Source organism: Coregonus clupeaformis, chromosome 36 (genome assembly GCF_020615455.1).
Source record: "Coregonus clupeaformis isolate EN_2021a chromosome 36, ASM2061545v1, whole genome shotgun sequence".
Lineage (NCBI taxonomy): Eukaryota > Metazoa > Chordata > Actinopteri > Salmoniformes > Salmonidae > Coregonus > Coregonus clupeaformis.
The window spans coordinates 28,338,599-28,482,777 of record NC_059227.1 but is presented as its reverse complement, the minus strand read 5'-3'; the positions used below and the strand labels follow the sequence as shown (position 1 = coordinate 28,482,777).

Below are 144,179 nucleotides of genomic sequence, written 5' to 3'. Positions count from 1 at the left end.
AGAAAAGCTAGCTAGCTAGACACTTGCGTGTAATTGGATCACAAACAAATATGCACAAATAAGCTGGCGAACGTCCTTGGCTGCTATGATAGCCAGTTAACGTTAGCTAGCGAGGTAACGTTATCCATTGTGTATGGCCAGTTCATGCACCACAATATACAGCTGAAGTCGGAAGTTTACATACACCTTAGCCAAATACATTTAAACTCAGTTTTTCACAATTCCTGACATTTAATCCTAGTAAAAATTCCCTGTCTTAGGTCAGTTAGGATCAACACTTTATTTTAAGAATGTGAAATGTCAGAATAATAGTAGAGAGAATGATTTCTTTCAGCTTTTATTTCTTTCATCACATTCCCAGTGGGTCAGAAGTTTACATACACTCAATTAGTATTTGGTAGCATTGCCTTTAAATTGTTTAACTTGGGTCAAATGTTTTGGGTAGCCTTCCACAACCTTCCCACAACAAGTTGGGTGAATTTTGGCCCATTCCTCCTGACAGAGCTGGTGTAACTGAGTCAGGTTTGTAGGCCTCCTTGCTCGCACACGCTTTTTCAGTTCTGCCCACACATTTTCTATAGGATTGAGGTCATGGCTTTGAGATGGCCACTCCAATACCTTGATTTTGTTGTCCTTAAGCCATTTTGCCACAACTTTGGAAGTATGCTTGGGGTCATTGTCCATTTGGAAGACCAATTTGTGACTAAGCTTTAACTTGATGTCTTGAGATGTTGCTTCAATATATCCACAACATGTTCCTTCCTCATGATGCCATCTATTTTGTGAAGTGCACCAGTCCCTCCTGCAGCAAAGCCCCCCCACAGCATGATGCTGCCACCCCTGTGCTTCACGGTTGGGATGGTGTTCTTCGGCTTGCAAGACCCCCTTCTTCCTCCAAACATAACAATGGTCATTATGGGCAAACAGTTATATTTTTGTTTCATCAGACCAGAGGACATTTCACAAAAAAAGTATGATCTTTGTCCCCATGTGCAGTTGCAAACCGTAGTCTAGCTTTTTTATAGTGGTTTTGGAGCAGTGGCTTCTTCCTTGCTGAGCGGACTTTCAGGTTATGTCGATATGTAGGACTCGTTTTACTGTGGATATAGATACTTTTGTACCTGTTTCCTCCAGCATCTTCACAAGGTCCTTTGCTGTTGTTCTGGGATTGATTTGCACTTTTCGCACCAAAGTACGTTCATCTCTAGGAGACAGAATGTGTCTCCTTCCTGAGCGGTATGACGGCTGCGTGGTCCCATGGTGTTTATACTTGCGTACTATTGTTTGTACAGATGAACGTGGTACCTTCCGGCGTTTGGAAATTGCTCCCAAGGATGAAACAGACTTGTGGAGGTCCCCAAAAAAGATTCTGAGGTCTTGGCTGATTTCTTTTGATTTTCCCATGATGTCAAGCAAAGAGGCACTGAGTTTGAAGGTAGGCCTTGAAATACATCCACAGGTACACCTTCAATTGACTCAAATTATATCAATTAGCCTATCAGAAGCTTCTAAAGCCATGACATCATTTTCTGGAATTTTCCAAGCTTTTTAAAGGCACTGTCAACTTAGTGTATGTAAACTTCTGATCCACTGGAATTGTGATACAGTGAATTATAAGTGAAATAATCTGTCTGTAAACAATTGTTGGAAAAATTACTTGTGTCATGCACAAAGTAGATGTCCTAACCGACTTGCCAAAACTATAGTTTGTTAACAAGACATTTGTGGAGTGGTTGTAAAACAAGTTTTAATGACTCTAACCTAAGTGTATGTAAATCCCCTAACCAAATTCTTGAACGTAACTCCTAACTCTAACCCCTAGCCTAGCTAACGTTAGCCACCTAGCTAATGTTAGCCACAACAAATTGTAATTCGTAACGTATCATACGTTTTGGTATTTGTAACATATTGAATGAATTGAAATTCGTAACATACCATACAAATTGCCATTCGCAACATATCATTCGAATTGTAATTCTTAACATATCATGCGAAATGAATGATGGACATCCACAAATTAATATATACCATACCAAACATAACATATTATACTAAATGGAGTATCTCAGATTTACATACACAATAATACGAAATGCTATGAGATAAGGTTGCAGCAGCATGCAGTCAAAAGAAAACAAAATGCTTGCTAACTTGGTTAACTACGTGATTAAATGAGTCTGTTTTCAACAAATCAACTTTTTTAGATGGTTTATTTTTAATCAAGCAAGATAAATAAACATGCAATCACTACTGAGTGAATGAACAAAATCATTTTGGAACAAAAACTTCCTGTCATCACCAGACTGTCCATTTAAATAGTGTCAAGTTGACATGTTTAAAACAAGGTTCGTAGCGTAACAGTTAGTGTCAACGCCTTTGGAACTGAAGGTCTTGGGTTTGCCTCTTGGAGGATACATTTTGACCATTCTCTTTAGTGTATAGTTCTGACACACAGTGCTTATTTGAATTTATTAGGTGGCGCTTAAAAGAGCCTTTGGGGTTGTGAAGTGGCAGTGAGTGTGTGTGTACTACTGCATGCGTCTTTCTAGGACAGAGGAGAGACGAGCTCTCAGACTCTCAAGGAAGAATGAGGTCGTTGCCCTCATCCGTGAGATGCAAGCCATCCCTATGGCACTGACCGGGGACTCGGTGCTTTATGGCAGAGTGGCGGATTGTGGCCATGTGCCTGTCACAGAGAAATGCAAGCTGGCCCATGTGGAACTGACAAATTACTTATGCCAATTCAAATGCACACAGTACACATGGTACTTCGCCACTATCAATACTTAAGATGTATGTTCTGTTCCAAATCTGTGAGTACTCCCACCTGTTTCCATATTTATACTGCCATTCATAAATGAGGACAATTGTACTATTTTACTGGAGTTGGACAGCTGTGTACAGCATTACTTGGGACATTTGTAGCTGAAGTTTTGTTTTCAAGGATTTAGAGCAGCTATCCAATTTCAGATTTGTAAATACTGTATGTTTATCATTTTTCTTAAGAGTTTTGTACTTGTCTAATGACTGTATTTTACAGGTGTTTCTCAGCAGTTTGTCATTTGTTGCAGTGTTTGCTTTTGACGATCCACAGCTTTATGCAGGCTTTTCTGTTTAAGCCCAGTGCTACCGCACCTGATTCTACTACTCATCGAGACCATGAATAGTAGAATCAGGTGTGGTAGAACTGGGCTTGAACAAAAAAGCCTGCATAAAACTGTAGCTTCTCATGTAGCACTAGGCCTTTCTTCAGTAAACTTGTAAACAGTTAATGGGTACATGTTGATTATTTGTGTATTTTCCAGGCGCTTGCTCAATTGTCTTAACCCTCCCGTTGTCCTAGGGTCAAAATGACCCGCCACTGTGTTGAACCAACTTTATTTAATTTTTATATTTAATTTTCTTTAAAGTCTCACTGCCTCCTTCTCACAAATGATCCCAAAAATATACAAATTAAATAAAGTTGGTTCAACACAGTGGCGGGTCATTTTGACCCTAAGACAACGGGAGGGTTTTAACAGAGATCAGGGAAAATGTTTCCAGTTTACTCCATATTGGCTTAGTGGGTTTCTGTTTTTTCCCTTTCCTCTGGAAAAGCAGCTGTTAATATTAAATGAATACTAACAACTACATTTTTTATGTTGCCATTTTTCTTTATTGTTTACTTTTACTTGTATTGCTGTGTTATGCTGTATTATTATAATGTTGTGTAATAATGTTGCATAATCACCTTCCGGTGTAAAAAACATGGAAATTAAAAACAAAATACAATGTTTTAAGTGAGAATAGGCATTGGTCTGAAGCAGAAAAAGAAAGGAAATTCACATGAGCACCACAATGCTTGTTCCACCCATGCTCTACCAAGGTTTTCCAACACACAGCTTTGACCTACTACAGTAGCTATGTTGGTATTGTACTTCAAACTATGTGTAGGCATGTTGCTTAGGATTCAAACCTTCTCAAACAGCCTAATTCATACTCTTCAGAGGGATAATAAACTTTACAGTGATCTTTATTGCAAAAAGAAATACAAGTACAAACATTACTTTAAGCTACACTTATTTTGACAGAGGTAATGAACAGTCCATTGATCAGCACAGCAATTGATAAAACAAGACCATGTTTGAAACTCAAGTGGTTCTGAGCTTAATTCAATATTACACAGGTAAGCTAACAGTTACAGAAATCAGGGATGCAGACAGGCTCTATCAATCTGAGCTACTGTGTCTTAACACACCACCACCTGTTGTTATGTTGGGCACCTACTGACCAAAAAAGAATTGTTTTACATGTATTGCTAAAATAAAGGTTTAAGGAAATACAGGCATGCACCACATTACCACAAGACAAAACAGCTCAATCAAGCCTGATGGTCTTGTAAGTATAAAAGCAAAGCTTACTTTCATTTAATAAAAAATAAACATGAAAATGTAGGGTAATGGGATACTGTCTTACTGTGGTGTGTGAAGAATCCAATACTCTACCTTGTATGTGATACAAATCACATTATTGTGGAAAGGGTATGAATTAGGCTGTTTGAGAAGGTTTGAATCTCAAGCAACCTGCCTGCATATAGGTTGAAGTACAATACCAACATAGCTACTGTAGTAGGTCAAAGCTGTGTGCTGGAAAACCTTGGTAGAGCATGGGTGGAATAGGCATTGTGGTGTTCATGTGAATTTCCTTTCTTTTTCGACTTCAGACCAATGCCTATTCTCACTTAAAACATGTTTTTAATTAATGAAGCCGGTGACTGATGTGGTAAACTCCTCAATGCCATCAGATGAATCCCGGGAACATATTCCAGTCTGTGCTAGCAAAAGCTTCCTGTAGCTTAGCATCCACTTCATCGGACCACTTCCGTATTGAGCGCTTCACTGGTATTCAGGAGGAATCAGGAGGATAGAGTTATGGTCAGATTTGCCAAATGGAGGGCAAGGGAGAGCTTTGTATGTGTCTCTGTGTGTGGAGTAAAAGTGATCTAGAGTTTTTTTTTTGCCTCTAGTTGCACAGGTGACATGATGGTAGAAATGAGTTAAAACAGATTTCAGTTTTCCTGCATTAAAATCACCGGCCACTAGGAGTGCCACCTCTGGATGAGCATTTTCTTGTTTGCTTATGGCCCTATACAGCTCGTTGAGTGCAGTCTTAGTGCCAGCATTGATTTGTGGTGGTAAATAGACACCAAATATAGAATAAATGAGCTGGTATTTCTGTGAGTCCAAACATCAGCTGTACCAGAAAGATGTCCAAGCCAAATTTCCCAACATTTACAGAAGTAGCCAAGGTTTAATGCAAACCATCTAAAATATAAAATTAGGAACTATTTTCTTAGCACAGGTGAAGCAAATAGGACTTTGATGCCTCCCTTATGTATTTTCCTCACCTCGGTTACCTCCAGTAGAGTATCTGGAACTGTGAATTTGTTGACTGCTGCAACTCTGACTATCAGCTCATTAGAGTCTTTGGTTTCCCCCTGACCAAGTAACCACCTTGCTGATTCAGGAATTAACCATATATAAATGGTAAACAGTGTCTGTGGTGCCACCATCACATATTGAGCCATTTTCCAGTCACGGATGAGGTACATCAAACTAGCCAGGACACATTGTCCAACACCAGCAAACATGTGGTTTAGACAGGAGGCGAAAGATCGTCTGGTCACTCCAATCCATTCAGTGGCTAATACAGTGCTGTTGATTCAATATCCTCCTAGTGCAGCCGCTAGTAGAAATTGGGATACCTGGTACACATACAGGTTCTGAGACAGGCCTTTCATCAAAATAAAAATTAGCATGAGCACCACAGTTATCTGAGTTGTTAGTCTATGACCATATGATTCAGCAGTGGGCCCAAACAAGAGTGAACCAAAATGAATACCAGCCAAGAGCACAGTTTGTGCGACTCAGACTAAATTAGCTTTCCCACATACCAGATCAAAATCGGTGACTATGGTGGCCTCATACAGTGTTTTGTCATATACCCATCCACTCTGGCACTCAGTGATCTGATTGAGTCCATGTTCCCTGATGGTGTCAATATCCCAGTCAAACATCAGGCACCTACTGAAGACTCCATCCTGGTCCCGGGGGACGGTCAGATTCAGCTGTTCCTCAATGCTCAGATTAGCACCAGCTCTAAGGATCCAGTCAGTGTTACAGTGGCGCTCAGCGGATGCTAAGCTACAAGACTGTTTCGCTAGCACAGACTATAATATGTTCCGAGATTCACTGATAACATTGAGGAGTTTACCCCATCAGCCACCAGCTTCATTAATACTGTAAGTGCATCGACGAGGTCGTCCCCACAGTGACTGTACGTACATATCCCAACCAGAAGCCATGGATTACAGGCAACATTCGCTCTGAGCAAAAGGCTATAGCTGCCACTTTCAAGAAGTGGGACACTCATCCGGACATTTATAAGAAATCCCGCTATGAACTCTGACAAACCATCAAACAGTGAAAATGTCAATACAGGACTAAGATCGAATCCTACTATGCCAGCTCTGATGCTCGTCAGATGTGGCAGGGCTTGCAAACTATCGCGGATTAAAAAGGGAAATCCAGCCGTGAGCTGCCCGGTGACATGAGCCTACCAGACAAGCTACATTCCTTTTATGCTCACATTGAGGCAAGCAACACTGAACCATGCATGAGAGCATCAGCTGTTCTGGGCGACTGTGCAAGCTCACTCTTCGCAGCCAATGTGAGTGAGTAAGACCTTTAAACAGGTTAACATTCACAAGGCCGCAGGGCCAGACGGATTACCAGGACGCGTACTCAGAGCATGCGCTGACCAGCTGGCAAGTGTCTTCACTGACATTTTCAACCTCTCCCTTACCCAGTCTTTAATACCTACGTGTTTCAAGCAGACCACCATAGTCCCTGTGCCCAAGAATGCCAAGGTAACCTGTCTAAATGACTATCGCCTCGTAGCACACACATCTGTAGCCATGAAATGCTTTGAAAGGCTGGTCATGGCTCACATCAACAGAATCATCCCAGATACCCTGGACCCACTCTAATTCGCATACTGCCTCAACAGATCCACAGATGATGCCATCTCTATTGCACTCAACACTGCCCACTCCCACCTGGACAAGAGAAATACCTATAGCTCAGCGTTCAACACCGTAGTGCCCTCCAAGCTCATCACTAAACTCAGGACCCTGGGACTGAACACCTCTCTCTGAAACTGGATCTTGGACATCCTGACCATCAACACTGTTGTCTACCCTCTCCAACCAGGTGGAGAGGGTAGACAACATCACATCTGTCACACTGACCATCAACATGGGGGCCCCTGAGGGGTGTGTGCTTAGTCCCCTCCTGTACTCCCTGTTCACCCACGACTGCATGGCCGCGCACGACTCCAACACCATGATTAAAATTGCTGTGGTTGGCCTGATCACCGACAACGATGAGACAGCCTATAGGGAGGAGGTCAGTGACCTGGCAGTGTGGTGCCAGGACAACAACCTCTCCCTCAATGTCAGCAAGACAAAGGAGCTGATCTTGGACTACAGGAAACAGAGGGCCGAGCACGCCCCCATACATGGGGCTGTAGTGGAGAGGGTCGAGAGCTTCAATTTCCTCAGTGTCCATATCACTAAGGATTTATCATGGTCCACACACACCAACACAGTCGTGAAGAAGGAACGACAATGCCTCTTCCCCCTCAGGAGGCTGAAAAGATTTGGCATGGGCCCTCAGATCCTCAAACATTTCTACAGCTGCACTATTGAGAGCATCTTATGGCTGCATCACTATTTAGTATGGCAACTGCTTTGCATCCGACTGCAAGGCGCTACACAGGGAAGTGTGTATGGCCCAGTACATCACTGGGGCCTAGCTCCCTGCCATCCAGGATCTCTATACCAGGCGGTGCTAGGAAGGCCCTAAAAATTGTGAAACTCCCGCCACCCAAGTCATAGACAGTTCTGTCTCCTAGAGATGAACGTACTTTGGTGCGAAAAGTGCAAATCAATCCCAGAACAACAGCAAAGGACCTTGTGAAGATGCTGGAGGAAACAGGTACAAAAGTATCTATATCCACAGTAAAAAAAAGTCCTATATCGACATAAAATGTAACATGAAAGGCCGCTCAGCAAGGAAGAAGCCACTGCTCCAAAACCGCCATTAAAAAAGCGGTTTGCAACTGCACATGGGGACAAAGATCGTACTTTTTGGAGAAATGTCCTCTGGTCTGATGAAACATAAATAGAACTGTTTGGCCATAATGACCATCGTTATGTTTGGAGGAAAAAGGGGGTCTTGCAAGCCGAAGAACACAATCTCAACCGTGAAGCACAGGGGTGGCAGCATCATGCTTTGGGGGTGCTTTGCTGCAGGACGGACTGGTGCACTTCACAAAATAGATGGCATCATGAGGAAGGAAAATTATGTGGATATATTGAAGCAACATCTCAAGACATCAGTCAGGAAGTTAAAGCTTGGTCGCAAATGGGTCTTCCAAATGGACAATGACCCCAAGCATACTTCCAAAGTTGTGGCAAAATGGCTTAACGACAACAAAGTCAAGGTATTGGAGTGGCCATCACAAAGCCCTGACCTCAATCCTATAGAAAATGTGTGGGCAGAACTGAAAAAGCGTGTGCGAGCAAGGAGGCCTACAAACTTGACTCAGTTACACAAGCTCTGTCAGGAGGAATGGGCCAAAATTCACCCAACTTATTATGGGAAGCTTGTGGAAGGCTACCCGACACATTTGACCCAAGTTAAACAATTTAAAGGCAATGCTACTAAATACTAATTGAGTGTATGTAAACTTCTGACCCACTGGGAATGTGATGAAAGAAATAAAAGCTGAAAGAAATCATTCTCTCTACTATTATTCTGACATTTCACATTCTTAAAATAAAGTGTTGATCCTAACTGACCTAAGACAGGGAATTTTTACTACGATTAAATGTCAGGAATTGTGAAAAACTGAGTTTAAATGTATTTGGCTAAGGTGTATGTAAACTTCCGACTTCAACTGTCTATCTACCTCAATTACCTTGTACCCCTGCACATCGACTCGGTACTGGTACCCTGTGTATATAGCCAAGTTATCGTTACTTACTTTTTTTCTCTCTGCATTGTTGGGAAGGGCCCATAAGTAAGCATTTCACCGTTAGTCTACAAGTGTGACAAATAACATTTTATTTTATTTGGGTTTGTTTGGACAAAAATTGAACTAGCGAATTGGGAGGATGAGGTACAGGAGGCATAGTCGAAACAGTTTAAACTTCTCGAACAATTCAAAATCTCCAGTGATGATCAGGATCTTGCCTAATTCTGCCATCTTTATTCAAGGGAGTGCCAGAGCATCTTGGCAAGTGGCAAGGACAGTCTGCTTCAGTCAGAAGCCCCAGTCAGTTCAGTGGTACAGTGTAGAAGCACCTAGAAGATGCAACTCAATTTTTAACTGATGTGTGGATAATTCATTCTGGGGGGACCAGCTGAACACAATGCCAAGTTTTAGCACCATCTTGGTGGGCTTTCACCTAGTTTACTCACCTAGAGTTATAAATCTTCATGGTGAAGCCTGTAGACCCATAATTTCTGATAAATTGACTTGGCTGGAGAGAGAGAAGAATCGAGGCCACAGAGCTTTGGGGTACAGGTAGTCGTGAAAATGCAAAGGCTAATAGCACCAGAGGCTAATAGCGCCAGAGCCTAATAGTGCCAGAGGCTAATAGCACCAGAGGCTAATAGCGCCAGAGGCTAATAGCGCCAGAGGCTAATAGCACCAGAGGCTAATAGCACCAAAGGCTAATAGCACCAGAGGCTAATAGCACCAAAGGCTAATAGCACCAGAGGCTAATAGCACCAAAGGCTAATAGCGCCAGAGGTTAATAGCACCAGACGCTAATAGCGCCAACAGGATGCTATAAATCCTCTTAAATGTAACTAAATGTAATCGAAAATGTAATCTATGTCATCCTCAAAAGTATGTATGTATCACGAGAGGGCCATAAACAATAACTAGTAATGCTGCATACTTTAAGAAACGTTACAATCTCATATGATGTATTTCCTATTCAACAGAACTGTATGAATAAGGCTTGAAATGACTTACATATTTTTCTAAATATAGTATAATCAATTTATAAAATAAGATTTCACCTTCCTTATAACTGTAAAATACATAAATTATTTGTATATTTAGTGTTAGAGAAAATTTGCATATTGCATATTTTCTAAAGGTCTCTCTTGTTCAAAACGTCTGCCCCCATTGCTGTGAATGTCTCACAGAGTTCAGGTCCTCTGTAGCTCAGCTGGTAGAGCACGGCGCTTGTAACGCCAAGGTAGTGGGTTCGATCCCCGGGACCACCCATACACAAAAAATGTATGCACGCATGACTGTAAGTCGCTTTGGATAAAAGCGTCTGCTAAATGGCACAGAGTTCAGGTCCTCTGTAGCTCAGCTGGTAGAGCACGGCGCTTGTAACGCCAAGGTAGTGGGTTCGATCCCCGGGACCACCCATACACAAAAAATGTATGCACGCATGACTGTAAGTCGCTTTGGATAAAAGCGTCTGCTAAATGGATTATTATTAACTTGGATTCCTGAACTCGTTAGGAACTCGCCTTTCATCTCATATTAATCTTATCTGTCTATGACAAACAGAAAGTGTTTTTTGTTTAAAATCTATGATTTATTTTTTATTACTGGCTATTGTAGTATCTGAGGAATTATGACTTTGCTAACGTTTTCAAATGGTATCTGAGAGGATGTTTATTCAGCTTGGAGGGAGCATCTGGGGAGCAGTTTTGTGGGGACACCCCATAGAACAGAGGAAGTCTGTTGTGTGGAGACAGGTGATTGGTCTGTATGGGAAACCACCCATATTATGGTAAAGATTATAAATACTTGGTTGAGACAAAGGAGATCAGAACAAACATATTATTTTGGGTCGCTGTTCTCCAGATGTTGCAGACGTCTGTAAACTTATGCTGAAATCTTGTGATATAAATAAAACTTTATAATCAAAGTACAGTGTAAGCGGACTCCTTGGTCTCACAGCAAAGATTAGCATTATTCTTTATAAACAACACTATACATCGATCTCTGATTGTGCTACAGCGACGAAACAACACTCTCCTGCTGCGTTATGATGTAAGGATTTCATGCATATTGTTGTTAGTGGCTGTGACGTAGTGTTCTGCCTGGAGTTGATGGACGGTCGGAAGAGCGAATTAAATGGTAGGCAGGACATCCCAGTTTCAAGTGGTGTTAGATTTCACATCCTGCTTCACACAGGCAGAAGAGACATACTCCTGTGTTCATGAGAATCACAGCTACAGCTCAAGCAAGCCATTTAGATCTATGGTGTCCACATATCGATTTATAAGCGAAAATGTTGGTTGAACCGGTACCAGAACAGGGGACTTTACATCTAAGAGGTTAATAATAGCCCTAGTGGCTAACAAAAAAAAGGCATGATGGCTAAAAGGCAAATATTTCTTCTGAGTCTCAAGATTAAATAGTAATTCTGAATTAAGTACGTACATACATAATTACAGACGTTGGTTGATATGAAACTTTCAGTTGAACAATGAGAACAGTTACACTTCTGCTACTTTGTCATGTTGTCTGGAAGAGAGAGTGAAATTCTGCCGTTTCAGCCAGTTCAAGGTAAGATTGTCACGAGTTGAGGCCACTGAGAATTGTGTGTCCTGTGTGATCTGAGGCACAGAGAATGATGGAAAACTCTTGTATACCTTTAGACCATTTAAAGTTATGTGTGAGCAATAAAGCATGGTTACACATGATATGATTGTAGGCAAATATATGTAGGATATGGCATCCGGCTGGGTTCTCCTGCACTGCCAAGCAATGAAATCGAAGAAAAAACAACAATGTATTTGCAACTTGAGTCTGACATGAGTCTTTGCTCTCCTTAGTCTCAGCACCATGACGACGAGAAGAGAGCCCTGAGCAGAGAGATCATCGTGCTCAACAACCACCTGATAGAAGCCAAGCTGACCATTGAGAAACTGAGGGAAGACAATGTAAGGGCACTCTATGGGGTCAGATCTATAGGTCATCAAAAGTATAGTCCCAACCCTCAAAGTGTATTGTAGCAACCTTAGTGTACAACACCTATCATCTTCGCCAAGAGTTTTGGAGCTCTTTATATAAGGTGTTGGACTGACAGACACCTGAGTTCAAGTCCCGGTCCTGGCTCATCCTTGAATTCAATGCAGTGTGTTTCTTTAGAAAATATGATTTCTTTAGAGCATGTTTTCTTCTAACACATTCTAACACTGTCTCTGTCCTGTAGGATCTGTACAGGAAGGACTGTAACCTGGCTGCCCAGCTGCTCCAGTGCAACAAGTCCCACTACAGGACCCAGCTCTCTGAGGTGAGTCCTCCCCCAACCACAGACATATAATTACTTGAACAGCCACATTGATTGTACTCATGAGTCCAGTCAAATTGCAGTGGTTTAGTAATTATATGTATGTCCCCAACTTCTTTGCCTATCAGACCTGGGCTCAAATAGTACTTTATTTTCTCTGGGATCAAATAGTACTTTATTTTCTTTCAAACTTTAAGCGCTTGGTTGAGCTTGCCCACAGTGACAGATAGGCAGGATTTGACCATTGGGGATTTTTCTACTAGCTCCATTGCGCCTGGCAAGGGCAATCTTGCACAGCTAAAGTATTTGAAAGAAAAGTAATACTATTTGAACCCAGGTCTGCTGCTGCCTATTATCAACATACTACACCGGCTAAGCTAAAGCTAATGCTAAGCTAAAGCTACGGTCTTACGACTTCCTCAACCCCAGCCGTTGGATGGTGTTAGTGAAGCTACACAGGGAGGGAAATTCACTTGGATAAAAATCCCCAGGAGATAAAACAACCCTCTTCCTTTATCTAAGCAGCTGAATCCTCCTGACTTGAGGTATGGGCACGATTTGCAGTGCTGCAAATATTAGCACAAGTCTTGATCCATTCACATCGATCAATGCATGAGCCAGGATTACGGGATTAAAACCTGGGCCCTCGCTGAAATAGTTCCAAACTTCCAATACATCAACAATACGAATCATATGGTGATTACTCCACTGATGGATTGCTTATGAGGTAAATGTTTGACAGTGATTAACAATGGAACGATACAGGTACATTATGTGACAGGTAGGTGAGTAATTGATGGAAGGTTGCAAAGCGCTAAGACACTAACCGCTAACTATATGCATAAGGAGATGGAGATTTGATTATGCCCAACAGTGCCCATGCTGCTTTGTTTTCCAACGGGAGAGGAACAAGCGAGTATTGATGAGTGTGTTAGTGCCAGGGCAGAATGGCAAGGCTTTCCGCAGGATCAGCTCTGGGCCTCCTGCCCGGCCCGCGTGGCAAGAGCAGATTTTAAAGCTGGCACGTTGCCTATACTGTTAAAAAATGCCTCACCACATTTGGCACCATGCGCCTGAATGGAAATATCAATGCAAACACAATTCATCCGTTACGTAATGGTCATAAAGTAGTGCTGTGTGTGTGTGTGTGCTGTTACTATATGGAGTGAAAGAAACAGATAAACTGATGACACCTTGGGCATATACTGTCCACTGCTGCAATGGGGTCAAAGGTTATAGATCTACTTATGTCCTCCAGCCTGTTTGTTTGTGGGCTGGAGAGTAATCAAAAGGTTATTGATAGAGTGTGGTCCAACACAGTGAAATGATGCATCACTTTCCAGCCATGATTGAAGTGCGTTAGTCACTTGCTCCACTGCATAACAAGCATGAAGGGTCTTTAAAGTAAATGGGCCAATCTTTTGAATACCTTGTTCATAGCCGCGGGAAGTAGTGCTCTAATATTTCCCCAAATTAGTGCACTAGGCCTTTATTACTCCTGTAGGAGAGGAGAAGAATACTTGCTAGGAGAGCGGGGAGACCCCCCCCCCACACCCCCTGTCGACAAACTATTTCCACAGCACCCCATCCCAGAATATCTTCCCGCGGCCATGACCTTGTTATAACTGCAGTTGAAAATTATGTTCTAAACTATATCTAAATATCTCATGGTAATTGGGTATTTACATTGGTTAAAGCGAATGTGTGATACAACTGCTATGAAAGGATGTTTGCACAAGTGTTCAGCTTTGTCTTGGCTCCTATTAGCCATGAAGCTATAATTAGCTAGTTCTTGTTGCTATGGAGAGGCAGAGGCAACAGCAACATATCAAACTAATAATATTTAGCATCCATGAAATAACTCCAGGTTCCACCTCCCCAGTTATAGTTTTCAGTTTCATGTCTGATCTCCATATGGTGCCATTATCAATATGTTGTTGCGAATGTGTGAAAATAATGTTTGTATATTCTGTTTCCTAATTTTTTTCATTTTCCAAGAACTGCCATGCATTAATCTCACGGTCTGTCTCTGTATCACTTTTATCTATACCTCACTGTCTCTCTCTCTCTTTCTCAGTTGCCTGCTGAATTCCAGGAACGCGTGACCATGCACATGGAGGGCACACCTCTTTGCCACTCCGTCCCCTCCTCCGTCATTGCCAAGGTGCTGGAGAAGCCCGACGAGGTCTGCAGCGGCAGCCAAGCCTCCAGCTCGCCTAGCCCCCAGCCCCAGGACCAAGGCTTCCTCCTGGACACCCTGGACAGAGGTGAGCGCCTGGGCCTCCGGGCGGCCTACAAGTCAGACCTGTACAGCAGCGACACGGCTCTGTACTGCCCGGTCGATCAGAACCGTGAGCGCAGGCCAAGCATGGACCTCCATGGCCAGAGGAAGCTGCTCTACGGGCCCCAGACCTCCACAGATAGTAACCCAGAGGAGGGTCCCTTGTTGGGGCTGAGGTCTGGCTTCTCCCAGGAGTGCTTTGCCAAGTTCCCCACCTCTCTGGGCCCCACCTCAGGCAGCTCCTACTCCAGCTTCAGCGGAGGGGGCTCGGACGACAACAAGGGCAACGGCCCACCCAGCAGCACGGCCTCCTCTCCCCACCACCACTCCCTCTACATGGACTGGAGGAATGGGGGAGACTATGAGAGGAAGAGTGACTCCTCCTGGGAGAGGGACAGTCCCGGTGGTGGCGGCTTCGCCAAAGTCCACACTGTCTTCCAGCAGGCCGGCGAGCATGGCGGAGCACACCACCAGAACGGCAGCTCGCCTGTCTACAGCCGCACCATGTCCTCATGCTTCAGCGAGCCCTACGAACCCCTCCCTCCTTCCTCCTCACCAAGCGTTGTCTATGGAGACAGCCGCCGCGGCAGCACGCTGGTGCCCGAGGAGGAGGAGCTGATTGGCCGCTGGAGGCAGCTGAGTGTGGAGGACCTGAGCGCCCACTCGTACCACTCGCCCGGCCGGGCCTCGCCCTACAGCTTCTCAGAGCAGCACTTCTCAGTTCGGCCCGCCAAGATCCGCCTGGGACCCCTCTACAGCAGCTTCCAGGAGGGGGCAGACTACTACCACCAGGGAGGGGTAGGACCCATCATGGAAACCCCGGTGTGCTTCTCCACGCCCAGCCCCCAGTGCAGCCCTGTGGGGGGCCTCCGTCAGTCCCATCAGTCCCACAGCCAGCAGGCCCACCAGACCCATCTCTACCGGGGCAAGGAGGACAGCCAGGAGTCAGAGCACAGCCACTACCACTCAGCGAGCTCCAAGGACAGGGAGGGCAGCGTTGGTGTAGCAGGGGCCGTGGGAGGAGGTGGAGGGCAGAACAAGGAGTACGAGGACGTCAGCCCAAACAGCTCCACTGAGTCCCTAAACCAGAGGTCCCTGGAGATGGCTGCCGAGCTGCAGCAGCACTACCAGTCCGAGATGCAGCACCCTTCGCCTCCCCAGGGCAGTCCACCACCGCCCCCGCTACCACCTTGTCCCCCTCCCCCGCAATACCAAACATTTGGCACGTTAGGACTCTCCAGAAAGGACAGTCTCACCAAAGCCCAGCTGTATGGAACACTTCTGAACTGAGAGAGGAAGGGATTCTCGTCCTCTGACTTACTGGTATTTCTCTTTCTCCATCTCTTTCCCTGGTGGGATGTGAGGTGAGAGGTCTTGGTGAATCCAGCAAAACACATTGATTAGTGTGAGTCTAGCTGTTCAGTTGAAGGACATTCATTTAGATAGGACATGTGGAAGATACAGTAGGTTAAGCATGAATTCATCAGATTGTTGCCACAGCTGTGACAAACTGACAAAAGTGTGTTTCGTATCACTACAATGAATGTGTAAGATTGTCTGGGTCAGGTGAATTGACAATTAATTACTGTGCCAAATGAGTGAGGACTATAGGAAAAGACTGCTACCTTTGGTACATTTGGTACATAAAACAGTTGCTCCATGTGGATAAAGGAAGTATTTCAAGTATAAATATATTTAATTACAACTACAATAAATTAGTGTTCAAATATATATTTTGTATGTAGCTGCATTCAAAAGAAAGTATAAAACTGATGATTGTAAAGAAATTACTACAATTCCATCAGATGTGAACACCAACACATTGTAAATATGTCTGGTTAAGAGCATCTGCCAATCAATGGAATGTTAAAGATTCAGAAGGCTGTCAAAACTGCACATTATGATTTGTTTATTTTCAATCACAGGCTGAAAACTGTGCTGCATTTGCGCAGAGTAAAATATGTATGACCAATGGGGCATGGGTCCATTGATTAGTTCAGTTTTTGCTTTGACAGGATTTTTAAATATCCAGAGCACTTAAAAAGACCGCTCTGTATATATTATTTTGTTACCGATGGACTTCTTTTGAGATGTAAACATTTGTCTTACCCGTTGATGTTAGTTTTGCTCTATAACCCTTGGAGAAGTTTTGCTGTCCCACTCTACCTCAGATTCTCATGCCCATACCCCCATCAAGCAACCACAATCCTGTTTCTATCACACAATGATGCATGTTTCTATATTTCTGTTGTGTTTCATTTAACCTAATAAAGCACAAACTACGCATTTAGATGCTCCAAGGTTTGCTAAACTGTTTTAGTGTTGGTGTGTGTGTGGGAGATAATAATTATGTCATTAGATTGCAGAAACACTATTGTTTTAAAAGCATTCAAATCAAACTGTGTGTGCGCACATACACACGTAGAGAAATTATCTTTGGATTGTCGACTATTTTGTCAATGTATAGCATAAGCCATACCTCCGCATTGACATTCAAAACACACTCCCCCTCTCACTCACTCTGTAGCGAAAAGGGAATTACTTGAGAGATTACATCTATCCAGAGGAGGGAGCCACCACAGCATCAACATCACAACATCATCCAACTGAATCTGAATCTCATTGTAAACTTTATTGTTCCCGTCCATCCATTCACAGCAGAAGGCAACGCATTTACAATTCAAACACTTCATGAGAGGAAAACTGGATTAGGCAACACAACACAACCAGTCCCCTATCCCTTTTTCCCACTGCCAAATGCATGATGCAGTATGCATGAGCTTAGCTGCCTTAGCATTTATATACAGCTGGTGAACTAGATACCCATTTGCTTGCTTTTCAAACCACTCTGGGGATATTTCGATAGCACTATAACCAAACATGTAAGCACTCGTTAAAAGCAAATATGACAGTCCAGCTTCCCTTTGATAATCACTACTAGAAATTAGCTCCCCTCCACTTTGATTGTGTGAACTTGTGATTCAGTGAACACTGTTGAAGAAAGTACAGTACATATATTCTAGTAGGTTCCTATGGGAACTGGGATACTTAGTTACACATTCATGGAACACTGCATGTAGACATTTTCAATGGATCTTCTCTGTTTCACAGGCACATTGCTCACATTATTAGTACTCTCGGCATGCACAGCTCCAATCCCACTCCCACTCCATCCACACAATATTTGCACATCTCTCACAGATGCGCATACACACACACACCACGGTTAATTAAAAACAGTGGGAACTTTACCCACTGATCCCAGTTCCAATGAAATCCCTAACAGTCTCAATCAATCATCCCCCAATTCACTTGATTCACAGGGAAAAGTCTCTCGGATCGTCTCTAGAAGAGAGTCTGGATCCCAGCTCTCTTATTGAGACTTGATCCCCAACATGCTTTCACTCAGGTCCCACAGCCTCTTGGCCGCGTGATCGTCCGTTGCCTTGGGCATCAGCTCCTCCTCCTCACAGTTAGCGAAGCACTTCCCCGCCACGCCCTCCACGTCGGGCAAACACGCCTGGTAGAGCGGCTTCTGAGCGCCCTCCAGTGGGCTCTTGAAGAAGGCCAGTGAGGCCAGGTAGAAGAGAGGTTTTGCCAGGAAGGGGATGTGGATGTGCCTCCCCAGCCTGGTCCTCACGATGCCTGGGGTGAGTGCATTGACCGTGACCCCCGTGATGCCCTCGTCTTCCAGGCACCGGGCCAGCTCACGGGTGAAGAGAAGATTAGCCAGCTTGCTCTGGCTGTAACAGAACGCTTTGTTGCAGCTGCTCTCACTGTAGTGGTAGTGGAAGTAGAACATTTTATTATCCCTCAAGGAGAAACTCATCCATAGAAACACAACAGACATTACACAAGGGTTGTATTCATAAGGCACCAAATGGAAGAAAACTGACTGAAACAGGAAAGGACTAATCTGAACTCTTGTCAAATAAGAAACTATAGTTTTTTCATTTTCCTTTGCAAACTGGTTTGATACGGTGTGTACTAATGAATAGGACCCAGGTAAAAACACAATATACACAACATAACATGAACAAACCACACCTGTTGAGGTCTTCGAAAGTTAATGCTGCCATACTTGTAGAGCTTGGAGGAGACCACCACCACCAGCTGGGGGAGGATCGCTTGAGAAGGTCCAGGAGGAGGTAGGTGGTTGATCCCAGCTGCATCTTGAAACCCTCCTCAGTCTTGGTGTAGGGACACTGGTAGATGCCTTCGTTGTTGATGAGCAAGTAAACTTTTTGTTCTCTCTAATGGGGGGAGACAGAGGCACACATATTGTATGATTAGCAGAGGGGTTTTGTTTAATGGTGGCTGGATGACTGTGTCATGTTGGTCTCTATATATCTCAATCTCTATCATTTGTAATAAACTACAATCAATACAAGTGATTTCCAGTGAAGGAATTGTAATAAGAATAACTAATCCCAGTACTGAATTTATTTCAAACTGAATTGATGTTGTTAGCTTGTAAACAAGTACAAAGTGACTGTGTACGCACGTGACTGTTTCAGCACGTTGGACAGCTCACCATGGCGCACTTTGAAAGGTGACCTTTATTATAAAACACTGGAGGTTGTGCAGCTTCCCGGCCACGGCCTTCCCTATGCCACTGTTTGCTCCGGTCACAATGACCGTCTTTCCCCCCCATCAATCGGTCGGGTACCGGAGCAACTCTACCACTTTCTTCCGGGGGAAAACATTTGGCGGACAATGAGCAAGATTCCACCAACGACAACAGTGGCCACAAGAATCGCAGCTGACATTTCAGCGAGGACTTTAGGTTTCACTTACAAAACATATATGCTTGAGCTAGGGAAGAACAACAACATCCACAAGCCTTTGCAGTGTTTTCACATGGCCATGTCCTGGTGACACCATGCTACATAAGAAATAGTCGCACCCTGCTGGTAGACAATGGTCTGTATTTGTATTGTATTTATTATGGATCCACATGGTAGCAGCTACTCTTCCTGGGGTACAGCGAAGTTAAGGCAGTTATACAATTTTTTAAACATTACAGTACATTTCACAACAGATTTCACAACACATTAAGTGTGTGCCCTCAGGCCACTACTGTACTACCACATATCTACAACACAAAATCCATGTGTACATGTGAGTATAGTGCATATTATCATGTGTGTATGCATGTGTCTGTGCCTGTGTGTGTGTCTCTTCACAGTCCCCGCTGTTCCATAAAGTGTATTTTTATCTGTTTTTTTAATCTAATTTTACTGCTTGCATTAGTTATTTGATATGGAATAGAGTTCCATGTAGTCATGGCTCTATGTAGTACTGTATGCGTCCCATAGTCTGTTCTGGACTTGGGGACTGTGAAGAAATGTCATGTGGCGTGTCTTGTGGGGTATGCATGGGTGTCCGAGTTGTGTGCTAGTAGTTTAAACAGACAGCTCAGTGCATTCAACATGTCAATACTTCTCACAAACACAAGTAGTGATGAAGTCAATCTCTCCTCTACTTTGAGCCAGGAGAGATTGACATGCATATTATTAATGTTAGCTCTCCGTGTACATTTAAGGGCCAGCTGTGCAGCCCTGTTCTGGGCCAATTGTAAGTCTGTCTTTGTGGCTCGTGACCACAGGACTTGACAGTAGTCCAGGTGCAACAAAACCAGGCCCTGTAGGACCTGCCTTGTTGATAGCGTTGTTAAGAAGGCAGAGCAGCGCTTTATTATGGGCAGACCTCTCCCCATTTTAGCTACTGTTGCAGCAATATGTTTTGACCATGACAGTTTACAATCCAGGGTTACTCCAAGCAGATAATTCTTCTCAACGTGCTACATTTCCACATTATTCATAACAATAATTAGTTGAGGTTTAGTGAATGATTTGTCCCAAATACAATGCTTTTAGTTTTTGAAATAATTAGGACTAACTTATTTCTTGCCACCCATTCTGAAACTGACTGCAGCTCTTTGTTAAGTGTTGCAGTGATTTCACTTGCTGTGGTAGCTGACGTGTATAGTGTCGAGTCATACATAGACACACAGGCTTTACTCAGAGACAGTGGCATGTCATTAGTAAAGATTGAAAAAAGTAAGGGGCCTAGACAGCTGCCCTGGGGAATGACTGACTCTACCTGGATTACGTTGGAGAGGCTTCCATTAAAGAACACCCTCTGTGTTCTGTTAGACAGGTAACTCTCGATCCACAATATAGCAGGGGATGTAAAGCCATAACACATACAGTACCAGTCAAAGGTTTGAACACACCTACTCATTCAAGGGTTTTTCTTTATTTTTACTATTTTCTACATTGTAGAATAATAGTGAAGACATCAAAACTATGAAATAACACATATGGAATCATGTAATAACCAAAGAAGTGTTAAACAAATCAAAATATATTTTATATTTGAGATTCTTCAAATAGCCACCCTTTGCCTTGATGACAGCTTTGCACACTCTTGGCATTTTCTCAACCAGCTTCACCTGGAATGCTTTTCCAACAGTCTTGAAGGAGTTCCCACATATGCTGAGCACTTGTTGGCTGCTTTTCCTTCACTCTGCCGCCTGACTCATCCCAAACCATCTCAATTTGGTTGAGGTCGGGGGATTGTGGAGGCCAGGTCATCTGATACAGCACTCCATCACTGTCCTTGGTAAAATAGCCCTTATACAGCCTGGAAGTGTGTTGGGTCATTGTCCTGTTGAAAAACAAATGATAGTCCCACTAAGCCCAAACCAGATGGGATGGCGTATCGCTGCAGAATGCTGTGGTAGCCATGCTGGTTAAGTGTGCCTTGAATTCTAAATAAATCACAGACAGTGTCACCAGCAAAGCACCCCCACACCATAACACCTCCTCCTCCATGCTTTACGGTGGGAACTACACTTGCGGAGATCATCCGTTCACCCATACTGTGTCTCACAAAGACACGGCGGTTGGAACCAAAAATCTCAAATTTGGACTCCAGACGAAAGGACAAATGTCCACCGATCTAATGTCCATTGCTCATGTTTCTTGGCCCAAGCAGGTCTCCTCTTCTTAGTAGTGGTGAAGGCCTGATTCACACAGTCCCCTCTGAACAGTTGATGTTGAGATGTGTCTGTTACTTGAACTCTGAGAAGCATTTATTTGGGCTGCAATTTCTGAGGCTGGTAACTCTAATGAACTTATCCTCTGCAGCAGAGGTAACTCTGGGTCTTCCATTCCTGTGGCGGTCCTCATGAGAGCCAGTTTCATCATAGCGCTTGATGGTTTTTGCGACTGCACTTGAAGAAACGTTCAAAGTTCTTTACATTTTCCGGATTGACTGACCTTTATGTCTTAAAGTAATGATGGACTGTCGTTTCTCTTTACTTATTTCAGCTGTTCTTGCCATAATATGGACTTGGTCTTTTACCAAATAGGGCTATCTTCTGTATACCCCCCCTACCTTGTCACAACACAACTGATTGGCTCAAATGCATTAAGAAGGAAATCAATTCCACTAATTATCTTTTAAGAAGGCACACCTGTTAATTGAAATGCATTCCAGGTGACTACCTCATGAAGCTGGTTGAGAGAATGCCAAGAGTGTGCAAAGCTGTCATCAAGGCAAAGGGTGGCTATTTGAAGAATCTCAAATATAAAATATATTTTGATTTCTTTAACACATTTTTTTGGTTACTACATGATTCCATATGAGATATTTCATCATTTTGATGTCTTCACTATTATTCTACAATGTAGAAAATAGTAAAAATAAATAAAAACCCTTGAATGAGTAGGTGTGTCCAAACTTTTGACTGGTAGTGCACGTTTTTCCAACAGCAGATTATGATCGATAATGTCAAAAGCTGTACTGAAGTCTAACAAAACAGCTCCCACAATCTTTTTATTATCAGTTTCTCTCAGCCAATCATCAGTCATTTGTGTAAGTGCCATACATGTTGAATGCCTTTCCCTATAACTGTGAAATAGCATTGTATCTGGTCGAACACCATTTTTTCCAAAATACTACTAAGGGTTGGTAACAGGCTGATTGGTCGGTTGTTTGATTCAGTAAAGGTAGCTGAATGATTTTTGCTTCCTTCCAGGCCTGAGGGCACACACTTTCCTGGAGGCTTAGATTGAAAAGATGACAAATAGGAGTGGCAATATCGTCCGCTATGATCCTCAGTAATTTTCCATCCAAGTTGTCAGACCCAAGTGGCTTGTCATTGTTGATAGACAACAATTATTGTTTCTCCTCTTCCACACTCACTTTACGGAATTCAAAATGACAATGCTTGTCTTTCATAATTTGGTCAGTTATGCATGGATGTGTAGGTTTAGAATTTAATGTTGGAATGTCATGCCTAAATTTGCTAACCTTGCCAATTAAAAAAACATTAGTTATATCAGTGGGTTTTGTGATGAATGATCTGATTCAATGAATGATGGAGCCGAGTTTGCCTTTTTGCCCAACATTTCATTTAAGGTGCTCCAAAGCTTTTTACTATCATTCTTTATATAATTTATCTTTGTTTATCTTTATATCATTTATCTTTGTCTGAGTTGTAGCCTACACTGTAACTACCAATATGTAACAGGTTCCTGTAAATAACCCTTCTTACATTTTTCCCCAAATATGACACAAAACAACCTTTCATGTTCTCACAACTTTATTGTAGAAAACCTCTGATGACCCCTGTTCTTAAGTAACACACCTTTGGTGCACAAAGACCCAAAGTACAAAACATAATCAATCACCAACAATAGGCTAACAATAATGCACATTCCTAGTATGCTCTATCTATTTTGTCTCTACACTATCATCCTGACACAGGGTGAGCTTGGCAAGAACATACTGAATAGGCCTATAGCGGATAGCTTGGAAATCATCATGACAGTTGTGTATGTCATGTCTTTATAGGTGCACAGACAAATTACATTATTTTCAGGGAATGAAAAACAGTAGGCCTACCACCCCCTCATCTTTCCCTCACTACGTCTGTGCTGTATTGTGTCGAGTCAAACCATATGGTGGCTTTCATTTAATACACATTATACTGTACATCTTACACACAATTCTGTTGATTTGGCATCTTGGAGAGACATGAACAATGAGGAAGGAGTCACCGATGACCCTACTGTACATTCCACAGGGGAGAAGTTAGCTATAAAGATTCATTTCAATACAAAAAGTAGAGGTATATAAACAATATCGAAATACAACAGAACATTCTAAATATTTATCATGTATTATTTGACACTTGGTTTCTGTAGATGCTGAATAACCTAAAGGAGACTATAATAAATAGTTCATCTGGCAGAGTAGAAAGTGTAGGGACAGGTTGGAAATACAGATAGGGTGAGTCTATCTAAGACTGGTGATAGTAACAAGGCATGAGGTGAGTGAGCTAATGTTGAAGCGGTCTGGCTGGAGGTGGAGGTGGTGGGGGGGTATGGGTAGACTCAAGGCTGGGCCTCAGTCTCTGCCTCAGCGCTGGGTTCATCGTAGATGTAGCTCCCAACACCTCCAGTGTTCACCCCTGGAAGGGAGCAATGGACAAGATACATCTGAATATGGTGATATCTATGAAATATATGAATACATGTAAAGCATAGCAATTGGGTGGTTGGTCTTTCATATGGTTAAGATGAAGAAAGTCTTGAGTGAGTATAGCATACCTTTGGGCCCAAACAGGGTGGCATAGCACGGTTTGTGGCAGTAGGGCTGCCCATCATGCTGAAACAGAATGGAATTAATATAATTTACTGTACCCAGACACTTCCTGCCACATGCATTATAGGCCTATGTATATATCTACGGCCATAGAAATAGAATTACTAGAACTGCACTATGCTGCACTACCACTGTAAATTGTACATTTTATAAGTATATTCTTAGTACATTCTCTGTACATCTTCAACTGTACATTTGTATACTCTCCTATCATGTGTAATTGTTCTTTGTTTATTGTATTTATATTGTATGTACTGTATGTAGATTATGTGTAATCCTTTTGTCTATATGCTGTCTATCACTAGCAGCACCTTCTCAAATTCAGAGTATGTGAAAATGTCATTCAGATTCCCATTCAAGTACTGTAAACGTTCTGTGATGGGTGGACCGGCGGCCGTGGTCTAATAACAGTATATTTACAGTTGAAGTCGGAAGTTTACATACACTTAGGTTGGAGTCATTAGAACTTGTTTTTCAACCACACTACTTTGTGCATGACACAAGTAATCTTTCCAACAATTGTTTACAGACAGATTATTTCACTTATAATTCACTGTATCACAATTCCAGTGGGTCAGAAGTTTACATACACTAAGTTGACTGTGCCTTTAAACAGCTTGGAAAATTCCAGAAAATTATGCCATGGCTTTAGAAGCTTCTGATAGGCTAATTGACATCATTTGATTGAATTGGAGGTGTACATGTGGATGTATTTCAAGGCCTACCTTCAAACAGTGCCTCTTTGCTTGACATCATGGGAAAATCAAAAGAAATCAGCCAAGACCTCAGAAAAAAATGGTAGACCTCCACAAGTCTGGTTCATCCTTGGGAGCAATTTCCAAATGCCTGAAGGTACCACGTTCATCTGTACAAACGCAGCCGTCATACCGCTCAGGAAGGAGACACGTTCTGTCTCCTAGAGATGAACGTACTTTGGTGCGAAAAGTGCAAATCAATCCCAGAACAACAGCAAAGGACCTTATGAAGATGCTGGAGAAAACAGGTACAAAAGTATCTATATCCACAGTAAAACGAGTCCTATATCGACATAACCTGAAAGGCCGCTCAGCAAGGAAGAAGCCACTGCTCCAAAACCGCCATAAAAAAGCCAGACTATGGTTTACAACTGCACATGGGGACAAAGATCGTACTTTTTGGAGAAATGTCCTCTGGTCTGATGAAACAAAAATAGAACTGTTTGCCCATAATGACCATTGTTATGTTTGGAGGGAAAAGGGGGTGCTTGCAAGCCGAAGAACACCATCCCAACCGTGAAGCACGGGGGTGGCAGCATCATGCTGTGGGGGTCCTTTGCTGCAGGAGGGACTGGTGCACTTCACAAAATAGATGGCATCATGAGGAAGGAAAATTATGTGGATATATTGAAACAACATCTCAAGACATCTGTCAGGAAGTTAAAGCTTGGTCGCAAATGGGTCTTCCAAATGGACAATGACCCCAAACATACTTCCAAAGTTGTGGCAAAATGGCTTAAGGACAACAATGTCAAGGTATTGGAGTGGCCATCACAAAGCCCTGACCTCAATCCTATAGAAAATGTGTGGGCAGAACTGAAAAAGCGTGTACGAGCAAGGAGGCCTACAAACCTGACTCAGTTACACCAGCTCTGTCAGGAGGAATGGGCCAAAATTCACCCAAGTTATTGTGGGAAACTTGTGGAAGGCTACCCGAAACGTTTGACCCAAGTTAAACAATTTAAAGGCAATGCTACCAAATACTAATTGAGTGTATGTAAACTTCTGACCCACTGGGAATGTGATGAAAGAAATTAAAGCTGAAATAAATAATTCTCTCTACTATTATTCTGACATTTCACATTCTTACAATAACATGGTGATCCTAACTGACCTAAAACAGGGAATTTTTACTAGGATTAAATGTCAGGAATTGTGAAAAACTGAGTTTAAATGTATTTGGCTAAGGTGTATGTAAACTTCCGACTTCAACTGTATATGGCTCTGCTTCCTGCCTTCACAGAGAGCACAGACAGGGCATCTCCTTAAATCTTTCTATTTGTTATCCTTTCTCCCCTCCCCACATCTCCCGCTTCCCTACCCCTTCTCCCCGTCTTCTGTCTCTCACCTCTGCGTGGCTTCCCGGGGCAAGGGTCTTGCAGCACCTCTCACAGCGCAAACAGGGTCGATGCCAGTCCTTCCCCAGGGACGTTACCTTCTCAGCTGCACACACAAGCACACACGGAAGCGTACGCACGCACACGCACACACACACACAATTTCAGACATACTGTATCACCATGGAAACAACATTCCTCTAGTACTTCCAGTGGCCAGCCACCATGTGCATTGTAGACACCCACTCACATCCACATAGGCACATACTAAATGACATGGACAATAACATAACAGGCTTACCGAAATACACTGTCTTGCTGCACCTTGGACATTTACTGGGCTCTCCAGAAAAAGTTGAGAAGCTTGCAGCTGTGTCAAAAAGAGATGGAGAAGAACAGGATTGTTACACAACCAGTGGTCAAAATACACTGAATACCCTCTCCATATGGGATAACACATGACAGTAGCTCTATCTCTCTTTTTTGAGTTTGTCCTTCTCTATATCTTTCGTTTTTTTCTCTCATGTTCCTTACCCTTCACTGGGCCTCTGGCGTGAGCTTTCTTCTCCTCAGGTTTGGCCTCTGTTTCCGTGGAAACACTGGCAGTTGTATCGTTGACAGGAGCCTCGTAGACATAAGAGCCAGCACCTCCAATGTTCACACCTACAGCGAGAGGCTTCATTACATATTGTGCGAACACATTAACCAACGCAGTTTCCTTTTATAAGACTCTGGAGAAGATTACTGCGATTAAACATTTTATAAGCTAACTGTAAGTCGCTCTGGATAAGAGCGTCTGCTAAATGACTAAAAATGTAAAAATGTTTAAGCACATAAAGCACAAAACAAAATAATGGCTGGCCATAAAGTTGATGTATTTCACCTTTTGGTCCAAAGAGGGCAGCATAGCATGGCTTGTGGCAGTAGGGTGTTCCATCATGCTGTGAACAGAAAGAAAGACAATGAGCAAAAGTATCTAGGAACAAATCCATTGGACTGTGTTGGGGTGAATTGTGGTATAAACTCAAGTAAAAATACCCCTATAACATATTGACATCCATTCTAGCATTGAGGGCTACATGACTGAATTGAGTTTAAAATGGTTGGTGTAGCTTTGGGGGGATCTTTTAAACAAACATGCCACAAATAAGAGAGGAACCCAATGGATTTCAGATTGCACTGAACACTACACATAAAACCACATACTTTAGTAGCCTGTATGAACCTCAATAGAAGCCAATCCTCTCTGTTCGTAACTGGCCTAGCCTCCTGTATAGTACTGTACAGTACCCATATTGATGAATAGGCTATGTCAGAATACCGATACTCTCCCCGTGATGCCCTAACCCTCTCTAACCCTCTCAGAGATCTATGGTAACAGAGCCAAAATGTCTGCCTAGTTACTCCTCTCTATTGTACACAAAGCCCCCTGCGGTTGTCCTCTGACTGTCTCTGTGTGGGGGAAGCTACTGACTCCTCTTACCTCAGCATGGCCCCCTGGGTTCAGGGTCTTGTTGCAGCGCTCACATTTCAGACAGAACTTGTGCCAGTCTTTCCCCAGAGATGTCACCTTCTCCGCTGGGGGGAGGAGAGAGAGAGGGGGGGACAGGAAAGGGACATGTTGTGGTTGCATTTAAACATTTAGATGTGGTTGCATTTACACATTTAGAGTATGAGATGCTAGAGTGAGCTAGTTCGGTAGGGAAGAACATTTCTCTGGTGGTTGGATTGTGTTGGTCATTCATTTCTTTATCAACCTCAACTGCACCCGGTCCATTGCCTTCTGAACGGAAGTCTGGTTATCTCCGTTGTACAGAGGAGTAGATTCTCTTTTATGTTGATTATCATGTTATATTGATTCCACCATTTTCTCCACATCTCCATTGTGCCTCCAGTCTTTTCTGGTCAGTGTATCTTTTGGTGCTTTGCACCCGCTGTGCCAGACTTACTCATAGGATGAGTCACCATTGTAATTCAAAAGCCTGTTTCATATCTCAAATCCCAAAGCCTCTGCCCCACTTCTGTCTGTTCCGCCTGGCCATCATTCTGTCAGACACACACTCAAACATACACACACAGGCACGCACACACACCCACTCGCACACATTGGCACGCACGCACTCTCACAATCTGCCTACAAATTAGACTACAGTCATTATGCTACAAATGCTTTCTGTAAATCAATGTCTAATGCCTGTCCCTGGCTGCTGTGGGATTGCAAGGAGAGAGTGAGGCCATATAAATGATAGAACAAGCTACTCAATTAGGCTTTTATCTCTAACCTCTGTTAGATATAGCCCAGAATACCGAGGCAGGCCACATGCCTCTGGCACACCCAATCTGGCGACCTGTCACTAATGTAAGATACAGTTAAGTGGGAGGCAGTGACCACATAGTCAACTCGGCAGACAGACAATAGCCACTTTGCTTTGAGAGTCATGAGAGTCTGTCCCTGCAGGGTGTTCTCTCTCCCTCTCTCTCTCTCTCTCTCTCTCTCTCTGTCGGTCTCTCTCTCTCTCTCTCTCTCTCTCTCTCTGTCGGTCTCTCTCTTTCTCTCTCTCTTGTTCTCCCCCTCTACCTTTCCCAACTGCACGGATGGCATGCAAGCATGCACACAAACACACACACACGCACACACGCACGCACACACAGTAAAACAGAGAGAGTAAACGAGAAAGAGATAAAGACAGAGTGAGAAAGTGAGAGAAGGCTGTGGGGGTTGTTCAGTCTAAATAATGAAGGTTGATTAGAGGGATTTTGTTTGCCCTCTGGTACAATATGTGATTACGTCTCATCCTGTATCTGTTGATGAGATCCATCCAGTGGCAGTGTGGGAGCAGGACTCCATGGCTGGATCCCAAATGGCACCTTACACTCTTAGAAAAAAGGGTTCCAAAAGGGTTCCTTGGATGTCCCCATAGGAGAACCCTTTTTGGTTCCGTAAAACACTCTGTGAAAAGGGTTCTACCTAGAACCCAAAAGGGTTCTACATGGAACCAAAAAGGGTTCTCCAAAGAGTTATCCAAGGGGACAGCCGAATAACGCTTTTATGTTCTAGATAGCACCTTTTTTTCTAAGAGTGTATTCCCTATTTAGTGCACCACATAGGCAATAGGGTGCTGTTTGGGACACAGCCTATAACTGAAAGTCAGGGAGGATAGAGGATTATTATCAGTTTTCATGGACAGGAACAGCAACACTAAATGACACATGAAGTCAGTACAGTTTCAGAGATATGGCTGATGATGATTATGCCGCGACCCAGATTAGAGTGTTAAAATGAGAGAGGAGAACTTGTGGGGGCTAAATCAAAGACTAGGAGTTACGTAACGTACATCAAACATCATCTAAACTCCCGAGGCAAAGGGACTCAGAGAGAATATGCAGTATTTCATAATGAGAGTGGGAGTAGAGAAGTAAACACTGCAGATTTAGCAGCCCTCAATGATAGCATCAAAGCAGACACGGACTAAAGGAACTAGGAGCCTAAGGGGCAGTGTGTGAATATGCGAATAAACACAAAGAGAGTGGCATTGCCCTCTTTATTGGTGACACGCTACACAAGTACGGGTCAGAGGGAAAATTCTAAGGGACCTTCCATAAGGGAAAGTATTAAGATGCTAGACAGTAAGCAGATTTCAAGTAATATCCGGTATTCATTAATTAATTAATTCATTACCAGATAGAATGCCCAAGACATTGCCCATTTGGGGCTAATTAGGTAAGAAGAAACAGATGCTTCAAGATGAGTGAAAAGTGTTGCAAGGAGGTTTCCAGAGGTTTTATTCTGACGCACTGCCACTGACAATCATAGGCCCACACTTACTGTTTTAACTCATGAAAAAGAGTGTAATATAGTCTAAGAAGAACGATCAAAACAATCTCTTTCTTTCATTGTTTTTTTTTACTATGGTGTATAGGGGCCTACTTTTTACAGGGGAGTGGGAAACAAATAACTGACACTAGATTGAATCATGTATGACATAAGCAGCCAGGTCTGGTAGGCCATTATGAGAGAACATGTTGAATCGGCTTGTCCTTTACAGTGTCTTGGACTCACATGCACACTCTGCCATTGGTTTGGTCGGTCGGCTGGCTCGCGCGCCATTTCCTTCTTAGGGAGCTGTCCATGCCAGTTAGCGCTGAAATCGGATTCCTATTGTTCTCCAGAGATACACTATATATACAAAAGTATGTTGACACCCCTTCAAATTAGTGGATTCGGCTATTTCAGCCACACCCGTTGTTGACAGGTGCATAAAATCGAGCACACAGCCATGCAATATCCATAGACAAACATTGGCAGTAGAATGGCCTTACCGTCATAGGATAACACCTTTCCAACAAGTCAGTTCGTCAAATATCTGCCCTACTAGACCTGCCCCGGTCAACTGGAAGTGCTGTTATTGTAAAGTGGAAATGTCTAGGAGCAACAACGGCTCAGCAACAAAGTGGTAGGCCACACAAGCTCACAGAGCGGGACCGGCAAGTGCTGAAACGCGAAGCGCGCAAAAATCGTCTGTCCTCGGTTGCAACACTCACTACCGAGTTCCAAACTGCCTCTGGAAGCAACGTCAGTATAAGAACTGTTTATCGGGAGCTTCATGAAATGGATTTCCATGGCCAAGCAGCCGCACACAAGCCTAAGATTACCATGCGCAATGCCAAGCGTCAGCTGGAGTGGTATAAAGCCCACCATTGGACTCTGGAGCAGTGGAAACTCGTTCTCTGTAAAGTTTGGTGGAGGAGGAATAATGGTCTGGGGCTGTTTTTCATGGTTCGGGCTAAGCCCCTTAGTTCCAGTGAAAGGAAATCTTAACCCTACAGCATACAATGATATTCTAAACGATTCTATGCTTACAACTTTGTGGCAACAGTTTGGGGAAGGCCCTTTCCTGTTTTAGCATGACAATGCCCCCGTGCACAAAGCGAGGTCCATACAGAAATGGTTTTTCGAGATCAGTGTGGAAGAACTTGACTGGCCTGCACAGAGCCCTGACCTCAACCCCATTGAACACTTTTGGGATGAATTGGAACGCCGACTGCGAGCCAGGCCTAATCGCCCAACATCAGTGCCCGACCTCACTAATGCTCTTGTGGCTGAATGGAAGCAAGTCCCCACAGCAATCAAATCAAATCAAATCAAATGTTATTGGTCACATACACATATTTAGCAGATGTTATTGTGGGTGTAGTGAGCAGTAATGTTCCAACATCTAGTGGAAAGCCTTCCAAGAAGAGTGGAGGCTGTTATAGCAGCAAAGGGGGGACCAACTCCATATTAATGCCCATGGTTTTGGAATGAGATTTTCAACAAGCAGGTGTCCACATACTTTTGGTCATGTAGTGTAGGCCAGGGCAAAGTCAATCCATCACACAGATGCGACAAATTAATTATTTATATGGAAGGTAGGGCCTATCTATCAGCGCAGCAACATATTAGCCTATGCCTAATTAATTGGCTATCTCAATCTCTTTATTGTGCCAAGCAGCTAGGCTGGGTATCTTAAATCTTTTAAAACTAAGAACACATTCCCTGAATAGGCCTACTGTAAACAGTCTCGGTTAAGGAGAAGATATTGCTTTTAAATCCATCTAATAGCCATCAATGGGAAAGGCTGCTTATGTCATTAATCTGTGGACAGATGTTTTCACACGTCTGCAGAGCAGGTGAGGGCCAATATTTTCACTGTTCTGACCGATGTATAGGCTAGCCAATACACGTGGGACATAGGTTTCCCATATGTCCTCATGAAGGAAGAAATGATCACACCTCCTTGCATGGCTTAAGCAACACAAATACTGCATAAACAGATGTAGGCTATACAGTCAGGGCCTAATTGGTTTAACCTATATATAGGCACGCTAGGCTGACGCCGCTGACCAATACCTAAAGTAAATAGCCTACTGGTTCATTCTAATAAAATAGATCAAAGGCAGTACAATTGCCAATTAGGTCTACCCCAATCTGTAGGGTAATATTGTCTAGGCTTACTGTATAATTATAACGTGACAGTGTGCTTATATTTGAGAAAACAATAGCTGTAACGGTGTCTACAATTGCCTAAGTAATTAGGCCTACATAGCTCACTCGGGGGGTTTTCACACACTACAGACATGGGAGGATAGGCTATATGATCATATGAAAAATGCACTTACCAAAATAAACCGTCTTGTCGCATTTAGGACATTTCGATGCCATGTTCCATATATTCTGGACTAATGCCTAGAGATGAGAGAATATGATATCCTTTTTCTTTTTAATTCAGCAATTTGAGTCGACGATTTCCCCCCTAGATTTTATTGATGGGCAAGTGGAAATAGCAGGCAGCATCCCTTTACATTATTCTGCTAAATTTACATAGCCCCTCCTCTATGATGACGTTAAGCTGCTGATTCTGGCCCCGTCCCAATACTGTTGATGGCTCCCTTGGCTACTGCACAGCAGACCAGAACCTAATCCATGAGGACAGAGATTTAACATAGATGTTATACACATTTGAACCAAATTATACCCAGTAGCAGCAGTATATCTGTGGTTGTTTTTTTTATTTGCGAGCCAATTTTAAATGTGACATTACAGCAGGCTTACCGTGAATAATTTCCATGAGAGACGATGTCATCACTTCCATATCAGGTGTCCCTATATTTGAACTTGATTAATCACATTGGAACCTAACAGGGACAGTTCCCCTACTCTCCCACTTCATCTTTCAACACTGGACATCTCTGTTTGTTTCAGCTTTATGCGGTTGTTAGGATACGCTCTTATAGGCCTACCCCTGTGCTACTTAGACAGAATGTTAAGTGATGCTCTACAAGTCCCAAGGATATTGTAGGTTACTGTAGATATTGTAGGCTACTGTAGATTCTTGGCATTCATATAATGTACATTAGATATCTGCTACAAATGATCTTGAATCCCAAAGAGACTAATCAGTCTAATCCTTTTGTGGTCTCCTTAAAAGTTCAGACTGACTCTATGACATGATTTGTACCTGTCCTTACAGTCACTACAGTTGTTAGAGTTGTTACCAGGGGCGGACTGGGACAAAAATTCAGCCCTGGCATTTCAGCCACACCAGCCACACTGTGCGCACCCCCGCTACTTACACACAGTCAGTAATGCTACTGACACATAACATAGGCAATTATAGTATATCATTTCTCAACTTTTACTGTACCAGTGACTGCTGAAAAAACATAGTCCTTTTCCTTTTTTAATCAGCTCTTTTTAACCAGCTCATGGAGAGACAACTCACCACTATAAATGTGCCTCTGTTGCCCCCCTGTTGTGCAGTCTGTCTCTGCATCTTCTCTGCGGTCACTCTGTCTCTGTCTGTCCGTCTGTCTGTCACTGTGTCTGTCTGTCTTTGCTTCTCCTTGTACTCCTCTGTTGTCACTCTGTCTGTCACTCCTAAGTGGTAATTGTTATTATATATAGAGCCAACATATTAAGGAACTGGCAATACATCTGTGTCTCTCTGTTTTCTTCCTACCTCCACTGCACTCACCTCTGAGCTGTCTCTGCTAAGCCTAGCATCCTTTACTACAGTACTGGTACCAGAAGAGCAGGGGACCACACTGCCTGTGCTCCAGGAACGTACAGTGCCTTGCAAAAGTATTCATCCCCCTTGGTGTTTTTCCTATTTTGTTGCATTACAACCTGTAATTTAAATGGATTTTTATTTGGATTTCATGTAATGGACATACACAAAATAGTCAAAATTGGTGAAGTGAAATGATAAAAATAACTTGCTTTAAAAAATGCAAGAAAATAAATAACGGAAAAGTGGTGCCTACATATGTTTTAACCCCTTTGCTATGAAGCCCGTAAATAAGATCTGGTGCAACCAATTACCTTCAGAAGTCACATAATTAGTTAAATAAAGTCCACCTGTGTGCAATCTAAGTGTCACATGATCTCAGTATATATACACCTGTTCTGAAAGGCCCCAGAGTCTGCAACACCACTAAGCAAGGGGCACCACCAAGCAAGCAGCACCATGAAGACCAAGGAGCTCTCCAAACAGGTCAGGGACAAAGTTGTGGAGAAGTACAGATCAGGATTGGGTTATAAAAAAATATCAGAAACTTTGAACATCCCACGGAGCACCATTAAATCCATTATTTAAAAATGGAAAGAATATGGCACCACAACAAACCTGCCAAGAGAGGGCCGCCCACCAAAACTCACAGACCAGGCAAGGAGGGCATTAATCAGAGAGGCAACAAAGAGACCAAAGATAACCCTGAAGGAGCTGCAAAGCTCCACAGCGGAGATTGGAGTATCTGTCCATAGGACCACTTTAAGCCGTACACTCCACAAAGCTGGGCTTTACAGAAGAGTGGCCAGAAAAAAGCCATTGCTTAAAGAATATAATAAGCAAACACGTTTGGTGTTCGCCAAAAGGCATGTGGGAGACTCCCCAAACATATGGAAGAAGGTATTCTGGTCAGATGAGACTAAAATTGAGCTTTTTGGCCATCAAGGAAAGCGTTATGTCTGGCGCAATCCCAACACCTCTCATCACCCCGAGAACACCATCCCCACAGTGAAGCATGGTGGTGGCAGCATCATGCTGGGGGATGTTTTTCATCGGCAGGGACTGGGAAACTGGTCAGAATTGAAAGAATGATGGATGGCGCTAAATACAGGGAAATTCTTGAGGGAAACCTGTTTTGGTCTTCCAGAGATTTGAGACTGGGATGGAGGTTTACCTTCCAGCAGGACAATGACCCTAAGCATACTGCTAAAGCAACACTTGAGTGGTTTAAGGGGAAACATTTAATGTCTTGGAATGGCCTAGTCAAATTGACTGCAAGAAGCCCAAACAGATATAATATTTGACAAAACATAATAATTTCAAACCTTGCTTACATTTGTATATGATCACGTGTCTCTTTTATGCGTGAAAATACATTTTACATTTACGTCATTCAGTAGACGCTCTTATCTAGAATGACTTACAGGAGCAATTAGGGTTAAGTGCCTTGCTCAAGGGCACATAATTATTTTTTACCTAGTCAGCTCAGGGATTCAAATCAGCAACCTTTCAGTTACTGGCCCAGCGGTTACTGGCCCAGCGCTCTTAACCGCTAGTCTACCTGCTGCCCAGATTTCCCAAATTAAAATCACTTGGTGCTGATTTCCTGGTGTTTTTACAGTTTTTTATGTCCAACAATGAAAATTCTACTGAAAATGTGGGGTTGCAAATAAAACCACCCGCGGGCCAAATTCGGCACGCGGGCCGCCAGTTGGGAAACCCTGGTGTACTGTATGACACTGGCTTCCCCAGTGACTTTACCCACGCACCACTACCGCTCCTACAGCAAAAAACAAGAAGAAGTGGCTCCAGTGGACACGTGATCACCAACACTCTACAATTGAGGAATGGAAAAAATCCCCTGGTCCGATGAATCCCAGTTCCTGTTGCGTCATGCTGATGGCAGAGTCAGGATTTGGCGTAAGCAGCATGAGTCTATGGACCCATCCTGTCTGATGTCAACGGTACAGGCTGGTGGCGGTGGTGTACCCTCATCCAGTCTACAGCAACTGTGTGATACCATTGCGCCAGCATGAACCAACATCCCTGTGGAACGTTTCCGACTTATAGAATCCATCCCCCAAAGAATTCAGGCTGTTCTGAAGGCTGTTCTGGAGACAAAGGGGGTCCGACCTGATACTAGATGGGTGTACCTAATAAACTGTCCGGTAAGTGTATGTGATCTGTATGTTCCTAGCCACATCCCAATTGTGAATGTATAAACACATTTATTAGATAAAGACAAACATTCCTAATGTTTTGTACACAGTGTATATTGCAAATATAAGTGCCTGGCTGTCATAAATGCTCCCCCATCCTAAGGGTTAATTAATATTACATATATAATATTGAGCCAAAATATCAATAAACTGGCAGGGTAACACTATTTTAAGGGTCCATAATAAACAATTTATAAGACATTTATAAGGCATTTACAAACTGTTTGCGCACCATTTATTACTCATTACTCCCACATTTGTAAATGTTAGTAAGCTAATTATTCACACAAGCATATATATTTCCTTAAACCGCCTGTGTTGTGTGTTTGTTCTTTTACCAGGTACAGCAGGAATTCAAAACTTGTATAAAGTATTTATAAAGTATAAATAGCACTCACTTTAGATTAGGGACTGCAAAAATGCTTGACTAATGATTAGTAAATGGTTTATTAATGTGTGCGTGGTGATTAATAAATGATGAACACACAATTTATAAATGCCTTAGAAATGGTTTATTAAATAAAGTGCTACCCATCCTAGCCGTGAATGAATAAACAAATATATCAGACAAAGAAGAAAATCACTGAATAACATTTACATTACATTTACGTCATTTAGCAGACGCTCTTATCCAGAGTGACTTACAAATTGGTGCATTCACCCTATAGCCAGTGGGATAACCACTTTACATTATTATTATTTTTTTATTTTTTTATATATATATATATTTATTTATTTATTTATTTATTTTTTGGGGGGTAGAAGGATTACTTTATCCTATCCCAGGTATTCCTTAAAGAGGTGGGGCACGCCTTATAGATTACAATTTGCTTATAACAGCCTAACTACATATTTCAAATTAGTGCATTTCAAGGCCCTGTGTAGCTCAGTTGGTAGAGCGTGGCGCTTGCAACGCCAGGGTTGTGTGTTCGATTCCCTCGAGGGACAGTAGGAAAAAAAATTATGCACTCACTAACTGTAAGTCGCTCTGGATAAGAGCGTCTGCTAAATGACGTAAGTGTTCCCCCTGCCCACTTTAGATAAGTGTTTAATTATTAGGCTACATATAATTCAATAGAAGAAAACAGCGAGAGACAGAGGAGAGAAAGAGACTGCCTGTTCCTTCATGTTTTGGCTGTAGCCAATGACTACATTAAGGAACTGGCAGTTTCTCTCTGTCCCTCTCTCTCTCTGTTTTCTTCTATTGAATTCAATATACAGTGAGGGAAAAAAGTATTTGATCCCCTGCTGATTTTGTACGTTTGCCCACTGACAAAGACATGATCAGTCTATAATTTTTATGGTATGTTTATTTCAACAGTGAGAGACAGAATAGCAACAAAATAATCCAGAAAAACGCATGTAAAAAATGTTATAAATTGATTTGCATTTTAATGAGGGAAATAAGTATTTGACCCCTCTGCAAAACATTACTTAGTACTTGGTGGCAAAACCCTTGTTGGCAATCACAGAGGTCAGATGTTTCTTGTAGTTGGCCACCAGGTTTCCACACATCTCAGGAGGGATTTTGTTCCACTCCTCTTTGCAGATCTTCTCCAAGTCATTAAGGTTTTGAGGCTGACGTTTGGCAACTCAAACCTTCAGCTCACTCCACAGAGTTTATATGGGATTAAGGTCTGGAGACTGGCTAGTCCACTCCAGGACCTTAATGTGCTTCTTATTGAGCCACTCCTTTGTTGCCTTGGCCGTGTGTTTTGGGTCATTATCATGCTGGAATACCCATCCACGACCCATTTTCAATGCCCTGGCTGAGGGAAGGAGGTTCTCACCCAAGATTTGACGGTACATGGCCCTGTCCATCATCCCTTTGATACAGTGAAGTTGTCCTGTCCCCTTAGCAGGAAAACACCCCCAAAGCATAATGTTTCCACCTCCATGTTTGACGGTGGGGATGGTGTTCTTGGGGTCATAGGCAGCATTCCTCCTCCTCCAAACACGGCGAGTTGAGTTGATACCAAAGAGCTCGATTTTGGTCTCATCTGACCAGAACACTTTCACCCAGTTCTCCTCTGAATCATTCAGATGTTTATTGGCAAACTTCAGACGGGCCTGTATATGTGCTTTCTTGAGCAGGGGGACCTTGCGGGCGCTGCAGGATTTCAGTCCTTCACGGCGTAGTGTGTTACCAATTGTTTTCTTGGTGACTGTAATGAATACTCGGACAGAGTGGTAAGATCCAATCGCAGAATTGCGATGTTTTATTAAAGTACAGACAAGGGAATTGCTTAATCGTGGTCGGGCGAGCTGTGGTCAAAACCGGGCAAGGTAGAGACAGGCAGAGGTACCAAGGGAGCGGGCGTAGTCGTAGTCGAGGGCACGGGCACAGGATCAGAGTACGGTAATCACTGGGAGGAACAAGCAGAGGATTAAGCAATTCGGGGAGTCAAACAACGAAGCACAGGTCTGATACACTGGTAATCAAAATAACAAACTCTCTCTCTCTCTGAACAAAACGCTTAGCAAGTCACAATGGAACAATACCTCGCACCGACTGAACTTCTGAGCACACCTTATATCCTAACTCTAATTACTGACAGGTGTGCTCAGAACTCAGGTGAAACAGATCGAGTCTGATGACTCCCCCTCTCTGTAGATCGGGGGGAGTGTCAGACTCTGTCTAGACCCAGCCAAACCCCGATCCCTTATAGTATCCCCCCTCCCCAGGGCCGGCTCCTGACGGCCTTCTTCCTCTACCGGGTGGTCTTCCTCTGGGTCGGGGTCCTGGATGATCTGGGTATTCAGCGTGGAAAGTGGCCTTGAGAGCGGAATCCAGTATGTCTTTAGCAGGGATCCAGGACCGTTCCTCAGGTCCATATCCCTCCCAGTCCACGAGATATTCGATGCCCCCCTCGTCTCCGTCTTGAATCCAGTATCTCGTGGACTGTATAGGTGGTGTCCTGTTCATCCTCCAAAGGTGGTGTAGTAGGTTGTTGAGCGATTGGGGGGTACATCGGGCTATAGTGGACAGGTTTCAACAGAGAGACGTGGAACGTAGGGGTTATCCTGTAGTGTCGAGGGAGTAACAGACGGTAGGTGACAGGGTTAATACGTCTCAGTACCTTGAAAGGCCCGATGTACCTGGGTTGGAGCTTCTTGCAGCTCCGTCGGAGACGCAGGTCCCGGGTAGACAGCCACACTCGTTGCCCAGGTTGATAAGTGGGAGTAGGTCTCCGGCGTCGGTCGGCGTAGGTCTTTTGCTGTTGTGAGGCCTGACTGAGATGTTGATGGGCCGTCTCCCAGACCTGCGCACTCCGACGGAACCACTCGTCTACAGCCGGTACCATCCCTGGTTCGGTATCCCACAGGAACAGGGGTGGTTGATACCCTAGAACACACTGGAAGGGCGTTACACGTAGGGAGGTGTGAATGAGGGAGTTCTGAGCATACTCTACCCAAGGAAGGAATCGGGTCCACTCTTGCGGCTGCCGCGAACATTGTTGCCGTAGATATTTCCCAATTTCTTGGTTGAGCCGTTCTGTCTGCCCATTGGCCTGGGGATGATATCCGGAGGTTAGGCTCACCGAGATGCCCAAGCGTTCGCAGAAGGCTTTCCATACCCGGGATACAAACTGGGGTCCTCGGTCTGACACAATATCTTCCGGAACTCCAAACTGCCGGAACACCTGGTTAAACACAGTCTCAGCCATCTGAGTGGCGTTAGGCAAACGGGTCATGGGTACTAACCGGCACATCTTGGAGAATCGGTCGATGACCACGAGAATTACAGTATGGCCCTCTGATTCTGGTAGATCTGTAACAAAGTCCATTGCAATGTGCGACCAGGGTCGTTGAGGAGTTGGCAATGGCATCAGCTTACCCTCCGGTAGTGCACGAGGCGCCTTGGATTGAGCACATACTGGACAGGATAAGACATAGTCTCTGATGTCATCTGTTAGGGAATCCCACCAGTATTTTCGGCTGATGAGTCGTGTAGTTCGAGTGATTCCGGGATGACCAGATCCCAGCGACGTGTGGCACCATTCCAACAGTTGAGGTCGAAGCAGAGCTGGTACAAACACCTTTGACACCGGGGTTTCTGGAGGGGCTGGTTCCGCTTGTAGGCTCTCCTGAATAGTGTCATCGATAGCCCACCTCACAGGACCAGCACGGCAACTCATGGGGAGGATAGGTTCTGGTTCCACGGGTCTTTCCGCGCGCTCGAACCGTCGGGAAAGCACGTCCGCCTTGCCATTCTTGGACCCGGGGATATAAGAGACCGTGAATCGGAAACGGTTGAAGAATAGAGACCACCTTGCCTGTCGGGAGTTCAGTCGTTTATCACTGTGAAGATACTCCAGGTTGCGGTGGTCCGTGAGCACTTGGAAAGGATGATCTGCTCCCTCCAGCCAATGTCTCCACTCCTCCAGTGCTAACTTCACCGCCAGTAATTCACGATTTCCCACGTCGTAGTTCTGCTCGGCCGAATTCAGTTTCTTAGAAAAGAAAGCACAGGGTTGTGATTTAGGCGGCTCACCTTGGCGCTGGGATAGCACGGCTCCAACTCCAACCTCCGAGGCGTCCACCTCCACGATAAACGGCAAGGTAGGATCCGGCTGACATAAAATGGGAACGGTGGTAAAGCGTTGTTTCAAAGTCTCAAAAGCACGCACTGCCCCCTCCGTCCAGTTCAGACCGCGACCCTTGTAGCTGGTCATCGCCGACAGGGGAGCTGCGGTTGTGCTGAAATTACGCACGAACCGTCTATAGTAATTGGCAAACCCTAAGAATCTCTGGAGCTCTTTCACCGTCTGGGGTTGAGGCCAGTCTCGTACCGCTTGCACCTTGGATTCATCCAGTTTTACCCCTGCGGGAGTGAGTATGGCCCCAAGGAAGGAAATCGTAGTGACATGGAATTCACTCTTTTCTACCTTCACGAACAGAGAGTGTTATCGGAGTCGGTCCAGAACCTGTCGTACATGGGACACATGTTCACTCAGAGAGTTAGAGTAGATTAGAATGTCATCAATGTACACTATAACAAAGCGATCAATCAAGTCCCTGAAAATGTAATTCATGAACGCCTGAAACACTGAGGGCGCGTTGGTAAGTCCATAGGGCATGACACAATATTCATAATGCCCTCGATGTGTGATGAAGGCGGTCTTCCATTTATCCCCTTCTCTAATGCGCACCAGATTGTACGCACTCCTGAGGTCCAGTTTACTGTAGATTGAGGCCTGCCCCACCTGCTCGAGGGCTGCCGGAATCAAAGGAAGAGGGTAACGATTTTTTATGGTAATATCGTTTCAAACCTCGATAGTCTATACAAGGACGCAGTCCGCCATCCTTTTCTTAACGAAGAAAAAACTGGATGCGGCGGGAGACGTAGATGGGCGAATGGCCCCTTGCTGTAGCGCCTCATCAATATACTTGCTCATAGATTCTCGTTCCGGCTGTGACAAAGGATAGATTCTTCCGCGAGGAGGTGTAGCCCCGGATAGCAGATCAATTGCGCAGTCCCAGGCCCGATGAGGTGGTAACACGGTAGCCCTCTCCTTGGAGAACACCTGCGCGTAATCCTGGTATTCTGTTGGAACAACAGTAGACACCGCACCCTGCGCATCCTCCACAGTAGACGTTTTGCAAGGTAAATTAAGGCACTCTGCCCTACATACCTCACTCCAAGCAGTGATATTACCAGATTTCCAGGAGATGACCGGATCATGGGTGACGAGCCAGGGGTGGCCGAGAACTAGCGGCTCCCGTGGAGCGGAGATGACGAACAGAATGATGTTTTCATGGTGCATGGAGCCCACTTGTAACTTTATTACCTCTGTACGGTGCGTAATGAACCCAGTGCCCATGGGCTCACCGTCTAGCGCGTTGACTCGCAGGGGTGGTTGAATTGGGATAAGTTGTACTCCCAATTCCTCAGCGAGACCCACATCCATAAAACTGGCAGCCGCCCCGGAATCAATAAGACCTTCCAACCTGCACACTCTCTCTCCGACAGATAAGGTAACTGGCACATACATTTGTTTAGATGTAATGTTGAAAACTTGAGTCTCACTCACCGGTTTGGCAGTTCCGAGGCGATATTCTGGGGTACGGTTTGGTCGTACCGGACATTGACGAATGAAATGACCCGACTGACCACAGTACAGGCATAGTCCGTCTTGCCGACGTTGTTGTCTCACCGAGCTTTGTAAGGGTGACCGTCCCAGTTGCATGGGTTCCTCCTCAGATTCTCTCCTCCGCTCTGTCGATTGCTTAGGACCAGTGACCGAGGGCTCCCGGACTGCGGATACCTTGTGTTGCACTAACAAATTATCAATAGAGATGGCTATGTTGATAAACTCATGCAGCGCAGTGATATCTCCCCGACAAGCCAACTCAGTCTGCACTTCTTTGCGCAGCCCTCTTCGGAAAACGGTGAGCAAAGCAGTCTCGCTCCATCCGCTACCGGCCGCTATTGTACGGAACTCTAATGCGTAGTCGGCTACTGTGCGACGGCCCTGCTGAAGTTCGCATAGTTGGTCTCCCACACTACGCCCAGATACTGGGTGGTCGAACACCTCTCGGAACAGTTTCTTAAACTGAACTTCCGCATTCAACTCGGGGACCTAAGCTGCCCACAGTGCAGTAGCCCAATCCAGTGCTCCTCCCGTTAGCAGAGAAATCATGAAATCCACCCTGCTACGGTCATCGGGAAACATAGTACGATTATAGGACGTATACAGGGACGTCTGGAGTAGAAACCCCTGACATTTGCCAGGTTCCCCGTCGGAGGTGCATGACGAGGACTGACCGTGCTCAGGGTGGTGCCTTCAGCCGCACCAGCGTTGAGTAGCTGCAGGAGTTCATCCATCCGTTTCTCCTGTATCTCCCATCGCCTCTGTAATTCCGCTGGATCCATGGTTGAGGCGAGGTATTCTGTAATGAATACTCGGACAGAGTGGTAAGATCCAATCGCAGAATTGCGATGTTTTATTAAAGTACAGACAAGGGAATTGCTTAATCGTGGTCGGGCGAGCTGTGGTCAAAACCGGGCAAGGCAGAGACAGGCAGAGGTACCAAGGGAGCGGGCGTAGTCGTAGTCGAGGGCACGGGCACAGGATCAGAGTACGGTAATCACTGGGAGGAACAAGCAGAGGATTAAGCAATTCGGGGAGTCAAACAACGAAGCACAGGTCTGATACACTGGTAATCAAAATAACAAACTCTCTCTCTCTCTGAACAAAACGCTTAGCAAGTCACAATGGAACAATACCTCGCACCGACTGAACTTCTGAGCACACCTTATATCCTAACTCTAATTACTGAAAGGTGTGCTCAGAACTCAGGTGAAACAGATCGAGTCTGATGACTCCCCCTCTCTGTAGATCGGGGGAGTGTCAGACTCTGTCTAGACCAAGCCAAACCCTGATCCCTTATAGTGACTATGGTCCCAACTGCCTTGAGATCATTGCCAAGATCCTCCCGTGTAGTTCTGGGCTGATTCCTCACCGTTCTCAATGTCATTGTAACTCCACGAGGTGAGATCTTGCATGGAGCCCCAGGCCGAGGGAGATTGACAGTTATTTTGTGTTTCTTCCATTTGCGAATAATCGCACCAACTGTCACCTTCTCACCAAGCTGCTTGGCGATGGTCTTGTAGCCCATTCCAGCCTTGTGTAGGTCTACAATCTTGTCCCTGACATCCTTGGAGAGCTCTTTGGTCTTGGCTATGGTGGAGAGTTTGGAATCTGATTGATTGATTGCTTCTGTGGACAGGTGTCTTTTATACAGGTAACTGCCTTTAAGAGTGTGCTCCTAATCTCAGCTCGTTACCTGTATAAAAGACACCTGGGAGCCAGAAATCTTTCTGATTGAGAGGGGGTCAAATACTTATTTCCCTAATTAAAATGCAAATCAATTTGTAACATTTTTGACATGCGTTTTTCTGGATTTTTTTGTTGTTATTCTGTCTCTCACTGTTCAAATAAACCTACCATTAAAATTATAGACTGATCATTTCTTTGTCAGTGGGCAAACGAACAAAATCAGCAGGGGATCAATACTTTTTTCCCTCACTGTACAACCTTCTGTGTTTGTCAAATAACGATACCGGACTAGTTTGTGTGGATGCGGATAGATTTGCAGCGTTGTGCTTTGTTTGACAGTGCTGCGCGCTGCCGCGTATATGCGTATATTTCTGCCATGAAGTGACAGGCCTTTCAGCGAATGAAATAAGCGGGAGATAGGCAGGACTTTCCAGCCTTCAGTGCAGTGGCTATGTAATGTAATCCGACACCAGATTCACTTGTTACTATAGTTTATAAACTCACTCGCTGGGCTGAAGAGACTGAGATTCATAAGCGAATAAACATTGGTAAAACAATTAAAATACACAGACACTCCCCAAATTGACCTTTATTGTAATACATCATGACTTGTGTTTAGCAAAAAGCACTGTATAAATAAATGTCTAGTAGATGGCTGTATCCTTACCTACTGCATCGCAGTGCTAGCTGTGCCACTAGAGATCCTGGTTCGAATCCAGGCTCTGTCGTAGCCGGCCGCGACCGGGAGACCCATGGGGCGGCGCACAATTGGCCCAGCGTCGTCCAGGGTAGGAGAGGGAATGGCCGGCAGGGGATGTAGCTCAGTTGGTAGAGCATGGCGTTTGCAACGCCAGGGTTGTGGGTTCGATAAAATAATGTATGTGCTAACTGTAAGTCGCTCTGGATAAGAGCGTCTGCTAAATGACTAAAATGTAAATGTAAATGTATGTGTTATAAAAGCCAATCTAATGACTTGTTAGGCGATATTGTAGCCTAGAGTCTTAATGTTCCCCGAATACTGCTTCACTAATTAGTCTACTAGGCCTATAGTAGGAATGAAATATATTTCATACAATCTACAGCCAAAATATTAGGCCTAACTGTCAGATCTATGTCAGTGTTGTGTGTGTCTTTCTCTGTTTTCTTCCTACCTCCACTGCACAATGGCAGTTGATCTATCATTCCTCACAAACACAGCACATGGACCAGCAGAACCAGAACTTTTAGCAAATAATTTGGTTACTTTCACACATTTAGCAGCATCGGCCTTTTTGGTCTCTAACTTTTTCAGCACCACAGTTCAGTTTTTCTGTTTTGACTGAGTGACTGACAGAGTCAGAATGGGTCTCACTCTCTTTGATGATGCGCATTTGACTTTGGATGTGAATTTGCTCGACCTCAGCTCAGCCAATCAGAAAACCGGTCCATCTTGGCAGTGGGTCAGCCATTGCCCCCTGGTCAGACAAATGCTCAGTATAGAAGATTATGACAACAGAGATATAGCACAAAAATCATTTAAAAAACATGCTCATGGGCCGCCGGCCGTGTCCATTTAAATATATATATATATATAATATATATATTGTCAATTTCGACCAGCCCACCTTAATAAAAGATGGCCTGAATTTGCCAGAATTGCCAGATAGCCAATCCGCCCATCTTTGTTATGGTCATGCTTTAGTATTTGTTCAGAAGAGAAGGGATTTAAATTGATTGTTTTCTAAATGATGCCATATTAATATAATAATGAATATTTGTTCAAAAGAGTTGAGGGAAAGATTCTTTAAAACATTTTTAGTTCAGAAGTTAAGCTAAGGATATGAGGCATGACCAACAAGCCTTATAGAATACTCTGACAGATAGTCCACCTCATTTTTCACAATTATTTACATTTTGAATATTGTTTTGATTCCAAGATAAATACCCTACCATTAAAATCCAACTAATGCATGTTGTGTTTTTATAATAAGATAAACACACATAAAGATAATCATTGTAAATGAAACAGCTTGTTTGCTTTCCCTCTGGAGCCTGGGAATGCACTAATCTTAAAATAAACACCTTCAGAATGGTCTGTCCAGAACCTAATTTTTGGCTCAGTGACCAAGAATGGATGGAACTGGTGTTGGGGACATTTTTCTCTCCATAGCAGACGATCAGACCTTACACAAGCTCCGTTCCCCAGTCTCTAGACTGATCTCTCCCATGGTTCCCCATCTGCCTCTAGCTATTCCTCTGCCATGCACCCTGTATTACACCCTACCTTCACAGTCCCAGTGTCCTTATGTGGTATTACATGTGTTGCAAATACTGTCCCAATAGTCCATTGTGTTGCCCTTTCCCCTTAGTGATAACTTGGCAGAGCAAATGGTACCGGTAGTCTTATCAGTACTCTTTAGTCATCCTCTATTTTAACTGGCCACTTCAGCGACAGGGACATGGCTGCCAACCTCTGGGTGCAGAAGAGGTGCTTATCTCTCTGTTGATAAGGGAGAACCCTGCCATTATGGCCTTACATGGGTCTCCATCCTGCAGTAGTCACACTCCAAACAATAGACAGACTGATACAGACACAGGCTGGGGGAGATGGAGTGACGGGGTCTAGACAGAGGGAGAAAGGGAGAGTGCAAAAGAGAGACGATAAGCAAGGTATCATTTATTTGGGATTGTCATTTCGTCACACAGCCCTATGAGACTGCTTCACGTCGTGATGGTTGCTGCTGCTGTCTATTTTACAGTCTCACCATATCGCAATAGCACAAAATGTTCAATATATTTTATTTGAAATAATGTGTTTTGTTTTCTATTATTTCTTCATGAGAAATGCATCAGGCTGACCCAGGACCCAGTGCAGTGGTGGAGGTATGGGTCAGACGAGTTTGAAGTGGATGGAGCACAGGGCTTAGCATGTCTCTCGAGGAGGCTAAAAATAGATTTTGGCTTGGAAAAGTTGAATATTTTCAGAAGGAGTCAGGTAATTGGTTAAGGGAGGATTGGAGGGAAAGAGAGAGGAGGTTGAAAAGACTGAGGGAGGCAGAGGAAGAGTTTGAATCTGTTGAAGCTAGCAATAACAAGAGAGAGGGTATGTAAGTCCCCTGTAGCTCAGTTGGTAGAGCATGGCGCTTGCAATGCCAGGGTTGTGGGTTCGTTTCCCACGGGGGGCCAGTATGAAAATGTATGCACTCACTAACTGTAAGTTGCTCTGGATAAGAGCGTCTGCTAAAATGTTTTAAAAAACAGATTTTTTTTTTAGGAAGATTGCTGTCAAGTTAAAACAGAGTGAGCCGGATGACAGTTTGAGTTCTGGAAGTGAAATATAAGGTGTTGTGAGGAGCTTGATGCCTGAGCCTTGTATTGATGGAAATGGTTATGATAAAGATACATTTGGTCCAGTGGGAGTGATATTTTTGAAGAGGGTGGAACCAGGCCTTTTGGCTGATCCATGGGTGGTTTCTGTAACGATCCCGGCAGTCTGAGTCGGGTCCTGTCTGTGGACTAGTTGTTATGTTCGTGATCTCCAGTTTCCCGAGGGTTCTGGAACGCTCCGGGGAGCTCTCTTGATTTCCGCACCTGCATCCCATCAGCAATCTGCACACCTGGTCCTGATCATCACCCTTCTTAGGCTCTGGCCTAACATCCATTCCCTGCCGGATCGTTAGCCATGAACAGTAGGTTTACCAGAGTATCAGTCTTAGAGCCTAGCGTTAGTTTTGTTGTTTTTGCACCTTGTTGGTTTGTTGCTTACTTACCCCCGTTGTGTTCCATCTGCAGTCACCCGTCCGGAACCTTCCTCCAACCTCTGCCTGGTGGTCGGCGGCTGCCGACCCAGGATGGGATCAACCACTGCACCCCCAACAACTAATCAACGCCGCCCGCTCTGTTCCCTGGATTATTCAGCATCACTCTTGAACTTGTAAATAAACACTCACCTTCGTTTCAACTTACCTTGTCCTGGTCTGCTTCTGGGTTCTGGCTTAGCAACTCGTGACAGAACGATCCGGCCAGTAATGAACCCAGCGGACCTGGACTCTGTTCGCCATGCCATTACCCAGCAGGAGAAGATGTTGGGCCATCATAGCACGGTACTACAGGAGATCGCGTTGTCAGTTCGGAACCTTTCTACCGGTCTGACGGAGGTCCAGAACCAACGCAAGTGTCCGGTGGAAGATCCACTACCGGTTTCACCCATCTCGCCTGCCGCTTCTGAAGCTGTGTCCTTCCGTGAGCCCAAGGTTCCGACACCGGATAAATATGAGGGGGAGCTGGGAAGATGCCGTTCCTTCCTTATGCAGTGTGGATTAGTGTTCGATCTACAGCCCTACTCTTATGCCACAGACAAGGCTAGGATAGCCTTTGTGATTGAGTTGCTGCGTGGTCGAGCGCTGGAGTGGGCTTCAGCCGTTTGGGAACGACAGGATCCCTGCATGGCTTCATACCAGGGGTTCACGGCCGAGATGAGGAAGCTCTTCGACCATTCCGTCCGAGGGAGGGACGCAGCTAGGCGCCTGTTTTCGCTTCGCCAAGGAACTGCAGCGTGGCCGACTTCGTGATCGAGTTCAAGACGTTGGCTGTGGAGAGGGGTGGAATGAGGAGGCTCTGCAAGCGGCCTTTTACCAGGGTCTGTCGGAGCAGCTCAAGGATGAGTTGATCTCCTATCCGGAGTCTAGTGACCTGGACAGCTTGGTAGCCTTGTCTATTCGGGTGGATAATCGAGTCCGAGAGCGAAGGAGGGAGAAGCAATGGGCTCCGTCCAACCGATCAGCTTCTCAGGTTCCAGTCGGGTCGTCAAACTGCGCGGCTCGCTAAAGTTGGGAGGACTTTTAGCGAGCCAGTTTCGACCTCTCAATACCTCTGTCAGACCCCGTTTCCCGGCTACCCTGATGAACAGGAATCAGAGCTTAGCGATTAACGCTTTTATCGATTCAGGTGCCGATGGAAGCTTTCTAGATGCCGAGTTGGTGGAACAGCTGGGGCTTTCCAAGGAGCAATTGCCGGAAGCCATTGAAGCTACCACTCTGGACGGCAGTAGTCTGGCACGTATCACGATGAGGACTGAACCGGTTAAGATGCGGTTGTCGGGGAATCATTCTGAGATGATTTCATTCTTCATTCTGCCGTCTTCCCAGGTTCCTCTGGTCCTTGGATACCCCTGGCTGAAGGAACACAATCCCACGTTCGATTGGGTGGACGGGCAAGGTAACGAGTTGGAGCCTTGATTGTCATGCTAACTGTCTCAAGACTGCCTGCCCCCATTCGGTTCCCAGTCAGGTGATTGAGGCTAAACCCCCAGATTTGTCCCTGGTTCCCGAGACATATCACGATTTGGGGAAGTTTTCAGTAAGCAGAAGGCTCTGTCACTCCCTCCCCACCGACCATATGATTGTGCCATCAACCTGTTCCCTGGAGCTGTCTACCCCAAGGGAAGGTTATACAGTATCTCCCGACCTGAACGTGAGGCTTTGGAGACCTACATCAAGGAGTCCCTAGCTGCTGGTCTCGTTCGTCCCTCGTCATCACCCCTGGGGGCAGGATTCTTCTTTGTGGGTAAGAAGGATGGCTCTCTTCGACCGTGTATTGATTATCGGGGGTTGAATGACATCACGGTCAAGAACAAGTATCCCCTGCCCTTGATGAGTTCTGCCTTCGACTCCTTACAGGGTGCTACGGTGTTCACCAAGCTAGACCTACGCAATGCGTATCACATGGTCCGGATCAGAGAGGGGGACGAGTGGTTGACGGGTTTCAATACACCGATGGGTCACTCGGTATCAGGTGATGCCGTTTGGACTGACCAATGCTCCAGCGGTATTCCAGAGTATGGTGAACGGCGTCCTGAGAGATATGATCGGTCTCTTTGTGTTTGTTTACCTGGATGACATTCTGATCTTCTCGAAGGAACCTTCCGACCACGTCCAGCATGTCCGGCAGGTTCTGCAGCGATTGTTGGAGAATCGCCTGTTCGTGAAGGCCGAGAAGTGCGAGTTTCACGCCCACACGACATCCTTTCTCGGGTACATCATCTCCAGGGGAGAGATTAGGATGGACCAGGAGAAGGTTAGAGCGGTTCTGGAATGGGCCCAGCCCGGTACGAGATTGCAGCTCCAGAGATTTTTGGGGTTTGCGAATTTCTACCGCAGATTCATCCGGGATTACAGCCGTGTGGCCGCTCCGTTAACTGCCTTGACTTCCAGTATCAGGACCTTCAAGTGGAATCCGGAGGCGGATCGAGCGTTTCTGGATTTGAAGAGGCGATTCACCAACGCACCGATTCTCTCTCAACCGGACACGGCCCGTCAGTTCGTCGTTGAAGTGGACGCGTCTGATGTGGGAGTTGGCGCCATCCTGTCGCAGCGATGCTCCACGGACAGTAAACTCCATCCCTGCGCCTACTACTCTCGTCGCCTTTCGCCTGCGGAGAGGAATTACGATGTGGGTAACCGGGAGCTTCTCGCGGTGAAACTTGCCTTGGAGGAGTGGCGCCACTGGTTGGAGGGGCGGAGCAACCGTTTATTGTCTGGACTGACCACAAGAATCTTGCTTACGTGCAATCGGCTAAACGTCTCAACTCCCGTCAGGCCAGGTGGGCGTTGTTTTTCGGACGATTCAAGTTTTCCCTGACGTTCCGACCTGGATCTAAGAACGGCAAGGCGGACGCCTTGTCCCGGATGTTCTCCAAGACGGAGGAGAGTGGGTCCAAGACCGAGACAATTCTCCCCGGAACTGCGTCGTGGGAGCAGTTATGTGGAAGATTGAGGAGGAGGTGCTGGCGGCCCTTCGGACTCAGCCCGGTCCCGGTAACGGGTCCACCCGGTCGGTTGTTTGTGCCTGAGTCGGTTCGTCCTGCTGTCCTCAAATGGTCCCACGCCAGCAAGATGGCTTGTCACCCTGGCGTGGCTCGGACAATGGCGTTTCTTCGCAGACGTTGTTGGTGGCCTGCCATGGCCGAGGATACTCGGGGTTATGTTGCTGCCTGTCCAGTGTGTGCGCAGAATAAGAGTACCAATCGGCCCAGCTCTGGACTACTTCACCCCCTTCCTATTCCCCGGCGACCATGGTCGCATCTGGCCCTGGACTTTGTCACTGGGTTGCCCGCTTCTGAGGGGAACACAGTCGTTCTGACTATCGTGGACAGATTCAGCAAGTTCGCCCACTTTGTGCCTATTGCCAAGCTTCCCTCTGCCTCGGAGACGTCCGAGATCCTGGTTAGGGAGGTTTTCAGGGTCCAAAGGTTGCCCAGTGATATCGTTTCCGACCGTGGCCCTCAGTTTACCTCTGCTGTCTGGAAGTCCTTCTGTTTGGCCATTGGAGCTACAGTCAGTCTCACATCTGGTTTTCACCCCCAATCTAATGGTCAGGCGGAGAGAGCCAACCAGAAGATGGAATCCACGCTACGCTGTCTGGCCTCTTCCAACCCCACCTCCTGGGTCTCTCAGTTGCCTTGGGTTGAGTATGCCCACAATACTCTCCCTACATCTGCCACTGGGATGTCTCCCTTCCAGTGCCTGTATGGCTACCAACCTCCCTTGTTCCCTTCTCAGGAGAAGGAGCTCTCAGTGCCTTCTGTTCAGGTCCATATTCGCCGTTGCCACCGGACCTGGCATCGGGCCAGAAAAGCACTCCTTAGAGTTTCGGACCGGTATCAGCTCCAGGCGAATCGTCGCCGGATCCCCGCTCCCACCTACACCATCGGAGATAGGGTCTGGTTGGCCACACGGGATCTTCCTTTACGGACTGAGTCTAGGGAAGTTGTTACCGAAGTTCATTGGTCCGTTTGTGGTGGAGAAGGTGATCAATCCGGTGGCAGTTCGACTCAAACTCCCGAGGACGCTCAGAGTCCATCCCACCTTTCATGTCTCCTGCCTCAAGCCTGTTTTCCTCAGTCCTCTGTTGCCTCCTCCGCCTCCTCCTCCTCCTCCTCGGATGATCGGAGGTGGTCCTGCCTACACGGTGCGTCGCATCATGGATTCCAGACGGCGGGGCCGGGGTTTCCAGTATCTCGTGGACTGGGAGGGGTATGGTCCTGAAGAGAGGAGTTGGATTCCGCGGCGACAGGTCCTAGATGCTGACCTCATCAGTGACTTCTACCGCCTCCATCCTGGCGCTCCGGGAGTCCGCCCGGTGGCGTTCGTCGGAGGGGGGTACTGTAACGATCCCGGCAGTCTGAGTCGGGTCCTGTCTGTGGACTAGTTGTTATGTTCGTGATCTCCAGTTTCCCGAGGGTTCTGGAACGCTCCGGGGAGCTCTCTTGATTTCCGCACCTGCATCCCATCAGCAATCTGCACACCTGGTCCTGATCATCACCCTTCTTAGGCTCTGGCCTAACATCCATTCCCTGCCGGATGCGTTAGCCATGAACAGTAGGTTTACCAGAGTATCAGTCTTAGAGCCTAGCGTTAGTTTTGTTGTTTTTGCACCTTGTTGGTTTGTTGCTTACTTACCCCCGTTGTGTTCCATCTGCAGTCACCCGTCCGGAACCTTCCTCCAACCTCTGCCTGGTGGTCGGCGGCTGCCCGACCCAGGATGGGATCAACCACTGCACCCCCAACAACTAATCAACGCCGCCCGCTCTGTTCCCTGGATTATTCAGCATCACTCTTGAACTTGTAAATAAACACTCACCTTCGTTTCAACTTACCTTGTCCTGGTCTGCTTCTGGGTTCTGGCTTAGCAACTCGTGACAGTTTCAGGTTGGGTGGAAAAGATGGTGGGTGCTGTTGAGTCGGTGAAGGTAACCCAAAGTGGACTTGTAATGTTTATTTGTGAGCTTTGATTCAGAGTCTTTACCTGACAAAGTAATGTTACGATAAATGAGTTATTCTGTTAGAGCTTTTGTGCCGAATCCACTGCGGTGTTATAGGTGTTACTTTTATGGGCATGTCGCAGTAGTGTGTAGGAGGGAGATTCCAAGATATAGAAAGTGTGCAGTATGGAATGTGTAGTTTTGGTGGGAAAAGTTGTGTGTGTCAACTGTAGAGGTGCCTATGTTGCTGTGGTTCGGAGGTGTCCGGTGCGAGAGAGGCAGGTTGAGGTGGCCAGTGTCAGAGTAGTGCAGAAGATGTCGTATGCTGAGGCAGTGAAGAAAGTAGACGAGGGTGGATTAAGGGTGAGGGATTCTGAGAGGATCCCTGTGAATAGTAGATCTGTGCCAGAACAGAGGGATAGGCCAATGAGTGATATAAGTTTCAGTAAGGTTGGTGTCTTAGTGTTCATAGCAATGGTTATCAACTGTACTGTAGAGATGGAATGTAAGTCACAGAAAATAGAAGTTGTGGTGGCAGCTGCAGAGATTTCAGAAGTTTTCACAGGGTGTGTTGAGTGGTAGTGTCCCGTCCTCTCAGGCTGTTGGCCTGGGGTAGGATCAGAAAGGGTTAAAGTAGTGGAATAAGGTGGTGGGTTTTAAAGAGTATATATATATTTTATTTTTCCTGGTTCCCCTTTCCCATTTTGTATCACAAACAGTGGTGTAAAGTACTTAAGTTGTTTTTTTGGGGTATCTGTACTTTACTTTACTACAATTTATATTTTACTTTTACTTCACTACATTCCTAAAGACAATTATGTACTTTTTACTCCATACATTTTCCCTGACACCCAAAAGTACTTGTTACATTTTGAATGCTTAGCAGGACAGGAAAATGGTCTACTTCACACACTTATCAAGAGAACATCCCTGGTCATCCCTACTGCCTCTGAAATGGCGGACTCACTAAACACATGCTTCGTTTGTAAATTATGTCTGCGTGTTGGAGTGTGCCCCTGGCTATCTGTAAATAAATAAAAACTAGAAAATAGGGCCGTCTGCTTTGCTTAATATAAGGAATTTTAAATTATTTATACTTTTACTTTTACTTTGATACTTAAGTATATTTTGGCAATTACATTTACTTTTGATACTTAAGTATATTTAAACCCAAATATGTTTTGACTTTTACTCAAGTAGTGTTTTACTGGGTGACTTTCACTTTTACTTGAGTCATTTTCTATTAAGGTATCTTTACTTTTACTCAAGTATGACAATTGGGTACTGTTTCCACCACTGATCGCAAAGTGTAATGGATTTATACTATAGTTCAGTTGGTGGCGGTAATGCAACATATTGGATGCTAACCCGCCGTTAAACTCCACTGAAGAAGAAGAAGAAGAAGAAGAAGAAGAAGAAGAAGCAGCAGAGGTATTTTTTTAAAAATATCACACTGCTGTCAAGGCAACGGAACTCATGTAGTTAGCTAGCTAACGTTAGCAGGGCAGTGAAAATAGATGAAATCATGTTGCAAAATGTGAAAGTCATATATTTTAGCCATAATTTGCTTGCTAGAGCAAATAGCTTGTAGCGTTTGCCACGTGAGGGGCGAACTTTAGCAACTCATTGCAGCTGAAGTTAGCTAGCTAGCTAGCATAACAAGTTTGTCACAGACAAAAGGGGAAACCAGTATCTTTTAGTTTGTTTTCATTTTGTGAAAACAATATATTTTCTAGGTATTAGCTAGTTAACTATGGCAAGTAAAAAGCTCAGAAGAACAGGTGTGTCACTCGAAGTATGCGAACGACTCAAGCGCCACCAAATCGAAACTTGCCAGGTAAGAGATCGTGACATTCGGTGTTGCTGCTAACGTTCTGGATTACAAGTTTATATCATGTGAAATGTTACCATTATCGAATATTGTCATATCAAAGAATAGATGGAGTAGAAACGAGATGCCTTTCGCAACTGTGACTACAATGCTCCTTGTCACCAGCACCTGCTGTCCCTCACACCTTTAGAGGTGATGCGCCTCGCCGGGCAGAGTTACCAACAGGTGTTGATGATGCTGCAATCAGTCAGTCAGGCCTGTGCCCCCTCAATGACCACGGTAAGTCAACAACAACATCACTAGTGTCACTGTCATACTTCACTGTTCTGTCTCATGAAGTTGTTCTTCTTCTTCAGGCCTTGGAGGTGTGGAAGCAGAGGGCTGACCTATGTTTCTCCACATCACTACCTGCCCTGGACAGACTGCTCCAGGGAGGGCTACCACGGGGGACACTCACAGAGGTTGTACACCTTCCTTACTGACTATAGAGATGGTGGTGGTGGTGATGAGGTTTATAATGGTGAAGGAGATAGAGAGAGAAAATGTATCACAAACTTCCTTTCCCTCTTTCAGGTGACTGGCCCCTCAGGTTGTGGGAAGAGCCAGATGTGTATGATGCTCAGTGTGCTGGCCACTCTGCCAAAGTACATGGGCGGCCTCGACAGTGGAGTCATCTACATAGATACAGAGTCGGCTTTCTCAGCAGAGAGGTGATTGGGACTTACTTTCATCACCCTCCTTTTCTCTTCTCCCCTCCTGCATATTTATTATCTTGTCATATCTTTTATAATCTTCTATTATGTAATATCTTCTATAATCACGTTATCTTCTTTGTCTTATAAATGCATTGTGTGGCCTAAAATGTTATGTTCTTGGCTCATCCTTCTTCCAGGTTAGTGGAGATTGCTCAGAGCAGGTTTCCAGACTACTTCTGTAAGAAGGAGCGTGTGTTGGAGATGGCTGGACGTGTCCACCTTTTTTGGGAGCTCACGTGTCAGGATGTCCTGGACAGGTACAGGCCGCCATGTTGCTTTCAGTCTCTCTGAAATGTGTCATTCACCCTTCTCCTCTCACCTCAAGCACGTTCTGGCCCCATGAAGCATTTTGGGTCATGGCGAACTGTTTGAAAGGTACTGTGTCTAATACTGATATTGGTATTGATAAAGTTTTGTTTTGGTTCCTTCCAGACTGGAGAGGCTGGAGGAGGACATCATCTCCTCCAAGGCTGGGTTGGTGATTCTTGACTCAGTGGCCTCAGTGGTGAGGAAGGAGTATGACACAACACTGCCTGGGAACCTCACTCACCGCAGCAACTTGCTGGGCAAGGAGGCTGCCACCCTCAAATACCTGGCTCAGGCCTTTCACATCCCTGTGAGTGTGTGTGTGTGTGCAGGGGTTAAATTGGGCCGGGTCCGAGTCACGGCACCTATGATCCAAATGAGAGCCAGGTGGAGCTGAGACCTGGTACCTGCTTTGGTTATTTGAATTGTTCTCCACATTTCATTTTCCACAGCCAAAAATACGAGTAAGCAACACCAAAATTAGACAACCCCATAGTAGAATAGTTTACCTATTCAATTGTTCAGCCTGTCGCATTCTTTGCGAGAAAATAATATTAATCTCGAGGCACATTCAAATTGCGAGTGCCGCACAGGGAAAGAAATATGCATGCCCAGTCATTGTACAACATTCTTAATGCAGTCGCGGGAAAACGCACCTTTTGAAAGCAGGTTTGATGGCAACTGTTAAAAGAGGAGGATAACCGATTTTTTTCGAGTGTTACTAGGCTTTTTTGAACCAGAGTTTTTAGCAGAGGCATGGTTTATGCGGTTAGCGTTCGCCGTTGGGTTGAATGCATAGGGAAGACTGGCGCTAAAAGTAACAAGGATCAGGTGTAACATATTATATTATATTCACTGTACATGATCCTTGGCTGAGTGCCAGTGGAATGTTTTTTTTGGGACATTCAAGTCATCAATATGTTGCTAACTAGCAACAAGATAGCCTAATGTTTAGAGTTTGTGATCTAGCTAATGATTAGACCAATGGGGTAAATGGAGATGGGCAAGCCTCAGCCTATTTATTTATAGCCACTGTGCTGCATCAGATGGGCTATATCAGGTGTTAATGCTAATTGCTAAGTAGCCTACCTGACTGATAATATGGACCAATATGTTATTGGGCTAATTTCTGGAGGGGGACATTATATTTTAGATGTCAGCATCATTTTATTTTCCTTCATTTTGCATTATAATGTCATTTTAGAAAGTAACCAGAACTGACTTTCTCACAGTCATTCTCCCCCTCCACATTTTTTATTAGGTCCCTCCACAACCTTAGGCTAGTATATATTACCCCCCCAACCCTCGGGCACGCCCCCGAACTAGGGAGCTCCCAAATCCCAATTTAACCAGTGTATGAAAGAGAGAGAGGGAGGGTCGTGAGGGTATTTAAAAAGTACTGTGAAGACTGTTTTTAAAAAATTGAACCATCACATCGTTAGGCCCTTGCAGAACGGCCATTCAGCCACTAGATGTCAGCATTAATACATTTACATTTTAGTCATTTAGCAGACGCTCTTATCCAGAGCGCCTTACAGTTAGTGAGTGCATACATTTTTTTTCTTCCATACTGGCCCCCCGTGGGAATCGAACCCACAACCCTGGTGTTGCAAGCGCCATGCTCTACCAACTGAGCTACACGGGGCCATAATACATCAAGTAATCCAAGAGAAGGAACCGGCCCTCTGTGTGGGATTTGGAAGAAAAGGGCGAAAGGCAATAGTGCATTGCACTCTGTAGGAAATGTTTTCCTGAAATCTAAAACATATCTCACAAGGAATAATACATGTGCCCTATTTGACCCCAATGCATCCTCGTTCTCATCAGTAACACAGCTCAACACTACATTTACATTTTAGCAGACGCTCTTATCCAGAGCGACTTACAGGAGCAATTAGGGTTAAGTGCCTTGCTCAAGGGCACATCGACAGATTTTTCACCTAGTCGGCTCGGGGATTAGAACTAGCGACCTTTCGGTTACTGGCACAACGCTCTTAACCACTAAGCTACATGCCGCCGCACTAGAGGACAGGAAAGCACTGAAGGTCCCTACTACAAGTGCTGGCCTAGCCAGCCTATTAGCACTGGGGATTGAAATCAGTTTGTAGTCTAAAAACCCAACTTACCCCTGAACTTTCCACTAGATACAAATCTGAAGTCACCCCCTCATTCCCTGGCCTGTGTTACTCAAGCTTTCCTCCTCAGTCTCCTGGGAGAGTGTATGAGTTCCAACATCCATTTCCCCACTAGTAACACAGGACTCTGACAGCCAGAGGTGAACAGGTGGCGTTTCTCACAGCTGTGGCCCAGGGGCTCTAGAGTCTGGCGCTTGTCCTTGTATAATAGTGATGGACAGCTTATTTATTGGTGGCTATTTTTATATGGCTGCAAAGGATGCAGTGGCCACGTCAGAATGCCATGACTGTATTTACACGTTAACATACCTGACTATACAAAGCAACAAGATCATCCCGATAGTTACTAAACACTAAGCTTCTGCTTAATACTATAAAATAAAATAAAAAAATCACCTTTATTTAACCAGGTAAGCCAGTTGAAAACAAGTTCTCATTTACAACTGCGACCTGGCCAAGATAAAGCAAAGCAGTGCGATAAAAACAACAACACAGAGTTACATATGGGGTAAAACAAAACATAAAGTCAAAAATACAACAGAAAATATATATACAGTGTGTGCGAATGTAGTAAGTTATGGAGGTAAGGCAATAAATAGGCCATAGTGCAAAATAGTTACAATTTCGTATTAACACTGGAATGATACAGTGGGGAAAATAAGTATTTAGTCAGCCACCAATTGTGCAAGTTCTCCCACTTAAAAAGATGAGAGAGGCCTGTAATTTTCATCATAGGTACACGTCAACTATGACAGACAAAATGAGAAGAAAAACAATCCAGAAAATCACATTGTAGGATTTTTAATGAATTTATTTGCAAATTATGGTGGAAAATAAGTATTTGGTCACCTACAAACAAGAAAGATTTCTGGCTCTCACAGACCTGTAACTTCTTCTTTAAGAGGCTCTTCTGTCCTCCACTCGTTACCTGTATTAATGGCACCTGTTTGAACTTGTTATCAGTATAAAAGACACCTGTCCACAACCTCAAACAGTCACACTCCAAACTCCACTATGGCCAAGACCAAAGAGCTGTCAAAGGACACCAGAAACAAAATTGTAGACCTGCACCAGGCTGGGAAGACTGAATCTGCAATAGGTAAGCAGCTTGGTTTGAAGAAATCAACTGTGGGAGCAATTATTAGGAAATGGAAGACATAAAGGCCACTGATAATCTCCCTCGATCTGGGGCTCCGCGCAAGATCTCACCCTGTGGGGTCAAAATGATCACAAGAACGGTGAGCAAAAATCCCAGAACAACACGGGGGGACCTAGTGAATGACCTGCAGAGAGCTGGGACCAAAGTAACAAAGCCTACCATCAGTAACACACTACGCCGCCAGGGACTCAAATCCTGCAGTGCGAGACGTGTCCCCCTGCTTAAGCCAGTACATGTCCAGGCCCGTCTGAAGTTAGTGAGGTTAGCCTACCTTGCTAGTGGCCCACTGATTATTTTATAAGGGCTATCATGATTAAACAAGTAAAGACTTTTGTTATTAGCACCCAGGGCCAAACCAACCAGGTTGTTACATTTACTAGTTGTTGTTTTTATGTATGACACGGTGCCAAATTTTGCGAGACTGGATGACTGGTAGATTGGAGCCCTTTGCTTCCATTCCGCTCCTAGGTTGTGTGGAATTGTTGATTTGGTGTGAGTTTACTAGATGTACAGGTGTAAGATCTTAATTTGATCCTGCAATTCAGGACATGTAATACTTGTGGAGTATTTGTGGTTTAAAAAGACTTCTGAAGTTTGTAATTTCCACTTTGAAATGTCAGACTTTAATTTTCCTTGATGAAAAATGTATAAACCCCTACACAATTGTCCATTTAATTATAATCCACATAATAATTCACATTTCCTGTTGCTGCAGGTTATGCTGTAGCAAACTGGATCAAATTAACATCCTACATATGTTGCCTAGCTGAGGTTTCATAGTTTAACTGTGTTGTTTCTCTGGATTTCTACTAGTTAGAACAACACATGGGAGCACATTGCTTGCCCAAACATGAGTTTATTATTGGAGCCTTATTGTTGACATATGGACTTTGACTTATGTCAGCCGCAGTTGGCTCACAAGGCACTGTAGCTCTCTCAAGCCAGAGGCTGGAGGCTAAAGGACAATTAGGCCCTAGGCCTACGTCACATGAGCTATATCTGTTTTTATGAGTCTGTTGTATTGGCAACAGTTTTATCATGTTGGTATTTCATCAAGGCCAATTTGATTCACAAAGTGCTACATTGAGCCGCCAAAACTGATTATTCGAGGGAATTTACTGAAAATTCTGCTGTGTCAGACTTAGACCAGATGATATTCAGAATACATTTATCTCCGGCTTGGTTGGGTTTGGATTCAAATTGACCACCCATATTGTCTCAATGTTGTTGACCTCCAACCTACTATTGACCATCAGTCATATGAGGACAAGTAAAAACATTTTTAAGACATAATTTACCAGGACTTATCGAAAAAAGGGATTTGGTATATTTTGTGTTCATAATCTAAAGTATATTGCTTTCAGATACTGCCTAAAAACCATGAAATTAACATTTAGCGTGGCAAACCAGCACTCTGTGGAAGGAATTCTCTTCATGCTTCTCTATTTTCTCCCTCCTAGGTGGTCTTGACCAACCAGATCACGACACATGTGGGCGATCGAGGAGAGAGAGGCGCTGCGTCATTCAGGGGAGGTAAACAAAAACACAAACGAAATAGCCTCCATGTTAACTGGTCACATCTGAATGTAACTACAATACTAACCATCCAATTAACCATCCATTGGATTCAACACATACTGATGTAGTGATGCACCGAGGATGTTTGTAGCAGGTCGCCTTGCGTGTGACGCTTTGAAACACATGGAGCGTCACTGATGGGTCACAGAGATTTGTTTGATCTCACTGTTTACCATCACCTTGGTAACAGAGCTATTCTATGACCTGTATCCAGTATTGTTATAATGTCCCCCTCTCCATCACTCCCTTAGCATAGCCTGTGTGTGGATATGTATCCGTGTCCCTGCGGAGTAGTCAGACCGGTGAATGTTGGGGCAACATTATGCTGAAGCTAGCCTTTGAGTAAAGGGATACGGGTTCTCTTACGTTATCTAATAGACACATGGCATTGACCTGTAACTGTACTCTCTCTTTCTCTCTCTGACAAACTACTCTCTCTCATTAAATACAGTGATTCCCCCTCGAGGAAGGGCTGCCTCTTTCTCTTTTCTCTCTCTCTCTCTCTCTCTCTCTCTCTCTCTCTCTCTCTCTCTCTCTCTCTCTCTCTCCATATGTCCTTGGATGGAGGGGTGAGGCGGGGGAGAGTTCAACAGTAGGGTGTATCCGATTCACCCCTCTCTCTGCTCATGTAATCAGATTCACATCTCCCCTCCCCGGGTCGGACTCCTCTCTACCCCCGCCATCCCTCCCTTTCTTTCTCCCGCACCTTTTTTCTCCCCCTTTTGTCTCCTGCAGGCAGGTTTCTACCTATGCTGTTTTCAACCAGAAATCCCTGCATCTCGGGTTTCCAGTCAAATGTCAGGCTCCGTCACCGTCGTCTTTCTCCCATCGAGGGGCTCCTGGGATGTGGCTGGGGCGGCGAGCGTGATGCGCGTGATGGGAGAGGTCTGAAAAGGCCCTCTGTCTAGTCTGAGGAGAGGGGGAGTCTGGTTTCTACCTGATCTAGGATCAGTTCTGTGACTCAGGTGGGCCTCAGGTAGCCTCTGGTACTGCGGAGGCCTGATGAGTGCGTAGAGAAACTACTAGGTAGAGATGGGTTGGTTGCTGGACTGACCTGTACACATGCTCTAGCCCAGCTATCAGTACAGAGAGAATTTATTGTTGAATTCATATGTCTGATTATTGCTATCGCTGTCATCCTTTGCTTGTCTTCAGTGTTATGTGCCAGAAGCTGAATGGTTAGCACTTACTGCTTCATTATTGAAAACTCCCTGAAAGAAATGGCCAGCATCTGTTTTTGTTTGTGCATGTCTGATAGATTTATTTAAATAGATATTTGTAATATTAGAGATGAAAATAGTTCAATCTCTGATGCCTTTGAGGCCTGTTCTAGCTCTCTGTGTTTAATCTAGTGAAACTGAAGTTGTCCAACTGAAGCTCTCTCTGACCTCATTTTGATGAAAACTCAATAGCCAGCCCAGTGCCAACAGTAGTTTGGTGCCAACAGTTGAGACAGGCGATGCCCAAGGCAGGGCATAGAAAATCCCACAAACCCTTAGCTGGCTGTGCTAGCTGTTCTCAATAGCAAGTGTAAAGCCTAAAGTAAAGTTATGGATGAGGGTTGGTGTTCCTAGTGTAATGGGGGAGAGGTCATCATGACAAGCGTTCATTTTGTCATAACATAAAGGAATGGTAAACATACTGTTGAAGCTAATCTCTCATGGAAGTGACATGAGAATTTAACTTCTGGGTAATCAAGATTATGTTGAAGCAGATGAATCATCTAAATATGGGTAGGGACTAGGGAGGAATCAACCACCTAAGGGAATCTTTGTGTGAGAAGGGAACTCATTACTTAACACTGGTAAGTAATGATACAGCCACCCCATGCATGGAGGGACTAGTTGCTGTGTGCATGCTCGTGAATGCTCTTGTGAAGTGTTACGTGTGTGAATGCGTGTGCACACCTGCCTCTATGTGGGGTGTTTGTGTGTAAATAAAAACTGGGCCATCCAGTGTGGTTTAACCCCGTGCTCCCTCTAGGGTTAGATGGGAGTGAGGGGGGCATAGGCCAGTCACTGTGGGAGAGCAGGGACCAGCGGACAGACAGTTGGCCTCTATTTGTCACGCAGCCAGGCCCAGCAGACAGACTGACTGACAGACAGACAGAAGGGCCCAGCGGACAGCAGACCTGGGTTCAAAATACTATTTGAAATAATTTCAAATACTTGAGCTGTGTTTGACTGAGCTTGCCTGGTGCAATGTAAACCCCACCCAGTTGGCACTCCAGGCAGGCTAAAGCAGACAAATAGTATTTGAACCCAGGTCTGCAATGAATGGAGAGACAGACAGCCTCTTTGTCAACAGCAGGTCCCAACGGACAGATATACAGACAGCCAGACATCCTCTCTTTATTAACAGCAAGGCCGAACGGACAGACATACAGACAGCCTCTCTTTGTCAACAGCAGGGCTCCTTCATTGACTGTGTGTGACAGAGGATGCAGTGATCCAAGCCCCTCAGCTCCTCCACTGCCTCTGATAGGAGAGCCACTGTGTGCAGCCAGCCAGCAACACACTGAGACACTTTTCCATGCCCTCACTCTGGGCTTTATCTACATGATTGTGATTTCCTTCTCCCCAACTGGTCGCCCTAATCGACCGCCCGTCTTACCCTCGAGGCTTGGTCACACACAGCCACACTGCACAGAGCTCTCCAGCCACTAGACCAATAGGGTTTAGTAAGGGACAGAGGGTAAAGGAAAACAAAAGGCAGAGGGGGAGAGAGGGTTGTAGAACGAGAGAGATAAACAGATTGTGAGAAACAACTAGAGAAAAGTTGAATGGGATGCTGAGCGAGAGAGAGTTGTTGAGAGGGGAAAAAGGGGGATGTTGAAATCTGTACTGGACTGTATATTGGAGCCACTTCCTCCTCTTCTGCACAGCGGGGCAGCATTTCCAGAGAGCTCTCTCTCTATCAGAGATGGCTATCCTCTCTGCAGCATATGATATCCATTCTCTCTATTAGCATAGAGAGGGAAATGCGGTATGGTTTTCTCTGTCATACACTTCTTTCTTTGCGAGCTGGACAAGGCCTTTTAGCTATATACTAGTACTAGTAACACATGTACTTGGATGTTGTTGTTTTAAAACACTTTCATTGCACTTGGACTTATGGTGGCACTCAAGGAGCCATCCAGCAAGGTCAATTCGTGACATAGATACTGTGTTGAAACACTGGACAGGATTTTGGACTCTACACTATCTGCTCTCTGTTCCTGACCAGTTGTGGGAAAATGTGTGGGCTGCTGGCTTTGTAGGATCAGGGGAGGCTTAGGATGGGGGTTAGGGGTATAGAGTGAAGGAGTTTGTGCATGTGTGTTTCTGTGTGTCTGAGGTGTGTGTGTGTGTGTGTGTGTGTGTGTGTGTGTGTGTGTGTGTGTGTGTTATGGTTTGGGTGTTTGTGTTAGAGGCCTGTCTAACAGGCAGAGGGGGAGCTAAGCAAAGAGGCTGATAGCCCCCCCCCCCCCATCCTTCTCCAGGGAGCTGTACAGCAAATGTCTGCAGAGCACATGGAGTTTGTTTAGTCTGCCTCTCAGTCCCTCCGGCCTTCTCTTTCCTTCTCTTTCCTTCTCTTTTCGTCTCTTTTGCCTCAGCTCCCAAACGTATGAGCCAGTTGTACACTGATTTATGTTAAAGAGCCCCAATGGTTAGCTAGATGCACTAAGGCCCAATGCTTTAGTTTCAGTTATATTCCACTTTGGTTTGACTCTGAAACTGCTGGTCTTATAGTACTGTATGTCTTGTCTTTGTCCCGTAGTTTATTCAGTCATATTAAACTGAATTGCCTTTAACCAGTGTTCCCTGTTCGTACTACTACTCTAGTCTACTGTATGTCTCCTCCCTAGTATATTGTGATATTAAAATGAATTGTCTCTCTCTACTGCTGCTGCTCCTCCCGGCCGGGGGAACTTCCATCACATGGTTGTGTACCTATTTTATTTTCTCTGCCTTGCACACGTTTCCACAGGAAATGTTTTGAGGAAGTGAGAGTTGCTGATAGGACACTTGTGCGAGCAGAATCCCTGCTTACTCCATGGAAAAAACATCAAGGAAGGGAATAAAAAGGACACGGCAATATACACACACACGGGCACACAGGCACGTAAACGCACACACACACACACGCTCGCAGACATACACACACACGTGCACGCTTGCGAACACATATACACACACACACACACGCATCGCCACCCGCCAGGGCTCATCCTTCAGCAGACAGAATTAGCACTCCCAGGCCCAGCCAAGGTTTATTGGTGTCATGGGAGCAGAGGGAACCATGGTCACACAAAAGCAAGCGATAATAACAGTGTCAGGGGGCTGGGCCTGTCTTCTGGTTAATGGTCATTACACAGCCTGCAGGGTCACACACAGACACAGTGGAAAGTGAGAATCATGGTGATGAATCAATGACGATACTTAAATTACCTATAGTCATACTTTTTTCAGGCTTCATGGCAGTTTGTTTTGAATTTGCAGTTTCCAAATTGATTGCCATTTGCTAAGTTTCTGTATAGTCAGTGAGTCGTTCCACCTCAAAAAGCACAAGGAAGAGGATTTCGACATCCACCATCTCAGATTGTTCTGAAATCGTTTCTGTGGTTAAAAACAGATAAGATTAGCATTCGTGAAACATTATTTTGTTGAAATATAATTTGATCTCTGAGAAATTAAGGTAATTGATTGAACCCAAATTGGCCATTTTTAATTTATAGTAGCTTGCATTCTATACCACAATTTATTTTCATCATGAGCAAAAGCTATTGGTTTTCTACCCAAAGTTGCAAAGAAAATGTTGTAATCCATTTAATAAACACAAGAGACCAGAAAAATTGATAGTGTGGCAGTAGCAGGTACAGCGGCATCTAGTGGGCAAAACTTGGTTCTTTCACACTAATTTATGGTATAGAATGCAAGCTTCAATGGCTAATTTCTCTGAACAGGGGGGGAAAAAAACATCACCAGATTCACAGGGAGTATATAACAAAGGTTGAAGATGCAATACTCCAAGCAGCAGCTCCATACTACTTGTCAGACATAGAGAACTGATACTGTATACTGGTTGTTGGGGTGTGGGTTGTTTGTGGGTGGCTTTTGATTATTTTATTGGATTCGTCATGTCTTACTTATTGTTAGAAAGAATTATGGTCCGGCCACCCGAGTGGCGCAGTGGTCTAAGGCACTGCATCGCAGTGCTAGCTGTGCCACTAGAGATCCTGGTTCGAGTCCAGGCTCTGTAGCAGCTGGCCGCGACTGGGAGACCCATGGGGCGGCGCACAATTGTCCAGGTTAGGGGAGGGTTTGGCTGGCAGAGAAGTTCTTGTCCCATTTCCTCCGACACATTGGTGCGGCTGGTTGGGTTGTGTTTCGGAGGACGCACGGCTCTCAACCTTCGCCTCTCCCGAGTCAGTACGGGAGTTGCAGCGATGGGACAAGACTGTAACTACCAATTGGATACCACGAAAAAGGGGGTAAACTATAGTTAGGTACTATAGTTATTGAATATTATATGAATCCTATAAATTATAATGGACAATTTGGGCGCAATGAATTAGCTTAATTTCTCAGAGATCAAATTATATTTCAACAAAATGTTTCAGGAATACTAATCTTATTTGATTTCAGAACAATCTGAGATGGTGGGTGTCATGGCTTGCTGAAATGACATGGAATGACCCCTGTATGAAATAAAGATAATACATCACACAAGTGTGAGTCTGCTGTTCAAAGTTGAACCCAACCCCTGTAATGTGTGTTTGTGTGTTGCAGCATCCGATGAGAGGGATTCTGAGTATGTGATGGCGGCACTGGGCAACACATGGAGTCATAGCGTCAACACCCGCCTCATTGTCCAGTATGTAGATGCACACCAACGACAGGTGATATACGAAATGTCACAGAGGATAACGTTTTAGTTTGACTAACTATGGGAAAGGATCTGTCTTCCTATGTCTTCTTTGGGCCTATGTGTTCTTTGTGATTTTATCCAGAACTGTTATTAACAAACTTTCACACAACACACAGTTAAAACGACTGAAATATGACCATGCTTAGATGATCTATTGGGGAAATAGTGTGGTCAGACACGCATACACACACACACTACTCTCCCTTTAGTCTCATCCTGCACGACTCAGAGCTGCGGGTGCATTCCAGAGTCAACTCCCAAAAAGCCTCGGAGGCCCAAACGAAAGGCTCTGTGTTTTCCTTTTTACGATCCAAATCCTCCTAAAGAAAACCAGCATGAAAGGAAAAGCAGCGGTCCACAACTGCTGGTCCATTAAGGCTTCAGTCTGGTGCCTGGGTCCATTGGGTTCTCGGGCTGGTTCACTGACGCTGTGCATGTTTGTGTGCCCCTTTCTCTGTCTGTCTTTCTACCTGTCTGTATGTATGCTCCGGCTGCTCTGTCAGTTTGCCAATGCTCAACTGAACACAGGACAGTCATCTATCTAGCCTCCAAAGCGTTCATCTCCACCACGATTTCCTTCTAGATTGAATTTATACAAGGCTCTCTTGTAAAATAGTTTTATCTCAATGTGACTCCCTGTTTAAATAAAGGTTAATAAAATAAAATAAATAACTGATTTGCGAAAACATGAGATGGCTTTATGCAGGGAGACTTGTCTCTGTCAGAGTTAATGACATGTTATTGTGGGCGCGGCGGTTTTGAAAACAGGGAGCTGACTGGTCGCTGCAGTCCGCAGAGCAGTGCGTGCCTGTGAAAATCACTGAGACTGCATTTATTCACACTGGTCCTAATTCGAGTGGGTTTAGTGAAAATGACTGATTACCGACCACAGGTAATCTAATCCCCTTGGTGAAATAGCACTCAGGTTTATTTTTTACTGAAATAAAGCAACAGCAGTTACAGCAGACATCTGTAGCTGGTTTGGTCCTAAGTAGAGATACATGCTCAAATGTTGAAACTGCACCTCAGGAAAGCAAACTTTTTAAATTCTTAGATGCCATTGGGGTTGTTTCTTCCACTAGTGCAAATCTGAGGTTTCCCCCCTCATAGTAAATGTTTAACTGACTGGATGCACAGTGAGTGAGCTCACTGATGGTAAAGAACGATCAGTAGGCCTATGGCTAAAGCTTGTAGAATGAGTATGTGGACACAGCGCTTCACAGCTAATGCCGTCCCAAAGGGCACATAAATCAAATCAAATCAAATGTTATTTGTCACATACACGTGTTTAGCAGATGTTATTGCGGGTGTAGCGAAATGCTTGTGCTTCTAGCTCCGACAGTGCAGTAATATCTAACAATTTCACAACATATACCCAATACACACAAATCTAAGTAAGGAATGGAATTTAAGAATATATACATATATGGACAAGCAATTACAGAGCGGCATGGACTAAGATACAGTAGAATATTCTAGAATACAATACAATATATACATATGAGATGAGTAGTGCAAGATATGTAAACATTATTCAAGTGACTAGTGTTCCATTTCTTAAAGTGGCCAGTGTTTCAATAGGCAGCAGCAGCCTCTAATGTGCTAGTGATGGCTATTTAACAATCTGATGGCCTTGAGATAGAAGCTGTTTTTCATTCTCTCGGTCCCAGTTTTGATGCACCTGTACTGACCTCGCCTTCTGGATGATAGCGGGGTGAACAGGCAGTGGCTTGGGTGGTTGATGTCCTTTATGATATTTTTGGCCTTCGTGTATCATCGGGTGCTGTAGGTGTCCTGGAGAGCGGGTAGTTTGCCCCCGGTAATGCGTTCGGCAGACCGCACCACCCTCTGGAGAGCCCTGTGGTTGTGGGCGGTGCAGTTGCCGTACCAGGTGGCGATACAGCCCGACAGGATGCTCTCAATTGTGCATCTGTAAAAGTTTGTGAGGGTTTTAGGTGCCAAGCCAAATTTCTTCAGCCTCCTGAGGTTGAAGAGGCTCTGTTGCGCCTTCTTCACCACACTGTCTGCGTGGGTGGACCATTTCAGTTTGTCAGTGATGTGTATGCCAAGGAACTTGAAGCTTTCCACCTTCTCCACTGCGGTCCCATCGATGTGGATAGGGGGGTGCACCCCTTGCTGTTTCCTGAAGTCCACGATCATCTCCTTTGTTTTGTTTTGTTGAGGTCGAGGTTGTTTTCCTGGCACCACACTCCCAGAGCCCTCACCTCCTCCCTGTAGGCTGTCTCGTCATTGTTGGTAATCAAGCCTACTACGGTTGTGTCGTCTGCAAATTTGATGATTGAGTTGGAGGTGTGCTTGGCCACGCAGTCATGGTTGAACAGGGAGTACAGGAGGGGGCTGAGCACGCACCCTTGTGGGGCCACAGTGTTGAGGATCAGTGAAGTGGAGATGTTGTTTCCTACCTTCACCACCTGGGGGTGGCCCGTCAGGAAGTCCAGGACCCAGTTGCACAGGGCAGGGTTCAGACCCAGGGCCTCGAGCTTAATGATGAGCTTGGAGGGTACTATGGTGTTGAATGCTGAGCTATAGTCAATGAACAGCATTCTTACATAGGAATTCCTCTTGGGCAGTGTGCAGTGTGATGGCGATTGCATCGTCTGTGAATCTATTGGGGCGGTAAGCAAATTGAAGTGGGTCTAGGGTGACAGGTAAGGTAGAGGTGATATGATCCTTTACTAGTCTCTCAAAGCACTTCATGATGACAGAGGTGAGTGCTACGGGGCGATAGTCATTTAGTTCAGTTACCTTTGCTTTCTTGGGTACAGGAACAATGGTGGCCATCTTGAAGCATGTGGGGACAGCAGACTGGGAAAGGGAGAGATTGAATATGTCCTAAACACACTAGCCAGTTGGTCTGCGCATGCTCGGAGGACGCGGCTAGGGATGCCGTCTCGGCCGGCAGCCTTGCGGGGGTTAACATGCTTAAATGTCTTACTCACGTCGGCCACAGAGAAGGAGAGGCCACAGTCCTTGCTAGTGGGCCTCGTCGGTGGCACTGTGTTATCCTCAAAGCGGGCTAAGAAGGTGTTTAGCTTGCTAGATGTGGCTGGTTTTCCTTTTGTAGTCCGTGATTGTCTGTAGACCCTGCCACATACGTCTCGTGTCTGAGATGTTGAATTGGGACTCCACTTTGTCTCTATACTGATGTTTTGCCAGTTTTATTGCCTTTGGGAGTGAGTAGCTACACTGTTTGTATTCTGGCATATTCCCAGTCACCTTGCCATGGTTAAATGCGGTGGTTCGCGCTTTCAGTTTTGCGCGAATGCTGCCATCTATCCACGGTTTCTGGTTAGGGTAGGTTTTAATAGTCACATTGGGCACAACATCACCTATACACTTCCTGATAAACTCAGTCACTGTTTCAGTGTATTCATCAAATTTATTTTCGCAAGCTACCCGGAACATATCCCAGTCCGCGTGATCAAAACAATTTTGAAGCGTGGATTCCGATTGGTCAAACCAGCGTTGAAGAGTCCTTAGCACGGGTACTTCCTGTTTGAGTTTCTGCCTATAGGAAGGGAGGAGCAAAATGGAGTCGTGGTCAGATATGCCGAAAGGAGGGCGGGGGAGGGCCTTATAACCATCCCGGAAGTTCGAATAGCAATGGTCGAGGATTTTAGCAGCCCGAGTACAACAGTCGATATGTTGATAGAACTTCGGCAGGCTAGTCCTCAAATTTGCTTTGTTAAAATCCTCGGCTACAATAAATGCAGCCTCAGGATATGTGGTTTCCAGTTTGCATGAAGTCCAGTGAAGTTCTTTGAGGGTCGTCGTGGTATCGGCTTGAGGGGGGATATACACGGCCGTGACTATAATCAAAGAAAATTATCTTGGGAGAAAATTCGGTCGGCATTTGATTGTGAGATATTCTTGGTAGGGTGAACAGAAAGACTTGAGTTCCTGTATGTTACTACAATTACACCATGAGTCGTTAATCATGAAACACACACCTCCGCCCTTCTGCTTCCCGGAGAGATATTTATTTCTGTCTGTGCGATGAACTGAGAACCCATCTGGCTGGACCGATTCCGACAGAATATCCCCAGAGAGCCATGTTTCCGTGAAACAGAGTATGTTACAGGCCTTGATGTCTCTCTGGAAAGAAATCTTTGCCCTTAGCTCGTCGACCTTGTTATCCAAAGACTGAACATCAGCGAGTAGTATACTTGGAAGCGGTGGGTGGTGTGCGCGCCTCCTAAGTCGAACCAGCAGGCCGCTCCAAGTGCCTCTCCTCTGCCGGCGATGTTTTGGGTCAGCCGCTGGAATCAGTTCAATTGCCCTGGGGAGAGCAAACAAAGGATCTGCTTCTGGAAAGTCGTATTCCTGGTCGTAATGCTGGTGAGTTACCGCCGCTCTGATATCCAATAGTTTTTCCCGGCTGTATGTAATGATACAAAACACTTTCTGAGCTAATAATGTAAAAAATAATACATAAAGAAACAAAATACCTTAAGAGCTAGTCGGCGCCAAGTTTACCAATGAAAAGGAGAGACTGAGGGAAAAATGTAAGGTGATTTATATCTCTTTTCCATGTCTGCACTTTTGCCTCCCAGTCTCTCTGCTTTTCTATGGCTAAAGCTCATACAGAGATTCAGCATGGCTAGAATTACCTCTCGTTCAACCCACCAACAGTATGTCAAGCCTGATGAAGCAAGAACACTGAGAACTTCACTTCCTTGTTTTGACGGGTGATTTCACAATAACATTTATCACAGCCGTGATTCAACGCGCCTCCAAAAACACTGACGCTGCACTCGTTATTTCTGTACTGTTTGCAGCTATATGTGCTGCAGCAACCTCAACCGTCTTGTTTTCACTTCGATTAGTTCTTCCTTTGAGTTTAGATGGTGGTAGCTAATAGGCCCAGGCTGGTTTGAACTGAGCCAGGACATGCAACAGTAGTCTGGTCCCAAATATGTTTGTACTGAATGACCTGGAATTGGCAAGATGGCACAAAGACATCTGGGACCAGGCTAAAGTAGTCTCGGAAATCCCAGACCTTGGAGCAACGGCACAAAGTCGGGGGAGGATGTTGAATTCTTTTGGACATTTTCGAAAGGGGAGAAAAATAATTCCGCGGTGGGTCCTCTTCAGACAGACCACTCTCCAAAGAAATCAGAAGGTCGGGTAGGCGGAGCTTAAAATGTGGGCGGGAATTGTGCTCATGTTTAGCTAGGGCAACAAGCGGATACGGCAGTGATGTAACCGGTGACGCGTGTCCCATTTCCGACTCGTCCTCTCTATCCCAACTGACTGACTTCCACAGACGTGTACATTGTGGGAGGCAACCCATCTGTCTAGAGAGACTAACGCTAAAGCAACACCACGCCAACCATGCCACATGGCTAAGATGGCGCCGACGGAGAGTGCTTCGACTCAAGCTCCAATAAAACATTGCAGGTTTCAATTTTTAGTTTTTTTATTATTGTATTTTGAGACAGGCTTGAATAAGCTAAGTAGCCAATAGGCAGAGGGTAGCATAATTTGTCTGATTCTCTCCCATAATGGTATGGGAATAATTATGCATTTATTTTGTAAAGTGGTTTCTTGCATCAAACAACACAACATTTTCAGTCATTAAACAGGTTAATGTCAAGCCCTGCATTTTTTTTCAGAAGTCTCATGGAATGTAGGCCTACATTGAACACCACACATTGGCTGCTACTGTAGGCTGAACTATAGAACAGCTATTTCCATGTTAAAATGTTTTGATGATGTTGAAAATGATGCATTTTCTCCATTGTTTTTGATGGTAGGCCACTGGTATGATCAAATAGCCGCAGTAGCCTACTTGACCACTGTTAAAACGAACTTAAAGCGGGTACAGTCTCACTGTTCACAGTAAATGCGCCGGAAGTTGCACAGATTTTCACAACATTACCTCCTCGAGACTGATTCTCAACACTGTGGCCCCATAAGGGTGCATACTCAGTCCCCTCCTGTATTCCCTGTAACCCACGACTGCGTGGCCTCACACAATTCCAACTCTATCATCAAGTTCGCTTACGACACGACAGTAATAGGCCTGATTACCAACAACGACGAGACGGCTTACAGCAGTGTTCCACAACTGACACCGGTGGTTTTATTTGGCTCCACAAGTTTTCAGATTTTTATAATTTATACATTTAATTGTTGGACATAAAAGACTGTAAAAACACCAGGAAATCAGCTCCAATTGATTTTAACTTTGGAAATCTGTTCCCAAGTATTCCCACGCAGGCAAGTTGCAGTCTACAAATGGTTGGTAATTATGTTCAAGAAAAGATCATCCCTCAACGTCAGCAAAACAAAGGAGCTGATTGTGGACTTCAGGAGGAACCAGGCTGGTTCGGGGCCACCGTGGAGACGGTCAACTTAAAATTCCTCTGCGTACACATCTCAGAGAAGCTGAAATGGTCAAACCACACAGACACCGTGGTGAAGAAGGCACGACAGCAACTCTTCAACCTCAGGATACTGAAGAAATTTGGCCTGTCCCCGAGGGCCCTCACAGTGTTCTACAGGAGCACCATCGAGAGCATACTGTCGGCTGCATCACAGCCTGGTAAGGCAACTCCACCGCCGCGGACCGCAAGAGGGTGATACGCGCAGCCAAACACACCATTGGGTGCACACTGCCTGCCCTCAAGGACACCTAAAACACCAGGTGTCGCAGGAAGGCCAAGAAGATAATCAGGGACCCCAGCCACCCGAGCCATGCCCTGTCCCTGCTTTCATCACTCAGACGCGGGCAGCACAGGAGCATCATGGCGAAAAACTGGAAGATTAACAAATAGTTTCTACCCCAAGACCATCAGGCTGCTGAATAGCCACCACTAGTCAGCTACCTGCTCCCCCCTGCTGCTCTCCCTATGGATATTTTCCCCCCACCCCCCTCAACTTAATTTTACTCTACCGCACCCAAATGACATTCATCACTTTTGCAGTTGTTAATATGTATATTATTATTTACAAAAATATAAATGCAACGTGACGATTTCAACGATATTACTGAGTTAGAGTTCATATAAGGATATCAGTCAATTTAAATAAATTAGGCCCTAATCTATGGATTTCACATGACTGGGCAGGGGCACAGCCATGGGTGGGCCTGGGAAGGCATAAACCCACCCACTGGGGAGCCAGGCCCAGCCAATCAGAATGTGTTTTAGCCCACAAAAGGGCTTTATTACAGACTTATTAAATACTCCTCAGTGTCAGCAGCTGTCCGGGTGGCTTGTCTCCGATGATCCCGCAGGTGAAGAAGATGTGGAGGTCCTGGCCTGGCGTGGTAACATGTGGTCTGCGGTTGTGAGGCCGGTTGGACGTAATGCCAAATTCTCTAAAACAACGTTGGAGGCGGCTTATGGTAGAGAAATTAACATTAAATTCTCTGGCAACAGCTCTGGTGGACATTCCTGCAGTCAGCATGTCAATTGCACGCTCCCTCAAAACTTGAGACATCTGTGGCATTGTGTTGTGACCAAACTGCACATTTTAGAGTGGCCTTTTATTGTCCCCAGCACAAGGTGCACCTGTGTAATGATCATGTTGTTTAATCAGCTTCTTGATATGCCACAACTGTCAGGTGGATGGATTATTTTGGCAAAGGAGAAATGCTCACTAACAGGGATGTAAACAAATATGTGCAAGAGAAATAAGCTTTTTGTGCGTATGGAAAATTTCTGGGATCTTTCTGGGATCTCATGAAACATGGGACCAACACTTTACATGTTGTGTTTATTTTTGTTCAGTATGTGTGTATATATATATACACACATACTGAACAAAAATAAACACAACATGTAAAGTGTTGGTCCCATGTTTCATGAGATCCCAGAAAGATCCCAGAAATGTTCCATACGCACAAAAAGCTTATTTCTATATATATATATATATATATTTTTTTTTTTTTTCACTTGGTCCCCACACCTCCTCAATGGTAATTTAGTCCGACTGCTGCTCCTCCTATGGTCATTACCCCACCCCCTCAACAATCTTTACTCTGCCTCCACCCCAACGGACATTTATTTATTCATCACTGCTACAGTATTTCTATTGTTGTTTTTTATTATAATTTTCATTGTTTTATTTAACTTAATCCTGTATGTTGGAGCTCGGAGCCTAAGGTTTTCACTGTACCCTGCAATCATACCTGCAACCCTGTACATGTGACTATTAAACACTGAATCTGAACAAAATCAGCGTTGTGGCTAGGTGACAAAAGGGACAGATCTGGGCACGTTGGCATCTTCAAGTGGCTTGACGCAAATTCTTGGCAGCATCGGGGCAACCCAAGTAACCTTTCACCCCCCCAACCTTATCCCATTGTGTCCAATCAAAAACCCATTGGCGACGTGCCCCGTTGTCCTCGTGTTGTCATGTTTCGCTCGACGACGCCTAACTTTCACACTGCCTGCAAGACAATAGGCCGTGACACTCTGTCTGAGAGCTAGTGGGGAGTGTCGTCTGAGTGACCTCCAACACGACACTTGAACCTATCTCTGTCCATTATGCGTAACATCTCTCACTTGTGAGTGTGAATGTGACTGTCTGACAACCCAGTGAACCCACCTTCGTATCTCTATCTTCCTCTCTTCTCTCTCACACTTAATATCTCTCTCTCTCTTTCTGTCTCTCTCCCCTCTCTCTTTCACAGATTGTGATAGCCAAGTCACCTGTGGCCCCATTTGCTGTTCTAAACTACACCGTCCAGAAGGAGGGCATCCGTCTAGAGGGTGAGTGGATAGTCAGTCAGCTGGCTGTGCAGATGGCCTCCCTGTACTGAAGCTGACTTCCCAGCCACTTACTGTATTTTATACAACGGTGCTTTTTCTGGTTGACTACATCTTCTTCACCCAATGTACAAAACCTGTGACCCTGTCTTGCGTTTGGTCTAAAAAGAGCAAAAAACCCGACTGTCAGGGCTTTATGGTCATATGACTATGATTTTAGGAAACTTGAGAGCAGGTTTTCTCCTTATGGAAATATTACCTTAGAGCAGCTCTCTGTTCTTTCTTGGAATAAAAAGACTGGCTGTTGCATATTCCAATAGTACATTCAGTGAACAGGAAGAGAGGAGTGAAAGAGGAGCTCTCCTTCTCCTTTGCTCCCACCTGCCCCCTCCCCTCCCCTCTCATCCCCCCATTTTCCCATCTGTAGTATCTGACCACTGAATAAACCATAGATTCCCCCTCAGGACAGATATGCCCTTCAAGCTGCTCACCATAACTCACTGGGCTGTTTTCACTCCGAATCTGAAACCTAAAATCTTATTGGAACACGGTAACATAAATCAAAGCCTAAAAGAGCGTGTGGTGACGGTTGGAGGGGTGGGGGTGGGTGCATTTTGGTGTGTGTGTGTGGGGTTTTGGAGTCGTAACCTGTTTAACCTGCGCACCCCCACTGCCTCTCTGTCAGAGTTCATTAGTTGGAACCGTTTGATTTACCCACAAGCCCTCAGGCCCCTGTTGATCTATGTGTGTGCCAGACACCGCTAAAGTTTTATAGGAAATGTAATATCACAAAATAACATTCTGTTTAGGGAGGGGGGTACACTATATAGTTTTTTCCACGCTTTAGTATATTGAGCATTGCATTGGAAAAATAGGCCTAGTTGTACTTATTCTTCACAAGGAGATTTAGAATCTCTACGAAGTACTCCTCGTGACTTGTTTCTACCTATCATCATCCATGTGTGAATGTACAGTAGGATCCAAACGATTGACACCCTTGATGAAGATGAGCAAAAATGACTGTATAAAATAAATAATTCAAATACTGAGCTATATTGTATGCTCAAAAAAATTGGGAAATAATTGTATTATATAATTGCACAGAGAAAGATATATTGTTTAACAAGTAGCCTTTTTTTCCTCAAAGGTAGGGGTCAATACCTTTCAATACCTCACCTTGTGAGGATAATGGCACTGAGCCTTTTTCTAAAACATTTTATGAGTTGGAGAACACATTGGGAGGGAGTTTAAACCATTCCGCCATACAGAATCCTTCCAGATCCTTGATATCCTTAATCTGCGCTTATGGACTGCCCTCTTCATTTTAAACCACTGGTTTTCAATGGGTTTGAAGTCCGGAAACCGAGATGGCCATTGCAAAATGTTGGTTTTGTTGCCAATTAACCATTTCTTTGTGGATTTATTGTCCAGGAGGCTGAAACTTGGCTGCAAGTGGACCTTCCAGCAAGACAATTCTCCCTTGTCGGGAGTTGTCACACGATAATTCCCAGGTTCTCAGGCATTATTGCTTACGTTTTTTTATTATTTATTTTATGCAGTCATTTTTGCTAATCTTTATTAAGGGTGTCAATATGAAAATAGAGCTCACGATTGTGTGGCCACGCACGACTCCCAACTCCATCATCAAGTTTGTTGACGACACATCGGTGTTCGGCCTGATCACCAACGGCGATGAGACAGCCTACAGAGAGGAGGTCAGCGACCTGGCAGTGTCGGCCAGGACAACAACCCCTCCCTCAATGTCAGCAAGAAAAAGAAGCTGATCGTAGACTTCAGGAAACGGGCGTGTGCTCACCCCAATCCACATCGACGGGGCTATAGTGGAGAGGGTCAAGATCTTCAAGTTCCTCGGTGTCCACATCACTTAGGACTTAAAATGGTCCTCTCACACCAGCACAGTCATGCTTCTGCAGTGCCTCTTCTCCCTCAGGAGGCATGGCCACTCAGATCCTTACAAACCTTTACAGCTGCTCCATCGAGAGCAACCTTACTGGTTGTATCACCGCCTGGTATGGCGGAAGGCCCTACAGAGGGTGGTGCAGATGGCCAATGAATCACTTGGGGAGAGCTCCCAGCCATCCAGGACATACATGCCAGGCGGTGTCTGAGAAAGGCCAGATAAATTGCCAAATTTAAATTTAAAAAATCCTCATCAATCGACACACAATACCCCATAATGACGAAGCGAAAATGGGTTTTTAGAATTTTTTGCAAATTTATAAAAAATTAAAAATAGAAATACCTTATTTACAGAAGTATTCAGACTCTTTGCTATGAGACTCGAAATTGAGCTCAGGTGCATCCTGTTTCCATTGATCATCCTTGAGATGTTTCTACAACTTGATTGGAGTCCACCTGTGGTAAATTCAATTGATTGGACATGATTTGGAAAGGCACACGTCTGTCTATATAATGTCCCACAGTTGACAGTGCTTGTCAGAGCAAAAACCAACACATGAGGTCGAAGGAATTGTCCGTAGAGCTCCGAGACAGGATTGTGTCGAGGCACAGATCTGGGGAAGGGTACCAAAAAAGTTCTGCAGCATTGAAGGTCCCCAAGAACACAGTTGCCTCCATCATTCTTAAATGGAAGAAGTTTGGAACCACCAAGACTCTTCCTAGAGCTGGCCGCCCGGCCAAACTGAGCAATCGGGGGAGAAGGGCCTTGGTCATGGAGGTGACCAAGAACCCAATGGTCTCTCTGACAGAGCTCCAGAGATCCTCTGCTGAGATGGGAGAACCTTCCAGAAGGACAACCGTCTCTGCAGCACTCCACCAATCAGGCCTTTATGGTAGAGTGGCCAGACGGAAGCCACTCCTCAGTAAAAGGCACATGACAGCCCGCTTGGAGTTTGCCAAAAACCACCTAAAGGACTCTCAGACCATGAGAAACAAGATTCTCTGGTCTGATGAAACCAAGATTTACTTCTTTGGCCTGAATGCCAAGCGTCACATCTGGAGGAAACCTGGCACCATCCCTACGGTGAAGCATGGTGGTGGCAGCATCATGCTGTGGGGATGTTTTTCAGCAGCAGGGACTGGGAGACTAGTCAGGATCGAGGGAAAGATGAACGGAGCAAAGTACAGAGAGATCCTTGATGAAAACCTGCTCCAGAGTGCTCAGGACCTCATACTGGAGCGAAGGTTCACCTTCCAACAGGACAATTACTCTAAGCACACAGCCAAGACAACACAGGAGTGGCTTCAGGAGAAGTCTCTGAATGTCCTTGAGTGGCCCTGCCAGAGCCCGGACTTGAACCCAAACAAACATCTCCGGAGAGACCTGAAAATAGCTGTGCAGCTACGCTCCCCATCCAACCTGACAGAGCTTGAGAGGATCTGCAGAGAAGAATGGGAGAAATTCCCCAAATACAGGTGTGCCAAACTTGTAGTGTCATACCCAAGAAGACTCGAGTCTGTAATCGCTGCCAAAGGTGCTTCAACAAAGTACTGAGTAAAGGGTCTGAATACTTATGTAAATGTGATATTTCAGTTTTTAATTTTTTATAAATGTGCAAAAATGTCTAAAAACCTGTCTTTGCTTTGTCATTATGGGGTATTGTGTGTAGATTGATGAGGGGAAAAAATGATTTAATCAATTTTAGAATAAGGCTGTAACGTAACAAAATGTGGAAAAAGTCAACGGGTCTGAATACTTTCCGAATGCACTGGTATTTATTACCACTGGTATATTACCATAAGTATATTATAAGCATTTATATATTCCTGATACCAGTCACTTTTCAGCCCTGTTTACATGTATATCTGCCTATCACCCCTACACTGACACTCTTGCACACAAACACATTCACAATAACACACACACACACCCACCCACCACTTATGCTGCTGCCACACTGTTCACTATTATTATTAGTATCTATCCTGCTACCAGTCACTTTCTTCTAATCCCCCTGCTTACATGTACATATCTACCTCAAACTACTCCAGTATCCCTGCACATTGTACATTTTGTATTGGCACAGACCCTGTATATAGCTTCCTTTCTTATTTATTGTGTTTTCTATAGATAGATAGATAGATAGATAGATATTAGGGCTGTTAAACGGTTAAAATAAGGAATCGCATTAGATTCTGTAGTTAATCGCACATTTTTTATTTGATTAAATTTGGTGCTAAATAGAGTTTTTTTCCTTTTCTATTTTGCAGGCATGTAGGGACTGAACACAAAAATATTCTGTATCAGAATGTTTTTAATGGCATATTCACCATAAATAAGTTAAGCAATACAAAAGTCCTGTAACTTAATAATGCTCCCAGTGGGCCTACTAATGCGCCCTCATAAATTCTCTCACACACACATACACACAGTTAAAGCTTCAGCCATTCCAAATGATTGTTCTACCAATTACTGATTTGGAGGGTTGGCTATAAGAAAAAAAGAACTGGATCAATGGATAGAAAGAGCATAAACCTGTCCAACAATGTCATGAATTCCACAGAACATAAACCTGTGACCATACACTTCAGTCGACCTATTTTTTTTCACTGAGCCAGTTTCAAAGACAAACAAGCCTGTTTACATTTTCAGATGATAAAGCTGCTCTCTTTTTTTGTACGATATGCCCAGAGAGTGAAAACAACCTCTCAAGGTACTGATGTGGCAGGCGTTGCCAGGTACCTTCATGCTATGCAGGCCAGCCTGGTGTGTGCCCCTGCATGCTGTGACCACCACTGTGGTGGACAGTCCTCCATGTTGATGCTGGGATCTGATTTGTAACGCTCCACACATTTCTCAATGGACTCCTCTTCATCAGAGTCAGACTCAGAAGAACCCAACAAAAGGGGACCTTTCTTATTTGGTGGCTCTGACTCAGTTGCTTTATCAGGTTGCTGTGCAGGCCTCTCTTCCTTCAGTAAGTTGCTGACCAAAGCCCACACCTCACCCCTCTCAGGTCTGGGAAGGCACTTCAGGTCCTTAAACCTTGGGTTGAGTGCTGTTGCGATCTTCAGCCATGTGAGGTTGGTGTTTTCCTTGCGTTTTTCCAGGTCTGTTGTGAATGTCAGCTTGAATCTTACCATGTAGGCAGGGTCATCATTGGAGCTCTCCATCACCCGAGGGAGATGACACAAAGCAGGCAACACCACTGAGCAGGAAATGTACTTCTCTCCTCCCAGAAGTGGTCAGGTACCTGCAGTGAAAGATAATTCAAAATCACTTCAGTCAATTGTGAGAGACTTGTTATACACAAACTCTCTCTCTCTCTCTCTCTGTCACACGTTACACACTCGCACTCTCACACTTACACACAAAATCTTATTATAACGCTAACAGTGAGATAAAGAGTATTACCTGCAGGGCTCCAGTAGTGCCTCCAGTTTCTGCAGTTTCTCCAGTTCAGCTGTGGTTGGCATGGTGATGTTCGTTTTCTGTTGGGCCAGAGCATCTCTCAGTGGTTGTTGGTTTCTGTGGACACGCTTTACCATTTCCAGAGTGGAATTTCATCTTGTTGTGACATGTTGTGCAAGTGACTCCTTCTTTAGCCCATTTGCAACTTACTGTTGTCCTAGCTCTGCAGCATTTGGTGGGCCCAACCATTTTTGGGCCTTTAGCTAGGGCATTGTCGAACCTGCTGTTCTGTGATGGAGTGCAGGTGTTCAAAAGGCAGATGTCTCGCAGCTGCAATCACGTTCTGTGCACTGTCTGTGCAAAGTGTGGTAACTTTGTTTTCGATGTTCCACTGCTTTGCTAGATCCATGAAATGCTCTGGCGCATTTCAGCATAGTGCCTCTCTTCTGTCTTCATTACGGCCAGAGCGTGTGAATGCAGTTTCCAGCCGTTGCATGTTTCAACTCCTCCACTTTCATAGCCCTCTCGTTTTCATACAGCTTGTGTATTCTTGTAACGACGGTGGCTCTCGAGGGTAACTCATACGTTGAGTCGTTTGATGCAATCCAAATGATATCCCTCAAGCCTTCATCCTCCGTGATGTGGACTGGCCTGCAAGCTGTAGCTATCCACTTGGCTACTGCTTGTGTTAGCTTGCTGCTCGACGACTTGTCCAAAGGCCTCCCGCGCGCACACTTCTAGCTTAGCCTGCCGAAGATGTCATCCATTGCTACTAGTAACGTTACTTGTATTGCCGGCGTCAACGGTATGTTTAGCTTGTAAATGATGACGAAGACTCAATGTACTTCGGTGATAATCAAATTCAACCTTGCAGTATATGCAAATTACTTTAGTTTTATCCAGAGAGCCATCTTGGAGGGATTTGAAATTGAATTTGCCATTTAAAAGCCCCTTACTAGCATTCTACATCATACAGTCATACAAGTAGCTAGCTAGTAAAGTGGTTGTCAAACTAGTGCATCGGCTGCCGGGGTTTGAATTTGAACTATGGATGGTTCAGGGGGTCAAACTAAGAAAATGCTTTAATGGCATCCCAAATATGTACGCCATAGAAAATGTCACCATTAACGCATTATTAACGCGTTAACTTTGACAGCCCTAATATATATACAGCTGTGGAACAAAATTAAGAGACCACTGCAGATGTTTCTTAAATCAGCATCTCTACATCTTGGACAGCCATTCCATTCCAGTGTCTGTTGAATTCCAACAGAGGCACACCTCATTCTACTGAATTAGGTACTGATTAGGTGATCACATGAACCAAATCTTATTTAACGAGGAAAAGTATAAAAAACACTGCTGTGGTCATCACTATGCTCTTGCAATAAGACCAGCTGGATGCAAAAACAGTGCTAATAGTACCTCAAAAGTAATATTAATCAAAAAATAACTATTGACCATGCCAAAAGAGTTGAAAAGGAAAGTTTTGAGTGAGGAAAAGAAGGGTTCAATTCTGGCTTTACTGGCAGAGGGATACAGTGAGCGTCAGGTTGCTTCCATCCTTAAAATTTCAAAGACGGCGGTTCATAAGAACAAGGTCAAGCAGCAGACATTGGGGACAACAAAGCTACAGACCGGCAGAGGGCGAAAACAACTCTCTACTGACCGGGATGACCGCCAACTCATTCGAATGTCACTCAACAACCGTAGGATGACATCAAGTGACCTACAAAAAGAATGGCAAACAGCAGCTGGGGTGAAGTGCATGGCGAGGACAGTTCGAAACAGGCTCCTAGGGGCAGGGCTGAAGTCGTGCAAAGCTAGAAAAAAGCCCTTCATCAATGGGAAGCAAAGAAGAGCCAGGCTGAGGTTTGCAAAATGATTGGACTGTAGAAGACTGGAGAAAGGTCATCTTCTTTGATGAGTCCAATTTTTCAGCTTTGCCCAACACCTGGTCGTCTAATGGTTAGACGGAGACCTGGAGAGGCCTACAAGCCACAGTGTCTCGCACCCACTGTGACATTTGGTGGAGGATCGGTGATGATCTGGCGGTGCTTCAGCAAGGCTGGAATCGGGCAGATTTGTCTTTGTGAAGGACGCATGAATCAATCCACGTACAAGGTTGTCCTGGAAGAAAACTTGCTTCCTTGACATTGTTCCCCAACTCTGAGGATTGGTTTTTCTAGCAGGACAATGCGCCATGCCACACAGCCAGGTCAATCAAGGTGTGGATGGAGGACCACCAGATCAAGACCCTGTCATGGCCAGCCCAATCTCCAGACCTGAACCCCATTGAAACTTCTGGAATGTGATCAAGAGCAAGATGGATGGTCACAAGCCATCAAACAAAACCGAGCTGCTTCAATCTTTGCGCCAGGAGTGGCATAAAGTCACCCAACATCAATGTGAAAGACTGGTGGAGAGCATGCCAAGACGCATGAAAGCTGTGATTGAAAATCAGGGTTATTCCACCAAATATTGATTTCTGAACTCTTCCTAAGTTAAAACATTACTATTGTGTTGTTTAAAAATGAACATGAACTTATTTTCTTTGCATTATTCGAGGTCTGACAACACTGCATATTTTTTGTTATTTTGACCAGTTGTCATTTTCTGCAAATAAATGCTCTAAATGACAATATTTTTATTTGGAATTTGGGAGAAATGTTGTCAGTAGTTTATAGAATAAAACAAAAATGTTATTTTTACCCAAATACATACCTATGAATAGTAAAACCAGAGAAACTGATAATTTATTTATTATATACAGTGGGGGGAAAAAAGTATTTAGTCAGCCACCAATTGTGCAAGTTCTCCCACTTAAAAAGATGAGAGAGGCCTGTAATTTTCATCATAGGTACACGTCAACTATGACAGACAAAATGAGAGAAAAAAATCCAGAAAATCACATTGTAGGATTTTTAATGAATTTATTTGCAAATTATGGTGGGAAAATAAGAATTTGGTCAATAACAAAAGTTTCTCAATTCTTTGTTATATACCCTTTGTTGGCAATGACACAGGTCAAACGTTTTCTGTAAGTCTTCACAAGGTTTTCACACACTGTTGCTGGTATTTTGGCCCATTCCTCCATGCAGATCTCCTCTAGAGCAGTGATGTTTTGGGGCTGTCGCTGGGCAACACGGACTTTCAACTCCCTCCAAAGATTTTCTATGGGGTTGAGATCTGGAGACTGGCTAGGCCACTCCAGGACCTTGAAATGCTTCTTACGAAGCCACTCCTTCGTTGCCCGGGCGGTGTGTTTGGGATCATTGTCATGCTGAAAGACCCAGCCACGTTTCATCTTCAATGCCCTTGCTGATGGAAGGAGGTTTTCACTCAAAATCTCACGATACATGACCCCATTCATTCTTTCCTTTACACGGATCAGTCGTCCTGGTCCCTTTGCAGAAAAACAGCCCCAAAGCATGATGTTTCCACCCCCATGCTTCACAGTAGGTATGGTGTTCTTTGGATGCAACTCAGCATTCTTTGTCCTCCAAACACGACGAGTTGAGTTTTTACCAAAAAGTTATATTTTGGTTTCATCTGACCACATGACATTCTCCCAATCCTCTTCTGGATCATCCAAATGCACTCTAGCAAACTTCAGACGGGCCTGGACATGTACTGGCTTAAGCAGGGGGACACGTCTGGCACTGCAGGATTTGAGTCCCTGGCGGCGTAGTGTGTTACTGATGGTAGGCTTTGTTACTTTGGTCCCAGCTCTCTGCAGGTCATTCACTAGGTCCCCCCGTGTGGTTCTGGGATTTTTGCTCACCGTTCTTGTGATCATTTTGACCCCACGGGGTGAGATCTTGCGTGGAGCCCCAGATCGAGGGAGATTATCAGTGGTCTTGTATGTCTTCCATTTCCTAATAATTGCTCCCACAGTTGATTTCTTCAAACCAAGCTGCTTACCTATTGCAGATTCAGTCTTCCCAGCCTGGTGCAGGTCTACAATTTTGTTTCTGGTGTCCTTTGACAGCTCTTTGGTCTTGGCCATAGTGGAGTTTGGAGTGTGACTGTTTGAGGTTGTGGACAGGTGTCTTTTATACTGATAACAAGTTCAAACTGGTGCCATTAATACAGGTAACGAGTGGAGGACAGAGGAGCCTCTTAAAGAAGAAGTTACAGGTCTGTGAGAGCCAGAAATGTTGCTTGTTTGTAGGTGACCAAATACTTAATTTCCACCATAATTTGCAAATAAATTCATTAAAAATCCTACAATGTGATTTTCTGGAGAAAAAAAATCTAAATTTGTCTGTCATAGTTGACGTGTACCTATGATGAAAATTACAGGCCTCTCTCATCTTTTTAAGTGGGAGAACTTGCACAATTGGTGGCTGACTAAATACTTGTTTTTCCCCACTGTATATATACATACACACAGTGGGGAGAACAAGTATTTGATAAACTGCCGATTTTGCAGGTTTTCCTACTTACAAAGCATGTAGAGGTCTGTAATTTTTATCATAGGTACACTTCAACTGTGAGAGACGGAATCTAAAACAAAAATCCAGAAAATCACATTGTATGATTTTTAACTAATTAATTTGCATTTTATTGCATGACATAAGTATTTGATCACCTACCAACCAGTAAGAATTCCGGCTCTTACAGACCTGTTAGTTTTTCTTCAAGAAGCCCTCCTGTTCTCCACTCATTATCTGTATTAACTGCACCTGTTTGAACTTGTTACCTGTATAAAAGACACCTGTCCACACACTCAATCAAACAGACTCCAACCTCTCCACAATGGCCAAGACCAGAGAGCTGTGTAAGGACATCAGGGATAAAATTGTAGACCTGCACAAGGCTGGGATGGGCTACAGGTCAATAGGCAAGCAGCTTGGTGAGAAGGCAACAACTGTTGGCACAATTATTAGAAAATGGAAGAAGTTCAAGATGACGGTCAATCACCCTCGGTCTGGGGCTTCATGCAAGATCTCACCTCGTGGGGCATCAATGATCATGAGGAAGGTGAGGGATCAGCCCAGAACTACACGGCAGGACCTGGACAATGACCTGAAGAGAGCTGGGATCACAGTCTCAAAGAAAACCATTAGTAACACACTACGCCGTCATGGATTAAAATCCTGCAGCGCACGCAAGGTCCCCCTGCTCAAGCCAGCGCATGTCCAGGCCCTTCTGAAGTTTGCCAATGACCATCTGGATGATCCAGAGGAGGAATGGGAGAAGGTCATGTGGTCTGATGAGACAAAAATAGAGCTTTTTGGTCTAAACTCCACTCGCCGTGTTTGGAGGAAGAAGAAGGATGAGTACAACCCCAAGAACACCATCCCAACCGTGAAGCATGTTGGAGGTGGAAACATCATTCTTTGGGGATGCTTTTCTGCAAAGGGGACAGGACGACTGCACCGTATTGAGGGGAGGATGGATGGGGCCATGTATCGCGAGATCTTGGCCAACAACCTCCTTCCCTCAGTAAGAGCATTGAAGATGGGTCGTAGCTGGGTCTTCCAGCATGACAACAACCCGAAACACACAGCCAGGGCAACTAAGGAGTGGTTCCGTAAGAAGCATCTCAAGGTCCTTGAGTGGCCTAGCCAGTCTCCAGACCTGAACCCAATAGAAAATCTTTGGAGGGAGCTGAAAGTCTGTATTGCCCAGCGACAGCCCCAAAACCTGAAGGATCTGGAGATGGTCTGTATGGAGGAGTGGGCCAAAATCCCTGCTGCAGTGTGTGCAAACCTGGTCAAGACCTACAGGAAACGTATAATCTCTGTAATTGCAAACAAAGGTTTCTGTACCAAATATTAAGTTCTGCTTTTCTGATGTATCAAATACTTATGTCATGCAATAAATTCCAAATTAATTACTTAAAAATCATACAATATGATTTTCTGTTTTTTTGTTTTAGATTCCGTCACTCACAGTTGAAGTGTACCTATGATAAAAAATTACAGACCTCTACATGCTTTGTAAGTAGGAAAACCTGCAAAATTGGCAGTGTATCAAATACTTGTTCTCCCCACTGTGTGTGTATATATATATATATATATATATATATATATATATATATATATATATATATATATATATATATATACACACAGTGCTATGAAAAAGTATTTGCCCCCTTTCTAATTTTCTCTACCTTTGCATATTTGTGATACTGAATGTTATCAGATCTTCAACCAAAACCTAATATTAGATAAAGGGAACATAAGTGAACAAATAACACAACAATTACATATTTATTTCATAAACAAAGTTACGTAACACCCAATTCCCCTGTGTGAAAAAGTAATTGCCCCCTTACACTCAATAACTGGTTGTGCCACCTTTAGCTGCAATCAGTGGCGGCTCCTGAAAAAATTCTCAGGAGGGGCAATTTTTCTGATGATTTAGGTGACCTACACACATTTAAAAAAAGATATGTCCAGCAAAAACATGAAGACAGGGGCAGCATATAAGTCAATACCAGAAGCATTTATTGACTGATCTGGAGAGATGGATTCCAGTTTCTGTGACAGATTATAAATAATCTCTGATGCCTTTGTTATATTAGCTTTTGGTTGAATGTACTGTCGTAGTAAATATATAATGTTATAGCTTGGTCTGACTAAAATCTTGTGCATGACCCATTTTGTGTTGGGCGTTTGTTTTCAATCAATGCTGTTCCTATCCTGTAACAATGGACAAAAGAGTCCTATCTTGTCAGCCTTGTCAGCAGGTGGCCAAGGACAACACCCACGCCATAGGTCTCTCAGTTCTTCCAACTCACGAGTTCTTGCTCTGAGGACACACACACACACACACACACATCATCACTGATAACACACACACACACACACATCATCACTGTTAAACACACACACACACACACACACACACACAAAAATCCCCTCTCTTTAGGCTGAACATTTGAAGACAGAGAACCCGACTCAGAGCCAATGCAACAGTGGAGGGGACCACGCCCAACTCATCAGGACCAATCAGAAGATCAGAACTACTAGATTCAACCTACATCATTTATTGTATAAAATGTCTGCACACAATGTTTTCGGGGCTCTCTTCAGATAGCTCCCTAAGAGTTTGACGAACGAGTCCGTGCACGCGATTCCAGATATCTTTACCTCTGAATAAACTGCCTTTATTATACCATATCCACCCTGTCCAAAGTCTCTACTTGGTCTCAGTTCTCCAGTAAACTTGTGATTATCAACAGTACACAACGGTAACAAACAATTGGGGGAACTCACGGGGCAGATAGTAAGGTCGCAGTGACACAGAAAGCAGTTCAATGTCGGGGGTACAGAGTCGCTCTCTTACCAGGATCGCGGTCCGCTCTGACCAGGGTGAAGCCGGCCGGCTCCACTTCTCTGTCCGGGACTCTGTCATCCAGCCAAGTCTCCCAGCTGTATTGGATTCCGCTGCCAGCAGCGTTTTCATTATTTAGTCCGTTCGTAGCGGGTATGTACACGATCAACAAGATCAGTCCAAAACCCACCACTGGAAATCCATGGTTGGCAGAATGTTTGTAAACTAAGTCTACAAATTAAAAACATAAAATAACGCCACTAAGTGTACAAATTAAAAACATAAGATAACGCCACACTGCAGGTCGCAACAGAGACGCTGCTAGCCGCTATTTTCTTAGTTACGTTCATGGTTACGTCACGTGATGAGGCGCGTAAGTGCAAGCCCACAGACACCCATAGAGATTGTATTGAAAGCTTTGAAATTTGAAAAAAATAGATTTTACATGACAGGCTATGAGAGACTTCTTGGCGATTTTCAACCTGACTGAAATCGCCCCAAAAACGGGCGGGGCCATTTGAAGCACGACTTTAGCCTGATTTGACATTTAGTGGCAGTCAGATCAGATTAGAACACTGATAACTACTGTTGCCGTGATATAATTGATTAGAAAAAAAATCCCTTCCTTTTCCCGTTTGGCAGTGCGTCGCCCATATCGCCCTATTGAACAGGCCGTCCCTGGCTGCAATGACTCCAACCAAATGCTTCCTGTAGTTGTTGATCAGTCTCTCACGTCACTGTGGAGGAATTTTGGCCCACTCCATGCAGAACTGCTTTAACTCAGTGACGTGTGGGTTTTCAAGCATGAACTGCTCGTTTCAAGTCCTGCCACAACATCTCAATTTGGATTAGGTCTGGACTTTGACTAGGCCATTCCAAAACTTCCAACTTGTTGCTTTTTAGCAATTTTCATGTAGACTTGGTTGTGTGTTTTGGATCGTTGTCTTGCTGCATGACCCAGCTGCGCTTCAGCTTCAGCTCACAGACGGATGGTCTGACATTCTCCTGTAGAATTCTCTGATACAGAGCAGAATTCATGGTTCCTTCTATTAAGGCAAGTCATCCAGGTCCTGAGGCAGCAAAGCATCCCCAAACCATCACACCACCACCACCATGCTTGACCTTTGGTATGATGTTCTTACTGTGGAATGCAGAGTTTAGTTGTACTATTTTGATATTGATTACTGCACAGTTGGGTAGAGCTTGCACGTTAAGGATTTCACTGTACTTGTGCATGTGACAATAAAACTTGAATCATTTCAGACCCCAGTGTAAGTGTGCATTGTTTTTTCTCTAACCAGGTTTCCATCCAATCTTTTTGTGCAAGTAAAGTACATGTAAAAAAGATAGCTAGGTAGTTAATGTTAGCTAGCCAACATGTTTTCAGCGCTTTCATTTCCATGAATGATCAAAACTGGTTTTCTCATGGCGCTCTCTTATCCCTCAGCAGTAGACAAGGGGAGCAATATGTTTGGAACGTCAAATCGCAATACATATAGAATCACAATACATATAGAATTGCAATACATATTGTATCGGCACCGAAGTATCGTGATAACATTGTATCGTGAAGTCTCTGGCAATTCCCAGCCCTAGCGTTAGTATCCTCTTGTCGTAGTCCAGTATGGCTTTCTTTGAAAGGCTCTTCTCTTTCTCTCCTCTCCCGCTCCTCCAGTGAATGGGTTGTGTTAATCTGGCCTTCTCCTCACAAGTGTGTCTTTGATGTGATGTGAGCGCTGCTTCCTGCCAGCTTCCAAATAGAACTCTCCTACCAGAATGTGGTTTCTTCTTTTTCCCCACTGAATACACAGGGCTTTGATTGGCTTTTATGATGCGGTGGGTACAAACTCACCCTCAGTGTTAGCTGCTCACTCTCTCTCACCCTGCCATTGCATCATCATGCCAACAACAGGTCCCCTTGATGCACACACTAAGTAGCTGACACACACAACTGACCCTGTCGGGTTTAGCTGTTCACGTATTCACCGCAATCACCATCGTTTGGGAAAGCTGCTTTGAGAAAGGACATTGACATGGATTGAGATGAGATCTCTCTGTAATTTTAGATTGTTTGCCGTTTTCAATGGCAGCATGTTGTGTTGTAGATTGTTGGCTTTACCTATGATGATAATGATGGACGATTGCACAATTTTGTCATGAATAATACCTGGTTTAACCCCAACCCCAAGACCTAACTGGGTTGGAAACCTGCGTTACATTTCCAGCAGATTGGCAAATAGTTTTTTTATTTTGTTCTCCCTTTTTTTTTAAAGTACAACACGGTTACGCAAGGAGGAGAAAGTGTGCTTTACTGGAAAAAAGAGCATCTGCCCGTCCAATCCAATTGGACGACAACTGGCGTGTGAAAGTTAAATGTGACACTCTGCACCCCTAGCCAGGCAGCGGACGGTTGGCTCCCCTTCACCTCCTCTCCTTGTGTCTCATTAAATGATCTCATTACCATTCCATCCATCGCACATTGCTTTCATTAGGAGCAGCAGCAGCAGCAGCTAGCTATCCTATCCCTGGGCATTAAGTAACTTCCCTTCCCCTCAGCTTTTGTCAGGAGACTGTTTCGTGACTGGGGTTTGGGACTAGCCCTGCCAGAAAGTCAACCCCCTCATCCTTCGAGCCTGACCTGTCAGATGGGCTCTCTGTTTCTGTTTCACAGAGAGAGAGAGAGAGAGAGAGAGAGAGAGAGAGAGAGGAGACCATGCACAGACACGAGTACAAATACTATTTGAAATCATTCAAATACTTTGAGTGTTTTCTCTAGCCTGCCTGGAGAGCCATAGGGGTGGGATATTTTTTTTTTTTGGAACTATTGTATTGGCTCCTTTTCGCAAGGCAAACTCAATCAAATGCAGCTAAAGTAGTTGAAATGATTTCAAATAGTGTTTGAGCCCAGGTCTGAATTGATAGATACACAAGGCAACATCTGGTAAACTAACGCTGAAGAATACTGCACATCAGGGGCTTTGGGAGCCACAAAAGACAAAAAAGACCATTCCCAGCATAGCTCAAAGATAGTGTGAACAGACACACAAGTGTGGTCTACCTGTGTGGAAGAGTAATTCTTAGGGCTATATTTCAGGCACCGGTGCTGTTGGGCTAGCTGCTAGCTTTATCTGTGTACCGTGCGTTTTCAAGTCGGTGGAAAAGAGTTGAGATGGGAAATTGTGAGGGAACTGCAAATCCACTGACGGGTCTGATGATGATTTGAAAAGCAAAGGGCTTCTCTCTAGAGAAAGAGAGGAACCAGACAGAGCCAGGTGCCTGAGAGAAAGAGGGTTAGAGAATAGTGAAGGAGAAGAGAGAAGGATAGGGGGATTGGAGAGAGAAAAGCGCATCAGACCGAGAGAGCACCTTCCTCGCTCCACAAGATCCTGCATGCCTGGGAATTCACTTATTGTTATTGCCTTCAGGATTATTTATGGGCCCGTCTGGAGTGGCCAACCTGGCAGCTCACTACGGGCGAAAAAGTGCTGTCACTGCACAACCCTGAGTAACTGTGTAACTCTATAAGGCTACGGACCCTATCTTAGCTAGCTCGCTGTGCTGTGTCTGTGCCTGTGCCATTCCATGTGGTCACCTATGGTCCTATGCAGTTACTGCCATTTTACAGCTTAAGCAGTCAGTCTCTGCAGGAGAGACACTCAGAGACTCACAAACCAGATGAAAATGGAATATAGTCTTATAAGAGAGTCTCCAGCTTTTTCCGTGTTGGTTTAATTAGAAGATAAACACTTATATTGTAGGACTGGATATATGATGACGAGTTATTGTGTAACCCAGCAGACCGCTCTCTGCCGATCCAGTCCCAGCGGTGTGACATCCACATGTTCAGACTTGTGTAAACGACAAAGACATGGGTCGTCGAGTGCGTGTGTGTGTGACACAACGGAGACGTATTCACGTTCACCTTCCAGCCCTGAGGTAAGGATTCAACCTAGGACACAGACCCCCTATCCTCCCCCGCCCTTTCAGACAACCAAGACCCAACCACGCTTCTCTGATTCCCCACTGTTGTCCTGTAATCTTAGTAAACTCAACACCATGTCAACCTATTGTCTGGGCCTCGTTTTACATCACAGTGACAATGAGAGGTCTTACTTGAATAACGTCTGTGTTATTTAATGTGCATGTTATCTGTTGCTGGGGACGGGTGGAACATGTGAGGCCATGTAACCAGAGGGATCCCAGTGGGTATATAGGGTACAGTATACTGAACAACCTCATGATGTCACACTGCCTGAACAGGGCCCCTACTGATAGATGAGACCAGGGTCGTTCCAGGAAGATAGCGTTTTCGAAACGGAGTGAAACCGGGATCTTGTTTTCCATTGCAAAACGTTTTGAAACTGTGTGCCCTACTGAACATGACCCAGGCCGCTACTGATAGATGATACCAGACCAATGTCCCTGTCCTGTACTCTCTCTTTTCCAATCTCCGCCCACCTACAGTAAACTATAAACTCCGCTATCATAACAACTTCAAATGAGGTAGCCATAGGGGCCTGCCCTTGTTTACGACGTGTCGGTACCCGCTACTTTGATCATTATATTACCCTCCACAGACCTGGTTTACTGTGAACGTCCACCCAGGAGGATGGAGGAGGCGGCGAAAGTTGGAGTGTTAACGTGCCGGGTTGCAACATTATAGGCTTCGCAAGTCTGCGTGGCTGTTTGTTCAGATTATCAGTGCAAATATGCCTGGGTCCTTTTCTTGTATGATCTGGTCGCAGACCTGTCATTCTGTTACAAAGTTATGACCAAAGGGATTGTTTGTGAGGTCTGAGTTTAATCTGAACTCTCTTGATCCCCCCGCAATTCTCCCTCTTTCATTTCTCGCGGTTCAGTTCATTGAGTTCCTTTGCTTTTCATTAAAGTTGCCAAGCAACTGCCGAACACATGTAAAAACCCCTGGAATGCCGGATGGATGGCATCCAAGATATTTTAATCTCCAAGTTTGATATCCAATGCTGGGTTTTGGTTCGGCTCTTCCTCTGTTTAGAATGGAGGCATCCATGGTTTGATAACAGAGTCTTGAGTGCTGTTTGTCTGTGGGAAGCCATTCTCCCTCTATTTTCTCTCTCTGTGTGTGTGTGTGTGTTTGTGTCAGCGGCCAGCCCCGTCCTGGCCGGTTTACATAGAAATCCACTGTTTACATATTTCTCCTCGTCTGAGGAGTGAAACGTGAGCACTGTTGGCAACCACTCTTTGTAATTTACCAAACTTCTCTGTTATGAGTAGTTGTGTTTTCATTTACATTTAAATTTTCGTCATTTAGCAGATGCTCTTATCCAGAGCGACTTACAAATTGGTGCATTCACCTTATGATAGCCAGTGGGACAACCACTTTACAATATATATATATATATATATTTTTTTTTTTTTCCTTTGGGGTGGGGTAGAAGGATTACTTTATCCTATCCCAGGTATTCCTTAAAGAGGTGGGGTTTCAAGTGTCTCTGGAAGGTGGTGAGTGACTCCGCTGTCCTGGCGTCGTGAGGGAGCTTGTTCCACCATTGGGGTGCCAGAGCAGCGAACCGTTTTGACTGGGCTGAGCGGGAAATGTGCTTCCGCAGAGGTAGGGGGGCCAGCAGGCCAGAGGTGGATGAACGCAATGCCCTCGTTTGGGTGTAGGGACTTATCAGAGCCTGAAGGTACGGAGGTGCCGTTCCCCTCACAGCTCCGTAGGCAAGCACCATGGTCTTGTAGCAGATGCGAGCTTCAACTGGAAGCCAGTGGAGTGTGCGGAGGAGCGGGGTGACGTGAGAGGACTTGGGAAGGTTGAACACCAGACGGGCTGCAGCGTTCTGGATGAGTTGTAGGGGTTTAATGGCACAGGCAGGGAGCCCAGCCAACAGTGAGTTGTAGTAATCCAGACGGGAGATGACAAGTGCCTGGATTAGGACCTGTGCCGCTTCCTATGTAAGGCAGGGTCGTACTCTGCGAATGTTGTAGAGCATGAACCTACAGGATCGGGTCACCGCCTTGATGTTAGTGGAGAACGACAGGGTGTTGTCCAGGCTCTTTGCACTCTGGGAGGAGGACACAACGGAGTTGTCAACCGTGATGGCGAGATCATGGAACGGGCAGTCCTTCCCCGGGAGGAAGAGCAGCTCCGTCTTGCCGAGGTTCAGCTTGAGGTGGTGATCCGTCATCCACACTGATATGTCTGACAGACATGCAGAAATGCGATTCGCCACCTGGTTATCAGAAGGGGGAAAGGAGAAGATTAATTGTGTGTCGTCTGCGTAGCAATGATAGGAGAGGCCATGTGAGGATATGACAGAGCCAAGTGACTTGGTGTATAGCGAGAATAGGAGAGGGCCTAGAACTGAGCCCTGGGGGACACCAGTGGTGAGAGCACGTGGTGCGGAGACAGATTCTCGCCACGCCACCTGGTAGGAGCGACCTGTCAGGTAGGACGCAATCCAAGAGTGAGCCGCGCCGGAGATGCCCAACTCGGAGAGGGTGGAGAGGAGGATCTGATGGTTCACAGTATCAAAGGCAGCAGATAGGTCTAGAAGGACGAGAGCAGAGGAGAGAGAGTTAGCTTTAGCAGTGGTTTATATCGGGCAGACCATGGTGGACCCACTGCCTGAGCAGGTATGTCAGTTGTCTGCATTGTTCAGTCAGTGTGGGATGATAACGGCCTGGTCCCAGATCTGTTTGTGGGACAATAGAGGCTTGAGGTAACATGCACAATAATCATTAGATATTCAAGTGATTATGGCAGTAGGCAGATTATGCATTATTCATGTAAACACCTTACTCTGCTTATCTTAATCGGCGTATGGTCAAAATCGAAGTAAGCATACGCCGATTAAAACACCTGATTTTCTAATCAATTTTTCAAATTATTAGGACATGTAACTGGGCGTGACTTGGAATATAGATATGCATCTGTTGGTCACAGATACCTTTAAAAAAAAAGTAGGGGCGTGGTCAGAAAACCAGTCAGTATCTGGTGTGACCATCATTTGCCTCATGCAGCGTGACACATCTCTTTCGCATAGTTGATCAGGCTGTTGATTGTGGCCTGTGGAATGTTGTCCAACACCTCTTCAATGGCTGTGTGAAGTTGCTGGATATTGCCAGGAACTGGAAAATGCTGTTGTACACGTCGATCCAGATTATCTCAAACATGCTCAATGGGTGACATGTCTGGTGAGTATGCAGGCCGTGGAAGAACTGGGACATTTTCCGCATCCAGGAATTGTGAACAGATCCTTGCGACATGGGGCCGTGCATTATCATGATGGTGGCGGATGAATGGCACGACAATGGGCCTCAGGATCTCGTCACAGTATCTCTGTGCATTTAAATTGCCATCGATAAAATGCAATTGTGTTCGTTGTCCGTAGCTTATGCTTGCCCATACCATAACCCCACTGCCACAATGGGGCACTCTGTTCACAATGTTGACATCAGCAAACCGCTCGCCCACACGATGCCATACACATGGTCTGCGGTTGTGAGGCCGTTTGGATGTACTGCCAAATTCTCTAAAACGACATTGGAGGGAGTTTATAGTAGAGAAATGAACATTCAATTCTCTGGCAACAGTTTGGGTGGACATTCCTGCTGTCAGCATGCCAATTGCACACTCCCTCAGCTTGAGACATCTGTGGCATTGCGTTGTGTGACAAAACTGCACATTTTATGCTGTTTAATCAGCTTCTTGATATTCCACACCTGTCAGGTGGATGGATTATCTTGGCAAAGGATAAATATTCACTAACAGGGATGTAAACAAATTTGTGCACAAACATTGAGATAAATAATATTTTTGTGCGTATGGAAGATTTCTGTGATCTTTTATTTCAGCTCATGGAACATGGGACCAACACTTTACACGTTGCGTTTATATTTTTGTGCAGTATATTTTACTATGTCAATATTTATTTGTTGTCAATGTTTTGGCATCAAACTGGTGGCATTTGTGAAAAAAGTCAGTAGTTGGTAAAGTTGCAGATAATGCCATTGTTGATTAGATGCTTTTTTCATTAATTAGGCTATTTTCTCTTGAACCTATGGTTTGTCCACTATAAACTCATGGACAATATGGACACAGATATACAAAATTAATACTATATATGAATACATTTTTTAAAAAGTTATTAAAGTATAAATTACTAAAGTTACCATAGATTGCGTTAGTTTTTTTGTTAATTACCTAAATTACAGAAGATTCCGCTAACTTTGCAACCCTAGTCTTGCCTCCCACTGTGGAGACCAGAACACAGTGTGTTGTTTGTGGTTGATGGTTGATGTTTTATGTCAGTCATTCAGTCACACGCTGTACTGTACCTATGGAGGGTGTTGGGTTGGTTAATGGTCCCCCCTTCTCATTGTGACCGTATTCATTAACCTTTAGTAGTGGTGTCTGACAGAGGGCTGGAGTGGTGCTGTTGTTGTGTCTCAGAGGTGCCAGCAGCTGTTCACTGGGATTAGCTGTCTCTCTCTCTCTCTCTCTCTCTCTCTCTCTCTCTCTCTCTCTCATCTCTCTCTCTCATATCTCTCTCTCTCATATCTCTCTCTCTCATATCTCTCTCTCTCTCTCTCTCTCTCTCTCTCTCTCTCTCTCTCTCTCTCTGGTTCTCTCCTTTACAAACATGTAGGAACGCACAGTCACACACTCACATACATACACACTCTCGCTCACACACATGTACACACTCTGTCTAGCTGATTCTTCTCCCACTTTTATTTAGTCTCTTTCTGTATCCCCCCCTCTCTCTCTCTCCCCCCTCCCTCCCTCCCTCGGCCCTACCACATAGACAGTGCTGCCCTGTGTTGCTCCTGCGGCCTGACCTTTCCAGCCCTGACAGCTGACACGCAGCCCCGTTCCCACACCACACGCCTGCCCTGGCCACATCCTCTGGAGGACCCCCAGCCAACACATACACTTGCAAGGACGAGCACACACGCACAGGGACACATGCACACTGACGAGACACACACACACTGACACAACACCACACACACACACCCACCGACACACACTCACCTACACAGGTCAGCCAGCAGCTACTTCCTAATTCCACCGTCAACCACACAGAGCGGAAACGAGCCTATAGCTATTAAACGCCAGGGCAGGAAAGATGCAGCAGTACAATAGCACCAGCGGCCGCCTTTGAACTCCCTCAGTATTTGCTCAGTTCAACGTTCAATGGGAATTATGTAATTTATTTACTTGAGAGGGCCGTAGTGATGAAACGGCTGTAGGGCTCTGCTGGGAGCCAATGGAAAAGACATCTCCTCTTTGTTTCTCACTACTGCATTTCATTGTAAGCGACTGATTACGGTTTGGCTCTGAGGGCCACCTGAGTTGCTTTGTGTTCCTGTGACCTATGAACTTTGACCCATAAGCATCAGCAGCCTAGTTCCCATAGTAGAAGTCTTTGGCCGTGAATCTCAGCCCATGTATGTCAGAGACTCAGAGTTAATAGTGGAGTAGGAGCAGGAGCGGAGCGAAGCAGGCCAGAGGGTGGGGAATAATGGTCTCCCTGTTTGGTCTGTGGCTGTGCGACTTAAGACAGCGCAGGGGCAGCGAGGGCAACGGGGGGCAGGAAGCAGGGGAAGCCTATGGGAACACCAATATCCTCTCGGAATTAAATTGCCAAGCACCCGCTTTGATCCCTTTGAGAAGGGGGTTTTATTCGGGCCAACTTTCACTTGCCCTCTCCTTCGCCCACCACCCCCTCCTCCTCCTCCCCTCTCTCTCCATTCCACCGACCAACCGCTCTCTCTCTTCATGCTCAACAGCTGGCTGGTGACAGTGCAGTTGTCCAGAGAGGGGTACTGGATGGAAAGGAAGGCGCTGGCCAGAGAATACCGGGGTAGTTGTGGCAGTTGGGCCGGGTTAGCCCATTGATTCACCCCTGCTTTCTCTTTCTCTATTTCTCTCTCTCCCTTCTTTTCCCACCCTCTTTTTCTGTCTCCCTGTGTGGTGAGACTTGCAAGCGTAGGGCCTGTAGGGATGTGGGCTACTCGGCTACGGCGGTTTCTGCCTCGCTCTCTGTCTGTGTGTGGTCCACCAACATGTCTGAAACAGGGACGGTGGTCATAAAGAGGGGGGAGGGGCAGCCACCGCAGCCATTACACCTAATCTCTGTCACATTCTACACTTCACACTCATTCTGCCGACTCACTGTGGAACTCAGTAATACGTTTTTTTTCCCCTCGTAACATTAGCATTAAAAGGGTAACCTGGTCCCAGATCTGTTTGTGCAGTATAAGCAACTTCTTTGGTCGTATTAGCCCTAAAAGAGTAGCCTGTTCCCAGACTGGTGTGTGCAGTAGAGCCAACTCCTATATGGTCGTTGTTAATGCCAAACCCATAGGAGTTGGCTACACAGCACAAATAGATCTGTCACCAGGCTACTAAAAGAGAAGAACACTGAGTATAGTGGTATTAACACAAGACATTTAGAAACAGAATAAAAATGATATGAAACCAGTATATTAACACTAGTCTCGCTTTGAAAAGAAAACACTTTCACTTCCTCCTACAGATTCGGTTCTGCTTCTCTTGAGGTACTCATGTTGTAATCCCCTCTTTTGTTTCTTTACTTTTGGCTCTAGAATGGGGAGACTGACTGAGTGCCCTATATCAGGGGTTTTCAAACCTCTCCTCTGGGACCCCCAGATGTTCCATATACTACTTCAGAGCTAGCACACCTGATTCAACTTGTCAACTAATCATCAAGCCCTTGACTAGTTGAATCAGGCGAGTTCGTTCAGGGCTACAACAAAATTGTGAAAAGTCTGGGGGTCTCCGAGGAAGAGTTTGAAAACCACTGGCCTAGATCTCTAGGTCTCTAGTAAGGCTCTCTATATACTGTTAGTTACAGTCAAGACTATCTGAATTTGCCATGATTCTCTTAGTCTGGTCCCAGATCTGTTTGTGCTGTCCTTCCAACTCCTATGTGGTCAATGTCACGTAAAACAGCTCTAACCAATCTGGGACTAGGCTATGATTTATTTGTAGTTTGCTAAAGTGGTTAATTTACAATAGTTGAATGAGTTTCAAACCCTCCTGTGTACTGAGCGGAGACCAGAGTCAACAGTCAGGAGGCACAGAGATCAATGGCCAGACTTTTAATAACGCATGTTGTTTTATCTGGGAGAGTGTGTTGAAGGTTTAATTAAGGCCTAGTAGTCTCGCTCTCTCTCTCACACACACACACACAAGGGGCCAGACGAGCACCTGTGTTCCCCCTGTCCCGTAAGCAGTGTCTTGTTTGTTTTGATGAATGGCCGTCCTCCCCTTGCCTGCCTGCCTCCAGTTCTGCAGTAGATGGCTGTCAGGAAGTCTGTTGCCAATGTGGCCTCTCCACGGGATTATGAGTACTAAGAAGAGATTTGTATACATGCCTTTTAGATCCCATATCCGGACTGCAAGTTATGTATTGTGTGTGTGTGTGTGTGTGTGTGTGTGTGTGTGTGTGTGTGTGTGTGTGTGTGTGTGTGTGTGTGCTAGAAATATATAGAGTGGGAAGTATAGAACAGGGTTCCCCAACTGGTGGCTTGATTTGTTTTATTTTTATTTTGTATTGTTGGACATAAAATACTAAAAACACCAGGAAATCACCTCCTAGTGATTTCTATTTGGGAAATCTGTTCCCAAGTATTTCCACGCATAATAGAGAGACACGTGATCATATACAAATGTATGCAAGGTTTGAAATTATTATGTTTTAGTCAAATATTATATTTATTTGGGCTTCTTGCGGTCAATTTGCAGTCTACAAATTATTTCCGTCCCCCCGACCAGCCACTTAAGAAAAAGTTGGCCCACGGCTAAATCTAATTGATGATCCCTGGTATAGAGAGACTTGGTCTGTGTTCATAATAAGATTACTTTATTGTCCAATGTACACAGATGTCCAATGGCAACTTGTCTTCTGCTTTATTCCAATCACATATGAGTCCTTCTCACTGTGCTCACCTAATTTCCAACAGGTAGTCTCCACTCCACTCTAACGTAAATACTATAAAACTGTACATGACGTTGCCATTAGCAATTGAGCCCTCATGCGAATTCTAATGCAACACACCTGTAATGTATTTAGTGCTGTGGAGTTAAATACACTGTGTAGTATTTGTCCGTTGAAATTGAATATTGAACATATTAGCAGAACTGACGAACGTTGGAGAGGAAGAGAAAAGGTTATGGAGAAAGTAGAGTGAAACAGAAAAGAGAAAATGGTGTAAGACTAGGCCTATGTTGCTGAGAAAGAAAGAAGTCTAAGGGAGGGCAGGGAAGAGTTAAGTCTGTTTCCTGGCGGAGAATAAATTAAAAGTGGCTCGTAATCACATTGCAGGAATGCAGTCAGTGTACACTGTTAAACACTCCCTAAGCCCTGGCTCCACTTCACTCTCTCAGCACTCCACACAAAGACCTCTTTGTTCTCCTCTTCCTCGTCTTATAAAGAAATGCCCCCCCCCCCACCCCCCTTCTCTCTCTCTCTCTCTCTCCTCTTTTTTTATGTATTTCCTCCTCTCTCAATCTCGGTTCTGCTCTCTCTCGGTCTCAGCTCTCGTCTCGTTCGTTCTGTTACACTTCTATACTCATTTTATCGGGCGCTCCCCCATGTCTTCTCTATCTAAGCCCTCTATAGTTTTTCCCCTCTCCTCCTCACACTTCAAAAGATCATATTTCTCTCCAAAGCCTTTTCTTTTTTCATTTCCTCGAGGGTTTGAATAGTCCCAAGGTTGCTGCTGCTGCATATTGAGAAATACTATCTTGGGATAGAAAATAAAGTGAGGGAGGGGAAATGAAAAAGAGAGAAAGAAAATATTTTCGGACCCCCTAGCAGCGCACAGAATCTGGTGGACTTTAATCTCCTGTGCCTAGCAATAGCATACAATCCACAGAGAGAGAGAAAGCGAGAGACAGAGAAGGAGAGGGGCAGGGTAGTTAAGACTCCACTGACATGAATAGAGGGGTCATAAAAATGAGCACTGAGGAGAAAGGGGATATCTAAGACTGCAATTGGAGTAAGGGGAGGGATAGTTATACAGTGGGGGAAAAAAGTATTTAGTCAGCCACCAATTGTGCAAGTTCTCCCACTTAAAAAGATGAGAGAGGCCTGTAATTTTCATCATAGGTACACGTCAACTATGACAGACAAATTAAGAATTTCTTTCCCAGAAAATCACATTGTAGGATTTTTTATGAATTTATTTGCAAATTATGGTGGAAAATAAGTATTTGGTCACCTACAAACAAGCAAGATTTCTGGCTCTCACAGACCTGTAACTTCTTCTTTAAGAGGCTCCTCTGTCCTCCACTCGTTACCTGTATTAATGGCACCTGTTTTAACTTGTTATCAGTATAAAAGACACCTGTCCACAACCTCAAACAGTCACACTCCAAACTCCACTATGGCCAAGACCAAAGAGCTGTCAAAGGACACCAGAAACAAAATTGTAGACCTGCACCAGGCTGGGAAGACTGAATCTGCAATAGGTAAGCAGCTTGGTTTGAAGAAATCAACTGTGGGAGCAATTATTAGGAAATAGAAGACATACAAGACCACTGATAATCTCCTTCGATCTGGGGCTCCACGCAAGATCTCACCCCATGGGGTCAAAATGATCACAAGAACGGTGAGCAAAAATCCCAGAACCACACGGGGGGACCTAGTGAATGACGCCAGGGGTAACACACTATGCCGCCAGGGACTCAAATCCTGCAGTGCCAGACGTGTCCCCCTGCTTAAGCCAGTACATGTCCAGGCCCGTCTGAAGTTTGCTAGAATGAATTTGGATGATCCAGAAGAGGATTGGGAGAATGTCATATGGTCAGATGAAACCAAAATAGAACTTTTTGGTAAAAACTCAACTCGTCGTGTTTGGAGGACAAAGAATGCTGAGTTGCATCCAAAGAACACCATACCTACTGTGAAGCATGGGGGTGGAAACATCATGCTTTGGGGCTGTTTTTCTGCAAAGGGACCAGGACGACTGATCCGTGTAAAGGAAAGAATGAATGGGGCCATGTATCGTGAGATTTTGAGTGAAAACCTCCTTCCATCAGCAAGGGCATTGAAGATGAAACGTGGCTGGGTCTTTCAGCATGACAATGATCCCAAACACACCGCCCGGGAAACGAAGGAGTGGCTTCGTAAGAAGCATTTCAAGGTCCTGGAGTGGCCTAGCCAGTCTCCAGATCTCAACCCCATAGAAAATCTTTGGAGGGAGTTGAAAGTCTGTGTTGCCCAGCGACAGCCCCAAAACATCACTGCTCTAGAGGAGATCTGCATGGAGGAATGGGCCAAAATACCAGCAACAGTGTGTGAAAACCTTGTGAAGACTTACAGAAAACGTTTGACCTGTGTCATTGCCAACGAAGGGTATATAACAAAGTATTGAGAAACTTTTGTTATTGACCAAATACTTATTTTCCACCATAATTTGCAAATAAATTCATTAAAAATCCTACAATGTGATTTTCCGGATTTTTTTTCCTCATTTTGTCTGTCATAGTTGACGTGTACCTATGATGAAAATTACAGGCCTCTCTCATCTTTGTACAGCGTTGTAGGCTGCTTTGGTCAGTACGACCAGTATGTTGCTGACCACTTCTGTTTACAGTACGAGTGTTTTATAGCCTGGGTGTGACCTCTCACATGCTGTTCATTTAGTTACTCTGATGTGAATGGGTGTTTTTCATCACTACATTTTACACATTTAGCAGACGCTCTTATCCAGAGGGAATCGAACCCACGACCATGGCGTGGCAAGCGCCATGCTCTACCAACTGAGCTACACGCTACACATCAGTAGCTAGCTAGCTCTCCAGTCTAGACTCAGGCTTCTCCAGCTGCTGCTCAGTATTCCCTCCACATAGTCATGGGGACATAAGTGTGTGTGTGTGTGTGGTAGAGGGAGAGACGTGTGAGTGTGTGTGTGTGTGACATTTATTATAAACACAAAGAGCAGCGTTTAAACACATTGGGCTTTATGGCTTCGTTTCACTCCTCAGTCATTCCTGGAGTAGTGAACCCCCTCGCTCTCCAAGGTTTATGCCATACGCAGGTGTTCAGACATTTTGTCAATATCTATCTGTGCCCAGACACACACCTCAGATGTGTGTGTATGTGTGTTTTTATATATGCATGTGCTTACGTGTGTGTGTGTGTGTGTGTGTGTGTGTTGGAAGTTGGAACCCCACTCCCAAAAATGAGTCACCCTCTATCACAGCTGCAACCCTCCCAGGACAGCCTGTTCCCCTGGCAGCCAAGTGCATCACATGCACTAACACACTAATAACCACAGCTGTAAAAGACAAATAAATGTACCACCTACTCCGTTAAATATGACTCAGAACCTGGACACAACATCTTGGCGCTTTCACAAGAGAGGTTATGTGGGGAAATGCGCATGGGGTAGTGTAAAAAACAAAAATGAGCATTTCTTATTAGACAAATCCAGGTCGTCCCGCCGTGTTTCAGTACTTTTTTATCTGTTTGGTGCCTAATGAACATGAGAATGGTGTGAGTATCTAGTCATCTATCATCCTTGGGCAAAACAGAATGAGAAGTTGTTGTCATTGAGTAAAAGCATGTGTCAGTTCTGAAGTGGATGTCTTTTGCGCAAACTCGCGCACAATCAACTGTCAAACAAGAACCATATTGGTGATGGTTTCAATGCGTTGGTTATACACCAGTGGAGGAGAACGGCTCATAATAATGGTTGGAATGGAGTGTAATGGATGGAATTGAGTGAATGGAATGGTATCAAACCCATGTAAACCATGTTTTTGATACCATTCCATTTACTCCATTCCAGCCATTATTATGAGCTGTTATCTCCTCAGCAGCCTCCACTGGTGTACAGTCATGGTCAAAAGTTTTGAGAATGACGCAAGTATTGGTCTTCACAAAGTTTGCTGCGTCAGTCTTTTTAGATATTTTTGTCAGATGTTACTATGGTATACTGAAGTATAATTACAAGCATTCCATAAGTGTCAAATGCTTTTATTGACAATTACATTAAGTTTATGCAAAGAGTCAATATTTGCAGTGTTGACCCTTCTTTTTCAAGACCTCTGCAATTAACTTCTGGGCCACATCCTGACTGATGGCAGCCCATTCTTGCATAATCAATGCTTGGAGTTTGTCAGAATTTGTGGGTTTTTGTCCACCCGCCTCTTGAAGATTGACCACAAGTTCTCAATGGGATTAAGGTCTGGGGAGTTTCCTGGCCATGGACCCAAAATGTCGATGTTTTGTTCCCCGAGCCACTTAGTTATCACTTTTGCCTTATGGCAAGGTGCTCCATCATGCTGGAAAAGGCATTGTTCGTCACCAAACTGTTCTTGGATGGTTGGGAGAAGTTGTTCTCGGAGGATGTGTTGGTACCATTCTTTATTCATGGCTGTGTTCTTACGCAAAATTGTGAGTGAGCCCACTCCCTTGGCTGAGAAGCAACCCCACACATGAATGGTCTCAGGATGCTTTACGGTTGGCATGACACAGGACTGATGGTACCGCTCACCTTGTCTTCTCCGGACAAGCTTTTTTCTGGATGCCCCAAACAATCGGAAAGGGGATTCATCAGAGAAAATGGCTTTACCCCAGTCCTCAGCAGTCCAATCCCTGTCCCTTTTGCAGAATATCAGTCTGTCCCTGATGTTTTTCCTGGAGAGAAGTGGCTTCCTTGCTGCCCTTCTTGACACCAGGCCATCCTCCAAAAGTCTTCGCCTCACTGTGCGTGCAGATGCACTCACACCTGCCTGCTGCCATTTCTGAGCAAGTTCTGCACTGGTGGTGCCCCGATCCCACAGCTGAATCAACTTTAGGAGACGGTCCTGGCGCTTGTTGGACTTTCTTGGGTGCCCTGAAGCCTTCTTCACAACAATTGAACCACTCTCTGAAGTTATTGATCCGATAAATGGTTGATTTAGGTGCAATCTTACTAGCAGCAATATCCTTGCCTGTGAAGCCCTTTTTGTGCAAAGCAATGATGACGGCACGTGTTTCCTTGCAGGTAACCATGGTTAACAGAGGAAGAACAATGATTTCAAGCACCACCCTCCTTTTAAAGCTTCCAGTCTGTTATTCTAACTCAATCAGCATGACAGAGTGATCTCCAGCCTTGTCCTCGTCAACACTCTCACCTGTGTTAAGGAGAGAATCACTGACATGATGTCAGCTGGTCCTTTTGTGGCAGGGCTGAAATGCAGTGGAAATTTATTTTTGGGATTAAGTTCATTTTCATGGCAAAGAGGGACTTTGCAATTAATTGCAATTCATCTGATCACTCTTCATAACATTCTGGAGTATATGCAAATTGCCATCATAAAAACAGAGGCAGCAGACTTTGTGAAAATTAATATTTGTGTCATTCTCAAAACTTTTGACCACGACTGTACACTGAGTATACAAAACAATTGACCATTGAGACATGGATTGTGTATGTGTGCCATTCAGAGGGTGAATGGGCAAGACAAAATATTTAAGTGCCTTTGAACGGGGTATGGTAGTAGGTGCCAGTCACACCGGTGTGTGTTAAGAATTGCAACGCTGCTGGGTTTTTCGTTCTCAACAGTTTCCCGTGTGTGTCAAGAATGGCCCACCACCCAAAGGACATCCAGCCAACTTGGCACAACTGTGGGAAGCATTGGAGTCAACATTGGTCAGCATCCCTGTGGAACGCTTTTGACACCATGTGGAGTCCATGACCCGAAGAATTGAGGCTGTTCTGAGGGCAACTCGATATTAGGAAGGTGTACCTAATGTATGGTATACTCAGTGTATAAGTGGAATGAAATTACACAACCACTTTTGTTCTCTCCATATTTAGGCACAGTGTTTGGGGGTTAGCAAACACACAAACACACACACACACACACACACACACACATTTGTTTTATTGTCCTTGTGGGGACCAAACAATTGATTCCCATTCAAAATCATATTTTCCCTAACCCTAATTGTAACCCTAAACCTAACCCCTAAGCCTAAAATAGCATTTTTCCTTGTGGGGGCTGGTGAAATGTCCCTACTTTTCCTTGTTTTACTATCCTTGTGGGGACCAGAAGGTAAAACCAAAAACACACACTCACACACAACCAAACTAACAGGAGAAATGGAGCATTTATGAATCATCCTAGTTTCATTCTAGCTCCCATTCGATGAGCTCTAATTTGGATCAGATGAGCCAGCCCTGTTCTGTTTCACAGTGACTAATGACTATACCCTAAGCATTATGTTGGCCTGGCACACAGCGATAACATCAGCTCAGCCCTGTGCCCTCGTACACTAAAGCCAGGCCACGTTACGTTTATGTTCTGTTCTTCTCCCTGCTGCTCCGTGAGCCACAACACAACAACGATTCGACATGACATCGGAAGGGAGAGATTTTTTTCTAAAGATGGCCTATTTAATTCGGGCTTAGGAGGAGCTTATTAGCAGCAGACCTGGGTTCAAATACTATTTGAAATAATTTCCAATTCTTGATTGAGCTTGCCTGTTGCAATGGAACCAATAGAACAGTCTTTAAAGTGCAAACCCCACCTACCTGGCACTCCGGCAGGCTAGTGCAAACAAACAACGTATTTGAAAGATGTTTGAATAGTACTTGAACCCAGGTGTGCTTATTAGTAGCCCAGACAGACGGCAGCAGCGTAGCAGCAACACAGCCGAGCGGAGCTGCAATGTTCTTCTGTAACCCAGCGTGATCCAACGCCTCCCATTAGAGGCGCATAGATAAACATGAAACAAAAGGGGCCTTGGCTTGGCTGACTCAATGTTTCCAGTGGTCCACAGGGGTAGAGGGTGGGAGGAGTGGGGTAGGGGAGTACCGGGGAGGGGGAGAAACACAACCGCACGGCCCAGCAGAGTCTCTGCCTGGGATACAAGCTCCAAGCACACTGACTCATTATTAGCAATCAGAGGCTGTGGATCTGGAACCCTTTAGCTGCTCTCTTGCTGCAGTTCTGGAGCTCCGCAAGGGTCAAGCTCCCATGACTGGCTGGGGCTCTGCGCTGAGAAGAAGTCGAACTGCATGCCGAGTGGTAATAGCCCCTCTGTAATTTAGCAGTTTGATTTGATTATTGGTGAGGTTTGTCTTGGGCCCGGGCCTGTGAAACTTCGAGAGAGAAGGGGCTATTTACAAACTATTATGTAAGACTTCAATCAGGCGGTGTACTCCGTACAGCAGAGAACCAGAGTGGCGTGGAGGATGGTGGTGGGGGTGTTGTTTGGTCCCTGCTCCTATAGGCCCCATGTTGTTACCCTTTCCTCTGGTAATGGACTGGCCAGCAGAGAGCTGGGGTGGTGGGCTTGGCTGAGCTCCAGCAGGGGGCCCACCGCCCTGTGTTACTTTATACAGCGGCAGGTTTCACCAAGGTGTTCATTTCAAGACTCCCCTTTATCTCCTTCCCTGATCCCGACTGTCTCCGTCTGAGGGGCCATAAATTAAAGGTGGAGGGGTGGATACAGGAGCCCCCTCTGACAGACAGACGCAGAGCTCCTGTTCTTCTGTTCCCCGTCCCCTATCGCTTACATGGACCCCTGCCTGCGGAGCGCTTTCTATCGCTCATCTCCCTCCGACACACACGCACACACACCATCAAATTGTTCATGTATTTCACTCTTCTTTCCTCCTAATACGGCATCTCTGCTTCCACTCAATGCCCTGTCGAGGAGAAGAGAGGATCTGTCCTCCTCCATCCGAGTTGTTATTCTCTCTGGTGTCTCGCTAGGACTAACCCATTTTGTCTTGTTTTGCTTCTTTTTGAAAGGGGGAAAAGTCAATCATAAGCAAATCCTCCATAACTATCTTGACTCATCTCCGGGCTAGTTTATGAGTGTGGTCGTGTTAAAATAACTATCCAGTGTTTCCAGATATCTATGAAATATGATCTATAATTAATTACAATATGAGGGAAATAGTTTTCCTTTAAAAAATGTTTAATGATGTATGTTAAAAAGCAGCTTTTCTGTGTTGGATTGGTTTGGGCGTATACTGGTCATTAAAAATATTCATGTGAATAGACTGCTGATTGGCCAGCTCTTCCTCCTCAAGAGGATGACATCATCCTCTATGAGGAAATAGCAAGCATTTTTTAAACGGTCTGTTTGAGATACAAGTTTGAGGTGGTGTTTTTGAAGTGCTTTGGCCACAAATAGGATGAGTCAACAATAATATTTGGGTATGAATTAACAGAATGTGAACTTTTAAAAGTGAGACTTTCATTGTACAGTTGCTTTAAAAGGCAGTAAAAACTCATTTTAGCTGCCTCGGTTATGACTCAGTGGTTGTAATAACAGGCCGAGCAGCACAGAGAGAGGCAGTGAAACGGAACATTTCCTCCTCCTCACCCCACAGCACTGTCAGTTCTGCTTTGGTACAAAAAAAGCTCTGAAACACGCAGAGGTGTTTAGAGAAGCACGTTCCGCCAGACTAGATTGGTATGTGTTTATTGTTTGCTTATCTTTCGGCTGCGTGTGTATTTGTCTCAGGGAGGGCATAGCAGCGTGCTGTATGATTGAGTCTTGGAAGGTCAAGAGGTCAGATTCTGGGGACTGAAATAAGGGGGCATGTGAAAATGATATCATGGATACTCCTGGGGCCGGTTGCACCAGTTGGGTGTAAGAAAGTTGGTCTTAAATGCTTTGAGTCAAGCGTGTTTTCACAGAATATACCTTTTGATATTTGATTACAATTAGGCTGGGAAAATGTTATCCAAATTGAGGTGTGTTCATGATAATAATTTTTAGTCTAGTTTGCTCTTCTAACAGTGTTATCAGAACATTTTGCTAGCATGTTAGCTAGCTATGTAGCCTATGCTAGCCTAGTATAACAGGTGGATTATTTTGCTAGCCTAGGCTATATCCCGACTAAAAGCCCTTGACTTCCGATTTTGTTTCACCGAATCTCCGTCTGTATATTTGGTTATTTGATCTGTCTGGGCAAATACTTGGAGGTGGCAGCTCAACTATTTGTTTGCTAATATCTGATAAGACAGATTTAGCATGCTACGTAGCGTAAATCAAGTGTATTATTGACTTGTGCATAGGCAACTCGAAAAGCCCCCGGAGGTTATGAAATATGAACACGAGACTCACATCCTTTTGAAATTAATGATTGCTATTATTTTCTGTGCATATCAGGAAAGAAGATAGTCCCGATTGAACACCCTATGCCTCCTCCCTACGAGGCGTAGAATCTACACCCAGGTGTAGCTCATAGAAGGGCTACGCCTAGGTGGTGCAACGGGTCTAATTTTTAGGTCCGGCGTAGAGCGCATTTTACGCCGGACCTAGAGTTGCGACCCACTTACAACCAACTGGTGCAACCAGCCTCTGCGGTGGACAAAGTCAATAAATCTCCTCCGGAAACTGGAATGTCACTCCCGGAATGTCACTCCCGTTCTTCTTCTTATCACGTGCCCCCTCCTCCTCGACTTTTCACTCCATCCTCATAGACCAGTCTACTCCACTTCCCCCACATCTCAACAGTTTCCACTCAACGGTGTGGCTGTGAGAGGGAGTTGAAGAGCTCTAGGCCTTAATTGAATATGGTTTAATGTTCTGTATGTTTCTTGCATCCTGGGGGCATTCTCCAGGGGCCTGGTACGACCCATACTGTAACTGGACCATCTCACAGTTATGGCAATGGCTGTAGCTATACAAGACCTATACAAGACGAATACTATACAAAGCGATCAGCAGACATACAGTAGAGCGATCATTTATAAACCAGGATTTCCCATGGATACAGTAGTGGTTCAGTGCTCCTTACTTCCTGGTGTCTGGGGACGTCCGTGATGGAAACAGAAACAGGTGGGGAACGGCTGAGTTGGGTCCAGGCAGGGTTCAGAATAATCTCCTGGGCTCCGCATTGTCCTCAGTCCTGCTGCTTCCCTTTAGGATTGACTTCTCCCCAATGGCTTTTTGTTCTCAGGACAATCACCAATGATTATGATTTCTGCCCTTTTCTGAAGGAAGATGCTCTTTTGAGATTAAAGAAGGCAGTTAATTTTGTGATCAAAAGCTAAATGTGGGCCGGGTGAATCGGGGCGGTATTGTGGTGACAGGACTCTGGTTGGGTAGGGTGTTGTCGCATGGCGTCTTCGTTAGTAGGTTAGATACAGTAGAAGTTGGTTAGATATAGTACAGTAGCTTCAAGATACAGATTAGAATAAAACGGTGAGTTGCAACAAAAGCATCTCTATCCTTCATCATTGTAACCACACCTAGTCTAAACATTCAGGTTCACCATTTGAACCTCCTCCCAGCCATTCGGAAGTTACCTACCAGCAGGGTTGGGGAGTAACCGATTACATGTAATCTGATTACTAAATGTAATCAGTAGTTAGCAGACATTTTTTTTGGTAATCAGATTACAGATACTTTTGAAAAACTAGATTTACTTCTGGAATTACTTTTAAAATCAGAAAGGATGTTAATAAGACACCTTTCTGTTTTCTCGATTACATTTCAGCATTGAAAAAAGGCGCAAGTTTAAGTTTGTTCCATCTGAGCGAGTCTGACCACAAGTCAGAGACCACTATGATGACACACCAAATGTGTTTGATGGGTCCTTTTTGTCTTCTTCTTATGCCTCTTAAGGGAAAAGTCATCAGATTACGTTAGTTTTGGTAATCCAAAAATGATGTTACTGATTACAATTTTGGACAGGTAACTAGTAACTAACGGATTACATTTAGAAAGTAACCTACCGAACCCTGCCGACCAGAAACACCATAGTTATACCTAACAGAAACACCATGCATAAAGAATGAAAATGAAAGTTAGCCTAGCTCCACGATTACTCTTCACCTGTCTAAACTGCATACAGTACACTTTGACAAGTTAAATGTGTATTTGGTCAGTTGGGCCCATTTCACTTCACGTGTTCCACAACGCAGTCAAACGGACGTACAGCTGTTTGTCATGGTCTGTAGCCGCCCTGTTCTTTCTGAACCCAGCTCCTCTCCCCTTGAGGAATGGATAAGGATTATGGCAAAACAAAGAGATGTTATAAAAATACCCCCGATGACGTCCATAGGTATCTAAGTAATCCATCCCCTATTTTTCTTTGGGCCAGGTTTTGTTTTACAAAGTCTGTTTTGGATCAACGTTTTCTGTAAATGTTTACCTCAAACATGAGACCACATTGGTCCCTGACTCCCTACCCATATGGTAACCTATTGAAACAAACCAATGGTTGGCAATTTCCTCAAGCCCAAGGGAGTCACAGAGAGAACTCTTGATGAGAGGGTATTTGTCATTCAAAATAAAACTCAGATGGATGAGTAATAAGAAAATCCATATACACTGGTAATGTAATACCTCGCTTCTGTTGTTTCAATGCAACCCAGATCTATTACATGTTAAAGGCCCTGTATTGTGTTTTCTAGGAAATGATGATAACCAGGAAGCGTTGCATCAAGGCACAGACCCGGGCCTCCAGCCAATCAGAGTGCGGACAGGATTCAACTACAACCTGACACAAGCCACTCCTGCTGCCGTTGGCCACCTGAAGCGTCTTTGACTCTGGGAACTGTGTGTGTGTGTGTGTGTGTGTGTGTGTGTGTGTGTCAGGGCTCTACAGTGCTACCATTTTGGGGGCATATGCTCCTAAATATTTTGCTGTGCTACCAGGAATTTTTATTTGGGCATACCAGTGCCCCTAGAAAAAAAATCACCCAGGTAATAATTGTTGTAATGATTTCTCAGCAGCCTCAGTAGTATGCAAACGTGGTGGCACAGAAATAAAGTAGAAGAGAGAGCTTTTTCATAAGATGAGCTTCAAAAGTAGAGGATTCATATAGGCCCAATGTAGGTTATATCTCAATCTTAAAAATCTATTTTTCTGGTGGTAAACCTTGTATTTTGTAATTGCTGGCAATTCTTATCATTAAAAAGGGGCAATCTGCAGTTAATACATCAAAAAAAATTTAACGTATAAGTGAATGATACAAACCCATTGTTTCTTGAAGAGCATAACTTATAAATGCCCCATGAGCTTAGCAGCCAAAATATAAGCTTGTTTTCCCAACGTTTGTAAATGTAAACAAAGACTGTATAGCCTCAAAACAAAAAACTATAATTTTGATGTCATGGATGGCCAGTCCTTGCATCCATAGCTCTGTCTATTCATTTGAGTGTGGTTACATTTCCCCATCCCCAACCTTTTACAGAAACATAACCCTTTTGTTATCGTTTCAACTGCAGATTGCCGCTTTAATACCTAAAATATTTGTCATTGTGCTCCTACATTTTTCAGCTTAGGACCACATGTGCTCCTTGTAAAAAAACGTAGAGCCCTGTGTGTGTGTGTGTGTGTGTGTGTGTGTGTGTGTGTGTGTGTGTGTGTGTGTGTGTGTGTGTGTGTGTGTGTGTGTGTGTGAACTTGTGTGTGCGCACGCACGTGCATGTCTGCTCACAGTATGTGTGTCTGTCTGTGAAAGTTTGTGTCTTAGTGTCTTTAACATTCCCCTTGCTAATTAGAATGTTCTCAAAATACCATGTACAATACTGTATATTAAAATAAAACACTTCACCAACCTACCAGACTGAAGTCAGTGTTGTATTAACCCCTTATCAGTTCCTGTGTGGGCGAAAGAAGGATTAGTCATAGATCTATTGCAATGCCGCTGTCTGTCTAGCTGGCTTCTCTGAGCTGAAGATAAGGGGAAGCTAGTTCAGAGTTTGCTCAGTGGGAGACTGATAGGAGTACCAGCCAGGAAGGTCTGTCAATGTTTTATAGAAGTAGTACTCCGTGTCAGGAACGCAGGTGAAAGCCTAACACAGAACCTCTCAGATACACAACTCGGCGGATTTCCTCCTGGACACCACTCAAAGACTACCCTACACTGAGTATACAAAACATTAAGAACACCTGTTCTTTCCATGACATAGACTGACCAGGTGAATCGAGGTGAAAGCTATGATCCTTTATTGATGTCACTTGTTAAATCATCTTCAATCAGTGTAGATGAAGGGGAGGTGACAGGTTAAAACATAATTTTTAAGGCTTGAGACAATTGAGACATGGATTGTGTGTGTGCCATTCAGAGGTTAGATGGGCAAGACAAAATATTTAAGTGCCTTTGAACAGGGTATGGTAGTAGGTGCCAGGCGCACCGGTTTGAGTGTGTCAAGAACTGCAACACTGCTGGGTTTTTCACGCTCAACAGTTTCCTGTGTGTATCAAGATTGGTCTACCACCCAAAAGACATCCAGCCAACATGGGTCAACATGGGCCAGCATCCCTGTGGAACGCTTTCGACACCTTGTAGAGTCAATGTCACGACGAATTGAGGCTGTTCTCTGGGCAAAAGGGAGTGCAACTCAATATTAGGACGGTGTTCCTAATGTTTTGTACACTCAGTGTATACCGTCACCATCCCACAGTATAGTACAGTACAGGACATATTGCACTAACTCATCCCAGACTTTCAGTGTTTACCACCAGGCATGAATGTATATACAGATGTTTCTCCCTGGCCTGCAGAGTGGTGGTATGTAAGTACTGACGCTCTGTGTGCTGTGGCTGCTGTGTAATGGCTCATTGTGTATAGCTGTGGCCGTCTGTGGTTAAACATTGCTCTGCTGTGTGGCTCAGCAGGTTACAAGGCACTGGGGGAGAGGAGAGAGAGCAGACTGAACAGGTTCCGCACACACACAGCCACGGCTGGGAGAGTTTACCGGGAGACTGAAAAGTGCCTCTAAGTCGGCTACTAATTGACACCTTTGAGTGGCTTTTAGCTTGAGGAAAACCCATCAATCTTCTGCTGACTCAAATGGGACTTGATAGGCCGTTACCATGCCTCCCATTCCCATGACTTCTGTTCCCATGGCTCCTCTAGTTCTTTAACGGGAAGTTTGGCTGATTAGCTGAACAATGGTGTTATTTTGGGTAGTTCCTCCTTTTTCTGTTGTTTTTCACTCTGTGTGTATTCTTTTACATACATCATACAGTAGTCACATGCTTTTGCTTGTGTGTGTGTGTGTGTTATAGCTCACTGCCAAAGAGAGGAGGAACAGTAATAAAGTATCCATATAGATCCTCTATTGAGGTACAGTAATATAGTGGTAGTACAGTGATATATCCTCTATTGAGGTACAGTAATATAGTGGGAGTACAGTGATATATCCTCTATTGAGGTACAGTAATATAGTGGTAGTACAGTGATATATCCTCTATTGAGGTACAGTAATATAGTGGGAGTACAGTGATATATCCTCTATTGAGGTACAGTAATATAGTGGGAGTACAGTATTTTTAGTCATATGCGGTTTGTTCCAGAGCCATTCTTTTCACGCCAATCAAAGATAAATGGTAGTCCTCACGCTGTTTTATGTTCTGTGTTTGGTCAACTCACCGAATAAGAACGTTCTGTCAAGTCCAAACACACCACTATTTCACTTGTAAGGGAAAGGGAAAGAACTGCAGTGAGGTATCGCACGCACATGCACATACACACAGCTAGTCTTTATGATGAGTGTGCAGTGCTGACAGGTATGCCAGTCTGTAGCTGTTTGTTGGAGAAAGCAGTGCTGTTCAGTCTTGGCTAAGAGTGTTCAGACAGGACCACAGTCACAGGGCCCCAGCACAGCCTCAGGGACAGACCGACAGCACTCCCTCACTGAGATGTCAGCATTTGTTTTTTCCTTCACACACCCTGATGATGGTTGGAAAGACCCCGCAGCAGTATCTCACACTACCCCGCCTTCGCCTATAACTAGAGAGGACCCTAGTCGATGCCAAAACCACACGTCTCAAATCTCGAATCACAGTACCTCCTTGCACCTGCTTTTTTGAAACGCCATCGTCGTAGGCTTGACTCGTAGCCAGTCAGGAGCGATGAGTTACTTATGACACGGCCTGTGGGAGGTGGAGCACCACGTGACTGGACTCGGGCTCCGCTCCTGCAGGTTGACTTAGCCAGCACAGCACTGGAGTCTTGGAAAAAGTGTGTCATAATGGCTGAGAAATTGGAGCAGGGTCACGGGGCTGGGAGAGGGAGTGAAGTTCGCAAAACGCTCCGTCTGTCCCTATCAGCTCATCCCTGTCGCTACAGCTGTCTCCTGCCCAATGAGAAACGGAATGACAATGGAACATGGGAGATGGAGATTGCATGGCCCCTCTGCTCTCATATTCACTCTGCTTTTGTTTCAGTTTTCTAGTTTGTTATTCTCTCTGCTTGTGTAATAATCCTTTACTAAAGATTTGTATCTGAGTCAGGCTCCCCCTTTTAGTATTGGTGCTATAATCAGGATCTGTAGGGCTGCTGTCAAGTAAAACAACTCCCAGCAATTCAATTTATTTTCCTCAGTTTTGTCAATGTTCAACTCCATCCATGCCTTTACTTTGGCAAACTCAGCTTAGTCAAATACTGTTGGCAGTCATTCAAATAGGCCTGTCGGTGAAATATGTCAGTCAAATAGGCCTACTCATATGTTACTTCAAGTTGATGTTCCCAAGTCCCCTTCCCTTGTCCTAATTTACCCCATGTGTGCTCATCACATCTTTTTAAATCAGAGCCAAACGCTTTAGTCTGATAAGGAGAACCCAGGAGGTATGGAGCTCTCTGTCTCTCTCTCTGTTTGTTCTCTTTTTCAAACACAGGGGAAAATACAGCTGATGGAGGCATTACAAAGTCTATACCAGTAGCAGGAGCAGGATTCTTGCTCAACAACTACAGTACTGGCCTGGTCTCCTTTTTTCCCCGCAGCAGCGCTTCTTAAAGGTCCAATGCAGCCATTTTTATCTCAGTAGCAAATCATTTCTGGGTAACAACTAAGTACCTTACTGTGATAGTTTTCAATTAATATAGTCAAAACTGAAACAAATCGCTTCTTAGCAAAGAGCAATTTCTGAAGGAATAATTTTACTAGGACTGTCTGGGAGTGGTCTGAGTGGGGAGGGGAAAACTGAAAACTAGCTGTTATTGGCATGGTAACCTAACGTAGCAGGCATAGAAAGACGCCTGAGAAGAGTTCCCACTTCCGTTTTTCAGGGGAAACGGAAGTTAGGTTGAAAATACTGTATCCCTGAAAACCGTATGTTGGCGTTTTCTGACGACTCCTTATAGGCTATTGGCAGAGAGGTTTGGAACTCTTCTTTATTGGTCTATTAACTAATTAACTGCCTGGTGATGTCACCAGGCAGGCCAAAACTCCATCTCACCAAAATAGGCTGAAATGTCAGGGGAACTTTTCAAACAGCTCTTACACTAAAAGGGCATTATCATCATTTTCACAATTTCACAGTATTATTCCAACCACATAGTGTGTTAATACACTAAATGACCAAAAGTATGTGGACACTTGCTCGTCGAACATCTCATTCCAAAATCATGGCCATTAATATGGAGTTGGTCCCCCTTTCGGAGTTGGCCTCCACTCTTCTGGGAAGGTTTTCCACTAGATGTTGGAACATTGCTGCGGGGACTTGCTTCCATTCAGCCACAAGAGCATTAGTGAGGTCAGGCACTGATATTGGGGGATTAGGCGGCGTTCCGATGGGGTCAGGGCTCTGTGCAGGCAGGCCAGTCAAGTTCTTCCACACCAATCTCGACAAACCATTTCTGTATGGACCTCGCTTTGTGCACGGGTGCATTGTCATGCTGAAACAGGAAAGGGCCTTCCCCGAACTGTTGCCACAAAGTTGGAAGCACAGAATTGTCTATAATGTTATTGTATACTGTAGCGTTAAGATTTCCCTTCACTGGAACTAAGGTGCCTAGCCCGAACCATGAAAAACAGCCCCAGACCATTATTCCTCCTCCACCAAACTTTACAGTTGGCACTATGCATTGGGGCTGGTAGCGTTCTCCTGGATTCGTCTGTCGGACTGCCAGATGGTGAAGCGTGATTCATCACTCCAGAGAACGCGTTTCCACTGCTCCAGAGTCCAATGGCAGCGAGCTTTACACCACTCCAGCCGATGCTTGTTATTGTGCATGTTGATCTTAGGCTTGTGTGTGGCTGCTGGTCCATGGAAACCCATTTCATGAAGCTCCCGACAAACAGTTATTGTGCTGACGTTGTTTCCAGAGGCAGTTCGGAACTCGGTAGTGAGTGTTGCAACCAAGGACAGACGATTTTTAGCACTCGCCGGTCCGATTCTGTGAGCTTGTATGGCCTACCACTTCACGGCTGAGCCGTTGTTGCTCCTAGATGTTTCCACTTCACAATAATAGCACTTACAGTTGACCGGGGCAGCTCTGGAATGGCAGAAATTTGACAAACTGACTCTTTGGAAAGGTGGCATCATATGACGGTGCCACATTGAAAGTCACTGAGCTTTTCAGTAAGGCTATTCTACTGCCAATGTTTGTCTATGAAGATTGCATGGCTGTGTGCTTGATTTTGTACACCTGTCAGCAACGGGTGAGGTTGAAATAGCAGAATCTACTAATTATAAGGGGTGTCCACATACTTTTGTATATATAGTGTATATACTCAACAAAACATGCAACAATTTCAATAATTTTACTGAGTTACAGTTCATATAAGGAAATCAGTCAATTTAAATAAATAAATTAGGCCCTAATCTATGGATTTCACATCACTGGGCAGGGGCGCAGCCACTTAGGAGCCAGGCCCACACACTGGGGAGTCAGGCCCAGCCAATCAGAATGAGTTTTTCCCCACAAAAGGGCTTTATTACAGACAGAAATACTCCTCAGTTTCATCAGCTGTCTGGGTGGCTGGTCTCAGACGATCCCGCAGGTGAAGAAGCCGATGTGGAGGTCCTGAGCTGGCGTGGTTACACGTGGTCTGCGGCTGTGAGGTCGGTTGGACTTCCTGCCATATTCTCTAAAACAACGTTGGAGGCGGCTTATGGTAGAGAAATTAACATTACATTCTCTGGCAACAGCTCTGGTGGACATTTCTGCAGTCAGCATGCCAATTGCACACTCCCTCAAAACTTGAGACATCTGTGGCACATATTAGATTGGTATTTTATTGTCCCCAGCACAAGGTGCACCTGTGTAATGATCATGCTGTTTAATCACCTTCTTGATATGTCACACCTGTCAGGTGGATGGATTATCTTGGCAAAGGAGAAATTAGCTTTTTGTGCATATGGAACATTTCTGGGATTTTTTATTTCAGCTCATGACACATGGGACCAACACTTTACATGTGTTTATATTTGTTCAGTATATATAAGACACAGGAAAATCTATTTAGACTGCACTGGGCCTTTGAAGGCACAGTGATCCTCCTGCAGGAGTCTCTGCTCTAAGGAAACAGAAATCACTGATGTGCTAAGGATTCGCAGCACTTGAGAATATTTTACACCTCAAGGCAACACCCACCCACTTGTGGAAACAAGTACACTTCTCTCTAGTAAAGTTTCGCGCCTTGGGTGTTTCAGTCATTAGCAGGTAGAGGTTTGATTTCTAGGCTACATTCACAAAAGGGTTAAGGCAGCCGAGAGAGTACTAGAGAACTGAACCAACAAGGTCTTAGCTGGATCATGAGGTAAGAAGTAAATGAAACGAGATGTTTTTTTGCTTAGCAGCTCAGCATACTACAATGAAAACCAATCAATGCAGCCCCACTGTTTTGCTTTAAGTTTGTACTGACTTAGGAACCCGGCTGCTCCATTCATCTAACTTGTCTCTGTGAGGAAATTGGAGACAAGTCCAGGCCTCAGGGGAATCAGCCCTGGCTCTGCCTAGTGTGGAATAACAAATGAACTGAACCTGCAATTCATCAGCTCTAACAGGCCTAACTGAGGGACTGGGAGAGATCTGGGCCCAAACACATGGGAGAGTCAACACGGTAAAAGCTCAAGTCTCCTACCTTACAGTAACCATGGTGACACAGCATGTGAAAGGCAGATCTAGGTCCTCGAGACAAAAAGTAGCAACACTGAATGTTATGGCTGCTGTTCCTCAGTTGCTTTAACTCAACACAGTAAATCAGCCCTCCAACCCTCAACAATTGCTTCAGAGTGAGAGAGAGCGAAGGCACAGAAGTTGGATTTCCTGCCTTGGAAATATTTTCCTGGAAAACTGTTTAACAAATTTTTTGGTCTGACTGTATTTGGGGGGGTGAGAGTTAGCTAGCTTTTCACTGGGAACTTTCAAACAAAGTTCTCCAGTTTGCTGGTGTCTAGAGACTTTAGCGAGATAAGTCAAAGATATGCGGTAGGATAACAAAACATTGCTGTTTTTCCTCAAGATTTCAATAGCACCGCTTCACCCACATTAACTCTATGGTTCCCCTTCGATGCCCAGCCCAAATAGAGCCAGCACCTAAGACATGTGCTGCTTTCTCCACTGATAACGATTTTCACCCTAGTCATGTGATGTGAATGTTGCTGTATATGATTATTACATAAACCGTGATAAGGAAGAATTACAATGAAAAATGTTGCCAACCTCAGCCACAAACGACCCTTGTCAATCAGGAAGACAGACGTTCAATAGAAATATGGGTTTTATTAGTTTAAAGTTTAAACTGCAATCTGTCATTTAAAAAATACATGAGAACAAAGAAATTACTGTAGTGAACAGCAACAGCTGCTATAAAGAATACATTCAACTGTTGCTTTTCATGTCATGTGTCAATCCTGTTAACTACAAGAACAAGTTTAGGCTTAAAATCTGCTCTGTATTATAAAACGTGATAAAGGCACAACACTTGGGGATACCTGGAATGTATTGATAGGCACTTATGGGAACGGGTGGTCCAACAACATCATCAACTAAAAGTGCTAGTAAATGTATGCATGGTATTGCGGAATAGGTGAGCGTCCATAACTAACTTATTAAAATAAGAGTTTATTTGTCGTTTGCAGCATAAATTCTGGTTATATAGGCTAAGAGTGACTTCTTAAATACTAAAATGTATATTTTTTCCTGGTCAAAGGACAGTGAAATAACAGGAAGAGGACTGTTCCCCGCTTAGTCTACATTCTAGAGGGCCTTCGAGAGCTGCTGCTGCCCACAACTGGATGAGGGATTAAGACATCAAAATAGAGAACCTGAAAACCGCAGTCCAATACCAGGGAAGAGAAAAAACAATAAATAAAAACGCAAAAACCCATTTGCATTTTTTGTATTTAAATTAAGATTCACTTTCAAAATAAATCAAAGTGTAGTTACAAAACGAAAAATGTCATTGCAGTATAATATATTAACTGTAAAAAAAAAAGTCTTCACAATCTTACGATTAATACGGAAGATCATAATTTAACATAAAAGAAAATATATTCTATTGTTTCATTATCCAGATAAATACAAAATAAAAAAAATGCTTTAAGATCAGCAATAAATACATTTTGATAAGTTAAATAAGCAGTGACAAGCAAACCTTCATTTTGAAGGTTTTACAAAACAAACTAGACAATAATAATAATAATATAGTTGAACAGGGTGGAATCAATGGGAGAGCGTGTCGCTCATGTGATTTTCGACAGTGGCGACTGAGTTGTCATCTCAGTCAGCTATTGGGGGGGTGGGACTGGGAGAAGGAATATAGGCCAAGCTCAAATATTTAATGACCAGAGTTTACACTGATGAACGGTCCTACTCCTTCCACATAACTAGAGAAACCAAACAAGACCAGTAGACATTTTATAAGGGTTCTTAGTAGCACCAAAATAAAAATTATAACAATTATTCCAGCCCTGATTCTAAACAAAAACCATCACCTGTGTGTTTGTCCAGTCCTCATAATAAAATTAAAAAAGAGGAACATATTTTTTTTTGCAATCATTAGACGTGGAAAAAGTAACAATTGTAGTCCCACACATTTCTTGGCACACATTGATCGGACAACACCAAGGCACTTCATTGGAACTGATAGTCCAATCATTTTTTGCTGCTTTAATTTGAAGAGAAAGATTACCCTTTTTAAATGGAGCACGGATTTGTCACAAGTCCTCTCGAGGCGTAAAAGTATGGGAGGTTTGAAGATAGCTGTGGCACAGGGAGCAATGGCAATGTGAAGATATGCAGCACTGCTACACACAAAACGACAGGGGAATCCTGCATGGGACACACTGAAACTTCCCACAGACATGTCCTTATCCATCCCCTCTGATTTCTACTGTTCACCGTTATTGTAGCACATCACCCAGGGCCAACTTGCTACTCACGATTCTTGAGTGACCACTTGGCTGAATGATTGTTTGGGTAAAACAAAAACACACCTCTGTTGGCTAATTGAAGTAATCTGAGATGAGGGAGGGGGGGGTTCAGTGAGTGGGGGATAGGGGAGCTGAGGTTCCTCTGCAGCTGAGGCAAGCCACTTTCTGAGCATTCTGATTGGACTCAGTGGCTACAACACTGCTAAACAGAACCATGTCCACTTCTGGGTTGTAAACAAGGCCAGGAGACAAGGGAGGGGGACAGGACCGTGGGGGAGGCAGGCACTCACTTTCACTCTCACTCCATCCATCCAAGGCACTGGGTGGGGGTGTAGGCTCTCTAATCATCAGAGATGGAGAGCCTGCTGAAGATGGGCAGGCGGCGCGAGGCGTCCAGGCTGGGGGAGTCGGAGCCACTCTGACTGCCCAGGCTGCTCTGGTAGCCCTCCTGGTCGGAGAGAGAGTCCGGGGGACTGGGGGGAGACTCCGACATGGGCCGGAAGAAGCAGGGGGGAGGGGGGGAGGGGGGCGCCGGGGCCAGCAGGTTGGGCTCCAAGACAGGGGGCCCCCCTACTAGGCTGGGGCCAAACAGATTGACCAACTCCTGGCTGGAGTAGGTGAAGGGGTTGCTGGGCCACTCGCTCAGGTCCTCTGTAGTGAAGATGGGCGGCGGGGTGACCGAGGTGGGGCTGTCCTGTAGACCGCCCTGGCTGGGGAAGCCGGCGAAGCTGAAGCTGTGCTGGAGGCGGGGGCGCTCCATCTTGTTGAAACTGGAGAAGGGTGGTGGCGGGCCGCGGCGCTCCTCGGCGTTGTGGATGAAGTGGCAGCGAGGGCCGTAGGGGCAGAAGCCAATGGTGTGGAATGTGCGGCACAGCTCCGTCTTGTACTTGGGGTGGCGGCTCAGGCTACGCAGCTCGTGCATGCCGTGGGCAAACTGGCACTTGTCGCCGTACTTGCAGGTGCCGTTCTCCTCGAAGGGCCGGCACAGCTCCGTCTTGTAGCGGCTGGAGTTGACCTGCTGCTGCTGCTGGCCCTGGCTCTGCCCGCCGCCAAGGCACTGGAGCTGGCTGCCCGGCTTGAGGCGATCCCCGGTCTCAGAGAAGGAGCGGTCCCGGAAGCGGTTCTCCTTGTTGTTACTGCCACCACCACCACTCAGGAGCGAGGAGGGGTCTGCCTTGAGACTATTGATGAACTGGTTCTGGTTGAATTTAGCATTGGGGAGGGTGACCGAGTGGCGGCGCTGGAACAGCCCACTGCCCCCTGCAGAGGGGACCCCCACCACCTTCCTGTCCAGCAGGGAACCAGTGGGGGGGTTGTTGGCACCAGTGCAGACTGGGACAGACGTGGAGTGGGGCCCACCGAAAGTGTTGTTGTTGTAGTTAAACATCTTATTGTTCTGCAAAGAAAATAACACAGTCACGCTTAATAAAAGTGTCAATCAATGTCAATCAGTACTGAAAGGAAAATAAATACCCCTTCTCAATTCTCAAAAAAAGTTTGGAGCTAGCCGTGCATGGATTGAGGTTACAATTCAGACCCATTACAAAAGCAGATCCAGAATATTCATTTTACTTGCTAGTTCAACTGCACTATAGAAATAATGGTCTCCAAAGTCACAAGGTAAAGAAAATTGCGCAATCCGTTTACTCTAACTAGCTGTCAATCAAATAAAAAGCACTGCCAAACAATTATGGCCATAGCATGTGCACGTGACAGTAGGGACCTCAAATGTTCAGGCTGCTGCACCGATGCTATAGAGGCTCTAGTCTAAAGCGGCCAGATAAATTGTGTTTTAAAAAATGCTTTCACTCTCTAAATGGTTAAATGAGTGACAAAATATGTAATTGTTGCAAGAGTTTGAGTGGGAAACATATACTATCATCTTAAATTGACATGTTGAATTATTTTGCCATATTAAATTATTTTAGATTGTCCACATTAGGGGAAATTAGCACAGTTTGTTTTACTACCTTAAACAACCTTGCATTTTCACCCCATCAAATTTTGTGGAATTACACATCCTTTTTACCTCTGATTGGTAGGTTTGTGCAGTATACCGGGGTATTTGAAAATAGCCGCTGGATGGTTTTTGATTATATATATATATATATATATATATATACACACACACACACTTTTTAAGTAAATACCTGCAGTCAACTTGTGAAATACATCAGGAGATAGAAGAATGCGTTCATTTCACCAGTCACAATTTTTCATTATAAAGCTTACCGGTAGTCCCCAGTCAGGTGGTGTTTGTTTACAAGCACAAAACGACAAGAGACTGGGGCTTTGTGAGTCACTCACTGTTGTGCAGCCAGGTGATCTAGGTGATCTAGTTACAGTATGGAATTCACAACTAAATGTTTACCAGCTATATAAATAACTATTAAGTTAACTGTCTAAAATGTGCTAAATGCTCTGCATTTGGTTTGCTAATTTAGTAGCTAGTTAGCCATCTTGATAAGTGGTTAGCTTCTTCCAAAATAAATTTTCGCTTGGTAACAGCAGAGAATCCCCTCCTGGATCAAGAGCCTTGCTGTCTAATATTTGTTTTGTGCGTGCAGTAAACTGTGTAGCATTTTTTAGTTACTTGTATAACTTTGAGTTGGGATGTCTGTCCTGCAAATACTTTAGGTCAAAGAATATGAAATGTTTGCAATGCACTCGTTAGCATTATCTATGGGAATTTACATGTTCTGGTTACGCATTGCTAACCTTCGAATTACAATAGCGCCCCTTGTGTTAATTGCCAGTATTACCAAATATCCTGGTATGGCACAAGGTCAGTATGAAGGTATGACAATCTGAATACCGCCCAAGCCTACAGATTGGTTGTGTTAGTATAAAAGTTTAGTCCTCATGATGACATAAGATCAATTGCTTAAAACAGATCGATATCTTTGGTTTTGTGACATGCTCTGGGGTGTGCAGGACTTAGAACGTGGAGTTACATTTTCTAACTCTGAAATGGCACAAAAAAAATCAGGAGGTCTCTAAAGGTCGCTGGCCACACACACACACACACACACTAACACTGATTAGACAGTCAAACTATCACTTAAAAAGCAGCCAACCGTTGTCACAGTTGATATCCTATCCAGTTTAGTAATTCGTTGAAGTTAACAGAAAAAGTGGTTTGTTCCCTTTTCCATGATGGCAGCCTCCCGAAATCAACATCTGACATTCCAAAAGTTCTCATCTAACCAACCATGTATAGGTTATTCCAAGTTTCCGTGTGGCCTTTGAAGTGTTAGTTTAAAGAGGCTACACCCCAAACGTGTGACCCTGTTCTATTGATTTCAGCATAATATCGATGGAAGTGATTAACAACAAGTGATGTACACATTATTCCCAGATTACAAGTGGCTTTTTGAGCTGTGTTAGTTTTAACAGGACGTGAAACCTCATCTCCACCCTCTCGCGCAATTGATTTTAACATGATAATCGAGATGAGTATTGACAAAACAGTGTTGCGTTTCTTTTTAGGTAAGGTTTGTATCAAAATGCAACATTCCAAAATGTAGCTCACTGTTCTGCAAGTTGTCTCTAACCAGTGATGGAAAAATAGTTCGGGCTTTTGGTGCATGTGCAGTTTAAGGTGCTCCTTTAAAAAAATACAAATTATATTATTACTGTTGTTGCACATGTATGTGTAGATAAACATAAAATATACTATGTTTACTTTTTCTGAATATTGGTTATTGAGTTGGACACTTTAAAACTGTTTTGACATTGGGCTATTTATCAAAAGGTCTCGTCAACAGGAAGCAGAGACAGCATCATTTAAGTTAATATAAAATGAACTTTCAACATTAATTGTACTTAATCAGGTAATAACTGCTGATATGTGTCCAAAAACGTGCTGTGATTGATTTATTTTGATGATATACCAGAAATCAGCAAAACTGGTATGTTCTGCCTAGTGATAAGCACCAATGCCTGTTACATAGATAGCTAAGAGAAGACAATCGAGTATAACGATAACCAGTAAACATCGTGTAATCTACTTCAAAAGTCATAGCTTTATAGATAAACACAGTATTCAAATGCTGACATGTAACCTTTGCAGCCAATGTTTTCAAAACTTAGGCACAACTGTTTACAATTCGTATTGTGTATTTCCATAACGTTATCCGTGCGCGAGACAGCACAGCTTGCACACACAACGCGTAAATGGTTGCAAGAAAACTAGTAACAGCTAGGGTTGAATCCGCCTGTTCCTCCTTCTCAACCAAATAGCTGGCATGCCATGCGATGTGAACCCATAGTTAAGATGGCTACGTGCTGCATTTTCAAATAATCATTTTTGCGATCACTTTGCTAGCTACTAAATAATAATAAACTAACATTTAAAATAGATTATAAATTCACGACGCTAACTACTCGAAGCTAGACCCAGACCAGAAAAAAAAACAACGTGACAGAAGCAGTACGTTGCCTGGTAAACTAGCTAATTATTACAAAGTACTGAATTGTTAACGGACAGTAAACACATTATTCTTTGTCATCAGTTTGTCACCTACAATCCAAAACGTGCATATAGTACTCGCTGACGTTTGCTGAACAATCCCGAAAAAATTCATGAACTATGCTAAACTAACCAAGTTAACTAGCTAGAAATTAGCTAGCCCTCGGCTCGAAGCAAGCAATAAACATTCATTACCTTGTTAATTTCGTAGTAGTCGAAGAAAGGAGAAACGATACTTGCTGTCATTTTTGTTGAGTGGATATTGTAAAGAAAATATAAAATAAGCTATCTAAAGCACAGGGCTGGTGGTAAATCCAGGTTGAAGTGTTATTACTGCCCTGCAGGGAGCCCCCTCTGTCCTGCAACAGTTGTGCGCAGTTCCTTTTTAAAAGGCGGTATGCATGGTTATTTCTGCTGGGAGGGGCCTGAGTTTGATTGACATAAGTAACTGTCTCGCCCTCACCACTTACTTCTTGCTTTTCAGAGCAGCCCTTTTTCAAACTTTTTTGGGCCAGGGACCAGCAAGGCATGGCTTATTCCTCTGGGGACCGCTTTGGTAAAACATTATTGAAACTCGCTTTTTCTTTATAAAAACACACATTTTATTTCATTTATTTTTACTTTACACTAAATTAATGAATTTTGTATTTACTCGGCTTCCTTCTTTGTTGGTCTGTCTATCTGTTTGCCTGCCTGTCTGTCTGTCTGTCTGTCTGTCTGTCTGTGTTGTACTCATGGGCAGTGTCTCTCTCTGTGCTTTCTTCATGGGCTGTCTTCAGGGGCTGTCTGTTTGTCTGTCTGTATGGGCTGTGTTCTGGGGCTGTCTGTCTATAAATAAAAAACAATACAAATATAATTTAGTCATTATACACAATCACATTACCTGTGCTGTCAATAAAAACAATGTAACAACTGAATCTTTATAAACAAATACATATTTCATTCTATCGATATATACATTATTTAGAAAATGGAATAGTACAAGATGTTTGACTCACCTAATCATTGAGATGAGTGTGCCTGTCTCTTGGACACCAACCGTTCAAACGACGGAGGGAAGGAGGAGAGGGACACTCAAGGTGTTTTTAACAGCCAGTCTGCTGCGATATTTGGATTTTTTTGCAGCAAGAGAGGAGAAGCTGGTCTCACATAAGTAGGTAGAATAAAAAGGGATTAACGTCTTCACTGCCATCTCGCTGAGTTGCGGGTACACTAAAAAAATTAGGGGTTCAACAAGGGTTCTTCTAAGAACCTCAAAGTTCTTCAAAGAACCTTATGGTTCTTGGCACTGGAAATTGCCCCCAAAAGGTTCTTCCAAGAACCCCATAGGAGGTGGGGTTCACCGAGGAACCTCCTTATGTAGGCTATAAGAATATGTTGAAGGCAGATGACTGAACTGCTCACTTTTGTGTCTGTGTCTGCAGGTATGCAGAGGTGGAGGCATACAAAGGTATGTCAATAGGTATTGGTATGTTATTATGCAGATCACATTTACCATCCTCCTCCCTTACCTCTTCAATGAAAATCCCAGAGGCCTCTACATTATGGACAAGGTATTTGTATAAAAAACATTATCAAAAGTGAAGTTTTTTTTCATTCACATTTACCACAAAAACCAAGGTATGAATACTGCCATGTGCATGGTTTTTAAAAAGATCTGTATAATTACTTTTTTTGGATTCACACACTTCACCCTCCCTACATCTCTGATGAATATAACAGGAAAGCTGTTCGATCACCATGCACTGCAAAATCATTCTGGATATGGATAGAGAGAACATCAACACATTAGTATCAACACGACAGAGGATATCAAATCAAATCAAATTTTATTGGTCACATGCGCCGAATACAACAGGTGCAGACATTACAGTGAAATGCTTACTTACAGCCCTTAACCAACAGTGCATTTATTTTAAACAAAAAAAGTAAAAATAAAACAACAACAATAAAAGTGTTGAGAAAAAAAAGAGCAGAAGTAAAATAAAGTGACAGTAGGGAGGCTATATATACAGGGGGGTACCGTTGCAGAGTCAATGTGCGGGGGCACCGGCTAGTTGAGGTAGTTGAGGTAATATGTACATGTGGGTAGAGTTAAAGTGACTATGCATAAATACTTAACAGAGTAGCAGCAGCGTAAAAAGGATGGGGTGGGGGGGGCAGTGCAAATAGTCCGGGTAGCCATGATTAGCTGTTCAGGAGTCTTATGGCTTGGGGGTAGAAGCTGTTGAGAAGTCTTTTGGACCTAGACTTGGCACTCCGGTACCGCTTGCCGTGCGGTAGCAGAGAGAACAGTCTATGACTAGGGTGGCTGGAGTCTTTGACAATTTTGAGGGCCTTCCTCTGACACCGCCTGGTATAGAGGTCCTGGATGGCAGGAAGCTTTGCCCCAGTGATGTACTGGGCCGTACGCACTACCCTCTGTAGTGCCTTGCGGTCGGAGGCCAAGCAGTTGCCATACCAGGCGGTGATGCAACCAGTCAGGATGCTCTCGATGGTGCAGCTGTAGAATTTTTTGAGGATCTGAGGACCCATGCCAAATCTTTTTAGTCTCCTGAGGGGGGAATAGGCTTTGTCGTGCCCTCTTCACGACTGTCTTGGTGTGTTTGGACCATGATAGTTCGTTGGTGATGTGGACACCAAGGAACTTGAAGCTCTCAACCTGTTCCACTACAGCCCCGTCGATGAGAATGGGGGGCGTGCTCAGTCCTCTTTTTTTTTCCTGTAGTCCACAATCATCTCCTTTGTCTTGGTCACGTTGAGGGAGAGGTTGTTGTCCTGGCACCACACGGCCAGGTCTCTGACCTCCTCCCTATAGGCTGTCTCATCGTTGTCGGGTGATCAGGCCTACCACTGTTGTGTCGTCGGCAAACTTAATGATGGTGTTGGAGTCGTGCCTGGCCATGCAGTCATGGGTGAACAGAGAGTACAGGAGGGGACTGAGCACGCACCCCTGAGGGGCCCCCGTGTTGAGGATCAGTGTGGCAGATGTGTTGTTACCTACCCTTACCACCTGGGGGCGGCCCGTCAGGAAGTCCAGGATCCAGTTGCAGAGGGAGGTGTTTAGTCCCAGGATCCTTAGCTTAGTGATGAGCTTAGAGGGCACTATGGTGTTGAATGCTGAGCTGTAGTCAATGAATAGCATTCTCACGTAGGTGTTCCTCTGGACATTGGACCCGCTGGACATATACCCATTGGACTTGGGGCTCGGCTGGGAGTTTACCTCATCTTTGGATTTTTATATTCTGGTTTGACACTAAAATCATAATAAACACTGACAACTGAAATATTGTGTTATTGTTGTGTGTATTATTATTAATAATAGGGGAGGGGGGAGTTCAGAAATGTACCCAAAAAGGTTATTCAAAATGTTCTTTGAAGATCCATTAAAAGGGGTTCTTTGAAGAACCATTTTAAAGGGATCTTCGAAGAACTTAGAGGTTCCCCCAAATTCCCTAAATTTGAAGAAACCCTAAAGGATACTCCAGGAACCTTTTCTTTTTAGAGTGTACATTATGGACAAGGTGCCTTGCAAAAGTATTCATCCCCCTTGGCGTTTTTCCTATTTTGTTGCATAACAACCTGTAATTTAAATGGATTTTTATTTGGATTTCATCTAAAGTACATACACAAAATAGTCCAAATTGGTGAAGTGAAATGAAAAAAATAACTAGTTTCAAAAAATTCAAAAAAATAAATAACTGAAAAGTGGTGCATGCATGTGTATTCACCCCCTTTGCTATGAAGCCCCTAAATAAGATCTGATGCAACCAATTACCTTCAGAAGTCACATAATTAGTTAAATATAGTCCACCTGTGTGCAATCTAAGTGTCACATGATTTCAGTATATGTACAGTTGTGGTCAAAAGTTTTGAAAATGACACAAATACTAATTTTCACAAAGTCTGCTGCCTCAGTTTTGATGATGGCAATTTGAATTGCAATTAATTGCAAAGTTCCTCTTTGCCATGAAAATGAACTTAATCCCAAAAAAACATTTCCACTGCATTTCAGCCCTGCCACAAAAGGACCAGCTGCCATCATGTCAGTGATTATCTCGTTAACACAGGTGAGAGTGTTGACGAGGACAAGGCTGGAGATCACTCTGTCATGCTGATTGAGTTATAATAACAGACAGGAAGCTTTAAAAGGAGGGTTGTGCTTGAAATCATTGTTCCTCCTCTGTTAACCATGGTTACCTGCAAGGAAACACGTGCCGTCATCATTGCTTTGCACAAAAAGGGTTTCACAGGCAAGGATATTGCTGCTAGTAAGATTACACCTAAATCAACCATTTATCGGATCATCAAGAACTTCAAGGCGAGAGGTTCAATTGTTGTGAAGAAGGCATCAGGGCGCCCAAGAAAGTCCAGCAAGCGCCAGGACCGTCTCCTAAAGTTGATTCAGCTGCAGGATCGGGGCACCACCAGTGCAGAACTTGCTCAGAAATGGCAGCAGGCAGGTGTGAGTGCATCTGCACGCACAGTGAGGCGAATACTTTTGGAGGATGGCCTGGTGTCAAGAAGGGCATCAAAGAAGCCACTTCTCTCTAGGAAAAACATCAGGGACAGACTGATATTCTGCAAAAGGTACAGGGATTGGACTGCTGAGGACTGGGGTAAAGTCATTTTCTCTGATGAATCCCCTTTCCAATTGTTTGGGGCATCCGGAAAAAACCTTGTCCAGAGAAGACAAGGTGAGCGCTACCATCAGTCCTGTGTCATGCCAACAGTAAAGCATCCTGAGACCATTCATGTGTGGGGTTGCTTCTCAGCCAAGGGAGTGGGCTCACTCACAATTTTGCCTAAGAACACAGCCATGAATAAAGAATGGTACCAACACATCCTCCGAGAGCAACTTCTCCCAACCATCCAAGAACAGTGTGGTGATGACCAATGCCTTTTCCAGCATGATGGAGCACCTTGCCATAAGGCAAAAGTGATAACTAAGTGGCTCGGGAACAAATCATCAACATTTTGGGTCCATGGTCAGGAAACTCCCCAGACCTTAATCCCTTTGAGAACTTGTGGTCGATCCTCAAGAGGCGGGTCGTCAAACAAAAACCCACAAATTCTGACAAACTCCAAGCATTGATTATGCAAGAATGGGCTGCCATCAGTCAGGATGTGGCCCAGAAGTTAATTGACAGCATGCCAGGGCGGATTGCAGAGGTCTTGAAAAAGAAGGGTCAACACTGAAAATATTGACTCTTTGCATAAACTTAATGTAATTGTCAATAAAAGCCTTTGACACTTATGGAATGCTTGTAATTATACTTCAGTATACCATAGTAACATCTGACAAAAATATCTCATAACACTGAAGCAGCGAACTTTGTGAAGACCAATACTTGTGTAATTCTCAAAACTTTTGACCACGACTGTACACCTGTTCTGAAAGGCCCCAGAGTCTGCAACACCACTAAGCAAGGGGCACCACCAAGCAAGCGGCACCATGAAGACCAAGGAGCTCTCCAAACAGGTCAGGGACAAAGTTGTGGAGAAGTACAGATCAGGGTTGGGTTATAAAAAAATATCAGAAAATTTGAACATCCCACGGAGCACCATTAAATCCATTATTTTAAAAAAATGGAAAGAATATGGCACCACAACAAACCTGCCAAGAGAGGGCCGCCCACCAAAACTCACGGACCAGGCAAGGAGGACATTAATCAAAGAGGCAACAAAGAGACCAAAGATAACCCTGAAGGAGCTGCAAAGCACCACAGCGGAGATTGGAGTATCTGTCCATAGGACCACTTTAAGCCGTACACTCCACAGAGCTGGGCTTTACAGAAGAGTGGCCAGAATAAAGCCATTGCTTAAAGAAAAGAATAAGCAAACACGTTTGGTGTTCGCCAAAAGGCATGTGGGAGACTCCCCAAACATGTGGAAGAAGGTACTCTGGTCAGATGAGACTAAAATTGAGCTTTTTGGCCATCAAGGAAAACGCTATGTCTGGCGCAAACCCAACACCTCTCATCACCTGGAGAACACCATCCCCTCAGTGAAGCATGGTGGTGGCAGCATCATGCTGTGGGGATGTTTTTCATCGGCAGTGACTGGGAAACTGGTCAGAATTGAAGGAATGATGGATGGCGCTAAATACAGGGAAATCCTTGAGGGAAACCTGTTTCAGTCTTCCAGAGATTTGAGACTGGGACGGAGGTTCACCTTCCAGTAGGACAATGACCCTAAGCATACTGCTAAAGCAACACTTGAGTGGTTTAAGGGGAAACATTTAAATGTCTTGGAATGGCCTAGTCAAATCCCAGACCTCAATCCCATTGAGAATCTGTGGTATGACTTAAAGAGTGCTGTACACCAGCGGAACCTATCCAACTTGAAGGAGCTGGAGCAGTTTTTCCTTAAAGAATGGGCAAAAATCCCAGTGGCTAGATGTGCCAAGCATATAGAGACATACCCCAAGAGACTTGCAGCTGTCGTGTGCATGTTTTGTTAATCATCTGTATAATTACTATTTTTTGGATTCGCAGACTTCACCCTCCCTACAGCTCTGATTTACATTTACATCATTTAGCAGACGCTCTTATCCAGAGCGACTTACAGTTAGTGCATACATTATTATTTTTATACTGGCCCCCCGTGGAAATCGAACCCACAACCCTGGCGTTGCAAACACCATGCTCTACCAACTGAGCTACCTCCCTGCCGGCCATTCCCTCCCCTACCCTGGACGACGCTGGGCCAATTGTGCGCCGCCCCATTGGTCTCCCGGTTGCGGCCGGCTACAGCAGAGCCTGGATACGAACCAGGATCTCTAGTGGCACAGTTAGCACTGTGATGCAGTGCCTTAGACCACTGCGCCACTCGGGAGATGATATAACAGGAAACCTGTTCGATCACCATGCACTGCAAAATCATTCTGGCTATGGATACAAAGAACATCAGCACATTAACATCAACATGCCAATATCAACATGCCAGGGGATATACCCATTGGACTCGGGGCTCTGCTGGGAGTTTACCTTATATTTAGATTTATTTTATTCTGCTTTGCCACTAAAATCCTAATAAAAACGGACAACTAAAATATTGTGTTATTGTTGTTATTGTTAAGCGTATTACCAATAATAATAATAATACAAATAATAATAGGGGAGGGGGGAGTAGTTCAAAAATTTACCCCAAAAGGTTATTCAAAAGGTTATTTGAGGATCCATTAAAAGGGGTTCTTTGAAGAACCCTTTTAAAGAGTTCTTCGAAGAACTTATAGGGGTTCCCCCACAGTTTCAATTTGAAGAACCCCTAAAAGGATCCTCCAGGAACCTTGACTTTTTAGAGTGTATGGCAAGTATTTATTTGATTCAAATATGCCGCTGACCCCCAAAAATACCAATCATATTCAAGACAAATTTCCCCCGGACCAGCAAGTATTCCTCCATGGACAGGCGCTGAACCAGAGTTTGAGAAAGGCTGTTGTAGCAATACATCTTTTAGAGTTTTGGTGCATCATTTTATTAAATAGTTTTCTTTTTTCTTCCAGTAAAAATGTATGTTTATTGCTTCATGATTTGTTGCCCTCTTGCCTTTTTGATGCTTTAGAATTCATTACAGGGGACTTGTGATTAGGCTGTCTTGGCTGTTGGTTCAATAAGCATAGAGGTAAACATCCATGATGTGCATATTATTTACAAAGTGGCTATATGCGTCCGTCAATGACTCAACACTATCTTTCCAAAATATGCAATAAATTCCTAATGAAAATTGTTTATGACAAACCAAGGCCAGGCTATATCTGAATGGATCACAAACATAGCCTACTCCTGAATGTCAGAAACCTGAGGAGGACGCTGTTGAGGGTGTTGTTTCAAGGGTGACGTCACCATGGAAGAGGTCCAATAGCTGAATTCCTCAGCTAATTTCAGATACTGTGATATCTGGTTTCTAATCTGACATTTTAGGCTACCTGTTGCGGGTTCAAACACTACTCAAAGAAAAGCCATGTGTGTCAGTATGGTCTTCGGGGGACTTTTAGTCAACTGATGAAAAACTGAACAGCGTTTGCATGATTTGGTTCAACAATATTCTCTCTGATAGCGTGTGTGTGTGTGTCTGACTACACAAACGGTTAACTAATGTTTGCTAGCTAGCTAAATATCGACTGGTGGGCTAACTAGTTAGGCACCTTGGTTGGCTAGTTAGCTACATTAGCTAAAGTTGGTGAGCTAGCTCACAAAGGACTTGTGGCCTCAATGTTTCCCCATACAAAACACAGAAACGGTTTTGTTCCACGAGTGCATCTGTTGTACAAGACTAATCAAATTACCTGTGAAGTCAGTTAGAAATGTCAGCAGGGATGGAAATTAAGCTAGCCCGAGGCAAGTACTTTTCAGATTCGGCTAGTAGACAATGTGCCAAACTAGCCTGACACCGCAGTGAAATGTTGCTTTACAAACATCGCATGCCACAGATTTAGGACCTGAATGTAGAAGTCGTGGTCTGCTGGCCATTGTCCAACATCCTTTTGTTACATCCCTGCATGTCAGTCCCTTTCAGACGATCCCCTATCACTGTTGGTCCTCCTCAGTGACCTAATTTACGGCTGAGGATTTTAACTCTCCTCTTGAGAATTAGTGTAGAATAAGAAGTGCAGTCGTATAGCTCATCGCAATACTTGGGTTGTGGGTTCGTTTCCCACGGGGGGCCAGTATGAAAATGTATGCACTCACTAACTGTAAGTCGCTCTGGATAAGAGCGTCTGCTAAATGACTAAAATGTAAATGTAATGTAAATACTTCACCTCTTCGGGCATATAGTACCCTAGACTGTCTGATCACAGTGGTGTAAAGTACTTAAGTAAAAACACTTTAAAGTACTACTTAAGTGTTTTTTGGGGTATCTGTACTTTACTTTGCTATTTTTTGACTACTTTTAATTTTACTCCACTACATTCCTAAAGAAAATAATGTACTTTTTACTCCTTACATTTTCCCTGACACCCAAAAGTACTTGTTACGTTTTGAATGCTTAGCAGGACAGGAAAATTGTCTAATTCACGCACTTATCAAGAAAACGTCCCTGGTCATCCCTACTGCCTCTGATCTGGCAGACTCACTAAACACAAATGCTTCATTTGTAAATGATGCCTGGGTGTTGAAGTGTGCCCCTGGCTATCCGTAAAATATATTGTGCCGTCTGGTTTGTTTAATATAAGGAATTTGAAATAATTTATTAATTAATAATATATTTTAGAGATTTCATTTACTTTTGATACTTAAATACATTTAAAACCAAATGCTTTTAGACTTTTACTCAAGTAGTATTTTACTGGGTGACTTTCACTTTTACTTGAGTCATTTTCTTTTAAGGTATCTTTACCTTTACTCAAGTATGACAATTGGGTACTTTTCCCACCACTGCCTGGTCATCTAGTTGAGCATTCTAGATAATTCCTCCATCCCAGCAGAAAATCCCAACCATTGTAGGATTTTAGATGTGCAGATAGAGCAAAGCCCAGTCTATTTTACCGTTACTATAGTCAAGTCTGTGGGTTATGATATTTTAATATAGATGTTATCATTTTAGTAATCAACTTAGCTAGCTAGTAAAATTAACTTTTTTTTGTCTTTCAGATGGGCGGACCGGAAACCCAGTGACAACACTTGGGTCTGTAGCTGCCATTTTCCGGTGGGAAAGAGAAATGGCCCTGTATTTACCAGAAAAGGTAGCTCATCCACCATGGCAGAAGAGGAAGAGCAAAACTGTTGATTGGGAATCAAGAACAAACAATGAGGGATGATGATTGGGTGTTGAGTATGATAAACAATGTGTTTTCTGTCCAGATAAAGATGGTGATACAGCAAATGTCTCTTTGTTTTCCAGTCCAATAGGAGTGCATCCCTCAGGCCATCCGGTGCATAGACATCTTGTGCCAGTGTGATCCAGTTGTGGAGACATATAGCAGATCGAGCCTGTGGACGGACAGGCCAGTAACTCATCAAATATGATACAATATTTTCTAAAACATTGAATTTGTAGATGTATAAAAATGTTGACTCTATGTCCCCTTTTCCCCATGTTTTAGACCCCACCAGACCATCCGGCGAGGCACCCGGGATCCAAGACCCCGTGACCCAAAGCCCTGACTCCTGCACATTCATCCCTGTAGCCATTTGCCTTGATGCCTCACTGGATGGTCTGGTGCCCTCCTCTTCATTATCTGTGCCCCACTTTACAGACAACACCTCATCCAACGACTGATCTGAGGACCCTTTTTAGCAGTGATGGAGTAACGCGCTTGGCCCTAACCACTGCTCCATAATTGCTGGCCGTCAACCTCCCTCTCCTCATGGTGTGCCAATTGGGGTTGGTGCGCTGTCCAACTGTTACCTGCCCTATAGCCTCCTGCTGCTCCACCGACAGCACCATACCAGCCAGGATGGTGCCCTTGTTTTTTAACAATGTCCGGTACAGACAAGGATGACAGAGAGGGTAGCGGTTGTTCTGGCTCAGGTTCAAGGAGACATGCCATTCCACTGAACCTGTCCCGGAGACGGTTCCTTAGCCACTGAAGATCCTCCTCTCTGGGCTCTAGGGACAGAGGCTTATAGTCTTCGACCGGGTGCAGGTCCTCCACTGACTGACTGCACCTGGTTGGGCACGGCTGGCTTCCTCCACTCGCATTCCACATACGTACGGACGATATTGTGAACCGCCAAAATAGGCTGCATGGCTACACTTATGAGCTCCACGGAGGCATTCACATGTGGTAGAGAGAATCCCCTGGTCACCTATAGAGACCTGCCAAGAGGAAGGATGTTAAGTGCCACATGCCTTTCAATGCATGAGTTTGAACAACTTGAAATGCATTCGTTGTAAGAAATGCGCTATATAAATAAAGATTGATTTGGTTGATGACATTACAGCTGTAGAATATTTAATTAACTGTAATTTTCACGAGGACAAGTGCATTTTTTTCTATTAATTTTTTAATTTGTAACTTGGGATTTTACCACTTGACATATCAATCATATAGTGGGAAGGATCCTATGAATCAAGACTGTGTGAATGCATGTACCGCTCCAAATATATAAATACTGTGCCTTTGAAGTCTCTGGTCATGAAACTACAATACAGACTGGATGTCTAAACAAAGTCAATTCTGCATGTCAAAAGATTTTTAGATTCATTCTCATCAATGACAACATTCTAGACCTGAGTTATCACTAATCAAAGTCTGGTATCCGGGGTAATCTGGTTAATGATTATATAATTGATTAAGTGGCTCCTTTCTTGTTGAATGTTGACAGCTGTATAGAACACATTGTTTTGCTAAGATGCTCAAACTTAACTTAATAGCTACACTCACTGACACAGGATAAACTTTATCCCTGATGCTGACCAAACCGGTAAGTGGCCCCTCAGTATAGTTGCACTTCTTCACGTGGCCAGACTTATAGTGGTCTTCTCCCCTTTTCATGCTCTTATGCTCTGTCACGACTTCCTCCGAAGCTGCCTCCCCTCCTTGTTCGGGCAGGCTTCGGCGTTCGTTGTCACCGGCCTTCTAGCCACTGCCGCTCCATATCTCATCATTCCATTTGTCTTGTCTTATCAATTACACACACCTGGTTCATATTTCCCTCATTAGTACGTGTTTAAGTGTTCCCTCTGCCCCCCTTGTCCTTGTGGGTGATTGTTCATTGTGAGGATTAGTAACTCGGTTGAGCTCAGTATTTTCCCCGTGTGCATGTTTGTTCCAGTGCGCCTGTTTTGCGCACTGGACTAGTTACACTGGATTACGGAATAAACTCTGTATACTGTGATTTACCCTCCTGCGCCTGACTCCTTCAAATCACGCATCACATGCTCATCCTTGAAACATGCCATAAGGTCTGAAATAGACATCAAAGTTGACATACTGTACAAATAATTATCTAGGCTAAGTAATACAAAATAAATAAAATCTACTGCTCTGCTAACTAGCTAGCTAAAGTGTAGTCAGTGGCTAGCTAAAACAGAGAAAGGGGACGTAAGAAGTTCAATGATTGGACACAGGCATACTATACAAACTTATCTAGGCTAAGTAAATAAAAAAGTTTTTTGATCTACTGCTCTGCTAACTAGCCAGCTAAAGTGTAGTGAGTGACTAGCTAAGACAGAGAAAGGGGACATAAGAAGTTCATGGATTGGACACAGAAGGTCTCTGGTCACGTTGGTGAATGGTAGCTGACAGTGTCGGCTAGTTAGAATTTCAAATTTCTTAGAGTAAATTGAAGCGACTATATTGATAAAACTCACCTTGTCCGAGAAATAATTACACGGTTATCAAAACATCACGCCAGGGTAAGCCTACACGATACACAGATGAAGTAGTTCTAAAATCCCAGATGCAAAAATGAATGGTGAAAAAATTGTTGGAACCATTACCGGGTTTTACCGCTAGGTTTTATGGGTATTATGACGTGTCCACTGTGCCAGACTATTTTCAACCTGTGTTTGTGTGTGTGTGGATTCAAATAAAGTATTTAAAAAGTGAGAGATGGAGAGTTATTATTAGTCAATTATTAGTTTGACTCCTCATTGTGTATGAGAGGGACATACATACTTCCCATGCTTCGACAGTTCCCGGTGACCAGCGTTTAAAAAACGACCAGAGTATGGTTTCCACATAATTATTTCACCCTTAACTTCCTTCGAGCAAGGAAGCCAATGCTTGTATTTCCCCAGCTAAATACATATCAGTGTAACACTATTGATTCCGTCCCTCTCCTCGCCCAAACCTAGGCTTGAACCAAGGACCCTCTGAAACATCGACAACAGTCACCCTCGAAGCATCGTTACCTAATGCTAATGCAGAGCAAGGGAAACATCTACTTCAAGGTCTCAGAGCGAGTGACGTCACTGATTGAAACACTACTAGCTAGCACTGCTAACTAGCTAGCCATTTCACACCTGTTACATCAGCACAACTCATGTGGCCTTAAAAGGTGAATTTCACTCTGGGGGAATCTGGGCTTGTTTTCAACATGTCTGAGGCATTTCTAGAACAGTGTTTCATAATTGCCCAGGAGGAAGGCAGGTCAGGGCTTCGTGTGCTGAATGATACACCCTATGACGGCTTCCGGTGTATTGATGCGGGGGTCGAGATCTAAAATACATGTAGTCCTGCTTTGTGGCATTTCGCAAAGGCTCTATGTTATACTGATCACACTATATGTTTTTGTGGGTGTAGATGTGGTTGTCCTTGTTCGATAGAGCCATTGGACGCCTTTCAGCGATGTTCCTATTGGCGGATTCATTGCTAAATATACAAGCAGACACATTTTTCCAGTCTCTGAAAAATACGTGCTCTGGCCCCGCCCCTCCCCCAAGGTGGGCTTTTTTGAAAATGAGGCGGACACCAACATCAATCCTTTGGGCAAAATTGAAAGAACTGACCAGACGCAATGGTTTCAAGTGATTCCTTTCATCAACACGAATTTGACGATGGGGCATCTATTAGCTACATGGTAACATTCAAATTTACTAGCAAACAGTGAGGAGAAACAATAATACAACAATTTACAGCTGGTTTACTATAAACATATTTGCCTAAGCATGCCTGATAGACATGGCTGTAGGTAGATACTGTTTGCCTACCTAGGCTCATTTCTAAGGTCTGGTAACTGTGCAAATGTTGAGGGTTATGCCATATTTCTTTCTATTTGGCTAGATATTGTTGTAAATGTAATCTCTGTGCCTGTGCACATGTATGAATGTTCAACTAGTCTACCCTAATGTTGATGTTATGCTGGCACGGTTCAACTGTTGTTCAAACTGTACAATAGAGTATAATTTATTTAGTTTTTTGTCTTTAAGACAATATCATGTGGTTCCTGGGCTTCTTCCTGCAGTTGATTCTAGATACAGAAACATAATTCCTTTGCCTGTGTGTGTCATTGTAGCAGAACTGTATCCTGTGAACTGTATCCCTCTCGAGGGATTTGACATTATGCTGGATTTCAAGCAGATGACTCACGAGGAGCTGAATGGCAGTTTGATCATGACAACACTCCTCACACAGCTTTACAAGTTTTCCCTGAACTTACTGTATGCTTCTTTAGAATGACAATTTCATTATGACCCTGAAAAGCAGAGACCGAGCAGGCATATCGCAATATTAAAACATATAATCATGGAAAAACAGTTTGGAAAGCAAATGGCTATTGCTGTAAAGAGATGACAATGAAAAGACTCCAATCTGTCTTTTAGTTATCAAAATTCTTAACTTAATTGAGCCTATCTTATTGGTACAAGCAGAGAACATCGTCTTTATCATTGGGTCAGTGCCACTTTTGTTTGTTTTTGGCCAATAATTTCCTCCTCCAGGGTAGATGGACGTCATATTGTATTTGTGTCGCCCCTTTTCGTAGGCCCATTATATGAATCAGACAACATCGTTTTTATTGATCTGTTTGTCAGTGTCAGCAGAGTAGGCCACCCTGTAATATTTGTAGAGGTAAAAAAAAAATTGCGTGCACTTGGGTGTCTCGTACCAGTAAGAAATTAAATATACTTTCATGGGTGTAACAATATGTACAGTGGGGAAAATTATTTAGTCAAATCAAATCAAATCAAATCAAATTTTATTGGTCACATGCGCCGAATACAACAGGTGCAGACATTACAGTGAAATGCTTACTTACAGCCCTTAACCAACAGTGCATTTATTTTTAACAAAGAAAGTAAAAATAAAACAACAACAAAAAAAAAATGGAGAAAAAAAGAGCAAAAGTAAAATAAAATAACAGTAGGGAGGCTATATATACAGGGGGGTACCGGTGCAGAGTCAATGTGTGGGGGCACCGGCTAGTTGAGGTAGTTGAAGTAATATGTACATGTGGGTAGAGTTAAAGTGACTATGCATAAATAATTAACAGAGTAGCAGCAGCGTAAAAAGGATAGGGTGGGGGGGCAGTGCAAATAGTCAGGGTAGCCATGATTAGCTGTTCAGGTGTCTTATGGCTTGGGGGTAGAAGCTGTTGAGAAGTCTTTTGGACCTAGACTTGGCACTCCGGTACCGCTTGCCGTGCGGTAGCAGAGAGAACAGTCTATGACTAGGGTGGCTGGAGTCTTTGACAATTTTGAGGGCCTTCCTCTGACACCGCCTGGTATAGAGGTCCTGGATGGCAGGAAGCTTGGCCCCAGTGATGTACTGGGCCGTACGCACTACCCTCTGTAGTGCCTTGCGGTCGGAGGCCAAGCAGTTGCCATACCAGGCGGTGATGCAACCAGTCAGGATGCTCTCGATGGTGCAGCTGTAGAATTTTTTGAGGATCTGAGGACCCATGCCAAATCTTTTTCAGTCTCCTGAGGGGGAATAGGCTTTGTCGTGCACTCTTCACGACTGTCTTGGTGTGTTTGGACCATGATAGTTCGTTGGTGATGTGGACACCAAGGAACTTGAAGCTCTCAACCTGTTCCACTACAGCCCCGTCGATGAGAATGGGGGCGTGCTCAGTCCTCTTTTTTTTCCTGTATTCCACAATCATCTCCTTTGTCTTGGTCACGTTGAGGGAGAGGTTGTTGTCCTGGCACCACACGGCCAGGTCTCTGACCTCCTCCCTATAGGCTGTCTCATCGTTGTCGGTGATCAGGCCTACCACTGTTGTGTCGTCGGCAAACTTAATGATGGTGTTGGAGTCGTGCCTGGCCATGCAGTCATGGGTGAACAGAGAGTACAGGAGGGGGACTGAGCACGCACCCCTGAGGGGGCCCCCGTGTTGAGGATCAGTGTGGCAGATGTGTTGTTACCTACCCTTACCACCTGGGGGCGGCCCGTCAGGAAGTCCAGGATCCAGTTGCAGAGGGAGGTGTTTAGTCCCAGGATCCTTAGCTTAATGATGAGCTTAGAGGGCACTATGGTGTTGAATGCTGAGCTGTAGTCAATGAATAGCATTCTCACGTAGGTGTTCCTCTTGTCCAGGTGGGAAAGGGCAGTGTGGAGTGCAATAGAGATTGCATCATCTGTGGATCTGTTGGGGCGGTATGCAAATTGGTGTGGGTCTAGGGTTTCTGGGATAATGCTGTTGATGTGAGCCATGACCAGCCTTTCAAAGCACTTCATGGCTACAGACGTCAGTGCTATGGGTTGGTAGTCATTTAGGCAGGTTATCTTAGAGTCCTTGGGCACGGGGACTATGGTGGTCTGCTTGAAACATGTTGGTATTACAGACTCAGTCAGGGACATGTTGAAAATGTCAGTGAAGACACTTGCCAGTTGGTCAGCACATGCTCGGAGTACACGTCCTGGTAATCCGTCTGGCCCTGCGGCCTTGTGAATGTTGACCTGCTTAAAAGTCTTACTCACATCGGCTACGGAGAGCGTGATCACATAGTCATCCGGAACAGCTGGTGCTCTCATGCATGCTTCAGTGTTGCTTGCCTCGAAGCGAGCATAGAAGTGGTTTAGCTCGTCTGGTAGGCTTGTGTCACTGGGCAGCTCGTGGCTGTGCTTCCCTTTGTAGTCTGTAATAGTTTTCAAGCCCTGCCACATCCGACGAGCGTCAGAGCCAGTGTAGTACGATTCAATCTTAGTCCTGTATTGACTCTTTGCCTGTTTGATTTTCGTCGGAGGGCATAGCGGGATTTCTTATAAGCGTCCGGGTTAGAGTCCCGTTCCTTGAAAGCGGCAGCTCTACCCTTTAGCTCAGTGCGGATGTTTCCTGTAATCCATGGCTTCTGGTTGGGGTATGTACGTACGGTCACTGTGGGGACGACATCATCGATGCACACCAATTGTGCAAGTTCTCCCACTTAAAAAGATGAGAGAGGCCTGTAATTTTCATCATAGGTACACGTCAACTATGACAGACAAATTGAGGAAAAGAAATCCAGAAAATCACATTGTAGGATTTTTAATGAATTTATTTGCAAATTATGGTGGAAAATAAGTATTTGGTCACCTACAAACAAGCAAGATTTCTGGCTCTCACAGACCTGTAACTTCTTCTTTAAGAGGCTCCTCTGTCCTCCACTCGTTACCTGTATTAATGGCACCTGTTTGAACTTGTTATCAGTATAAAAGACACCTGTCCACAACCTCAAACAGTCACACTCCAAACTCCACTATGGCCAAGACCAAAGAGCTGTCAAAGGACACCAGAAACAAAATTGTAGACCTGCACCAGGCTGGGAAGACTGCATCTGCAATAGGTAAGCAGCTTGGTTTGAAGAAATCAACTGTGGGAGCAATTATTAGGAAATGGAAGACATACAAGACCACTGATAATCTCCCTCGATCTGGGGCTCCACGCAAGATCTCACCCCGTGGGGTCAAAATGATCACAAGAACGGTGAGCAAAAATCCCAGAACCACACGGGGGGACCTAGTGAATGACCTGCAGAGAGCTGGGACCAAAGTAACAAAGCCTACCATCAGTAACACACTACGCCTCCAGGGACTCAAATCCTGCAGTGCAAGACATGTCCCCCTGCTTAAGCCAGTACATGTCCAGGGCCGTCTGAAGTTTGCTAGAGTGCATTTGGATGATCCAGAAGAGGATTGGGAGAATGTCATATGGTCAGATGAAACCAAAATATAACTTTTTGGTAAAAACTCAACTCGTTGTGTTTGGAGGACAAAGAATGCTGAGTTGCATCCAAAGAACACCATACCTACTGTGAAGCATGGGGGTGGAAACATCATGCTTTGGGGCTGTTTTTCTGCAAAGGGACCAGGACGACTGATCCGTGTAAAGTGGGAGAACGTGCACAATTGGTGGCTGACTAAATATTTTTTTCCCCCACTGTAACTACAGTTCTCTGTACTTGTGTGTCTATACCTGAGACACACTGAACTGTACTACACTGTTCATTAAAACATGTGAATGTTACTTTTTCCATATAACATTGTTGATGAATACCCAGTTCTCTTGAGTTCGCATTAAATAGTGTACACGCTCCTGTATTTTAGATTGACAAATAAACAAACATTATTTGGGTATCTGAAAGTCTGTTTGATGCCACAGAGCCCTGTAAAGCGTATGTAAATATAACATTTAGACCATTGATAGAAAATATCCATATTTATTTTATGGTGGTTCTACATCAGGGCTCTCCAACCCTGTTCCTAGAGAGCTACCGTCCTGTATTTTTTCACTCCAACCCTAATCTAGCACACCTGATTCTAATAATTAGCTGGTTGATAAGCTGAACCAGGTTAGTTACAACTGGTGTTGGAGCAAAAACCTACAGGACGTAGCTCTCCAGGAACAGGGTTGGAGACCCCTGTTCTTCATGGTCTTATGCTGAGCCACACTAGCTGCGTTTACACAGGCAGCCAAATTCTGATATTTTCCCCACTAATTGGTCTTAATCACATCAGATCTTTTTCAGAACTGATCTGATTGGTCAAAAGACCAATTAGTGAAAAAATTATTAGAATTGGCTGCCTGTGTAAATGCAGCCACAGTCCTTTATCCGGCTGCGGTACACTGGCAATGGTTGGCTGAGGACGCTGAGACACTTTGTGCTTAAAGTGGTGTACAGCTTCTTAACCACCAGCTGTTTGGTCCTCTTGCAGAAGATTTGCTGGCAGTGCACGTCTCCTGGAAAGACATGGTTGTGGTCTTTTTATTTTAAATTTTATTTTATTTTATTTTATTTTTATTTTTTTGGGGGGGAGGGGAATGGATCAGCTTAATATTGCAGATAGATTGTATCTTCTATCAATGTAATTGTCTGCATCACTTCCAATCCCCCATGTTTTTTTTTTTAAATATATATACTCCCCTTTATTACATTTCAACCCCACCATCCTTTCCCTACTTGGAGTAAATTAGTGAACAACAATGCCCAGGCCTCTACTTCCGGTCTATACTTACTATCTACACCTTATGGACAGAGTTAATTTTACAATAATTC

The 144,179-nt window shown here is 44.4% G+C and overlaps 4 protein-coding genes, 1 long non-coding RNA gene and 1 pseudogene across 12 annotated transcripts in view; 3 read left to right on the top strand and 3 right to left on the bottom strand.

Annotated features, from left to right (window-relative positions):
- si:dkey-174m14.3 (uncharacterized protein LOC563117 homolog) overlaps nt 1-16,944 on the top strand; it is a 62,695-nt gene extending 45,751 nt beyond the window's left edge. For all 4 annotated transcript variants that reach the window (XM_041865793.1, XM_041865791.1, XM_041865792.1 and 1 more), the window contains 3 exons: nt 11,916-12,023; nt 12,296-12,376; nt 14,451-16,944. In XM_041865793.1, the coding sequence (XP_041721727.1) occupies nt 11,916-12,023; nt 12,296-12,376; nt 14,451-15,944 (1,683 nt within the window). In that variant the 3' untranslated portion in view covers nt 15,945-16,944. The remainder of the gene's footprint in view (nt 1-11,915; nt 12,024-12,295; nt 12,377-14,450) is intronic.
- Nucleotides 16,945-17,299: 355 nt separating this feature from the next.
- On the bottom strand, nt 17,300-19,308 carry LOC121552125 (annotated as a pseudogene).
- Nucleotides 19,309-23,250: 3,942 nt separating this feature from the next.
- On the bottom strand, nt 23,251-33,155 carry crip2l (cysteine-rich protein 2-like). Of its 2 annotated transcripts, none has more exons than XM_041865602.2 (8): nt 33,017-33,155; nt 27,908-28,002; nt 27,308-27,365; nt 26,959-27,087; nt 26,726-26,794; nt 26,436-26,530; nt 24,278-24,335; nt 23,251-24,138 (listed from the first exon to the last, which is right to left on the bottom strand). In XM_041865602.2, the coding sequence occupies exons 1-8, from the start codon at nt 33,054-33,056 to the stop codon at nt 24,062-24,064; spliced, it is 621 nt and encodes a 206-aa protein (XP_041721536.1). In that variant the 5' UTR covers nt 33,057-33,155; the 3' UTR covers nt 23,251-24,061. The 2 variants fall into 2 exon arrangements, with proteins under 2 accessions (XP_041721536.1, XP_041721535.1); XM_041865601.1 differs by lacking the exon at nt 33,017-33,155 and adding an exon at nt 32,584-32,828.
- Nucleotides 33,156-54,144: 20,989 nt separating this feature from the next.
- Nucleotides 54,145-111,767, top strand: rad51b (RAD51 paralog B). 3 transcript variants are annotated; one of them, XM_041865257.2, is made up of 10 exons: nt 54,145-54,551; nt 54,711-54,824; nt 54,902-55,006; nt 55,119-55,255; nt 55,438-55,557; nt 55,733-55,916; nt 60,361-60,433; nt 66,250-66,359; nt 75,051-75,129; nt 111,141-111,767. In XM_041865257.2, exons 1-10 carry the CDS (start codon nt 54,468-54,470, stop codon nt 111,272-111,274), a joined length of 1,140 nt encoding a protein of 379 aa, XP_041721191.1. In that variant the 5' UTR covers nt 54,145-54,467; the 3' UTR covers nt 111,275-111,767. The 3 variants fall into 3 exon arrangements, with proteins under 3 accessions (XP_041721191.1, XP_041721192.1, XP_041721193.1); XM_041865258.2 differs by having other exon boundaries at nt 54,461-54,551; nt 54,654-54,824; XM_041865259.2 differs by having other exon boundaries at nt 54,470-54,551; nt 54,649-54,824.
- A 7,402-nt stretch (nt 111,768-119,169) lies between these two features.
- Nucleotides 119,170-125,669, bottom strand: zfp36l1b (zinc finger protein 36, C3H type-like 1b). The gene is made up of 2 exons (XM_041865981.2): nt 125,508-125,669; nt 119,170-122,237 (listed from the first exon to the last, which is right to left on the bottom strand). Exons 1-2 carry the CDS (start codon nt 125,556-125,558, stop codon nt 121,182-121,184), a joined length of 1,107 nt encoding a protein of 368 aa, XP_041721915.2. The 5' UTR covers nt 125,559-125,669; the 3' UTR covers nt 119,170-121,181.
- Nucleotides 125,670-125,800: 131 nt separating this feature from the next.
- LOC121552474 lies at nt 125,801-135,260 on the top strand. Of its 2 annotated transcripts, XR_005997201.1 has the most exons (4): nt 125,801-125,868; nt 126,737-126,762; nt 134,909-135,000; nt 135,159-135,260. It is a non-coding gene; the product is annotated as an uncharacterized LOC121552474 (long non-coding RNA). The 2 variants fall into 2 exon arrangements; XR_005997202.1 differs by lacking the exons at nt 125,801-125,868; nt 126,737-126,762 and adding an exon at nt 126,826-126,865.
- Nucleotides 135,261-144,179: the final 8,919 nt, after the last annotated feature.

What these genes read in the sequence shown, in the direction of transcription:
- crip2l (XM_041865601.1), bottom strand. Translation starts at nt 32,626, where the DNA reads ATGGCATCGAAATGTCCTAAATGCGACAAGACGGTTTATTTTG. An exon ending in CGCCAGAGGCCCAGTGAAGG is followed by an intron (nt 26,795 to 26,958) that starts GTAAGGAACATG and finishes TTTTTGACACAG; the next exon opens with CTGCAAGCTTCTCAACTTTT. An exon ending in CACCCTGTTTGGGCCCAAAG is followed by an intron (nt 24,139 to 24,277) that starts GTATGCTATACT and finishes GCTCCCTTCCAG; the next exon opens with GGGTGAACACTGGAGGTGTT.
- zfp36l1b (XM_041865981.2), bottom strand. Translation starts at nt 125,558, where the DNA reads ATGACAGCAAGTATCGTTTCTCCTTTCTTCGACTACTACGAAATTAAC. An exon ending in ACTACTACGAAATTAACAAG is followed by an intron (nt 122,238 to 125,507) that starts GTAATGAATGTT and finishes TTTTCTTTGCAG; the next exon opens with AACAATAAGATGTTTAACTA.
- rad51b (XM_041865257.2), top strand. Translation starts at nt 54,468, where the DNA reads ATGGCAAGTAAAAAGCTCAGAAGAACAGGTGTGTCACTCGAAGTATGC. An exon ending in TCGGCTTTCTCAGCAGAGAG is followed by an intron (nt 55,256 to 55,437) that starts GTGATTGGGACT and finishes TCCTTCTTCCAG; the next exon opens with GTTAGTGGAGATTGCTCAGA. An exon ending in GGAGGGCATCCGTCTAGAGG is followed by an intron (nt 75,130 to 111,140) that starts GTGAGTGGATAG and finishes TGTGTTTTCTAG; the next exon opens with GAAATGATGATAACCAGGAA.